This window comes from Lagopus leucura, unplaced genomic scaffold (genome assembly GCF_019238085.1).
Source record: "Lagopus leucura isolate 7727_CA_CO unplaced genomic scaffold, USGS_WTPT01 Super-Scaffold_73, whole genome shotgun sequence".
Taxonomy (NCBI): domain Eukaryota; kingdom Metazoa; phylum Chordata; class Aves; order Galliformes; family Phasianidae; genus Lagopus; species Lagopus leucura.
The window spans coordinates 96,732,970-96,875,402 of NW_024962252.1; the positions used below are offsets into that span (position 1 = coordinate 96,732,970).

Sequence of the window (142,433 nt, forward strand, 5' to 3'; positions counted from 1 at the left end):
CTGCTGGGGAGGACACAACTCCAATCTAACGTGGCCCTGCACAGACGCACTCACCTCACACAACACACTTGGCACAACACATCACACCAGCTAGGACTGACAGGCATTAAGCAGAGAAGACAAGTCAACACCTGCTTAGCCCTTCTGGTAAATCTGCATCACTTCATCCCCAAAGAAGAAAAAATCACCCTTTGGAGCCCATAGTGCAAGGCTCGTTTCAGCAGCTGGGATCCTGCCTTCCAGTGTGCGCTTCAGAAATGCTGCCTTTTCGGTCAATATTTGCAATCTGTCAGGATTTTAAGGGGAAGAATGAAGAACCCTGCTTCTTGCTTACACCCGTGTAAATCAGAAACAAACCCATCAGTGTTAACAGCCTTCCACGTGTATAAAACAGGTTTAAGTGAGAGAACAGGCCCGTAACCTCAGCTGAGTTTAAAAGTCAAGGTATTACTTTTCAACCACACAGAGATTGGACTATGAATATACATACAAACACGCACACACTGTTTTTAAAGCCTCTCCAACAAGTCAAAGAAACCAAGCAGAGCACATGGAAATGTAACTGCTCCTAGAGAGCCTCACACACAGCCTCGTTAGGAAGAAATGAGGTAAGAAAAGCCTCGTTTTCAACTACAGCTACCTGAGGAGCGGGGCAGCACTGCCCTCAATAAGCAATATTTCTGTGTTTTCAAGTAGTCGGGAGCTTGGATTCTTTTCCAATTTTCTAGTTTGTGGGGTTTGGTTGGTCGGTTGGTTTCGGCTCGCTTGTTTCTTGCCCGCGAAATCTCCGGATCGGGTTTCTAAGGCCGTAAAAAGCGCTCTCGGCGCTGCCCACGGACTGTTTGACGCTCCTTTGCTGCCACCAAGCGGTAAAGAAACAAAACGTCCACAATTTTGGAGCAGACCCCACAGCTGCGCGTCAAAATTTTGTTTTCCCGCTTCCTTCTCCCAGCCTTCACCTCAGCCTCTGGGTCTCACTGCACCCGCCGCCATCTTGGCCCCACAGCCATCCCGCCACAGCGCACCCAGACAGGGAATACAATCAGCTTTGGCTAAATATTTTAAGAGGAGCGGGGAAATAATAAACGTGCAGCTTCTCCACACAGCACATACAATGAAATGAGCCTCGGCAAGCATTCAGTATTACCTCACTTTGAATCCCAGGGGTAACTGCTCCTCCATGGGGAGACACAGGGTCACTGTGGGTACGAAAGGCAAGGCAGGAAGTAAATCCGCAGGATGCAGTTGGAGATGGCGTAGCTCACCTCTGTGCAGGTGCTGCAAGAGATCAAACAGCCTTCCGAGGAATAGACGCGCTGTTCACCCTGCCTTTCAATTTACACTAATTTAGCCTACTATGTTTTCTCAGTTCTATAGATCTTGTTTTTGTTGCAATTACTGTCACGGAGGTAATATCGCACAGATGTGCCCAAGGAACCCAAATCTGTGGGACGACCTGGCAGTACTTTCTTCTTTCAGTCTAAGTTCAGAGGCAGAAGGAAAGCAACCCGCTTGAGTTATGTTGAAGGCAGACATAGGAAAAGCGGATGAAAGACTCAGAAGAGATGAAATGGACTTTAACCACGAAGGTGGCTAAGCAAAATGATTTGCACACTTTCTCTGTTGTGTTGTAGTCAAACCGAAAAAATTGTCTGCCTTTCTTGAATGTAAACAAGTAAGCCAACCTACCAGAAGTCTCTGGGTAAATATAGAAACTGGCAACTTCTAAGCTTCTAGTTACCTGTTCCACTTTCCAGATGTCTTACAGTATCTATTAAGATGCTTTCTTCACGTATGTCACAAAGAAACATTCACATGCCTTAACAACATGGTGTCCACAGATGTGGTAACACACAGTGCCAGCAAAGACACTCCAGTTAACACAAGCTGAAAATCAGCTTGCTTTCTTTCTCTGATGTTGGTTGTACTATATAGTTCATATTCTTGAATATAATAAATCATTACTAATCTTTGCCAGCTGAAGCAATGGCCACTGAGATTCCTGAGGCCAGCAGTGCATCCAGTACAGGCCTTGTCTTAAATGACTTTTTTAATAAAGGAGTGGAAGTTCCATAGGGTCAGAATGCTCTTTGCAGTTCAGAAGCCACTGTAACTAATGGCATAGTCTGGCCTCTTTGTGTTTTGAGAATCTGAGCAAGGAAAGCTGAGGGCAAAATCTAGCCCTTAGTTTTTCTGATAATACAACCTTACATGGATGGCATGAGTCAGTTTCTACTACACTGTTTTCCAAGGTTTCTCTAGAACCCTAATCTGGATAGATTTTCACTGAGGTAACTTTTTAACTTCCTGATAATGCATTTTAATTTTTCTTACCTCGATGAAGGGAAGTTACAGCCTTTAGGAAAATACAGAAGTTTTAGCTAACATTGGCAATGCAACCTATACTTCAACAACGATGTACCTGAGCATAACTGCAAGAATAACTGCTCAACCTGTCTGAAAGGAAAAAAAAAAAAACAGCCATGACAGTGAGCAAGCAAGTCCAATGCAAGTTGTTAAAACCTGGCAAAGTTATAAAAATCTGGGGAAAGAACATCATAGTAAGGAGCTGAGGTACTTTGTGCAAGTACCAGTGGTAAACCCTGTGTAGATGAGGGACAAACAACACAGATTCTGTCTTTGCATCAAGAATGTGGCCTTTAACAAACAGACATATTTCACAGGAATTCAGTAACTTAACATCAGCTAAATTTTAGTGCTGTTTTGGTCACATAATATGTACAGTCTTGCTCAGCTACATAAAACCAAATTATATTCTTTTGTGCTTGATTCTTGCTACTGTGACTAACTAAATAGAGACTTAAGCTGACTTAAAGGAGTAAATAATTAAGCCTATGATGTTACAGTCTCCAACAGTACCATCTCATGAATACACACTTTTGATTCTGATATACAGAGAGGAACTTAAAATTTACTGCCTGCCCTTCAAGGAGGTACATAACATTCTGGTGGATGTGTACTGTGTTCATACACAGACAGCATCTCGTGAGATTAACTGCCTTGAGGAAATGCTCTCTCCATGGAAACACTGCACAAGAAAACATGTTTTGTCTTGTGTGTGAGCTGGGGAGTATGTTTGTTAGCCCATGGCAACAAATTTAAGACTGTTTATATTGTCCACCTTGACAATGATAGTTACTAGGCATTTCTCTCTCTCACCTTTTAATAATGGTGACAGTAACTTTGTGCATTTAAGCAATGACAAATTTGTTCCCACGAGGCCAAAAAACCACTCAAATGGCAAATAACAAACAAACCTTCTAGAAAACAGGAAAACATAATTTGAAACACGTTTATGAAAGTGAACATTCATATTAAATGAGAGGATACTAAAGACTACTGCTTCTTCAGACAACTTTGCTTGCGTGATTCAGAAAATGTTCATTTACTTTATCTGAGTGTCCTGGTAAAACTCAGCTCGGAATTTGCCCCTAGAACTGCTGCTTTAAAAGATTTCATTTGCAAGCACAGCTAGACTCCATTTCTTTTTCTACCTGTGCTGAATTATTGCTGTGCAAGATGTATCAGCATGAATTTCAGGTGATCCTTAGTTTGGAAGTGATTTTGTTGATGTACTTAACGATAGCCAGTCAAGGTACCTTTGAAATCAAGATTGTACTGGTGTAAAACTGGAACAGAATTAGACCCATTTTCTATCACTTAATATAGTCCTTAAATCTCTCCATGGAATGTGTCCACACTAGGCTGAAAAGAAGCCTCTTGGCAATACTGAATTATCATATTGAACTGTTTCCATCCATTTGCTGGGACTGCCAAATTGAAATGATGCATGTCAAGGCAACCTTACACTGAAAAGTAAAAGATAGCCTCTTAAATGTTCCATTTATAAAGCTTTTTATTCAGTCAAATTTAGTATCCCCTCTGAAATATATCACTTTACAAAATTGATACTTTGCCATTACAAGATTTCCACACCATATTCACTCAGCTTAGTAGTAAAAACAAGCTTTCTCTCTTTTCCCTTTGGTGCAGCCGATAAAAACTGAGTTGCTCAAGACCTGCTTCTCAGATCACCACCACTACAGATTCCACAATCTGTAATTCTGCAAGAAAGGATAAAAGTCAGCAAAAAGGCTAATTGTTAGGAGTATCAGTAAAACATCACAGGTGCATCATACTGGAATGCAGGAACTATTAAATTTAAAAACAAAAGACGAAGTTAACACTAAGGATGATAAGATGATCTGCAAAACAAAATGCATTCATGTAGACTCCGGAGCTCAATGCAAGGAATATCACTCAAGCAAGTAAGCAAAAATGACAGTGCCATGCTGAAGAACATGAATACGTTTTTTCCCAGCATGTTATAGTTGATTCTAATATGATAAACTGCTTTAATTACTCATTATTTCTCTTAAATTACTGTAGCCTTATGTGTTGGTTTTTTGTTGTTGTTTTGTCTTTCATTTGTTTTTTTATCCCTGCCGAGTAAATTTTGAACTAAGAATCATATATAAATAATTTTAACAAACGCCCTACTTTGGTATCTTTACATCTCAGTTCAGGAAAAAGACATGCTCGAAATGCAACCAATTTCAATTATTTTAAGCTGGAACATTTCTTTGGTTTGAAGTTTGCCAGACTTACTCTGTAGAGAAGTCTCATGATTATTTCTCCGATTATATTCTGATTTTGTGTATCACTCCAATGTTAGCTGGTGTTAGTTTTTTTCAATAGTCAATTTGCCTAAAAAAGGATGCTGTTGTTCCCTTACACTTTAACATTCCAAAGCAGCTACACATTACTAGCCAGCCATGTTTGATGAAAGAAAAATGACATTCCATTCAATAGCTGTTTCATTTTGATAACCAATTTGGCACGTATCACATTTTAATGATGAAGATCAGAGTATGTTTTTCCTAGGCATGAGGGAGTTTTGCAGTTGCTTCCAGTAGAAGAGAATCTGTGTAAATTGAGTCAAGAGTTCAGGGAGATCTTGCCAGAAGGAACTTTGCACAGAATATCACCAACATCAGTGGATCTCCATGTGTGCTTCTAGGTACAATTTGCTGTTCTCAACTTCTAAAAGCCCTCCTGTCACCACCATCTGCCTTTACGATGAGATGAAGTCTCCTCTTCTGAGATTGCAGACGCAGGTCTTCATCATCTCCTGGCCAAAGTATGTCATGTTACATGGGTCACTCCAAAAGTAATGCCTCCCCTTTACATATGGAAATCTAGTTTTTTCTTTACATTTGTAATGGTCTCAGCCCTGCAGATTAAAAAAAAAAAAAAAAGGATTTTGGTGTCCCTCTGAATTCCAAAACAATTCTATTTTCATAATATTCTATAGTTGATATTTTTATAGTAAGTTTCCAAGGTAACTTGATCCTTCTTTAGCTTTTATCATTCCAGATAACTATGTTGTGAGGAGATTTCCAATGAAACAGGAACATTAATACTTTCTGACAGGACCTTATGCTAGTATCGATTTTCAAGGCCAGAAGCAATTAGGATGACATAATAAAATATCCACTCTTGAGGATGCAGTTCTCAAATAATAAAAAGACTGGAGGAATAGGGATGAACATCAGTGATACGTTGACTTGCTCACAACTAGCATTTAAAAGAGGGCAAATCAAAGTTGTAGTAAGCATCCTCATTTGTTTGCAGTCACAGTACACTATCTTAGAGAAAGACGGGTATTTTCTAGGAGCAGAACCAAGGTAATGCAGGGAGATGTCAAGCTACTAATAGGGCTGTGGGTCAGTAACAGACACCTGGTGATAATCTTCAGTTTCTGGGGGATTCACTGGAGTTACTGTCTTTGCATTAGAAAAGCCACAAACCTGGTCATCAGAACAGCCATATAAGCATTAAGCATTTACAAAGTTGCATTCGCTACACGTATACCAATTTTCCTATCACAAATGTCAATTACGTGTACATACTTCATTATACCAGATGGATTTCTACTTCAGTAACTCTTCGTTAACATCCTTGCATTATTCTCGTTTAAACATTTACCAATGAAAGCTGTGTACTTTACTGGACACTGAATTATGATCTTTTTTCAGAAATTAACCTTTTAAAACAAAAGCTATAATTAAAGCTTAAGAGGAAAATCATGTAATGGAAACGTCCTTCAATTCCCTTTTAATTAACAGTACTGCACATAAATAGAAGCTGATCTACCTGCTTCCTCCAGAAAAAGCATACCAAAGTATAAGACATTATAACCTCAAAAGTCTCTGCATTAAAACACTTGTAGCTTCTGCTACTTCATACCACTTACATCCTGTTGTCTTACTAACTAGTTCACAGGGCACCTGTTCTTCACATCATACTTTTTTGAGGCCAACGTTTTGAACTTTGCACGTGAAAACATCTACACTAACACAAAGTTCACAGGTCTGGTTATAATATTCTACAGATACAAAACAACACACTTCAAGTCTTCCACAATTTTAACCTTAATCTCAAGAAAAAGACCCATGAGTCTAACTGTGCTTTTGTTTTGCAAAACTGTGACATTCATCTGTAGAAATAAAGCATGCTCATCTTACCTTTCAGCTGGCAGAAGTTTTTGCACTTTTGATGTGTATGCTCATGAGTTGCCCTGTAGATCTGAGGCAGCAAAGACAGGTACCAGCATCAGCACCTATAGAAACAAGCTCTCCTTAGCTGGATTGCTTGAACTGGAATGAAGAAATTCTTGCTTGTTCAGAATTTATCACAAACAAAAATCTGTAAATTCATACAGTCACTGAAAATGTTTCCAGAGATACACAACAATTACTTGAGTTTATTAAACTTGACTGTTATTTTGAAATATTTACTTTTAGATAGTCAGTGACAAGAGAATCTTCATTTTAGCACCTCACTGAAATAAATTCATGCTCTGCATATTGCATGATGCAGGACAACACCAAAGACAATACCCATCCACTGTAAATCACTCAGCTTGCAGTACTATAATAGGGGTACTGGATATATTTGTTTTAATCATACAGACTTTTACACTAACTCTATTTCCCAAGACTGCAGCCTGCTACCCAAATGGCATTTTGGTGAAATAAATTGTTTTTCATAATTAGCTTGCCCCTGCTTTTTAAGAAGCTATTAAACTAATAATTGAGTTTTCCTTTGTAGCATACTGAAAAATGAATTTATTAGGTTCTAATTCCTAATGGAATTAATGTACTCCCTCCCCTAAACAACTAAGCTTCACATTTGAGGGAAGGCTATTTTGCAAGGCAGAGCAGCAGTTCAAAGTGTACCCAAGAACAAAGATCTGAAAAACAGCAGCCAATGACCACACTCCTACCACCTCACAGCACATTTATGTCAGAGTCAGCACTAAGAGATGCACACCACAGCCAAAATTCCAATCAAGTTCCTGCACGTGCTGTTTCCTGTTTGCTGTCCCCTGCCTGCTCCTTTGTTCAGCCCTACAAAGCACTCATTTGGGCTCTTTCTGTTGTGGTTCCCCCCCTGCACGGATTAGACACTAGGACTTAAAGTGGAATTCAGGCTATTTGCTTGCAGCCCTTGAACCTCAGTTTCTTCAGAGACCACAGAAGTAAGGGAATACAGCATACATGCTATTCCAGAAGCTGAAAACAGAACAGTTCAATATAGTGAATAAACCTTACAATACTCTGTGAACACAAGAACTCACTCAATGGTGTAATGAGAAAGTAAACATGGGTTTTACATGAACACCACGAACTGGACAGCATTGTTTGAGACTGCTTTAATATTCAAGAGACGAAGTACATACAAAAACGTAAGTAAAAAAAATAATTCTTAGGCATTATAATCAAAGCAGTACCAGTATCTATTACCAACAAGCATTTGGCAAGTCATTATCATTTTAATAATGAAACATTATTTCTGCAGCATTACATGGCACTTACAGATATACAAACAACGCTTTTTTTTTTTTTTAAACCTCAGTGCATAGTTACCTCAGAAGGGAGCATCCTGGACAAAATACAACCCTGAAAAAATTTTTAAGTGTAATTTAATCAAGATGTTGCTATACAGCACTTCTGTAAGACACATACAGCGCAGAAAACACATTTTGATAACTTTAGGTGTCTCTGATAACATAAAAGGGAAAAAAAAAATTAGTTCATCTTTCTCTTCTTTGCTTTAGCAGGAGTTTGGTCATTTTCAGGATTTGGTTCCCAGAGTGCATTCCTTACAAATCTGGAAGCTGCTCCTTTATCAAGTTTGGATGCCTTTTTCTTGTCTGCTATTTCTTTGACCTTGTTCATGTATGTTCTTATTCTCTCCTAGAAAAAAAAAAAAATATATATATATATATATATATATATATATATATATATATATTTAGTGCTTATATTTACACGCACACAAGGGGTTTTTGTGTTGGGTTGTTTTTTTTTTCTCCCCAGACCGTCCTTCCAAGTTTACCACTAGAGTAAAATCAATTAGTAGGAGCACTCCACATGGTACCTTTCTATAACAAACAGAAAAATAGCATCTCCTAAATATATACCACGCTCTTTGCAAATTTAAGGCTTCCCTTTTAGCAGATTCTCCAACATGGGTACCTACCATACTAATATTTGCATGACATCCATCACCAAAGAAACATGAAGTCCTACAGCTGTACTGTAAGACAAGGGAATTGTATTTAATGTTGCTAAAAAATACAAAAAAAAACAAAACAAAACAAAAAGTTTGGCCTCAGTAAAGATGGCAAAATGAATATTTAGATATGATGTATTTATAAAATTGCACTACTCACTTTCTATGAAAGAGGGGAAGATGGAGAAAAAAAGAAGGAAGAAGAAATCAGCATAAAGCATCTTACAAAAGTCAAGAAGTCACAAGCATTAAGTATGCAACTACACAAAAGATCTGTGGTCAAGATCCTGAAAAGGTTCATTGCTAAGTCTCCCCTGACATATTCAAAGCAATCTGATGAATTTCCAGCTGTACTAGAGATATCTCTTATGACCATAAACGATCAAAAAGCCTGTTTCCACTGCCATTCTCTAAAGAGGGAATACATCCTTTCTTGTCACCTTTGCCTACAATAGTCATTGAGTGTCTCATGTCATGTTGAACAAAGCATGGCTTTGACCCAGCCTCACCTGCAGATCCCCACCAGTTTAACCATCTCATTTGTGTGCATGCTCACCCTCAGCCAGTTCTATAATCAATAAAGAAAATTACTTTGAGAGCGTAAACCCTCTAAGATGGGAATCACGTTCTGTTAAGTGCCTGCTTCTCCTCACTTAGTAGAGAGGACACTTGCAGTAATTCTGTACAGTAGGTAAAAGGTTGGCTCACAGATTTCACGTCTAGATATTTAGCCCAACATGGCCTTGAACTGTAGGGCCTTCAGGTGTTTCTGTACTACATGCAGCAAACAACAGTAATGCATGCATGTGTGATGCACATATGCTTTACCCAATGCATGAATTGCCAGAGTGGACTAACAGGACATTTATGGATATTGATAACTACATACATCCTGGTATTACCTAATCCACGACTACTGACAGCTTTTGGAATGTGAAACATCACCTACAAGACCTGCACTACAGATCTGATTTTTAGTTCTTCACTGACCCTTACAAGCAACTGATTTGTCAAAAAAATTGGACAATCTTGTGTCAAAAATCAGCTTTAATGAAGAGTGCTTTTCAAGGTCTGAAATCATGACAGACTGCGATTTTTTCCGGTGCCTGAGATGGTTCATGAGAACACGTGGCAAGCCTACATATATCAACATGGGAAGAAGCAGCTGACTAATATCAAAATGCTGAAAGAAATGAACTCTGATAGCTGGAATGCGAGTTTTATTAATATCATTTGAATCCCAATATACTCCCTGTACATACAGAAGGAGCAATTCTAAAAACAAAACAATCATGATGGAACAGTCTTTTTATTCCCTTTCCACATGAATAAGAACATCACAATGCTCCTGGAAGAAAGGAAAGAGCTGAAAGGAATCTAGCCTAGAATAAGTCACTCATTCTTCAAATTTAAAACGACTGCCAATTGTGAGGTAAAATACCAGCATAAAATACCCACACACAGTAGAAGAGATACAATTTATTTTTAGTATAACAAAATTAACGCAATATTCAGATGCTATATAATATAGGAGGAACAAGAAACTGACTGAGAGTTCATGAAATATTAACCGACCCATTTTTTAATGGGATACAGTCTAGACTACTGAAAACCTCACAAAATTAAAAATAGAAGGATTCTTGTTATTCAAGCTAGCTTTCCACATCTTTCATTCCTATCTTCTATTGCTCCTGTTACCTAAGGATTGCATTTAAGCTAAGTATATTATGATTGCCTAGATTTAGTGTTTTCATTTATACCAGAATTAAAAAGGGTAGCTCGAAGTTTTGAAATCTATTTTTTTTCTTTAAGCTGAATGATTTGATATTTTAAGTCAGCAGAATTTTTCAAGATACCATGCCTTCTGTACTGCAGTCATGCATCTAAATGGAATATAAAGACAAACCTAAAAGATTTATTACAGGCTGTAAATATGTCACTAATGCAGAATTACTGGACAATACACATACAACTGGTGCCAAAAAAGCTTTTAGCTTTGTTGCTGAACTGGATTCTTTACTGCTGAGAAAATGAATTAATGGAGGACTTGGAAGAAGGGGGGGCTCTTTCCCGTCTTTGCTAGTAAATCAACCACACTAGGCTTTCAGAGTCATACAAAAGTAAGAAAAAGACAGCCTCAGAGATTAACATGATTCCAAGTATTCCTAAGAAAAAAAAAATGCCATACTGGAAGTTATAAATTATTATCAGGCATGAAACATTTTTCTATTTAACAGATACAAGTGAAAAGCTATTCTGTTCAGAATTCGATTCTCAAAAAGAGAAATGGAGAAGCAGAAAGACAAGATGGCACTATTCATCTCGTTGCTTTTTCTTATTTCAGTGGGCTCTACAAATGATACTTCAAACTGCGCTGTTTGGAACTAAAAATACAAATTTCTTAATTTAGAGAACCCAGTAGGGCATACTAACAGGCAATTAGATAATATTACGTAGCATATGGGTGCTATCATGGCCATATGCCAATTTCAGAAGATACAAATATACATCTGCTTCTATATGAGTTCACAGCTCTGGACAAGTAAAGCACTGAAAGCATGCAATGTAAGAATCTTACCAGTTCCTGTTTCACTGGATGTTCCTTTGGATTGATTCCCTGAGTAGCCAAGTATACTACAAGAAGAAAAGGTGGTTTTGATATGGATGGCTGTGATGACTTAGTGCCCAATTAACCAGTCAAATAGGAAAACTGTAATTGCCACATGAAACTATTAATCATGGTGCTTAACCACATGGTTAAGTATCTGACAGCAACACCGTTATCAAATATTGCTGTTAAAAATACATATATATAATAAATAAATACATAAAATACATAATGCAGTTAAACTTTGCCCTTTTAAGAAGGACAGAAAAGGTTGCCAAAAAAAAAAAAAAAAAGCCACAAAGATTCTCAGGCATGTACAAAGCCAGCTTCTGTAATTATCAACATCATTTACCTTAGGAATAGCAACAATTTGAGTCCTTAGAGTTAATCATCAGTTTCTATCTATTTGGCTATGAAATACATTTGATAATAGATTTGATGTTTGCAGCTAGAAAGCATTCAAACAGTGATCATCTGAACCTTGTCCTCCTATCACATACTTACCCCAGAACATTGAATTCAAGGTGTACGCTGAAACCAAATCCAGTTTTGCTTGCTCAAGTGGCTCTAACTAGAATGAAAAGAGAAAGTCATTTACACATTTTCAAGATGTAAACATATTTTAGCAGCGTGCCTATTTCCAAACTGAGCATTAATGCATTCATAGATACATACTAAATTAGCATTTTTTTTTACAGCACAGGTTCACTGAGATGAAGCCTGTGTTTTCCTGCCACCTCAGGACCATACCCTCCTCTCCAAACAGTCACGTCATTTTCCCAGCTTGATCTTAAATTCCACAGTACCATATGGCCAAAATAATAAAACCTCTTAGTGTGGAGCTCTTTGACTCTTGTTCCCGCAGTCAGGAAAAAGACCCTATTTTTTCCACAAAAAATAGTTTCAAAATAGTTTCTGCTATCACCAGAAGAAAAAAGAATGTCTGAGTATTATTGAAGCTCAGATACGAGTGTGCTGTGAACAAGTGATGAACACTAGTATACATATAACATATAGCATTAGATTGCATTTGATGCATGCTAGAACACTTACAGCTGCCCAGCAAAGGAAGAAAAAAGGTAATGCCTTGTTTTTTTTCCCCTCAACTGTCAAAGTCAATTTATTGGTTTAGTCCTATAGGATTTCCAGAGACTCTGATAAGATCATTGTATAGTTCACTACTTCTAACATGGATACTGTCAAAAGATCAGTGTTGTCAAGACTGTTTTCCTCATAACTCATTTATTTTAAAAACCCCCAGAGGATAAAAAAAAAAAAAAAAAAAAAAGGTTCTCATGTTAGCTTTTCCTTGCCCCAAAGAAAGATGATACATGTAAGGTTTTAAATGTTACAAGACAGATAGACTTTTATGAGATCTTCAGGCAGTACTCTGCTGTCTTTATGTTCTGAGGGAGGAAAAAAAAATCCAAACATCCACAAACTTTACAGGCTTGTGCTTACAACACAGCTAGAAGAGACAACTCAGTTTTTCAGAGACCAGATTCTGCAAGTCAACAGGAAATCAATTCTCAATGTTGACAATTCATCTTCACATCCTTCTATATCAACCACATTTCTGTGATGTTTGTTGTGAAAAGGACATGGACAACTTGGAACGAGCTCTCTGCTCGGGAAGAGCGCTCAGCATGCACTTTTGGGAAGGTGAAGTATAGGATAGAAGCCCATTACCTAAATGATTCACTGGTAGAATCTTCACTTTCCACCTTTGAAGAATATACATTTCATCACTTAGTTCATAACATCATCTGGGTATCTTACAAACGCAGAAGTTTCAAATATTGGGTGTGACAGGTAGGCAGTGTAATATTTGTTATTTCTCTGTGCAGTGGCTAAACAGACCCTGTATTATTAACAGAAAGGCTATCAAGTGGAAGATGATTTACCTTCTGGAGAAGCTCACTTCTAGGAACTGACATCATTGTCTTCAACATCTCATCTACCGAAGTAAGAGATTTTTCAAATGTTGCAAGATAATCATGAATTTCAGTGGGATATTCTTCTGTGTTAATATCTTCTGCCATTTCCACCTAGAAAGAAGCAGCAAAATCAGTAACGCTCTCTGCAGATTCAAAAGACTATTTTAAAATAGAAACCACAAGCATTTATTCATTAAACATTATAAAAAGTGTCTCCTCCTGAAGAATTCCAGCCATCAGCATCAGTAGTGAAGTAGTGACACAGTTAAAGATCCCATAGCTCCAGGGATAAATCCCAACTGCTGTACAAAACAGCATGAAGGAGAATTACAAGTGATACCTATTCTTGTACCGGTCCCAAAGCAGTACTTAACTTTTATGGTCTGTGATAGAAGGAAATTATTTGCTTGCTTAAAAGTGCTCTAAATATCTAGTAAATCACAGTACATAAAGAGCTAAACCAAGCGCACACGTGCAAAAATTAGAGATATAGCTTCAGCCCATCCTAGGAACAGACATGACTTCAGCTTCAGAGTGGTTATGTAGCCCCAGTTATGTCAGGGTCAGTTATCTCTCTCAATCTTAAATTTAAGAGTTGGTCCAAGAAACGCTTCCTGTGAACTCTGCATCCAGCTCTCTGAATTCTCTGTAGACCACTTTAATCTGAGATATAACTCTAGCAGTAATGAAACTGAGTTGATTTTGATTTCCGAATGCAAATCTTGTAGACACATCCATGCAAAGCAACTGTGAGATCAGCAAAGATGTGAACGATCCCAGAGCACGCCAGTTTTGATCCCAGCATGTGCAGTAATGGGGCATGGCTACTGCCAAGCCATCTGGTCACTGGCTTCCAATCAAGATCTTTAATTAGATTCCTCTCCAATCATAAAACACATTATCTTGGAAAGCTGATGTTACTTAAATCTGCGTCATTTTCTACAGCTTCTACTGATTGAGCAACAATTTTTTTTTTTTTATGTTAAAAGAAGAAATACATTGTTTTCCTGCTAGTTTGCAGGGCTGCATCAGGAACAGTGGGTTCATCTGGATCACTGCAGTCCCTTCTGCTTGGGGTCAGTGGGGTCACTCCCAGCTGCTGAGTGCAGAAGGTGGGAGCTCTGGTTGGAGAAACCACACTCTCAAAGTTTGATCTCTGAATACCAAAGCCACGCAGCCAGCACAAACTGCAAGGAAACAGCAAACAGCTGTCATATCACTGCTGTTTGTTTTAGATAGAGATCTGATCTTTCCCTTTTCCAGGCAAGAACACAGTTTGTGTAGAGAGCTTTCTTTTTAGTTATATTGTCTCCTGGAGGTCAAGCAGGAGGAAGACTGAGAGGAACAACAGCATGGCACTATTTTCCTCAGGTCTCCTGAAACCTCCATTTTTAGCCACGTCAATGCAATTCCAAAGACATGAAAAGCCAGTTAACAAGCCCATTTCCATTGCTTTTATTTACATGGTTGAGTTATAATCCTACTCAGATGACTTCTTATCTTGGTCAGAAATGCTTTACTATACACTGAGGGTCCCCTCCATACCCCAGCATGCAACTCAAACCATTTCAATACCAACTCGGTCAGCTGCAGCATACCTAAGCAAGAAAGCTAAGCTGAACCTACAAAACACTGCCTACAAAAAGGTAAACAGCAATATAATTATTTCTACTCCCTATGATAGCATTGTTTGCATTTCATTCAATGCTACTTGCATTACAATCACCTTTCTCAGGCTGACTGAGAGCCCACCAGCTATCTGATAACCTTATAATACAGCACAGAAAATATTTAAAGCTACAGAAGACACTAAATTTGGCCAGCTGTTAACACAGTTAAGCTTGGTTAGAAGATGTCTGTCAGCATGCATTTACTATACTTACAAATACAGGGAGAGAAGTGTTATCCAATCCAACAATCAAAAACAGGGTTTACTGCTGCCTACAGTAATTTACCTACTATGGTCTTATGTTATGAATGTGCATGAACACATTGACAAATCCCAACTTTTCTGCCTCTTTTTTTTTTCCCTATGCTGGTTGCCCTGATAAAAACAAAAAAAAACCAACAGCAACAAACTCCCACAGCAGGAGCACGTTACCAATAAAAATAATTCAAGCTATTTCACCATAGTCGCATGGACACGCAGTCACCAGAACATACATTACATTCCTCTCAATATCCCAAAGTAACCCTACAAAATGAGGGAGGGAAAGAATACATATAGTAGGAAAGAAGAGAAACAGCTCAAAATAAGTTTTTCTACAAGAGGTACATAGCATGAGATATTTACTTGACACTTAATTAGGAAAGGAAAACAGTGTGTCAGCCATCACTGGAACAAGGTTGTACTCAGGCAGTGAAGGGTAGGGCAGTCAGCCTAAGTCTGCTTCTTGTGCCAAGGAAGGGGGGAGAATGTGTCAAACTTGTGTTTGCAGTTCAGCAGGAATCAGAGCAAGTTCCTCCTCCTGCTGTGCAGGGCCCTCTCTCTTTTCATTACACTGTTGTTTCAGCATTACTAATCTCCAAGCAGGATACATTACAGTGTTGGCACATGCCAACAATAAGGCAGCAGTCAACAGCCTACAAGAGTTTTGATAGTATTAAATCAACAAGAACAAACTTACACTGCATTAGAAAACATGCACACCGGAAACTCCACAGACCTGTTTCTGCCAAAACCAACACACACACAGCACAGTCACACCTGCTGAATGACAAAGGCAAGGACTGAGACCGTATCAGTGACTCTGTAATTACACCTAAAGGTTACACTGCCCTCCATAGTTACGTTTCGGTTATTAAACCACAAACATTTCCTCAAAGTTCTGCAAGTGTTTCCCAGTGTATTTTGAACAAGCAGAAATTCAGTTCCAGAAGTGGACGTTTACTACACTGATATCTTTTGTTGGATTTGCTGGCTTTCAACTGTATTTTATTTGCCCCAGAGATCCAACTTAAAAGTAAGAGTACTACAAGTATTCAGATACGTGGAGGTATGAAAATATTTGCTGATCAAACATGAGCACGGGGAAAAATAAGGATAAGAACATATTTCCATCAGCAAGTAACACAATGGTGAACATATAATCTGTGGTTGTGCAATGACAGTACCTTATAAGACCTTTAATTTTGAGAACGCAAAGGAAAGCTCAGAACCCATAAACACAACATGAAAAAGGCCAATTTTGATTGAAGACATTGAGAGAAACAAAAAGCGTGGACAAATGTGGCATGACTTCATGACATCAATCTACCAGGAACAAGTTTCCCTTTTAACCCTACGGTTTTTACCAACATAAGCCTCAGCAATCAGTTGCCTGCTGGCTCAAAAAGAGAAACAAATCAACCCCACTTTCCTTCCTGCCCACCTGGACATCAAAACTGTCCCTCTTATTTTGAAAAACAAACTCTAATTAGGATGTGGGTGCATAATGAGAGATTTTGCTGAAGAAGCATGGGGAAAGTAACAGAAGCTACAGGTATACATCAACATGGTAACATGAACCCTCAAAAGACAGAATTAAAGTACATTCAGCGTCCCACATGTGATTTCCACCCACAATTAAAACAGCACTTTCAGGATAAAAATGATTTATTGGAAGTAGTTTGTAACGAGTAAAAAGATGACAAAAAAAGAATTAAGCATCCAGCACTGTGTTTAATATTGCATCACACTTAGCACTTCCTACTAGTTCTCACCTTTTTTAAGCACTACAAAGCCTTGTTTTCAAACTGAGCTCAGATCTTTTACTTTTTTTCAGATGATTCGCCTAACAAAAAACAGATGAGACTCTCTTGCTTTTCACTGATATCTATGGATTACGTACAGAAAACCAAAAGAAACCCAAACACTTTTAGTCAGGGTAGGTAAACCCCTTTCAGATTCAAATCAAATGCATTAGCAATGTGGGTATGACAAACCATCTATGCCAGTATCTAAAATTTGGCACTGTCCTCCCTCTTTCAAATTCTGAATCAGAACTTGTAGTGGCTGTAGGTGATACACAAGCATGGCAGATGTCTATTCTGCTCTAACATTAATTCACTGCTGCAGCTGTACAGCAACGAAGACACATGGAACAAACATCTTAAATTTAAAACTACTTGAGACCACAACAAAGCTTCTTAATTACAAACATCTTCTGGACAAATAAATCCACTTTGTTTTGGACAGAGATATCCATTTTATTCCATATTTGCAACACTGTAAGTACCATAGGATCTGGTCCATGGCAAAGACTGCTTAGCACTACTACTGCATAACAAGTAATTAGGTACTTGCTAATTATCACCGTGTCCATAGAGCTGTTCCTTCAAGGCAGCTTGGGGCAGCTGGAGAGTGCATCTACTGAGCACAGTTACAGTGCTTCAAACACCAACACACAGTCTTGTTTGCAAAAGCAATTAAGCCTATAATGAAATACCAGATATGCAGCATTAGCTTCTCTTGATTCCCTTAAAAATATTCCAATCCAAGCCACAGGAGTTATCCAGTGCACCCTTTACACTACTTTATGCAAAGGTAACAGCCAAGCAATCGCTTTTAACCCTGACATCAAAGCTAAGCTCCTGGCAGTATTCCAACCTGCACAGAAAAGCCCTGCAATACACCTGGCATCACCAGGTTCTTGCTGATGCCACTGAGATTTAATCTCATCAGTCCCAGAGGATCTGCAAAGTTTATTGTACTCTGTCTTAAAGGAATACCAAAATTTAAAGGAAGGGAATAATATTTTTAAGGCTCACTTGCATTTCAGCCCACAGGGATACGATGAGAAACCAAGTATCCCATCCTAGTTCTTATTCACTTCTACTCTATCTACATAGGGAGAAACTTTCAACTTGATCCCTATGATTCCCAGAACATTTTTATTCTCTGTACAGTTTCATCAGCAGTGCTAGATTCCAGAGCCGATGACAAAGTCATTTCCTCTGCTGAACAAATCCAATATATGCTGGCTCTTGTTCAGCTCAAATCTGTCAGTGCTCCCATCAGCAAGCACAACAATAAAACCAGCTGTCTTTGTGTTTGTCCAGAACACCTCTGAGTGAGACATGTTCATAAAAGCTCTCACACTATGCTAGGACAGCTCATTTCAAGACAGGCTTCCAAGTGATGGTAGGTTTGAACGTGTGACTGGTCTCACACTTCTGGTCGCACTGAAAACCAAGAAGCACGTGTACAGCAAAACTATACTATAAACCCTACTATAGTTTACTGAGTTGTGTCCACTTTGACAATGTATCCCTGTATTTTTTTTTCTTTTCAGTCTGTGAGAGTAGTCAATAGTTCTGCCCTACCAAATTCCCAGCAAACAGAAATGAACAAGTGCCCCATCTGCAGCTACTCAACCCTGGAGTTTCCTGCTTCTTCCAAAACATGCTGCCACACATTTCCTCTAGCCCCCATTTCTACAATCCATGAAAAACATACTTTCTTTCACTGGAATTTCATTTTCTACATTTACACTTTCTGCAGTACCTTTTTCTGCTGATCTGAACAGCGATCCTAATGTACTTTTGGCTGTTCGTTAGTTGACCATGCTAGCAAAACAGCCTGAACTGAATTATTTTAACCACAGCCTGTACAAGCAAACTCTATCTCCACTTTGAAAATCAGGCTCTCCTTACAATAGACACTGATTTCTTGATATTCCTTGAGTTCCAACACCATTTTATAGAACCACCACACATCACTGAGTTGGAAGGGACCTTTAAAGGTCATCTGGTCCATCTCTCACGAAGTGAACAAAGACACCTACAGCTCAATCAGGAGCTCAGAGCTCCTTCCTTGAGCTCTCGGATGTACCCAAGGACATGGCATCCACCCCCACTGGGTAAACTGCACCAGTGCCACCCTTAATGTAAAATCTTTCTTCTTACCTCCAATCTAAATGTACCTTCTTTTAATTTGAAACCATTTCTCCTTGTCCTGTCAGAACATACCCTGCTAAAGAGTTTGTCCCCTTCTTTCTTATAACCCCCCCTCTCCCCCCATCAGATATAGAAAGGCTGCTCTCAGGTCTCCTCAGAGCCTTCCCTTCTCCAGGCTGCACAGCCCCAGCTCTCAGCCTGTCCTTGCAGAGAGGTGTTCCACCCCTGGGATCGTTTTTGGATGCACTCCAACAGGTCCATGTCTCTCCTGTACTGAGCATTCCATACCTGGACGTAGTGCTCCAGGTGAGGTGTCTCAGCTCAGAGCAGAGGCAGGATCTCCTCCCTCACCCTGCTTGCCACGCTACTTTGGATGCAGCTCAGAATGTGGTTGGTTCTCCGGGCTGCAAGGGCACAGTGCTGGCTCATATCCAGCTGCTATCCACCAATACCCCCAGGTTGCTTTCAGTCAGGCCGTGCTCTATCCTTACATCCTCAGTTTGTACTGATAGTGTAGGTTGCCATGACCCAGAACTCTTAGCAGGAACCCCATGTTTATGTCTACAGCACAACCTGCCTAGGTACAGCCACCCTCTGGGCACGACTTCAGCTGAAAAGCACACAGCCCACAGTCACTTAACAACTGAAGTTAGGCATACATCACCCTGCCTGTGCTCACCAATAGAATGAGTGCCGCACGCAGCTCAGCTTTGGGAAGTCACGGAGCACTCACACGTCTGGGACTGCAGAACATTTCAAAGCTCCCTGAAAGCCTCGGTGCCTCTCGGCCCACACGCAGGCTCCACGACCACGTGTCATTTGAAATAAGCACGTGCACAAATCAAGGCATCCCATAAGCCCCACCTCCTGCTCTTTGTGACCGCCTGGTGCCTGACCAAGCCTGCAGGCACCAGGCCGTGGAATTTTAGCATTTTAGAGTTACGATACCGACCTTTTTGCAAACGTCACCTCCACATCTCCTCCGCTACAGACACACGAGGCTGGAACAACGCAATGAACGTTAGAGGCCCTCGTTCCCAAACTGCTGCTCCTGGCGGCTCCAAAAACCCTTAAATCACACACAGCGATGTGATGACTCTTACACCGAAGGGATGAAGGCCTCGATTCCCACCTCCTCAGCCCCACTGACGGACCCGAGCCAGCAGCACCGCTCGCCGGAAAGCGCGCTGAGAGCGGAAAAGCGACGGGGGGCGGGGCCTACGGCGGCGCGCGGTGATGACGTCACGTCGTCGCCAGTGGGCGGGAATGGCGGATGTTACCTCACGGCCTTTCCCCGGTGGGTGGAGTTCGCTGCAGCGCGCTCTGAGGAAAGAATTTCTTAGTGACGTTTAACCCAAATCTCCCCTCTTTCGGTTTAAAGCCATTCCCCCTTGTCCTGACGCCATCGGACCGCGTAAAATGTCAGTCCCCCTCCTGCAGCCTTCTGTAACTGGAAGGAATGAGGGGAATGGTGCTAGATGTTTGGGGTTCGCTGCCCTGCACGCTTCTTGGGGCATGCAGCGTAATGTAAAATATCTCAAAAATGAACTTCCTTCTCGTTGGCTGGTTTTCGAAGGAGTCTGTTCTAATTAAGTCAGTATGAACTGCAAACGAGTCTTTTTCCCTAAGACTGGCTGGAAACTTATCTGAAGATCTTCAGTCACAGTGCTGGTTTACATCTTGTCATCTCCTTTACCTCCGGGAGATTTAGATGTTTTCAGTTTCAACAAAAGCTGGATGAAAAAGCAATGCAAGTCTGCAAGTATTTCAGGGCAATAATAGAACCCATTTTGTTGACTTTTTCACAACCGCTTTATAAAAAAACACAGCCTCATTATCTCATTCATTCTCCCCAGTACAATTACAGTTACTAACTGTATGCAAAAGGGAATTCAGAGGAGATTTTGTGTATAATATTTAAAAATGCAACACATTGAAGGGTAACAGAAACAGCAAGACTTGAATTCCTAAATAAAACCCCACAGAACATTTGGCACACAGTCAACTCATTCTGACCTCTGTGTGCACATGTCACAGATTGGGTACCCAGAGAGGGAAGCTTGATTGATTGATTGAGAGGGAAGACAGATTGATTTACCAAACATTAGGTAGGAAGTTTCTGCAAGAGTCATATTTCCTAAACCCCACGTTTTGTTTCAGTCGCAAGATGAAAGGAAAATGCAGTGCTGATCAGCCAACACTGTAGAAGATTGTAACCAGGTACAGAATTAATGCAGTGCAGGCTGGACTCAATCAGTCTTTCACGATCTTACACTGTGGCTCTTTGTCGCCTTCTAGTGGATTACTTCTGTTATACATGTTAGTGGCTCCAAACTGCTGATTTGTGGCTATATTCAGTTCACTGGGGTGAACTTAGTGCCGTGGGTCCTCGAATTTCTTGAAGCAGTTCACTAAAAAGACTGCTAGGTATGGCAGAATTGTCTTCTGCTAAAATGGCTCTCTCACTTGTTCGTCTTTCAGAGAAATGAGGACCTAAGGATTTGCATTTATCACAGCCAAAGTCTGATTTGAGATGCAGCATATGCAATTGAGTTGTTTTATGTTGGTGCCACTGTGAAAGTGTATTACGATGTATGAATATCTGTAAAAAAGAAATTTACCCAAGAAAAGCTATACTGCCAGCCAGAACTTAATAGAAGACATTTCATTTGAGAGGGCTATGAATGATTATTGATTTTTCTCTATAATTCCCAAAACAACAGAAAACAATCCTAAATACTTTTGCCAGAATAGTCAAAGTGATAGGCATCCTTAATGTAATTAGACCTTTATTATGATTTATCTCACTATATACACACCACATATTGACTCCTGCAGAGTAGGCAGGGATGCCAAATCCCATAGGCTTGACCTCACTGGAACCATTATGCTTACAAGAGAGCAGAAGGATTTCTGTTCTGGGGTCACTTCCAGTATTCTTATCAGGATTATTAATACTTTAAGATGGGCGTATTTGCAGTATTTAAGATGAGCATTAATGTTTTATCAGTTTACTGTTAAAAGTCTTGATATTTCAGAATATTAGACTGCCTCAACTTTTCACCTCAGAGGGTCTGACCCACAGATTTTGTTTAAAAGAAAGCTTCTTGTTGCCTGTTTTACACTTTCTAATGTCTGTGGAGTCCTCAGTTGTATTTCTGTGGCTCGAATGACATGATTTACTAGCTGCTCCTCCCTTGGGCATTATTTTAAAGCAAAATGCATCTCACTAAATTATGGTGAAATGAAACTTTCCAGATTATTTGCATTTTGGTAAAGATATCAAGAGGAGATGTCTAATCACATAAGCCTGTGTCATGCCAAACACCACAGCCTGAAGTACAGACCAGCTGTGGTGACTCCAAGTCCCAGGAAATAATGCTACTGAAAAAGCCTTCTCACATAATAAATCACTTTTTATTCTGGCAAACCATATCTTAAACCTCCAGGGAGTCAGTAGCTGTGCTGAAATTGCTAAAGTAATTCAGACTTAAATCAGATTTAATTCTGTAAGATTACAGCTAATCTATTTTGAAACTTAGTTGAGAAGTGTTGTGGTACCTCTGGTCAGCCCATAGGTTGGGTTTGTGTGCTTGTCTGAGACTCTACAATATCACATTTTAATCTATTTCAAGAAATGAGTTAGTCTGCACCTGGGTACCTGACCTGCAAACCATTTCACCATTGAATTACCTGGCTGTAATGCTATGAAAAGCACAGCAATGACAGCAGAGCAGCAAGGTCCCAAGCTGCAGCAAGCGAGGATTTATTCAAGTGCAACACTCATTAGCACAGAAATAAAGGAAAAAAGCTTTGAAAAAAAGCTTCCTCCCTTCAGAAGGTCTCAGGTACACAGGATCTCTAGCAAAATATTCTTGCTTCCACTGCCATCCCTTAAATGAGAATGGAAAGGGGTGGATTCTGGCTCCACTCCCTTCTAGTCACTCAGATGCTTTGCATGCACTTGACCTCCCTTTGGTTGGCCCTGCCTTCCCATCAGATGCTCCATCAGTGGTTCAGGCTGTGACTCAGCATTTCTGCTACACTGGCCTACTGTGTTTAAAGTCAGTTTATGGCCAAAATCATTAAAAAGCAGAATATTGGAAGATACCTTGTAAAATCCCAGGCTGGGACATGCAGACCAGCTCAGGAGATATTAGTATGTGGAGTACACTTGTATCAGAAGCCCTTAGCCACATTAAGAAATCTCTGGGCCTTTCATGATTTTTAGGTCTGTTTCTTTGGGGTGTAATCTAATTAATCTATGCCATCTGTTCTGTAGGCAGATCAGTGAATTACCAGAAGAGGGCGTAGCAGGAGTAAGGTGAAGCGTGGACATCCCTCTGCTCATCTGCCCGCCTACCTGCACTTGCCGCTGAGTGCAAGAGGGGTGAGTACCTGATGTTTCCTTCGGCTCATGAGAAGACAAAATGGTTGCTGGTTGCTAACTGGTAACTACAGGCAGCTCAACAGCATGCTTATGGTAATTTACTCTGCCTGTATTCTACAGAGATCAGATACATGAAAGGAATAGGCAAGCAAGGCAGGAAGAGAGAATTTACAGTGATTTATTACAAGGCAAATGATAAGTATAGGAAGATGAAGATGTCTGACTGTCAGATTTGTGCCCCAGCCACTAGACTGGATAAAAAGAGTGTATAATCAAAAAATATTAGGATGTCATAATCACAAAAAAAAAAAAAAAAAAAAAAAACCAGGAGAATTAGGTAAAGTAGACTATGATAACAAAAGAGAATAAATAAAAGGCTGACCCCTATCCTAGGCTCACCCACAAAACACCAGCAGAGGCAACCTCTAGAAGAGATCCTTCCCCACTGGTAGCCAGCTCTTAAATAGGTCTAGGAGGGGTGGAGCCAGGCAGCACAGGTGAATTGCCTTCACCTGTGCTGCTCTGGCTGACTCATTGCTCACCTCAGGTGATCAATCAGAGGTTCAGGCCGTGACTCAGCAGTTCCCATACAAAGGGAAATACAGTCTTGTGGCTAACCCACAGGGAAGTCTCTCATCTTCAGGAGCTAAAACCCAAAAACTATAGCAGTGGCACTTAGGACAGTGGAAGAGAAGTATAACCTCCAACATTTTCCGTGTTCTGATACAGCCTGCTGGATTTGGTAGTGGTATATGTTGCACCGTATGCCCAGGTGAACTTAGACTCACCTTTCAGATAAAAAGTTCTGGAAATGTTTTTCATTTTTTTCTGCACTCGAATTAAATTAGAATGGCTTTAAACATACTGAACAGAGGTTCTTTTCCCTTTTGAAAACATTTCTAATCAAAATACAGATGTAAAAGTATGTGGAAAGAAGGAAACTGAGCTCTATAACCTTGTTTTTGAGAGGAAAAATAATATAATTCAATAAAACTGGCTTAAACTCTTTGATTAAAGCTTTTTTAACATAACAGATAGGGAGGCTGAGATCTACACCGAGATAAAGACGGTTAATACAGATCAAAAGAGCTTGTGTCCGTGCCAGCTAGATTAAATGACAGGATGTGGTGAAGTGCTGGATGCTGTATCTTGTTACTTTACATATGAAACTTTATTTGCTGGATGCAAATATATTGATGAAGTTATATGCATTTATATATGAAAACAGTAGAAATAGATCAAAAGCAGTCTACCACGCACAGAGTATTTGTTCTGATATTGTTCCAACACTGCATTTCTTCCAATTCATAGAATGGCTTGGGTTGGAAGGGACCTTAACAACCATCTGGTTCCAACCTCTGCTGTGGGCTGGTTGCCACCCAACAGACCAGGCTGTTCAGGGGCCCATCCCTGGCCTTGAAGGCCTCCAGGGATGGGGTACCCACAGCTTCTCTAGGCAGCCTTTGCCATGGCCTCACCAATCTCTGAGTACAGAATTTTCCCCAGGCTTCTAACCTCAGTCTCTCCTCTTCCTTTTAAACTAAAGTTTAAAACCATTCCCCTTTCCCTATCACTCGGGCTGTGTAAAATGTTGATCTCTCTCCTGTTTATAAGCTCCCTTAAATACTGGAAGGCAATGACATCACCCTGGAACCTTCTCTTCTTCAGCCTAGCTCCCTCAGCTTTAGGAGAGGTGCTTCAGCCCTCTCATTGTCTTTGTGCCCTCCTCTGGACCCACTCCAACATCCTTCTTGTGCTGAGCACCCCAGGCCCAGATGTAGAACTCCAGATGGGGTCTCATGAGGGCAGAGCAGAGGGGAATGATCACCTCTGTTGCTCTGCTGCCACCTTTGTTTTCATGCAGCCAGGATACCAGTGCCCTTCTGGGCTGCAGACAAACACTGCTGGCTCATGTTCAGGTTTTCATCCCTCAGAACCTCCAAGTCCTTCTCCACAGGGCTACTCTTAAGGAGTTCATCTCCCAGTCTGTCACATATCTGGGACTGCCTTGACCAAGATGCAACATGTTGCACTTGGCCTTGTCAAACCTCATTAGGTTAACATGGGCCCTCTTTTCAAGCCTGCATGGCGTCCCTTCCTTATATCAACTGCACCACTCAGCTCAGTGTCATCAGCAAACTTGCTGAGGGCACATATAATCTCACTATTTTGGTCACTGATAAAGATGTTGAAGAGCACTGGTTCTTAGACAGACCTCTGGGAGACACCACTCATGATCAGCCTCTGCTTGGACATAGAGCCATTGACCTCAACCTTCTGGCTGCAACCATCCAACCAGTTCTTTACCCATTGAATAGCCCAATCTTCAAATCCATCTCTCTCCAATTTAGAGGTGAGGATGTGGTGCAGAACCACATTAAAGACTTTGTACAAGTCCAGACAGATGACAGCAGTTGCCCTTCCTTTGTCCACTGATGACTCCATCATAGAAGGCCACCAGATTGGTCAGGCACCATCTGCCCATGGTGAAGCTGTGTTGGCTGTCTCAGATCACCTCCTCATCTCGCATGTGCCTTACCATTACTTCCAATCAGTTTGTAAACCTGTCATTTTTTTACAGCAATCTGTCACTAAAATTGCAAAAGTAAACTGTATTAGAAATTGAGGGTTTTTTTCTAAATGCTTTAGCATTCCACCATTCTCACTTGTCAGCTACTGTGCTTAGTAGAACCATGTATTTCATTCTCCATCTTCATTTTAGCATGAAACCTAGGACAATGCCAGGAGTAAATCAAAATTAGGACCCAAATTACTGTTGAAAATTTTAAGGACTTTTTCTTTGCATTTATTTACCTGCACATATCCCCTGAAGAGGCAGGGAATGGGGCTGGAAGACCCTTTGGTCTCATCTCATGTGGCTGCTCTTAGGTTTGCCATACATTCTGCAACAGCAGGATGTGGGAGGAAAAGAATGGGAATTTCAGGAAGAGAAAATACTGGTGGATATGAAGATGCCATAGGTGTTACTGTGCTACTGCTCACTTCTGCAAGGCAGCAGAAAGGGTTTGCCATCCTGCCTGGTTGTGTTACAGCACAAGGAAACATGAAATAGAGATTCTGTCAGCTCTGCAGGAAGATTGATGACTCAGAGAATGAAAGGTTTAGCATGAGATGCAAATGAACAGATTTTATTAACAATTCTTATATTTTATTGTTATTTTTCATTGTTGTGGCAGTGCTGCCTAGAAACCTGAGGCTTATGGCACTCCAAGCCCAAAATACTCATAAAAAGATCATCTTTGTCTCAGAAATCATCTACAGAAGATAACAAAAAATGAAGAGGAAAAAAGCCTTTAATAAACAGAGGACATAACTAATGTTGAATTATTTCTGATAGATGCGGGACAGGCTGGAGCAACATCCCAGCATAATCAGGGCCAGACAGTGGTGCAGTGACAGTAAAAGGGGTGCATTATGCCCTCTGAGATAAGGAAGAGATAAGAAGGTACAGCTTCCTTAGAACCCAGCAAAATCACAAATAAGAATTTAAGGCTTTGCACCATGCCTGTAGTCATTCACATCTGTGCAAAGTGAGAATAATGTAGCATTCACACTGTCATGGTAGAAATGTTCATGAAAACAAATTGTCCTGAGTATTTTCCAAGACACAAATATTGCTAGTGGTGGGTTTTAATGCAAGAAAACCCTACCTGTAAGAGGAAGAACTGGAAGCTGCTTGGATTTGGAGACTTCACCATACTTAAAAGATGCACTGTAACAGTGAGTCTGACAATGAGCAACTGCTGCAACCCAACCTGGGAAACAGGCCGAGCTACTACCTCTGAATCACTACTACTGGAAATGGTCCCATCAGGTCTTGGCTGCTGTGCAGCTCTGTGAGACTGCCATTCTGCAGACCAATAGCTTCAGAGAGAGCCTTGAATGTTTCATAACCTCAAAAACCCAAGCAACCTAGGAGGGCTTGTCTGTGCTTGTTTTATTCATGTTGCTGATGGGCTTTTTCATTCAGCTTCACTGCCACTCCTAAGGTCAGGGTTAATGTTGTGATTGGGAAATATTCTGAGAGGCCAGCCCTGCACGCTGACAGGAGAGGAAGCTGTTGTTGTGAGTAGAGAACCTGTCTGTGCATTCTAGACTGGCTGTCCTTACTGTCACATACAGAGAAGAGAACTTACAGGTGCCTCTGTGGTTCTGTAACCCAGCTGTCCCTGCACATGGATACAGTGACTAAAGATGGGTCAAGATTTACTAACATCCTGTGGGCAGGGAAATGCAGGCAGAACTTCAGGAGGTAAAACTGGAACAGACACATCTGCTTCAGAGGCTGTAGCTGTACTAGTAAGCTAGGCAGCAAGGGGCTTGTTCTCTGATAAGTTGGCATATCTTGTTAAATCCAGCTGGTCTCCTGAACAGAGAAGCCACATGCTGGCTGCCTGCTGGGAACAGCTGATGCTATAGACCTGCATCACACCAGCAAATTGGCTGTTTTAATTTTAACAAGGTAAATTCTCAAATACTGATATGATGCATCAATTTTCCAGAGTCCTTCCTTTTGTCTTATGTTTCTTTTGATGCTGGGTTTGAATACCTTCCATATCATAGCTGAACTCTGGAAAAAACAGACAACAGATGATACTTCACCCTCTTCAAAAGGACACTGTATTGTGGCTTCCCATACACAGTTAACACCTGTGATCCTCTGCTTAAAAGTCAATCCAAATCATGGCTTAAACCTTTACATATTTTTTTTTCTGGTGATGGAAAAAATACACCATAGACCATACATAGGCTCCCTGCATGGAAAACTTTGGGGGGCTGAAATACCCAAAGGCCTGTACAAATGGTGAAACTCAAAGTGACTGATTTGAAGGAAGAAATTGATGTGTAACAGCTGGGGACCTGGGTGACACCTGTAAAAAACTGTGTGACATTGTCATTGCCCATAAATAGATCCTGCCACATACATACGAGGATGATTTGCACAGGAAACAAGAAGTAGCTGCCATGAAGGTATGTTTACTACATGTGGTTGCTGATGGTAAATAAAACCATCAAAGCCAGTAGCACATTCCATTCCTGGACAAGGCTGGGGTTTTCCAGGGCATGCCTCAGTACTGCAGCAGAGGGGACTTGTGCATTTCATTTCTGCTGCGTTATGATTTTATTTAGAACGTGCTGCAGCTTTTCAGCCTTCAGGCTGCAGAGGTGCCAGTCTTCAGCAAGAGGGGGAGGGACTATAAATAGAGCAGCCTGGGCTGCCACGGACTGCTTTTGGTCTGCTTGAGTTTCTTGTTTAGCTTGGGAAAAGCAGAAATCCAATGTGCCAAGGAGATGAAGGGCAGTACAGACACTGGTAGCAGAAGTTTCCTCCAACTAGTAACTATCTTCCTTATTTTCAGGTACACAAATATAGCTACTTGTCTTTCCTGAGCAAACACAACACTGTAATTCACTTGTGCTTTCCTCCAACTCTCTTAGTTGTTTGTTGTTTGGCTTTTTCTAAGCAAACTTTCACCACGAAAAGCTGTCACACATTTCCCTGCAACACGCTTCTCATGAGGGAGTCCCATTCCCTACTTCTTAAAACAACAAATAAGATTAATATCGAAATTAAGCACTCAGAGGTAATATGAAGTTCATCTTTTTGAGTGCATGGAGCATTAAGAAGTGTTGTTTAATTAGTTTTTGCTGTTAGTCTGTACCACTATCATCTAGGCTCACTAGGAGTTCACCCTGGAGTTGCTCGTATAAGGAATGGAAACGGCTGCTGCAGGCCAAGTATATAATAAAAGTATATCAGCAAAAGCTCAGTGCTGCACTTGCCATTCTTTGTTTTTTCTTACTGACATCTATAGAGAGCTTTTTCTTTGCTCATTCATTTGCTCCACCCAGAATTACTATTAAAGAGGGAAACCACATTTCCCCCAAATTCTGCTGCTCAGCATGCCTTTCAGCAAGTAGATTTCAATTACAGCACAAAGCTAATGGAGCTCGTCTTCGAATGACACACTTTAGACTCAAGAGCTTGACTTGCTTCTTTGAAGTGCCCATCCCTGGCTTTACAAAGAGAGCTACAGCCAAGACTGCAGAACAACAGTTCCCTCTACTCTCTTCCACCCAGAATACACCCTAAAAGGGACAACACTAAAAATAATTTCAGGATGCACCCTGTTGTGCCATGTATAGCAGAAGATGCATTACCTGTGTTAGATAGATATCTATTATACACACATGAGATATTACACTTTCAAGTAAACCATCAAGTCCAAGCAAAACTTTGCTCAAGTCTTTGCTTTCTGATAAATATTTAGCCTACGTACCTTGAAAGAGCACTTGTGGGCCAACATACAACTAACGTGCTACACAACCTGCCTTTTGCTTGCCAAGCCAGAATGAAACCTGCATACGTATCTGCACAAAGAAGTTAATGCTGCACAGTTTTGGCAGATGGACAGACCTCATTAACCTTTGCTCAGGGATCTCAAATTCTGGGCTCAGCCTTAGCAGCTCCAGTGCCTGCCCACAGTGTTGGAATGTTTCCTTGCCAGGGCATCCCCACAGTTCTGGCCACGCTGCAGGACCTTCCCACTGCCAAGCCCTGAGCAAGGCATCCCCTCCATGCAGGAACAGATGCTACTCATCAAACTTCAGAGCTCTTGTATTAGAAGGAAACCTTTGTTCCAATTTCAGATACCTCCTGGTTTGCTGCTCTCAGTCGTTGTGCTTTTATCTCCACTGGCTCTTGACAAATGCAGGACACAAAAGGCTCTGAATCTGAAGGCAGCCTAGAGCTGAGCATTAGCCTATTAAAACCATAGACTTTCACATGAGTTTACAGTCTATTGCAGTTTTCCTGCCAACCCCTAGCTGCTACACAGGCATTCATGATTTCTCTGCTCCACAAGGTCTAATAGCCTGTGAGCCTTTTCTGCCCCGAGGTGCCGATCTTTTTCCTCAACTGGCTTAATCAATTAACATTCCTGGGAGTTAACCGGAACAATTTTGCCTCACTTCCATTTAGCTCAAACCTTCTTAGACCAGAAGAAAAATGTACAGTCTCTCAGTCCAACCCTGCTCTCCCACAGCCCCAAAGCAGCTGACTGACGCAGCACAGGCTGTGCGTCTCATTTCTCTTTTAAATTTGTGACTTAGCTGATTCAGTTCAGATCCATCAGCACATTCAGACCATTAAGACTTGCCTTCCCCCAGCACGTGACTTGCTGCAGCAGAAAACTCATCAGCCCTCCAGCAAGCAGAGAAATAGCTTTGCTAAGATTTCAGAACTATTTCCATGCAGTCTGAAGGCTCCTCACAGCACGAGCTCTGCACTCCTGCCATCTCTCACTACCTGACCCTGGCTTTAGCGCGACCCCTCTGACAGAGCTCCTCACCTTTCAGCCCAGTTTCCTTTTCTAATTTCTACAGCCTCTGGCTTCCACACTTCCCTTATTTGCCACTAGCCCTACCTTACTGTCCAGCATTATGCAGTTTCCTTTTCTTCCTGCATCTTGCTCAGACAACAGCTGACGGCAGGACCAGCACAGACATAAGACCTCAGTGCCTCAGCAAAGCAGCCTCTTCTTTTCAGGAGCAGCCCATGGAACACTGGGCTTGAGAAGCAGGGCAGGTGACTTGCCTGAATTTATCAGATAGCAATTTCTCACTCCAAAGCCTGAGAAAACAGAAATTCTTTGCAAAGGGACACACCACACAGGAGCTTTCTTGTTTTTAGCATGGGCAAAGCTGTCATTTTCCCACCACAATCTTGTTTCAGAAATAGTCAAATCCTTTTAACTGAGACTCGTATCTGTACAAACAAGCCAGCTGTGGGCTAATAACCAGACAAAGAATGTGATCAGTGAAACAATTAAATTATGAACCACTCCCCTCAGTACACACACAGAGGGCAGTAAGTGGATATGCATGTGAAAAACAGCTGGCAGAAACATTGTCTGTTCAGAGAAGAAGCATCAGGTAGGCAAGAGGAATCACAGAGAGGTTTAGGCACAATGACAGCAACAAAGCTATTCTGGCACGGTTGGTTTTGAAGAAATAGTGAATGCTGAAGGTTGCCAAAACATTCTTTCAGTTTTTAAAACAGGGAGTTAGCTTTACTAACTTCTGCTGCAAAATGATGGACTTCCAAGGACTGCACAGTGTTCTCAGGAGCACAGTCCTTCTCTAAGTATCAAAATGTTTGAATGATATACTTGATTCATATTGAAACAATGCCTCAAATAATTTTATTTGTGGAATACAAAGTTAAAAACAGATATAAGAAAAAAAATCAACAGAACACTAAAAACTTATTACAAATCCAAACTAAAATAATAAAACAGTGCATTTTGTGCAAGAGTTTAATTTGGATGCCATCTTCAACAAAAGCTTTACACTGTTAAACCTGGATATTTAGTTCTCATTGTAGTTTCTACAGTGTATTAAAGAATTCTAAGTCCTTTAACAAACATTCTAACTAACAAATTCCAGTAAGCACAGAGTTTCTATGGAGGAAGCATATAGTAGCTTCCACTGCATGAATGCATATGGACATCACTACATACAAAACAGCCAAACAATTCCACAAGCACAAATGGACTTGCATTGTGGTTAAACTGAACACAGGCAACTCATGTGATTGAAGTTACAGGTTGTGTTAATGGAAAGGCACGTTTCATTTTAATGTCAATTTACATTTCCAGAAAGTAAAAGTTTTATGCCCAAGAAAGTTTTCCCAAGTCATCGCAGCACAATCAAACAACTCTTAAGTGCATGTATCTCAACTTTCAATAGAAAGATCTGGTTTCTATTTCTTTAATCCAGTTCTAACAAGGGAGAAATTAAATTAAAAGCAGTAGGGCCCTCCTTCCCATATTTACAGACTGCAAACTATGTTGCTTTCTCATCAGAAATCCCAGTTTTCCTGTCAGACTTTGTTAAGCTTCGTAACTATCAGTACCCTCACAGTTTGGTCAAAGGCACCACAAACACACAGCCCCTTTTTGTCAGGGCTCCAGTCCAGGCTAGAAATCGGCTGTGTTGACAGAGTCACATTCTGCAAGAGGCTGACAGAACCTGCCACCCCCATCTCAGCTCCTTCCGAGTCCTTCTTGGAGCGCTGAGCCGGGTACTCACTGGCAGAAAGAAAAGTAAAACATGCTCTTAGAGTTTGCTGAGACAAACAGCAATATCGTTCTGCTCTCAAAAGACCACTCAGAAAGGTCTCTGCTGTTCTCAAGGCAAATGTCTTCAAAATGATGAGCCATCATATCCAGGTATAGCCACGCTGCATACTTGGTAAGTATCTCATAGCAAAACAATGAGACAGAAGTTTTGAGTCCTGATATTTCTCTCCTATAGCCTTTTATCTTTCAACAGTGATGCTTTTGCCACAGGCAAACAGTTCCACCTCAGCTGCCCCCCCTGAAACTTGATGCATCTACTTCACTGCATTTAGGATGACTAAATTATTTTGCTATGTAGTGTGAGAAGACGCAAAGAATCATTGAAAGTCCAGGCTTTCAATATTTTTTCTAAGATATAATTGCTCCCATGAGAATTTTACGAAATCTATTTTCTTCTACTCAGTATTAACTGGGAATATAATTAGATCTTGATTACATTAAGAAAAGTGAAAAGGGCTGATTTCACTCATGCTGTTGCAATCCCATTCTTTTAGGAATTAATTCAGGATTCCAGATGAATACTGACACCAGAATCATTTTTCCTCTGTACTTGTAGCAGTAATTCTAACTAGAAGTTCTGAGCTTGGAAGTGGGACCCTGCATGCCATTTTTAGGACGATTCCTTCTTAAAACAATAACCGGTTGTTTTGTTTCTCATTCCCCCATTATAGACCAGAAGGTCTGTAACTATCCCTGTCTGTAACCATCACTTACTACTTCCAGAGATGAAGGCTCCCAGCTCCTCCACTCGTCATAAATACATCTCTGTTCTGTGGGAGGTGCCGAACCTGCCATATGGTGGATTTGTGTGCCTAGGAAACAATCAGCATTGTACAGAAGTCATTTACAGCTGAGCTTTGCAAGAAGGGAAGCAAAAATGCACTGCAGTTACCTGTATGAAGAGACCTCCCTCCGCTGCAGGGGCACTGGAACTTTAAGGCCCCTTCCAACCCAATCCCTTCTAGGATTCTATGACTGCTGTACTTGACACTGGAACAACCATTCTGAGGTACCTTCCCTCCCTCCTGCCTTAACCTTGCTGTCATGGAACAGCCAGTTCCCAGGCAGAAAAAGCCCCACTCCAGTGCAGAGATAAGGCAGCAGCAGCCCTACCAAGGCCACCACACTACTTCAGCTTCTTCACGACCGGCCATCTTAGTATGGCTAAATGGGTCAAGTGGCTGTAAAAGCATGTCTGGAGCTTTGTAGAAGTACTCAATTTCCAGACTCTTAGGTGACATCGTCACCATGGGGCTAATTTCACCATCTGACATCTCTAAATAACATTACTGTAAGTGAATGTACTACAAACGCTGTGCAAACACAACTGAGCACCTAAAATTCAAATTTAAATCTCAGCCAGGCAACAGAAATCTGTAACATGCATGACCTGACCTGATGCACATCTGTCTACAAATGTCTGAAAGGAAACCTTTAAATGCAATTAATGAAAGATAAGAACTTCCTCTTTCACAGTTTATTACTACAGACTCTAACTCAGTAAATACTTTCGTGCTATCTGATCAAACCAACGTCTTACCTGCTTTGCCTGGTGATGTGGAAAACAGTAAGTTAAAGATATTAAATGGAAACTCAGCCATAAGCCTCTCTCCATATGTCCTCACTTAATCACAATACTGCAAATCAAAAATGCTTGGTTCTGAAGGAAAATCAGTATTTCCAAGGCCCACATAAGGCCCATACAGGCAGGACAAAAAAAAAAAAACAACACAAAAACATGTTCAGAGGGCTCCCTTTATTTCTGGATATATTTAAGATTTGAATTTGCTTGCTGATCACAATTTGATGCAGCCTGCAATGTACATGACCCCCAGTCTACGGGCACAGCTGAGTGCACAGAGCTGCAACAGGAGCCAAAGACCAGAGGAGCCCAAATAACAGGCTTTGAAAGAGAGGAAGCCTGAGGAAGCACTGGCATCAGGATGCATGGGAGTCCTTTCAGTGCCTGCTTGAGGGCCATGCTATCACACAGCTTGCCCCACTAACCTGGGATCCTACTGCCTCCAAAGACAACAATTTTAAACCTGCGGTGCTTCCAGCTACTTAAGAGACAAACTTCTGTAATAGATGCTGCTAAAGAAGTTATCCACCTCCCCATACCTTCTCTGAAACAGAAGCAAATCCTTTAGTCGGGTGCTGAGTCCTCATATCGAAAACATGGAATTTTCCCTCCAGCGACGTGGCCACTAGCTTGTTCATATTCACATCTTTTCTGTCAAACTCCACGCTGCAAACCTGGAAATAGAGAAATCAATACATGCAGCCACTGCTAAAAACATACATTTGTGTGTGTGGTTTGCAAATACGTAGCTAACCATTGGTCATTCTTACAACAACACCAACTGGGCAGTAACACGATTGAAAACACACGCACAGAAGTCAGAGTGAAGCCATGTTCCCATGGCACCTTACCCCATTCTTAATGTTGGTCTCCCATCGCAGTGACATGGTTTTTAAGTCAAACAATTTAATGTCCCCATTGTCGTATCCAGCACAAACAACACGCTCCTCTTGATTGTAAGCATTGCCTGGACACAGAGACAGAATTAATCAAAATACAGAAACCCCTCTTAGGCTGTAACTTTGAGTTGTCTTAAGTCAGCAATTTCAACTTAGATTTATGCCAGCAAAGCATTACTATAGTAAGATTAAATGAGCAGGCTGTTTTTCAGGCCTGAAAGGTATCGAAAACACAGCTTCAAACCTGGCAGTCCTTTTCTTTAAACAGGGTCAACAAGTTTTCATTCCCCCTGCCACGCACTGCCTGAGTTACACAGACTGCTTCAGCTGCTGCAAACCATGCTCAGCAGTGCTGAGGAGACACTGGGTGTTACCACAGCCATCACCAGCCATCTCAGCACTGCTTCCCAGCAGCCAGGCTCAGGGAGGCACAGCAGTGGCTGCCAGAAGTTCACCTGGATGGAGAGCGCAGAGTTTGGGATGGATGTGGCCTGGGCTCCAGCATCTGGAACTCAAAGGCAAATCTAAGGAAGTACGAGGCCACTTTTCTTTCCGTGAGTCAAAACAGAAGGCAAAGATCTCAATAGCAACAGGCACTGAAGCTGGACCTCCTTGCCAAGAAATGCCATCTCCTGTTTTGTTATTATAATCCATGCATGCATTAGCAGTTTGCAAAACTCACTGCCTGACTCTGGAAGCAGAAACAGAGCTAATCCAGAAACACCTGCTGGTGTACAATGCAAGCAGCTTGCCCTTTATAAAGGAAAAGTGCTGAGCACGAGTCAAGCACCTCTGCTGCCTTTATTTAGCTCTGAGGATTGTCACTTAAATTAATGTCTTAATGCTTGACAGCTGGAACTACACAACACCAGCTATTGGTTCTCCGTGCACAACCTCACTTAGACCCCTCCAGAACAAAACAGTTCCTTTGCTTTTACATTCCTAGACATAGAAATTTTCAATTCCCATGCTAGGGCTGTAAAAATGCCCATGAATAAAGCTTATCTGTGAAGCAATTGACCATAGATGGTAAGAAAATGATGCCTGAGCCAACTGCCACAAAACGTGATGAACAGCCTTTAAAATACATTGGAAACACACAAATTTGGCAACACTGAACAACAAACCCTGCCTTCAGTAGTTTGATAATTGTCAAAATGCAGTCACATTAGAGGAGGCTGTTGTGATGGGTTACCAAAAGCCACAGTCCAGCAGTCCCTTTTGCTCTCTCCCTGCGCAGGTTCCATGTTAGCGACAGGAGTCTCCTTCTGCCGTGGGTCCCAGACCTTCACAGTGCCTAAGGAGGAGGGCAGAGCAGTCAGCCTTATGGATGCACCATTCTCATGTCCCCAGGCAAAGGCAGCCGGACCCCTCCAGGCTGCTTCAATGTATAAGGAAAAGCGAAACAGGATAACAAACAGAAACAAAGGAAAATCACCTGGAAGGCGTAAGATCTCCATAGAATCACAGAATGGCCAGGGTTGGAAGGGACCTCAAAGGATCACGAATCTCCAACCCCCCTGCCACATGCAGGGCCACCAACCTCCCCATTTAATACTACACCAGGCTGCCAAGGGCCCCATCCAAACTCCAGCTGCTATTTTCTATTTATTCTGCTTTGTATTCCTTCTGTCTCTCACTCAGTGGCAAGAGTATCTTTAGCTGCCCTGCAGCTCCAAAAGCAAGGAAAGGAAACCCATCCCAAGCACGGGTTGGGTTCAGTAGCACGGCCGGGCATGGCTGCCCTCCATCCCAGTGCCCACAGACCTCATCCAGGGATGATGGATGGTAAACTGAGCAGAGCTCACCCACTCACCATCTCGACTGCCCGTCACAATTTCTGGTGCACCTTCCCCAATTCCCAGGCCTCCTACACCATCTATGCTGTTAATGATTTCCTTGTGACCTTTCACAGAATACACGGGTATTTCGGGAGCTTCTAAATTCCTAGTGAGAAAAGAACAGATAACACAGCGCCGCCTTCAGCAGTCAGCATCGGTGCAACAGCCCAGCTGCAGCCTCCCCACCAGCCCAGATCTCAGGAGCACGGAATCACAGAATGGCCAGGATTGGAAGCGACCTCAGGGATCACAAGTCTCCAACCGCTGCCACACGCAGGGCCACCAACCTCATTTAATACCAAGCTGCCCAGGGCCCCATCCAACCTGGCCTTGAACACCTCCAGGGCCGGGGCATCCACAACCTCTCTGGGCAGCTGCTCCAGCACCTCACCACTCATAGTGAAGAACTTCCCCCTCATGTCCAACCTCAATCTCCCCTCCCTCAACTTAAAACCATTTCCCCTTGTCCTGCAGTTATCTATCCTTTCAAAGAGTTGATTCCCCTCCTGTTTGTAGGCTCCCTTCAGGTACTGCAGGCTGCACTGAGGTCACCCCGCAGCCTTCTTTTCTCCAGGCTGAACAAGCCCAGCTCCCTCAGCCTGTCTTCATATGGGAGGTGCTGCAGCCCCCCGATCATCCTGCCGCTCTCCTCTCCAACAGCTCCCTGTCTTTCCTGTACTGCAGCACTCCGGACCCGAGGCGCTCACCAGATGCTGAGGCTGCCTGCGAAGTCCCCCGTTGCCAGGTGCCTCTGCTGCAGGGAGGCGGCCCCGAAAGTCGCGCATTTTATCGGCTTGGCCTTTTCGATCTGCAGGAACAACAACAAAAAAAAGGCAGGTTGGGCGCAGCGCCGAGGACCCCTCGACCCGGAGGGGCCGCCCCGCATCACCACCGGCTCTGCCCGCTCACCTCGCTGAGCAGCAGGAGCCGCCCGCCGCGCAGCTCGTACAGCTGCAGCACGCCGGTGCCGCGCGGGGCGCTGCCGAGGCACAGCAGGCGGGCGCTGCACGGCACCCACTTGCAGTCGAACACGGTGTAACTCAGCGACTGCTGCACGTGCGCCACCACCTGCGGCCGCTCCGACCCCGCCGCCGACATACCGAGCGCCGGAAGCGCCGCGGCCGCCGCGGGAAGCCGGAGGGAGGGCGGACCGGAAGCAGCCGCAGGCACTTCCGGCCAAGGGCCACGCGGCGGGTGGAGAGGCGCGAGCTCCGGTACGGCGGTCGTCGCCATGGAGACCGAAGCGGCGGACGAGAGCGGCTTCACGAGCGTGGCTTCCAAACGCGGGCGGAGGAAGCGGAGAGCGGAGGGCGCGGAGCCGATGGAGGCGGCGGAGGCGGCGGAGGCGACCGGGCTGCGGCCCGGCAAGAGGCCCGCCTTCCCGCCGCTGCCCGTCGCGGCCCTGGGGGTGAGCGCGGGGCTGGGGGGAGCGGCTGGGCCGGGGGGATCCGCCCGTGTTCGCTGCTCACCGCCCCGCTGTCCGCAGGTGGGGAAAGGAGAGGTGAGGAGGGTGCCGGTGCCGGCCAACAGGTACACCCCGCTGAAGGAGAACTGGATGAAGATATTCACGCCCATCGTGGAACACCTGCAGCTCCAGATCAGGTTTAACTTAAAGACGAGGAACGTTGAGATCAAGGTGAGCGCTGCTCTGCGTATCGTCTCGTTCCTCTTTCTCTTGTTCCTTATGTTTTATTGAACCCGTGTTTTGTGATCACCTGCTGAAACGCTTCCGGGATGCCGTCATTAGAGCCATTCGCCCTCCTCGAGGTGCCTCCGATAATCACCCATCTCTTCAGTTTCTCCCTTCCCCCAAGCGTAGGCTGTAATAAGGATTCCAGAGGATCGTTGTGGAACAAATCACAGGATGGTTGGGTTGGAAGGGCCCTCAGAGCCCGCTCAGTTCTACCCTCCTGCCATGGGCCAGCTGCCCCCCACCAGCTCAGGCTGCCCAGGGCCCATCCAACCTGGCCTTGGGCACCTGCAGGGATGGGGCACCACAGCTCTGTGTGCAGCCTGTTGTTTTAAACACAACGTACACTGCTCGTGTCTTTCAATAGAACACAACACAGAAGTGGCATTACAGAAATGTGGCTTTGGCTTTCTTTTTTATGGCTAGCTTTTATCTCATAGATTTTCCAAGTCCTGATTCTATTTGCCCCTTCTTAATTTGGAAACATAACTTTGTTCTGCAGACCTGTCCGGAGACAAAGGACCTCAGTGCTTTGACAAAAGCAGCCGACTTTGTGAAAGCATTCATACTTGGCTTTCAGGTGGAGGTGAGTCTCCAAGAAGCCGGGTTCTGGTATTGCTCAAACTTGATTGAAAATTACATTAAAGAAATCAAAATCTTCACAGAGGTTTTCCATAATGTTTGAAATTAAGACCGATGTTTGATGCATCAATAGAGATACATTACTGATGTGATCTGTTTGGGTGTCTAAAGAAAAACTTGGAACTGTGTGGTGGTGGTGTTGTAATGCTCACACTGATAACAGATTTCTGAATATTTTAGGATGCTCTTGCTCTCATCAGATTAGATGACCTTTTCCTAGAGTCATTTGAAGTTACAGATGGTGAGTAGTTTCTGCTGTGCTATTCAAGCAGCCCACATGCACTGCCTGAGCACATTTTTGCTCTTTTCCTCTTCTCCACGTGTGTCACTTAACCTTGGGGATCAGGAGAACCTTGGTGCCAGTACACAGCATTACTATCTAGGTCCAGGAAGCTTGCTCTCCCAGCACAAGCCTCCAGATTTTCATCCTTGAAACTGTCAGTTTTTCAGATCGTGCAATTGATTGGGCTTTTCTCATCACCAGAAATCTTTTTTTCAAGCTTAAATGTCAGAAGGAACGTTTTGGGGGAACACATCTGTTAGACTTAAACTGGAACTGGGTTCTCTTCCTCTTAGTGCTGTGATAGCAGCAGGAAGCAGACATCACAAACATTCACGTGCTGCTGGGAGTCCCTGGAGATGATCTCAAGGAGAGCAGCACCTAAAATTGCTGTTTCAACACGTGTTGATTGCATGCTTTTCCCTTTGTTTGAGTAGAGGAAACGTTACAGAGGATACACACCGCTGCTGCTTGACTGAGTGCTTTGTTCTCGTTTTAGTCAAACCTCTGAAAGGAGACCATCTGTCAAGAGCAATAGGGAGAATAGCAGGGAAAGGTGGAAAAACAAAATTCACTATAGAAAACGTAACAAGAACACGGATCGTTCTTGCTGACTCGTAAGTACTGACATCCCTCCCGTCACAGTGCAATCCCTGAGCTAAGCCAGCCAGCTTCCAGGAACTGAGAGGGCTTAAGTTGCTGTAAACTCCTGTAAATCATTTGTCTCACTGATGCTGAAAGTGCTGTTTTTCGTGAGCAGCGTTGAAGGGTTTGACCTTCTGTTCTGAGTATCGTGGGCACATTCAGAACTGCTTCCACGCAGCTGAAGAATTCCTTCCTGTGAATAACAAAGTTGAACCTTCCAACCCTGCAGCTGTCATTTCGCAGAGCTGCGACGTTGCAAACTGTAAAAGCATATCCTTAAAAGGATTTAGGAGAGGTTCTACCCTGTGGAGGATTTTTATGGTGACTGGAAAACAAACCAGTGAATGCAACTTCTGCTTGGTGTGCTTCAACTCCAGTGTGAGGGAGGTGCTATTTATTAATGACGTTCAGCACTGCATTTCTTACATTAACTGTTATTGCTTTGGCTGCTTTTTACAGGAAAATTCACATTCTAGGATCTTTTCAGAACATTAAAATGGCACGAACAGCAATTTGCAATCTAATTTTAGGTAAGTCCTGGTGCCAGACCTTCTCTATTACAGCAAAATGGTTGTTTTGAAAGGTGCTTTCTGCAGTCTCACCTTGCCCCCTGCTGTGCCTGCACCTGCATTTGGAGCAGGTAGCTTGCTGGGAGGTGGTGGTTGTGCCTGAGAGGAGGGGCTCAAATTCCCCACACTGACACAGATGTAAACATCAGAGCAGAACAGCATTTCTGTATCGCATGTACTAAGATGTACTTTCTCCTGCAGGAAGCCCACCATCCAAAGTTTACGGCAATATTAGGGCTGTGGCCAGCAGAGCAGCTGAAAGATTCTGAGATGCAGTGGTGCTGCTTTACTGAGGACTGTGGCTGGGGAGCGTGGGTGCTGCGGGCACAAACTGTGCAGTCACAGAGGCTATGGAAGCACTCTGCCTTCTGCTGGACTGGGAAGCACAGAAGGAAAATGGGACTGTTTGTGCAGTCTGATATACTGCAGGCATACTGTCTGCTTTGATCACAATCTGTGTACAGCCATTAAAAGCTATTCTATAAATGATGAAACCATATACTGAAGTATGGGTGCCTGATTTTGCTTTATTCTCAAGCCAAAACGTGACTTGAGAGTGACTTTCTGATTACCCAAGTACTGCAAGACCGTTCACAAGACTTGAGAAAGCCTTGAAGTCTGGAGCTGAAAGCAGTCAGCAGCGTTAAGTGTTCATAACCACAGACCAGTCAGCATCTTTCTGTAAAAAGGAAGCTCCCATTGCAGTGCTGAGAGCAGGCTGCTGGAAGAGAATCTGCTACTGCAGCAGTGCATCACAGGAAGAGACAGTGTGAAGGCCAAGAGGGAAACAGCATCTCTGCACTCAGCTTCAGAATCTGCGCTTATCTGGATTCCTGTTTTGTTCTCAGGAATGATCTGCAGGGGCATCTGAGTAGTGATGCTAAGAACCTCCAGGTAAGGCCGTGCCCTGGCAGTGCCCATGCACTGGAGCGCAGACAGCTGCCGGTGCTGCACATCCTCCCTCTTAAAATGCTGCCTGCAGCAGGAGGGGGAGAGACTGCGCAGCCTGGGCACCTTATTGCTGCCCTCCCCACTTAAACTCATTACCAGGACTTACGCAAAGCAGCTCAGTTTAGGTCTGTGAATCAAAACAGAAAGTGAAACGAGATCCAAAAAACATCAGCAAATTGAGGAGGTGTTTCTCTCAATGTTTGAGTTAACTGTGCAGCACTTTACAGCTGGATAATACTTATGTAGCCTGGTAACGTTTTTACAGCCAAATAAATTCAAGCCTTCAATCACTAATGGATTTAAGATGTGCAGAGCTGTCTGAGTTCCCTTTAGTTACCTGTGAAGTCTGATCTGTACTGAGAAAAGGGTCCAAGGTAGCTCAAGGAAAAGCAGTGCACTTCCCCAGTAGCAGTTTGTCCATTCTCTGTATGTCAGTTATGTCAGTGAGCTCTAGAGGCAGGAGGGGAAAGCGGGGCGTGGATGTAGGAAAGTGATTTAATCTTCCTCCTAAAGCAGGTGTGTGCTGACACTGACCTGAGCACAGGGCTGCAAAAGGCAGCCCAAACCAGGAGGGAGGCCCCCACACCTTCAGGGGCTGCCTTTAGGGTGCAGGAATCAACAGGATGCATGAAAGGCAACAGCAAACAGCTCCTGGGCTGCTTCTGTGAAGGGATTTCACCACCAAGGACTGCCTTCACCAGCAGAGGTGATTTGCCTTGAGAAAGGAAGCTGGCTGTTTCCACCTGCAGTAAGGTTAGAGGTTTGTGTTTTCCAACAGCACAGCATCAACCACTGTGAGTTTAGCCCCGCTTATCCAAGGCGTTTGATCTAAGTAGAGATTCGGATGGGCCTTTAAAAAAAATACAGAAGTTGTCTGGAAACACCTGAACAAAGCCTAGGGGTGCTCAGCTAAGGGACAAACACTCTGAGCAGCAACTTGCTCCTAGAGCAGGGCATGGAGCTGCCCTAGGTTTATTGGGGAGTGTCCAGGTAAGTACTGAGGCACCCAAACCAAGGTTCAAATATTTTATTTTGTATTCATATAGTATGAAGGTTCTTATAGTTCCCACAACATATGATGTAGCATGCAGAGGAAAAACTAAACATTCAACAGAAATCATTTTTCCCCACACAAACTAAAAAAAAAAAACAACCTCATCCCTCCCCTTCCAATCCCCCCTGAAGGAAATAACGGCAGCACTAATTTCTATACCAACAGCCCAGATATGCACAAGCAAGTAAGAGAAATCAAAAGCATCTGCTAAAATGTTTGTAACAAATACTTATGTACAAAAAATTCACAAAAGACCAGTTCCCCCTTGAAGCAGAGCACATGGCAGTTGACACTGGAACAGATACAACCACTGGCTGGGATTATAAGCCACGTACTGATCCAGAGGAAGAAAGTTACACGTAGTGGAGATTTTTGTTTTGAACATTAACATTTACCAAAGTTTGGCAACATTATCGTTTAAATTATGCAAATTATGTAAACAAGAGGAACATTTCAAATCGATCTACATGCAAAACTTCATGTCATGCAAGGACACCAAGCACCTGGATTTCTCTCACAGACAGAGCCCATGGATGTGCAGCACTCAGTCGAAGGAACAGCTATGGCAGACAGGTGCTCGATAGAAGTAGATTCAGACAACCTGCACTTTCCAATGCTGATTATAAAACAATTCTTTTTTAATAGAAAAACTACTATACAGGAAAGATGTACTGTCCTAAAAAATCTAGCAAATGTTTTTCTTCCAGCCAATAGTACCATTGCAGAAAAGGGAAGGGATGATATAAAGTTGTAAAACATGGCTCGCTACTTTTATATCACACAAATACATCAAGTTACCCTCGGTTACAAATTATGATATGGACAAGTCTAGAAAAGAAAAAATTCTCCAGGCAAAGGACTGGAGAACTGCAAGAGGTATCAATTTAGAGGGCGTGAAGTTTTCCTCCTCTGTGGCATAGCTTAACAAGATTTTTGCCCGTATGAATCCCATATACATACATATATATATAAATATATATATATATATATATAAAATATTACCAGTTATTTATGCTACCTGTAATGTTCTTTAAATGCAGAGGGGAAACCATCACAGCTGAAACAAGAGAATTTAAGTGGCAAAAATGCTTTATAATCTACGTCCTGCATAAAGTAAGTAGATGGGGATCCTGCAGTTACACAGACCCTAATTTCATTAAGGTAAGCACAAGAGCAAATCGATGTGTCTAACACCTTGAGCAGCCGTGTCTAAAATGACTCCAAAACAGCAGGTGAGCATAAACTTTGGGACAGCTGTGACCACCCCCAGTCGCTAGGTGACAAAATCTAGTGGCCATCGAAGCGTTCTGCACTTACTATTTGCACACGAGGGCTGGTTCTTGGCAGTAGCATTAAACTATATTAAGTAGAACTGTACTGAGTTATTTAGCAAAGAGACACAGTCCCTGGTAATATATTAACAGGTATAAATAAACTTAGTCTCCTGTGTTACAAAACATGTCATTAAGGTAAATTAATCAGAAGCGATGCTTTGTCAGCCAGTCAATATATAGAAACATCTGAACAGTCACAGGAAAAGGAGAAGAGTTGACCTAACACCCAGTTAAAATTTTACATTCTTCTACTATATATATAAAACTGTGTGAAATAAAAGTAAGGATGTATATCCATATATTGAACTGTTAATATTCTGCTTGGCACTTTGTACTCTAGTTTCGTTTCTGAATCAAGTATATTAAATTAAAGCCCACCTAGCTACTACATATAGAAAGCTACATATATATCTATATATAAATACACACACACATATATATATATAGATAGATATTTCCTTGTTATAAAAGATGAAGAAAAATAAATTAAAAAGCCAACCCCTTCCCTTTCTCCACCACACTGATATGCTCTTTCCATCTTTGCTGTCCTTCAGACTTTAAAGTGCTACACCGAGTTATTGAGAGAATCAAAGTTCAATAACACTTAGTTGGCTTCACGAGGCTCATGTTGGAAAATGTGGCTTCACAGAGAAAAATACTTCCATTTAAATACACAGAGAGCATTGCTGGACGTCTTGAGCAGATCTTCAGAGATGGAGAAGAAAGCAAAAGTGTTGGGTGGTGCCCTACAGAGTCACACATCTACCACCATCTTTTTGTGGATATCTAGGCCTCCTACGACCTGGGAGAAAAACAAGCACTTGTAAGCAAGTCAGAAGGGAAAGTCAGCAAGAAAGAAAGTGCACGCTGCATTCAGAAGACACATCTGTGCCTACTGCACTCACTATACTTCCATATCCTCTCCAGTCTAATCCACATTTCCCAAGAGCAGTGTGCAATGCAGACAAATTAAGTGTCACCCAACGTAATTACACGGGCACCAGGCACACCATCAGCCCGGCAGAACACTGCAGCTTACAACACTTTGGTTTCTCTCCTCCTCACCTCCTGTCCTGACTTTGTATCGTGTTTCCACAGCTTGGCTGAAATGCCATCTTCTAGAACAGCATTTAAAGCAGTGCATCTTTGAAAGGGGAAGATAGGAGCCCTTGCAAAGCGGCATTCACCAGTCTTAGGATGCACCTGCTCGTCCTTCAAGAGCAGAACTCTGCCGTTACTCTCCCCATAAGTGACACAAATCCCACCATCCTGGCCTTTGTACAATCCCTGCCTTCTGCAGAGGGTGATAATCTCCCCAGGCTCTCTCCCTGCAGAAAGATAAACCTTTCTAAGGGGTGATTTGGAGCAGGCACCTACTTTAGAGACAGGGAGATTAACCTGAGGTTAACCCCTGCGGAATGCTCCATCTACCACCTCTGAGAGAAGTGTTTTAAAGAGACACCTGCTATAAAATACTGTTCTTACACTTTCCAGGTAACTTGAAGCATTTCTTCACTCAGTGGGCTGAGTATGCTTGCCCACTGCTCTTGATTTTTTCACTCAGTCTATTCTGTTAAGCAGCTGGAGACTGTGAGAACAACTGAAAGCTCTGTTTCTTTTTTATCATTGAAAACAGATAAATCCAACCTCCTGTGAAAAGCCAGTAAATTGCAAGTTATCTTTAAAGCTGCTTTTTTCTTCACCAGCACGAAGACTTGAATCCAACATACATCCTCATAGCAAGCTAGCATGCATCTCTGTATTAAAAAGTGTTAAGGTCTGCTCTTGTGTTCAGTCCACCATACCAAACTGAGTTTTCCTGAGAGGTTACTTACAGCACAGAATTCTTCAAAGGATATTCTTCCATCACCGTCCTTATCTGCATTAATTATGGTTTTATCTACAATTTGCTGTAACTGAGTGTCTTTGAGATTGTTCCCCACCATCATCTTCAGCACCTGGAAGAGCTCACCATTTGAGATGTAACCATCTTTGTCCATATCGTAGATGCGGAAAGCAACTGCAGAAGTAAAACATACATGAAAAAAAACTTTCAGCAACAAATGAGGTCAGGGGAGAGCAATACACATTCAGCAATACACCAGCTGAGAGAAAAACACTGCATTTTAAGTGAGTGTGAGCTTCCTGAAAACCACAGAACACCAAAATCTATATAGTGAATGGGACTGCTAGAGAGCTTGGAGGAAAATAGCTCAGAAGTGTTAGTTAAGACTCTTTTAGTAATAGGACTCTATCAACACTAAACTGGCAAATCTTCACTGTCCCAATTAAAGTGCCCAGGTACCCAGGTCCATTTGCAAGGGAGACAAAAATTACAACAGATGAATCAAAACCTCACCTGGTTATTTTGCTGCAAACTATTTCATGTAAGACTGCATCTGTTTTCAGCATTTCGATATAGCAAATTTCTTTCCTAAACTTATATTGTGTCTCAGTTACTGCAGGCTGCACCCATGACTGAACCCATCCCCTCCTCACACCAAAGGCTGGGTCACAAGTTCCTGAGATGCAGTTCTCAAACAAGATGAGCACAGTGCTGTTGTACCAAACTACCAGAAATCCATCGTGTTTTTAAGCTCCTGTGAAGTACAACACACTGTTAACAGGTCTGTGAAATAAGTATCCTTAAATGTTTTTGACTTTTTTTTTTTTAATATGGGAAGCAACTGAAGATCCTCAACCTCCTGAGCTCTCCCTGCAGAAAAGAGTGCTGCCAAATGCTTCATACTAATGAAGTGATCAAAAACTCCCCAACCACCACAATGGTTTACCACTATGAAGATGACTCCAGCCTTGCTGTTTTCTTAGTGTTACCAAACAAAGAGTATATTTTGGAGGAGTCAAGTTTTGTTTAGGAAAAATGAAGTCAAAATACTTACACCTCAATTTCTGTTCCTTATCTCCTTTGACACTGAACTGGGAGACTCCTTCTATAAATTCTAAAATACAGTACAGAAAGTAATTTAAAAAAACAGTGTATTTTTAAATAAACCACAGAAAACTTCACTATGCAGAACTGATATTGACAGCTCCCTGCTCCCACCCAAGAGAAGCAGCTCTTGGTAATTCCTTTAATCACAGCTCACCATCACACACAGCATAGCACGATCTTTCCTCACTGCCTCTTATTCACAAGGGAATTTTGGACAACACACAGCACTTGGATACAAAGGAAAAAGCCACAAGAAGTCAATGTTTCAGATACTCTATAATTCTCCCTAGAGAAGTATGAGTGGGTTTGTAAAGTCCAACTCTGGCTTTAGCAGCTTTTTCCATATTCATTAACATTTCAGAAGTCAGCTCTGTTAATAAAAATGAGATTTATTAACATTGTCCAAATAAAAGCAGAAAACATGAGCAACCTTTTCTAGTGATGAGCTGTAAGAGAGATCTGTATTAGCTCAAATGGATGTTGGATGTTGCCACCTCTGAGAGTCAGAGGCTGTTAACAAAGTACAAGTGAGGACTTCTGACCTGCTAATCTATTTCAAGAAATATTTAAGATACATTCTTTGACTTAAAGTGAAAACATTTGTTTTCCATTTGAAGTGTCTGTCTAAAACCATTAGAAAGACAACTCCCATAAATGAGATGTCAACAGAAAAATGTGGACCTCTCACAATTCAGAGAACTGTTCTGAAAATAGTTCAGAAGATCTCAGAGCAGGTTTACAAGTACAACTTGTGCACAGACACCACATACCATCTAGCCCACTTGTTCATCGTTTCCTCAGCCCAAGAATATACTTTAGCTAGCATCACAACTGCAAGTCTGAATGAGTGCATTCAAGAGTCACTGAATGGTACTCATTAAGCAGAACAACCCAGAAAGCTCTGTTACTGAAGACATTGTCCTTTTGAGCAGCATTTTGAGCAGGAGCTGCCCAGGCACGCTAAAGAATCTCGCTGACTTGCACAGTTGTGCTGACACTCGAGGTATTAATTCCTCATGGAATTATTTTCTTATTCTAATTAACAAGTTGTTTTCGCCCATCCATTTTCTACTGAATGTACATCTGGTTCCAAGGCTCCAGGAATTCTGATAAAATGCCCCCACTTTTCACAAAGCATTGCATCTTACCTTTGAAGTCCACCTCTCCATTGCCGTCTGTGTCAAATATATCTATTACTCGCTGTACCAACGGGTTCTGTTGCAATTCAGGTAAAGACATGAACTCTTCCACACTCAAGGAACCAGAGTTGTCCAAATCAAGCTTCTTAAATCTCTTTCCTAGCCGTTTAATCTCATCAGCATCAACTGAAAGGAAAAAAAAACACCTATTCTCAGTAAGGCTTCCCAGTAACCCCTCTGGCAGTTAAACTGCTCTCTGACCAGTATCCTTCCTACAGCATTACAACTACTTACTGTCTGCATGGAAGGTTATGAAGACAATCTCAATCTCTGAAGACAAATACAAGCTTCTCATTTGAATCAGAACTTACCTTTTTTCCTCCCTGCAGCAGCCATAGCAGTCAGACAGCCCTGTGACTCACTGAATGCCACGTGCTGACAGAGCACTCTGAAGGATTGCAGGTACTTAGCTCATTCTGAGGCGGGCGGCTCTTAGGAGTGCCAGGTATGAAGAAATTAAGAAAGAGAACCCACATTTTCTTAGGAGCTAGCATTATACTTACACTGGACTGACATATAAACATTGAAGAGCAAACAGAAGCTATCACCTATGATGTGTATAATGCACTGACCCTCTCTTGGCAGACCAGTGAAATCTCACTTCCAATCTTTATGGAAAGGATAGCACTGACTAGAATTGGAAGACTTGCTTCCTAAGCAGCCTCAAATGCTTCATAGTTTGTAATTCCACAGGAGAAAATCAAAACAGTCCACAGTCCTCAAAACCATATAAGCAATGACTGAAAATGAAGCCTGCAGCAAGTCCTGAGCGTGCTCTAAGCTGAGCTCACGAGCACACATACAGTCAGCCCCACACTGCTACAGCTTTGCACTCTCTTATTACGCTCAACACAGACTGAAGTGATTCTGCCTTCACACTGAGCTGCTCCAGAAGCCAGAGAAGGTCTCCCTAAGCTGTGCAAAGAAAGCAAGCTAGGAATGTATTTTACCTGAAGCTGGTCTGTAGCTGTAACAGGACCTACAAATATGAACTCAACAAGCACACTTTGTTGGGGCATTCAGCAGAGACCGACTCACAGCACACAATGCCAACAAGCGGCTCTGCACTGAAAAAAGATGGTCATAAGAACCACAGGTAAAAGTTAACTGCAAATGCACAACTGATTGAACACAAAGTTACAGAACTGCAGTGCTTAAGAGAAAAAGCACTACTACTTCAATTTTGAGGGTGATAATCAGAAGGATTTTTTTCTTGAAGAAGGAAAGATATTGGGTACCTTCTTAAACAGTTGGAATTAAAAAGCATACAGTCATATTTCAGTGACTTTTTGTTTTCGTAAAATAGCTTTCAAAATAAAATCAGTAAGTAATAAACAAAGGGCTACATTCATTCACCATATGACTTATTTTAAGCATGAAGAGTTTTTGTCTGTCCTTTCTCCCTTCAATTCAGTCATCAGCTGTGACAGTTCTCTCCTGCTGAGCTACTGAAGGACTTTGTTTCCTTGGCTTTTAAGGAAAAAAAAAATCCAACAGTTAAGCATAGGAGCAAATTCCAATAATATCCAATAATTTTTTTGTTCAGATTTCCACTATAGATACATACACACACAACAATCATCACCTGTGTGTTCCCTCCTTACCAGGCTGCTTTTCCTTCAGTATTTAGCAGAAGGCTGACTTCTAAAAACTTCACACAGCAATCACCAAGAACTGACTTCAATTATCAGAGACTGAAAAAAATCCATCAATAAATAAGCAAATATTTCTTTCCTTCTGTTACATCTCCTTACAGACTGATGCTCACACAAACACCCTGAAGCTGCGAGGCACAGATAATGCAGACACAGCGCAGGTATTTGAACCAGAAGGACTGATGGTGGCAGCAGTAGGCAGCATTCTACAACACCCAAGCTCAGGTGCTGAGGATACAGAAGAAAACACTGTGCAATCCAAAGAGGTCCAAGTCCACGATAGTGTAAACAGGGTGATACAATCACTGAGCAAAATAAGGAGGACCAGGCTTCGTTTACATCACTTGAGGCAGAGCTTGCCTGTGACTCATCGCAGTGATCTGAGCTCCCTTGAGCTGTGGTGCAGTGAGCCTTCCTCTAACCTCATGCTCAACTTTGCCTTTTTTGTGCTCTGCTCCCCAGCTGATGTAAGGCTCTGCTGCGTTTCCTCTACTTGCAAGCAGCCAGGCATCCCATCAGCTTACCATGCCTTACAGAAGGACTAACAGGCAGAAATAATACCTGCTAAGCCATTTTCTTGAAAGGGCTTTGCTGGCAGTTTGCTAAAAACATCAAATAATTCTACTTTAAAGCATAACATTATTTATGTCTGTTTCATAATCAGTTCTGAATTCTTTTCACACCTTGTAACTAAACAAGAGTATTTTCAAATGACTCTTATATCTTAGCATTAAGATTCCAGAGCCAACCAGACCTGCTTCTTATCCTGAACCCATCTGCATACATTCAGAAATGTGACAAATAGGCTGAAGTGCAACAACTACACGCTTCCACAGACCAGCACACAATGACTGTGCAGCTCCATTTCAGCACGGCAGCTGTATCTTTTAGCTGCTCACTCACTCCTATGTTCATACCTACACTGAATGTAACCCTTCTCCCTAACTCCGAACCTTGGGGACGATGATTCAACCCTGTGCAGGTGTGTTTCTTTTTGAAAGTTTGTTTCAAGCTGTAACTCACATTGCTGATGCTCAGGCAGTATTATAAAGAGTTGGCAACTCCTAAAGCTTCACTAAAAGCAAATCTCAGGTGCAACATACCCTGCTTTAAAAACAAAAGTTGGTTTTTTAGTGAAAGTAAAAGAGCACACGCATGGTTAGACTGCTAGCAAGTGAAAGCTGCAAGTAAAAGAATACCTTAAGAATACAGATCTCTAATTGCTCTCATATTCAGATGTGCCATCCCTCCATTGTTGCTGACTACACAATACTTACAGAGGCTCCTGCACAGGGTACTGACCTCAGAAAAACTGCACGTCTCAGCACTGAGCACTTCTGAAGTGTGTTTATCTAAATGTCCAAAGATGTATTTCAAAGATTGGCTTTGCAGACCTTATTAAAATACTGGCTCAAAGCCGTAGCAAACCAAAAACAGACCAGTGAATGTGGTCACTGAAAGCCCAGCCTATGCTTAAAAAAACAGCCGTATGAGCACGGATATCAAGGCAATAGAAAAAAAATAACCTCTGGTAAAGAAAACATGCTCTGAAATGTTACATTTCTAGATAGAACACCCATTTTCCATAAGAATGGACTGCAGAGGTCTCAGAATAAAACAGAAGCGAGAGCTTGAGCTGAAGGTCTCTCCACAGCCCGCTCTGCTGCATGAATATAATGTTTCAGAGTAGCAACCAAGGCTGCCATGTCAGTCTTGGGGATCACATTTCAAAAAGATGACGCCCTTGAGGACACATTCAGCCACTTGTCTTGTATATGCTTACACACAGCTGGTCTAATCCTTTTCATGACTTCAGATGTGTCAATTACAATTTCCTAACTTAGAAAAGATACGAATCTCCTTAACCTAGAACCAAAATACAGGTATAAAACATGGTCTTCTTTGCAGCTTTTTGCTATGGTAAATTTTCCTTATGTTTTCCACAGTTTGGCTAACATCAATTCTTTTTTGCCATGTGCTCAAACAACACAGCTGAGGGAAAAAAAAAAAATCTATATTTTAGGGAAATTGACAATGCTTATTCACACACTGAAAAAAAATATATGTTCTACAATGAAAGGCAGAGTTAAAGAAATACTCGTGACTAGTTAATGGTGTGCTTCCCATAGGTAATGTCCTGAATTTGCTTTCTGTAATGTCAGATCTTAAAACAAAAATATTCTTATAAAATCAGACACTGAGACAGCAGTCAGTGCAGTGCTGGGAGGGCTACGACCAAACACCACCAGTGCAGACAGCACAGATGTGTTACTGCTAACTACCAGGCGCCTAACAATCAAGTCTAACCATTCAAAATCTTTATCAAGTGATCTTTGAAAACACCTTCTGGTCTTCCCTGAAACATTTTCATCTTGTCAGCTGACAGCTGCTTGGAAGCAGCACATACACACAGCATCTGAAGAACAGGGTGAATGCCTTCCTAACAGAGTCACTCACAGATGTGCTGCAGGAGCAGCCCTGTGCCACCCCAAAACCCTGACATCCTCGTTATTCAGTTATTCGCAACTGTCCCAGTGACCAGCCACAATCAAGAAAAGAGGCATCTATGATAACTACATCTTCCTTATAGTTTTTCTTCTCTGCAATAAAAAGGGGCAAACAAACTCAGTAATGAACCTTCATGTTCATAGCTGCTGCAAATAAGAACAGCTTGTCCTAGCATCAGAAGTTTAGAATACCAACCTGCTGCTTACAACTCAGGCAGAGACACAGCTAGTGAACAGAACTATCAGACACCAACTCGTCCCTAAGGAAAATCTGACCAGGGGTGCAGCAACTTAAGAACACACATGTATGATTTAGAAAAAGGCTGCTCATGTCTTCACTATGAAAATCTACCCACATACCCAAATTTAACAGCACATATTGAGAGCATAAGGCAGCAATGTAATGCTTTACTGAAGGGTGTAAGATGCTTCTCACAGGTAGGTCTTTGCTAGCTGATGACTACTTCATGTGGCATAGAGGACTTGCCAATCACTAGTAAAAGCCTGAGTTCTCTGAAAAACATTAAGAAAAAGATCCCTCTGCATTTACTTCTGTGTTGCTGTTGGGCAGCTGATGAGCACTGCAGACCAGCACTGTCAAAGCAGTCAAGAAGGCAGCCCCTATTTTGGCTATCCTGTTCAAAAGCAAGAACTTAAGAATGGTCACTTTAGTTAGCAGTGCACACATGCACAGATCTATGCATGATTCAGTGCTAAGGAAAATGCCCAAGGGAAAAAAAAAAAAGACAGTTTCAAATAAGCACATCCAGCATAATATCACAGGGACACTTCACAAGACAATGCTTTCTTGGGTTGGTTTTAAGCAAGAAATAGGTCAATATTTTCATAGCATAGCCTAAACGCATGAGATAGGACAATTTTATGCTCACATGGCCAAGTAACACCAACTTAGTGGCTTCTCATCTACGTGCCTGCTGCAAGCAAACACAGGAAGGAGATGGGGAAGAAAAATTCTCTTCCAGACTTCTCTTTTCTGCCAGGGTGCCAAGACAGCTTGGGCAATATACTTAGCTCCTGAGATAGCACATCCTGCTCCACAAGCTGTTCCTTATCCCTGAGGAACTGCCATTAGGACTGAGAGAAAAGCCTGACTGCTTTACTAAGTTATAACACTGCACTACATAGACAAAGAAATATGAAGCAGACTTCTGATAGCTTTAATGGAAAATCTGCAGAATAAAAATTAATCCAACAGAAAAAGCCTACATTTTTCAAGGACAATCTTTCACTTTTTTTTTGTTGTTGTTATTATATGAACTGAGTAACTTTTCAAGCAGCAAATTCAGTAGATTTGTGGAAAGCTGTATGCTATCTCCAAATACGATTAACCTCTATCAATATAACAGTCATGAAAAAACTTACAGTGCGAGCACATTTCCAAAGGGTAGCTTGCCTCATTTCCCTGCAACACAAAAAAACAACAAAGGCAATTATTCCCAGGCTAACTCACAGCAATTATTTTAAGTTTCAGCATTGTATAGATCTCAAACAATACAATGTATCCAATAATTTCATTACCCAACAACCTACTACAGTATTTTACTTGGAAAGTTCTGTTACCGAAGTACACAAAGTAATACAAAACCACTGAGAGGTCCCCTCTGATGAGAATTCCCATGGAAATATCAGGCAGCCACATGATATGGATTCATAACATCAATCCAGTATTGCAAAAACAAAAACAGAAGTCACCAAGTATTTATAAATTACACAAATGCTTCAAGGTAAGATAGGATTTCAGTTAATTTCAAGACTTCACACGTGCACACAAGCTGCTTTACCATTTTATTTTAAGAGCAAGGACATGTCCTTAAGATTCACCATACAAAACTTTACTTAACAAGCAAAGAAAACCCCAGCATGTTCTCCCATTCCCCAAAGGTTTCACACAGGAAGAACGATAGGGAAGAGTGGTTTACACATCCAGAAATTCACACCGTAGCTCAAAGTGCTGTCTTAATATGCTCCTGCATTGTAGCTGAACGAGAAGTTATGATTTTAAATCCATGTTGCAGCCCAGTAACCACAGCAAGGGAAACAGCAGCTGTGAGGGTGCAGTCTTTGAACTCACACAAACCATACAGACACATGTGGAACTTAAGGGAGATCTGCAACTGCTACAACATGAACTCCAAAGACGAGAAGCAAAAGCTGGTATTATTCCTCAAATGCCCTACTTTGACCAGAGGGCAATACACACAAAAACACTTCGGATTTATTTAGATTCAGTTAGCAAAGAAGTGACCACACAACTGAAGACATTCACAACCAAACCTCCTCAAAGATATCTGTGAGTGTTTTACAGAAGAAAAACCATAGTTGAGTCTGTAACATGTTCTGTTCATAAGAGGTCCTCTTATGGTGTGGAGCGTAAGGGATTCCACAGCTGAGCACTGGCACAGAAAAAGTCCTCAGAATTATGCAAATTGCACACAAATAGAAATCACTTGACAGAAGAAAAAAGAAGGACATTTAGTCTGGAAGCATGCGACTGCATTTCCTAATAAGGATAGAAAGGGGCAGAACAAACATCTCATGAATTTAAGCACATCTGAGAAGTGTTGGTGTGTGTGTGTGTGTTTGGTTTGCTTTCTTCTTTACATGCAGAAGATAAATATGTTCACGATTCTTATCAGCTCCCCCCCGCCAACAACCCACAAGTTCTCTTTTACCACACTTGCTTTTTGAGAAGAGCAACAAAAAGAACTGTAACTTCTTCCTCAAACTCTGCTTACAATGAGTCAAATAGCAGAAAAAAAAACAGACAGTCTCCCTAAAGCCTAAAAACCATGACTGACATATTCAACAGGAGAAACCTTCACTGTGGCTGGGGATTGAGGAGAACAGTGTCAAGTGGAGAATCTTGGATGGAACCCAACCAAAGTCTCAGAAAAAACAGTGAAGACTAAAAAAAGCAGCACAAGCCCAGTGTGTGTATATGGCATAAGGTATGGGATGTAAAACGTGGGGAGAGCAGAATTTTGAAACAGGAAGAAACAGGAACCAGGGGATCCAGCTAGGCTGCTCTTAAGACACGAGGTCATGAAGAGGCAAGAAAAACACCAGGCTGGAAAGCTGCAAATTAAAGGAGAAAGTTGAATTAAAACCAGTGCACTTATACACAAACAAATGTACAATTAAAACTGGATTAAAAGACCATTCTCAGCACTTATGTACTTGGTGAGATGTTGGGACAAAGCTAATTTCTAACACAGGCCACTGAATTCAATCTAGCTAAAGCAGCATAAAATGCTTCTGAAAATTGACAAGGAAACAGGAATAATTTTCTTCAGTTAATGAACTAAGTGCAACATTTATCAACACTCTTACTGAGCATCTAGATATGCACAATGCTAAGCCATTACCAAGCTATGTGAAGCTGCCCACAAAAATATTTGGAGAGTAGAAGAAAAAGTGAATAAACTTCAGCTTAGCTTTTCTGTGAAATGTTGTATGGGGCTGAATCACGGCCTGAACCTCTGATTGATCACCTGAGGTGAGCAATGAGCCACAAAGCACAGGTGAAGGCAATTCAGCTGTGCTGCAGGAAGGGGTAGAGCCTGGCTGCCCCTCTCCTAGACCTATTTAAGAGCTGACTGCCAGTGAGGAAGGATCTCTTCTGGAGATCCTCTCCGCTGGAGTTTACCATGCGAGCCCAGGATAGGGTGAATGTCCTTCTTTCCTACTCTAGTATAATAACTACATCAGCCAAACTCCTGGATATAAGATACCATCTGTATATTCATTGATTGTACAACTGTTAATGCTAATGAAAAATGTTAGGAATACTTACCTATCCAGGACTGGAACAGCAATCCCTGCAAAAAAACCCAAGAAAATCTACTAAGTGACAGCACAAGAGTTACTGTCTATTCAGTATTTGTTAAGTTATACTTAAATGGGGCATTTAAACAAGCAGTTACCTGTTTTGGATGGGCTGAGCGTTCATTTCCTCAGGACTTTCTAAAGCATTTTCTTCATCTTTCATTTCTCTTTTTGGCAAGAAGAAAGGTGTGAGCTACTCATGCCCTACTCATAACAAGGTTTAGACTTCTGTTTGCACACCTATGACCTGGGTATACACAAATGTGTTCCCACATCTCAAAGACTTGTACCTCATAGATGGAGGTTTAATGATTTGGTACTGGGAGCTGGCATTTTTCACAAAGGATCAAATAAGCTTTTTAAGAAAAGATTGGGTGCATACTGTCACAGGGACGGTTTCAGCGCAAAAAGATTTAACATCAGGTAGTACTGGGAACTGTGTTGGAAAGTATCACTCTGATTGCATGTATTAACATGACAGTTATCACCCAAGAATTTTAATTATAAACCTTATTCAAAGGAATAAACATTGAGTTTATAGTTTTAAAATAATGGTACTCAGTTATAAAAAGGAAAGGTTGGAAATGAGGAGGAAGTTTTTCACACAGAGGGTGGTGAGGCACTGGAACAGGCTGCCCAAGGAGGCTGTGGATGCCCCATCCCTGGAGGCATTCAAGGCCAGGCTGGATGTGGCTCTGGGCAGCCTGGGCTGCTGGTTGGAGACCCTGCACATAGCAGGGGGTTGAAACTGGATGAGCACTGTGGTCCTTTTCAACCCAGGCCATTCTGTGATTCTATGATATTTCATCTCTGATGCAGAGATGACTTACATATGTGCAGAGAAACAACGTTCTGACAAAACTTTAAGATTGCCAACTTTGAAAAAAATCATTATAATATGAGCATTTCCTGCCAGATCCACATTTAGCATGCCTCACACGAGTGAGTAGCCTCTCACGTACACCACATTAGCATCTTCAGGAATGAGTGACATATGGCTTCTTGAAGAAATGCAGCCTGTGTAACATCAGCACTCCGCAGCGTATTTATTTGGCACTTACACCCAGTATAAAACATGCTTTTCTCAGCTGCATCTGGGTATTGCTACTGTACTGCTGGGATTCAACTCTTTTCTTTTGAGTTACGTGATTGAAAACAAGCAGCTGAAACATAAGTGGTATTTTGAATAGCCTTATCTTCTTTAATGGTCCTGAGATTTTCTTCAGTGCTCTAAGATCCCTACAAGTTACTTCCTGGTTAATCAGCAGTAAGATCATGACTTTTAGACTGAAATAATTACCAATGAAGGAATGGTGCAGAGTCTAATAACAGAAGGCTAACCAAATTCTGAATGCTGAAGAGACATCAGTTCACTTGAGATAAAATATGCCACAACAGTCATTTCAGAAGTTTGCATGGCAAGTAGCTTGCTCCTTTAACCAAGTGTTGTTCGTAATTACAATCTTCACTGATCTTCCTCCTTTCAGCAGCTGTGCCTTTTTACTGGTTAGGGATAACCTATTAATGGCTTTTAGTCTTTTCTTCTTCTGTAGGTTACCCATTAAAAAGCGTGTTTCGGTTTCTTTCTTCAGCAGTTACTTCAAATACTGTTCAGTCTTTCTGCTTGAGATCAGTGCTGTACATGCTCACACACAACAGGCTGGCTAAAGGCAACTATGTTGACAAGTCTCCCCTTACTGAGAGCTCTGCACAGGAAAAAACAAAATGAAAACTGCACATAAATTAAAAAATCTGAACTTCATAGCTGCAGTTATTTATACAAAAAAGTTTGTATACAGTAAGACATTAAACTGCAAAGCTGTTCTACATATAGTAAAAGAGATCTAGAAGGTATATTTTGCTAATGTATGTTACTTATCAGCATATCTCTTCATAAGCTGTTAGAGGCTTAGATCTAAGCATCAGCCTTCAGGTAGTTTTCTGCTCTGAGAAAAGCAATGTGTTTAAATGTCGGCTTAGGCCTCATCACAAATTAGTCCTCAAAAGGTTATACATGAGTGACTACACCTAGAGCAGATGAAAGTTTGATTGTCTCAAAGCTTTTTATTTATTTCCACAACCAGACAGTGGATTAATTCAGTGCCAAGAGCAGGCTCTTAAAATGAGTTAAGTACATACAGGAATATTTGTCTGGCATTTGCTACAACTTCTGCAGCAAGTACAAACAAAATCCTTCATCCTTGTTGTAAATGGCCTTAAGAAGTGCACGCTGCCTTGATACTGAAGTTGGCTACTACTCCTACGTACCAAAGCCTCCCCCAGAAAGGCAACATCAGCAGTGTTTCTGCATTTGTGTTTGATGCATGGGCACATCATGAGGCACTGTCAACGTGACATACAGTGCACCTACTGCATTTGTTCCTGCACTTTGTAAATCACTACAGGAACAAACCCACGTGCAAGTGAAGCAGTTAACCAGAGTATGCCAGTTGGGGGCCAGAATTAGAGATTAATCAACTGCAAGTCTCAAACTACACAGAAAGCTGTTTTCTATTCATTTCTAAAACTAGAGAAGGACAAGAATGTTCTAAGGTAAGACAGCAGAGTCTTGCAGTGAGCATTTAAAAAGCCTCCACAAACATGCAAAATGTTTCTATCTCATTCTTCATAACACCAAAGTTAACAATTAGTAAAATTACCTGCTGCAGACAATTCTTCCTTAGATCTTGTTTTCCATGCATTGCTGCTTCCAAAGGTTTAACACTGAAGAACTGTCAGCTTGGTGTTGGGCTTTTTTGCTTGTTTGTTTTGGTAAGTGATCACTAATGAGTTATGAGAGCTTTGGCTGTTATGTAGGTTCATTCCATATTCTTCATTAACAGGGAAATTGGCAAGCTAAATTATGGACAGTATTTATTATGAAGGCTGCAAAAACTTCTGCATAAATAGAACATGCCACACAGACACATCCATAGTTGCTTAAACATTTGTTTACACAGGTTTCAGAGCAAGGCCAGGAGGCTTTGAGCCACATTAATACTCAACTCTCTGAATGCATGGTCAAAAACAAATTCCAATATCTCACCAACTGTAATTTGTACTTTTAATACGTGACTTACTGGTGCAATTAAAACCTACAAGGAGTTTACCAGAGCACAGATAAAAGACCTGCCCAAAGTTTCTGTAGATACCACAACAAATATAGCTTGAAGCAAGTCATGCAGGAATGACACACCACTGGAAAAAAAGCAGCAAGAACATCTCCAGCCGTGCTGATCAAGAAGCACCATGAATATGCTGTTTGAAATCAAACTCATAAGGCTTGCAAGGTTTTTCTTTGTTTGCTTTTTTGTTTGTTTCCTTGTTGTTGGTTTTAAAACAAATTCTTCAATCCAGAAAAGTAGAGTCACAGCCAGAGAGCAGCCTGTAATACCATGAAGGTCAATGAACTGAAAGAAAGCACCTCACTGATGATGACAAGCAAACTTGTGAAGATGTCACCATAGATAAGATCACTAGCAATGCAGCATTTGTGTTTAACTCAAAGGGCAATCAGGCTGCTTTTAAGCTTTTCATTGCAGCCACTAAGGAAAGAATTCTATTTAAGGATAACACAGCATAGTTACCAGCAAACAATGACTAAACTAAAATTAAGAGCTGATAATAGTGCAGACTAACTGCCAAAATGTAGAAGTTAACTTCTTGCACTGCTTCACAGTACTTGCTTTGAGTAAATAGAAAGGACTTGCTTCCCACAGATGTATACCCAAACACTCACTCCTCAGAATTGAGGCTGTCCAGCACAAAACTTCTCCCATAGTGAAATAAATCCACCCCGATGTCCTCACAACCACCCTCATGTCAGTTAGATGCTGTGATTCTAAAGGATTAAGTGAAGCCAAGAACTCAGATGGCTCAACGAGGCGCACAGAAGTTGGAGCAACTCAATTGCTGCACTGTCTAGCCCAAGTTTTCAGCCGCATTTCAAAGAGTCTGACCACAGAAAGAACTAAGAGGGTACAACCTAAGTTTAAGGTGCATTACTTCCAAGCTGAATCCAACTCAGAAGATTATTGAGCCTACCGAGCCATCATATGAATTAGTATTTTTAGAGCTTCAGCTCTGCTTGTGTCCCACTCATTCATATATAGCTACATATATTCATGACCATCATCTTGTCTGTCCAAAATTCCAATACAGCACCTGAAATCTAGGAACCACCTCATTTATCTTGTGCAGTTTGGATGTCAAATCTGATCTCCACGTTACACTTCAGTGTTATCCATGTAAGCAACAGCAGGAACGAAACAGCAAGGAAGCACAAGCAACAAATTCTCAAAAGGTATCCAAGGAACTACAGAAAAACTTGAGGGGCAAGAGGAAAGGTCGAGGAAAAAAGCCATAAAAGCAGCAGTAACGGTACCAGGTTACTAGCACAGACTCCAGTAAAGGGCTGAGGCATTCAGCTGCTACTTAAAAATTACGCTCTCTTGCTCTTCTCTGGATAAAGTTTCCACTAAAATTGAAAAAAATATTATTCACAAAATTCCAACATCTGGAGTTGCCATTAAATCTTGAATTTACAGAACTGCAGTCATGAAAGAAACAGAATGGAATATTTCTCAAATAAATCTTGTAAGATTACGTTAGCAAAACAAACGGGATTTTTACGGGAGCGTGAACCATTTGTTCCTCTCTTCTTTACTCAAGCAGAAATGAGGTGCAAATTCCAGCAACTGGAGATATTTTACTCCTGGACCTTTGAACATAAACAGCATCTACAGAAATCAACTACGATGTTCATGTTTTCACTGTAAACCTTGGTATTTAGTTAGCACGTCCTATGAGATGTTATGTCAGTTTTCTAGGTATACAGAGACCAGGAATGGATTTAAAACCTAATTTTAGGATGTATCCTAAGCATTAAAACACAAAGATTAGACTTTAGCAGTGACTTGCTTTTAAGTTACTGCTTTTACAATACATTTGTTTTCCAAATTATGAGTGCGGGTCATCAGGAGAAGTCCATGAAGAAGAAAAAGTTACAGAAAGGCATTCTGTATTCTGTATCTTATTCTACTACAAGAGTTATTTTATTTAGGAATTTCTCTATCAATTTTAACTTCTTTGACTCGGCTGCAGCACAAGTTCTTGAAGCTTCTCACGTTGAGGACACTAAGCCACATGCATCCCACAGTAAAGAAAAACAAAGCAAGAACTGCTATCATGTTGTTCTTCCATCTTAATGCAAAAAAGAGCTAATGTTTTCACTTTAAATCTGCTGAGGTAAAGGCAGTATGTTCTCCTTCGCTTTTTATTCAACTAACACAAATGTTCAGATGCTGACTCTACAGTTATGGAAAATGCTGATAAATGTTTCCAATGGCTCAGATACTAACTCACCAATCCAGTGCTTTAGAATCTAACAACCTTTTCCCTCCCCCAATCTACAAGAGATGGATATAATCGAGAGGTTTTGTCATATGAAATACTGTACCAGTTCCATTTGAAAATAAAATGTTATAATAAGAAGAAAAAAGTTACACTACACTCTTCCATTCCACCACCATATTTTGCTACAATCTTGATTCTAGGACTTCAGCATAAGCTGTGGCCAACTGTACATTCAGCAAGTGTAAGCCATCATTTCTCATAGCCACGTTATTACTTGACCCAACGCTTTCAGTTCAGCTGCTTGGAAGGTTTATCAGAATTGAGAAAAGCCACTGAACTTTCTGTGCTTAGTTTTCATCCTCTTAACTCAAAGGGGAAGACTGCTTGCAAGGGACAGGCCTTACAGCTCATGCTAGTGCTAACCAAGAGCAAGTGTCAAGAAAGTCTACAAACACTTTGTAGTCAAAAAAGCACACTGGCAGGAAAAGATGCAGCTTGTTTAAACTTACCTCTGGAAGATTTCGAATTGTAAATCTGTTGTTTGTTAAATAGCCTCCATTCATTAATCCTGCCTCTGAAGAGAGCAGTCGGTGTCCTTCAGTACTGAAGGAACTCAAAAATGATAAATATCTAATTCTTGAGCATGACATTTAAATTGCAGACATCAGAGATAATGAAGCAAGGCAAAGGGGATTGCCGGATTGAGGATTACTGCAGGGATCAAGTCAGGCTAAAGCAGTTACAGAATCCTGGCATTGTTGTTCTTTGCAAGTATGCAAAAAGCGTCTGAGCTCACTCTGACACATTTAAAAAGACATATTATGAAAAAGGTATTTTGGATACGTTTATTAGATCTGTTGGAAGCAGAAGAAGTGACGAGTCCTGAGAAGCTTCTGCCCTGGTCAGTACCAGGCTGAACCACACGGCCCCTCAGCCCAAGGTGCAGGAGGTGAGGAAGGCTGCACATGTCTCTGGCAGAGCCTGCCCAGCCCTCCTTAGTCACCACCTAATGCAGTCAGGGCTGTGCCCGAGCTCTGTCAGGCATTTCAAGGGAAGCCACTTGTCCTCTGGCTGGCAGCAGGCCAGTCACTTGGGCTATGCTTTATTTAAAGCCTACGCTGTTCAGGGGTCTCCTCCAAAATGAGTTATTAATGGCTTAAGGCCATCACAGTCAAATATCTATTCTAGGATATCATAGGGAAGCCCTAAGCCAATGAAGCAAGAAGTGAAATCAGAGAAAGTTACTCTTGCCAAAACCTCTATCAGACAGGAAAGCTAAAGGAAGCAGGGGCACGGTTACAAAAATTCAGTATCTTCAGTGTGCCCTTTGACTTAATTACTATCACAGGAAAGGCAGAAATAAAAGTGCATGTACTCAAACGGAACAAAACCACTTGTTTTAGATTTTAATGTTTTGAAGCGTTGAGGACCAAAGATGAACGCTGTAAAATCTGCCCAGTTGTGACAGCAACTGCGATTCGTATTTGTATGAATTGATGCCATAGCCTTTCCAATCTGAAATCAGTTACAACTGTAGAGCTTTCAGAAGAAATAAAAGGTTTCATGATCTTGAAGGTAAAATGAAGTACGTGATTTAATCACAAGTCTGTACCATACACACACCACAGTGCATTTGCTCAGCTGCAGATAAACTAAAGGTGTCTGCAAGAAAAAAGCCATTACCTAAGATAGACCAATTCCTAAGAACACAAGAAACACCAGGGAACAGTTTGCAAAGTAGGAAGAATAGAGACAGAAAACAGCTTTACTGCAAAGTCCTTTTGCCACGTCTGTGTGTGAAAAGGAGCCATGAAGTCCAAGGGTACAGTTAGCATCACCAACACCATGCATGGGATAGGTGCCTACTCCCCAAGGCACCTTTGGCAGGTTGGACATGGTATAAAAAAGCAGAAAGGATAATTGGGTTGCTTTGAACCTACTGTAACTTGATTGTTGTATCTGTAATGTGTTTTGAATATTCAAGTTTACTGTCTCATTTGATGAATTCCCTGACAGTACTTGTAAGATGTCAAGTAGAGAGATATTTAGCAGCACTGGAGACAAACACAGCGCAGTCTTTAAAACAAGGTGAGGAAGAGGCACGATTGTACCGTGTTTAGAAAAGAAATAAATAATCCTTATTATCTGCACTCATATGCATGAAAAACCACAAACTTCCATGAGAAATAGCAAGACATCACTGCCAAAACCTGCATAAAAACTGCAACCTGCAAATAAAACTTCAGAGACAACAGTGTCAGGAACAGATGTGGTAACTTTGGGAGCTAAGGCACCATTCCCTGTGAGCCATGGGCCGACATCACTTTTGGCAGATCCCAGCTATGGCTGCTGGGAGGACACAACCTTATCTACGCAATTGCTGCAGAGCTGGCATTTCTAAAGCTTGCATGAGTATTGAAAATTCCCCGAGTGCTATAATTTGCCAAGCATAAATGAATAATGAACTCTCCAAAAGCCAAGGACGGGACAGTTTCTCAGAAAGATGCTGAAGTAACTTTTGTAGATTAAGGTTCTGTCAGCAATGCACTGAAGTTTTCATGCAAGTGAGCACACGTTAGGAAGCCAGGATGGTTCTCTGTACCTTCAAGATAAGTCACAAAAAATTTACAAGGCAGTAATTTAATTGCTCCATTTACATTCACACACTGGTTTCACCCATAAAACCTCTTACTTGGTTTACTAGTGTAACTGGCAACAGCAGAGAACTTCCAGGCACACAAGTTCAAGCCCAAAATACAGAAGAACTTGTCAGGTATGTGCCATGTTGTCACTTGCTCTTCACAACTATTTAAGCCATTAGAAGGCCTGAAAACTCTTGGCAAATAGAGGTAATTCCCAGTGACAAGTAAGATGTGGTCTCAAGTGAAATGATTTTTCACAAGGAACAATCTCTGTTTTCAAACCACATAAATCAAATTTATACTATCTGAAAAACTGTTGGGGGTCTGTACTCTCAAGCAATATTCTAGGTTACCGCACGTTCAGAAACCTGGCATCAATCACTCTTTAAAGTAAAGTCTTCACTCTTCAAAGTAAAGTCTTAAGACACAGACCAAAAAAAGACAGCATCAAGATAGCATCCCAGCCCCCACTACAATTGCATAAGCCTTACTCAGACATTCTCGGTAGCTCTAAAAGAGATGGTCAGAAACAGCAAACCTGTTGTGACAGAACAGCATTAACAGTCCTGCCTGTTCAGGAATATTACTGCAGAGAAAACAAGCACACAAAGCTCTTCTGTGAAGTTCATTCAGTGCCCCTGGCTAGAGAGGAGACCACAGCAGACTTCTCTGGGGACTCACAAGATGAATGCAATGAGCTGCCTAACCAAGCCACCCCAAAGCACTGCCTTAACATGGACAGACACCTTGTGCCACATGCTAGTGACAACAAGAACAACACTGTGCTGCCTGATCAGTAGCCCAAGTACAAACCCAGCTACCAGACATACAGGTGATGTAAGCTTAAAAACTCCACTGACCTTTATGAATAACAAAAGTGGAGTTGAAAAGTTTTATAGAGCATCTCAAGGAAGCCAATAATCTTTTTCCTATGCAGAAAAAGTAGAAAGCACGATTGAAGATTGTAACCAACAACTATGGTATTACATTATCAGTTAAGGATCAGCATCTTAAAGAAATGAGAGCAAGGCATCCAACAGATCAACAATTCCTTGCACAGCAAGAACAACTTGCACTTGAGGGGAGAACTGAAAAAAGAAACAAAAAAACCCCAAACATATTACACTGATCTTAGAGACATTAGGGGATACAAACTGGCAATAACAGCCATTTAAAATCTTTTGCTTAAGGCTGATCAATGAGGAATGTTCTCTTTTCACTGATAAATACCAGCATTGAAAACCCAAGCAACTGCAAGCAGTGTGTGGCTGTGTGAAAGAAAAGCAACTACAGATTGCTTTATTTTTCCAAATCCAAAGAGCAAAGAAAACCAAACCTCAACCAGCATTAAGGCAACGCATGCAAGCATCACCAAAAATCTAGGAGAACTTTGGACAGACAGTTCATGCTTAAGCCACTATCTAACATCTCACAGGCTGTCAAATGATGAAACACGAAACTACCATGAGTCAAACCACCAGTTTTACCAGTAAAATACTGAGTAGGCTCTCAAGGCTCCCTTGGCTTCTCCCTTTCTCTGCAACAAATTGGAGGTAGAAGTTTTTGTCTGAAGTACTCAGAAAACAGTGTTCAAAGCTTCCACGCCAATACAAAGCCATGGAACAGCAGTCCAACCAAACTGAGAACTAACCCTTGGCTGACCTACATAAAAATAGGAAGAGTTACTTTATTAAAAGATATTCATTTGACCTACAGCCATACTGAACTCTGATTTGCTCTACATAGAAACTCTCACAAGGCTGCTTTCAAGTATGCCAATTTAATCATCGGCACTTCCAGATACCATAAAAACAGGATAAATGAGGGAGCTTCAGCAAAGAGCTCTCCTGAGCAACTGAGCAGGAACTCAACTTATTGCAATGCATCCCTCCAAAGTTAAAATAAAAAAATAATGCATATATATTCTCTATAGTGCTTCCAGCCAAACACTATTGTCACTGAGCCCAGAGGGGTGTAAAGATAGTTTGTCTTCTCTCTGCAATGCATGTAAATATGCTTTAGCATGTCATGGAAATTATGATTACTTGTTACTCTGCTTGGAAATTTAAATTGATTTCTGAAACATTTTGGAAAAAACTTAAAGGTAAGCATTTGCATTACCTGTAGAATGAAGAACCCTGTCTCTTCAAAGCATGAGCTGTGACAATACAAAAGCAAGTGAGCAAAGCTAACAGTGGCTGCCTTCTGAAGCCTCTGAACTTCCTTAGTTTGCTTGCACCAAAATCAGATATGGCACTGAAAGAGAGAACAGGCAGCAAGAAAACTGATAATCACTAGATCAGTTTCACACAGCTAATACCAAAGCTACTAGCATTAGAAAGGAGAAATACTACTTCTCTTTGCAGAGGGTTTTCCAAAAGCACCAAATGAGCAATAGCAGTCAGGCAACACCCAGTAGGAAAAACAAATCTTTTCCTAACTTCAGCATGAAAAGGCAACAAGGCCTGCATAGGAACATACAGATGTATCTGAGGTATGTATTAGATTCAGGCAAATATAACAGATGAGAACCCAGCTGGAAATCAAACGGAGCACGTCATCATCTAACAGCAAAGGAAAATATAAACTAATCTATTTGCTCCAGAATTATCTGGTAAATTTCCCTTACCATAAACAGTTAATTGAACTGTGCAAGTGAAGAATAGAAGATTAGTACCAGAAAAACAGTCACCACAGCTGCTTTATGGGGGGAAGATGGGTTAGACAACATTCACTGTCCTGTTGCAGGATTTGGAAAGGAAAAAGAAGTAGCAAAGACACATTCTATATTACAAGAAATCAAGATAACATTGTGTACTACATCATGTAATAGCATCAATTAGTATAAATACTATTATTATGTATTACAGTTGACTGTAATTCCCTTCTCAAGGAAATGGGTTAGGAACACTCAAAGCAATGTGACCAGTGCATCTCCCTCTACCAACTGATTCTCCTAAGTTGCTAGATTTTAACAGGTTATTCAGCAGTGTGCTCATCACAAAGGTTAAGGCTATAGGAACAGTTGCATGGATATTTTTAAATGGATCTGAAATGGCCTAGCAGGAAAAGAAAGCTGATGCAGTCAACAGTGACAGTTCAAAAGAGTCAAATGTCCTTTAGTGGAGAAGTTTAAGTGTCAATTGGGGAGTATCATCAATTCACACAGTCTAAGTTTCAAGAAAGTCACACAGGTCAATGCACAGTACTTACTTGAGTATAGAGTACTGGAAGAGCACTGAAACAAGTCGCATAAATAGATGCTGTCACCAGCTCCTCCTCCTCATGTAAGCAGCTTATAAAGAGTTTGATACCACTTAGTGCAAAAAAGGGAAGTCTGAATTTAAGAGAAGGGAGATAAGAGTCTTACGGCTGGCCAGCAACTAGAGCCAGAATGGAAAGAGCGCTTCAAAAAAGATCATAAAGAAAAGTAGGTAACAAATAGAGCTTCCCTCGTGATCTATCACAAAAAGGCCAGAAAATGTTACAAAGAACTGTGTCAAGGACACACATCCAGAAACTGAGACAGTTGTTCAAAAATGGGACTCGATGTCATGAACTGACAAGAACAGAAACTCAAGGAGCCAAAGATGCCAAACTGGACAGGATGTGCAAAGCTAAGGAAGAGGCAGGCTGTGCTGAAGGGAAGTGGTTGCATAGATACAGAATCTGAAAAATAGATATTGTACTCTGGTATTCTTAACCGTGCCTAATAGTTGATATTAATCTTAATACTCAGCTCCTCTTTTCCCCAAAAAAAGAAAATAATTTCATCAGAACTCACAGCTGACATTTTAACAAGCTCTGGTTTGGTTTATGACACTGAGGGATGTGTGAAGAATTTATTCAGTCAAGAAGAAAGATGAGTCATGGTTTGAAAACAGGCCCTTCCAACACAGCAATCCAAAACACACCCATTTTAATTAAAATACCAATAATTTTATAATACATTAAAAGGTATCTTGGGCATTACTATTCTAAAGGGACGGTCCAAATTTCTAACACTGCTACTGGTGAAGATGATGCCATGCAAGCTTCCAAAGCCTTCCAGTTATGATCACAGACTTTCACATCAGAGGAATGCAAACTGACAAACAGCAAAACACAAAAATGCCACGCTGCTTTCGATTCGCCTTCTTACTGCTAAGAAACATTGCAAAGCCTTGAACAGTCTTCTTCATACGACTTGTATGACAGAGGAAATGCTGACTTCTTCCACATCTCAGTGGTGAGGTGACACCCATCCAGGAGTTGGTTATGTGACATAGACAAATGCAATTGAAAGCAGTAGTTTAGGTGCAAATATTTAGCACTCAGTAGCCAATACAGACATGTAGCATTTTTACTACAAGTTTATAGAGGGAGGTTACTCAAAAGATAGAATTAAAATTCAAACCCAGTTTTGGTAGTTTTTAGACAGTAACAGATATCAGATATTTGAACAACTAACCAAAATCTAACTTACTTTGGCTTGCATTTTTTGTAAGATTCATAGCATGTGCTAAAGAACAAAATCCTTCATCCTTTCAGAAATCAAAGCTTATTAATTGTTCTAATTAGCAATAAGGTTAAAATCAACCGGCCCAAGAAGAGCAGTAAATTTACATTAAATGTACATAAAAGCAAGCCTGACAGTACACACAAAGCAGCATTGAAAGAATTACTGCTATTGACAGGGTCCACAGCCTCCCAAAATAAGCCCAGTAGCTGCACCCCTGCACAGCCCCAGGGAATTCCAGCTGCTCTGGAGGCTCACAACCCAGAATCCAGCCATCCCACTTCAAGGCACAGCCCCAGTCACTGCACCCATCCACCAAAGGCTTTGACACAACTGTGCCTGCATACACAATCTACCCACAGCCCACAGGCTACTGCTGCCTTTCTGCAGCTTCCCACCTCACCTTCTCATAGGCTAAGCTTTCTGAAGTTTACAGCTTGCAAACTCGGAGGCATATGATACACATACATTCGTACACCAGTCTGTAAATCAAATGCAATTTTAAGATGAGTATTTTTAGTGCTGTTTTGAGAGATGCTGGGAAACATGGGTTCATTGACTTGACAAAACAACAGCACAGATGCTAAATGACACCCCTGAGAAATAATCCACAAGAAAACTGCTGTTAAAAATCCCTTCACCTGTCACTCAAATCAACTTTTCACACTTCTTTGGGAATCCTTATCTATTCTGCATCCTATTACGGAACATTCCAGCACTTTGTTATTTCATACAACACCCATGGATTAAAAACCATCATCTTCTACTTCCTGTCAATTTTAGGCCCTTCCTCTCACATGACTCTGTTTTCTCATCAGCAAAGGAAATGTAACCTTCTAGCTATCTCAGGCCTCTCAAAAGAGCACATTTCACAGTTGAACTCTGGACAAACTCAGATCTAGCAACATTAGAACTGCACTCAAATGTTCATACATAAGATTCAAAGTTACTATCTTTCCATACTTTATGAATGGTTTTTTGTCACTAACGAGACTTTTCAGTACACTGCCTGACATCAAAATAACAGCAGTGGTGCCTGTGCAAATGCCTCCAGCTGTACAATTACTGAAGGAGTCAAACCACATTTTGAGCAAAGTACTTCAGGGAAAACTACCTGAACTTTTCTTACAACTCCCGAAAAAACAGTTTAACAACATGTAATGAACTGCCATTTCATTTAGATATCCTGATCTACTACAGTGATTAGTGTGCTAAGATAATAAACTGAGATCAAATATAGAAATCAAGTCTGTTTAATTCATACAGATTTTTTTCAGGTTAGCAGAACTATAGGCAATCAAGCTTTGACATGTGAAAACTGTCAAGTGCTCTTTCAGTGTTATCAGCACTGACTCAGTAGCAACAACACCGCTCAGACACCAGGCCTGCTAAGCAGTGGCTCAGCAGTAAATTAAATTTGGGAAAACGGTTTCAAACTAGAAGAGGGGAGATTTAGATTGGATATAAGTAAAAAGCTTCTTACAGTAAGGGTAGGACAGGAGGCGATAGCCTCAAGTTGTGCCAGAAGAGGTTCAGGTTGGATATTAGGAAAAAGATCATGTCAGAAAGAGTGGTGAGGCAGTGGCACAGGCTGCCCAGGGGGTGATGGAGTCACCATCCCTGCAGGCAGTTGAGAAAAGGGCAGACGTGGCACTGAGGGACACGGTTTATTGGGCACGCTGGGGGTGGGTTGACATTTGGACTATATGATCTCATAGGTCTTTTCCAACCTTAGCAATTCTATGACTCTATCCTTAAACCTTTAATATTTGGGGAATGTACTAAGACCATATTTTTGTGCAAATCACAGCTGAATTCTACTCCTCTAGCTGGTAGCTGGGTTCTTCATAAAAGCATATTCCTGGTCTTCATTTCTAGGCTTTCCATCTCTTATCCTACCGCATCCCATCACAGCCCTTCCTCCCAAAATCTGGCTGAAGTTCTTTAGCCAACAAATGCCTTAATACGTTTTTATTTCCAACTTTAACTTACTTAGGTAATGATATAATTGTGCTTGTGATCTTCAGGCTGACTACAGAAGCTTTTTAAAGGCACAGTATCAGCTTACTGGGGGAGTTCCGGTTCTTTGCCTTAGCAGTTTGCTTAGAAGTGTCCATCCGCACAGACTCCGCAAACATTCACCTGAGTCTATTAGCTCTCATAACCTGTTTACAGCTTGGAAGACAAGATTTTTGTTGACACTTCCTGAGCAATGCTGTCCTTTAATCCAAAGCATCTAAAAGATTTCTAAGGCTTCTTTAACATAGCTAAGTATTATTTATATCATTAGGGTTTCTTCATTACTTGTGGAACGGAGTGTCAACAGATCTTGTAAATGCCAAGTTACAGACAAGACAGAGAGTTCCAAGCCTCTCTTGCTGGATAGCTTTCATTGGATATAGCAGGCAGTTCCCAGGTCTGATTTCTGAAAGAAGCCTCTCTAAATGGTTAACACAGTGCTACAAAGATGCTGAAAGAAGGCAGTGCACAACTAAGCTTTTTAGGTGCAGCATACCATCCAGTGCCTGAAGAGACACCATGCTGCCAGGTGGCTGCATGCAAACTAAACCATTAACCCCAAGACCTCAAAACTGCGAGCATTCATCTGATTCACACTTAATATTTATTTTCAGATTTACAAACACATTCTGTATTTCTCAGATCACACCCAGTTAACTTCTACGGAACAAAAAGCCTTGGGTAAGTTGTTTTCCCTAATCTTAAAATTTTTCATTGGTAGAACAAGGGCAGTATTTACCAGCTTCATGACAGCAGAGCAAGCTAAGTGCTCATGGTTTTGGGGAAAGAAAGAACATGTAGCAGCAATTTACATAATCAAGTCAGTCAGTAAGACTTTTACCATTTACAGAGGTAAGGAGTCAGAATTTTCTTCTTGTTTTAATAGGAATATGAAAGTAAAAATGAGATATTTATTTTCTTGCAACATACAGCTGCACAGCACAAGTACTTTCCACTCCTCTGTCCCGATGTAGACCAATGCCTTACATCATTCTTCCCCCATCACTTCCATCTTTACTCTCCCACCCTTTTATCATTTGCTCCTCCAGAAGCAGAGGAGTTTAAACGTGACAGGGACACAGGAGCACCTTCCCTATTCCTGATGGTGATTCTGGGAAAGAACTAACATATAGGAAGCATGGGAACAAACAGCTCCCTCTGCTTTTGTGGCCTTTCTGTAGGAATAAACAAGCTTAGGAGAAGAGAAAAACATAAGTTAGAAGAAAAGGGTGCAAAAATAGGAAAAAGTGTCACTAAGCGAATTGGCTGCTAAACTACAAGCAACAGAGCAGTGCAACTTTTAAGTTCACAAAAGATACTACCCTGAATAGGGACACAACAGGCCTGGGAGGAAGCAGGAGGGGTAAGGAAATCAAGAGCAAACGGCTTTCAAAAAAATCACACATTAGATCAAATTACAAAAAAAAACAAAACAAAAAAAAAAAAAAAACCAGTTCTTCCATGAACACAACTCTGGATCATCATTTCCTACAACTAAATCAAGGACTTAACAGTTTCGTGCTCTGCTACCATGCAGACTTCAAACACTTTAGGGGAGGATGCAATTTTCTTTAACCAGAATCAGCTCATCACAGGCAGCAAAAAGGAGAGGGGAAGGGATTCTTTTGCTAGCTGGGAAATCAAGGCCATGATGAAGCAGAAGCAGACCAAGAAACAGTTCAGCACCAAAATGCATGCAACTGCCTTGTTTCCTCAGAAATACTGCAATTACTGAGGCTGCCTTTTCCAGCAGCAGGGATGGTCAGAAGACAGCCTCATCTTCTTGAGCATACCTATAGAAATCCTAATTTAGATGTTGTTAATCTCACCCCTTCAAAGCTTCTCTTTCAGGGCTATGTCAAATACCTTGGAAGATAAATAAAGATCCCAAGGCACTCCCATCACACATCATTTTCCCTTAAATGACTCAGTTTTTACTCCCTCCCAAACACGTCTTCCACTGCAGAAACACAAAATTCCACCTTTACTCCATCAATGGAACATTAGAATTGTTTTTAAAAGTTTCTTTCCTCATTCATCAACATTCTCCATGTTCCTCTGTAGATCACAGACCTAAGTAAACTTAAATATTCAAACTGGCTTCAAAACTATAGACCTGAAAATTTATTTCTAAACCAAAATCATATATTAAGTAGAATGCCTGAAGTAAGCCTACCCCAAATGCTCTACTTTCTGAAGACCTACACACACTTTCACATGTTGGATCCTAGATTGGTTAGTTCCTGTTTGGCAGCAGACTTCTATTTTGCTGTCAGATGTAATGTGAGGGAATACTGAACACTTCTCAGTCCGTATCACCTGGACTAAGGCAGCAGGCAAAGCTGAAATGACTTCCTGAGAGTTTAGAATTATAGCAGTCAAACTGTGATTTGGTAGCAGAATAACTCTTGTTTTTTCTTTCAGCTAATGGCTTATTTAGCAACCTCCCTGAAAAACAGCACAGAAGCACTCGACAGCCTCGTGGTGTTTGTTTTGTTTTTATTTCAGAAAGAAATGTTTTGGTGGTTCTTGGCTTCAGTCATTCAGAAACACCATTTTACATCAGCCTGGGAATGAATGGCTTCATCTGGAAAGGATGCTCAAGTGCCAGAAGCACCAACACTGCTCAAGTGAAGAAAGTCACTTCTAAGCAGGGACTAGCAACAGCAGTGTCCAAATTCAGACTGGCTCCTTTCATTTCCCAAAGACTCTCTCAGCTTGCTAGAAAGATGCATTATATAACATCATTTGGGTGACTCCTGCATATTTCTGTCCTACAACCATAAAGCTCAAGAGCTAGATATATGAATCAATCAGACAGGCCACTGTGAAGTCCCCTCTGTTTGAACACAGGTGACCCCAACAAAACAGATTTGACCAAACCCAAGATTGTTTATTAGCATCTATCTATTTACCTTCTCATAATACATTTTTCTAGGAACAGTATTTACTAAGTCAACTCTAATAGAATACAGCAACACTTCTACTATTATGTAATGGAAGTATCATACTCTGCTCTCTGCTTGGTAGAATTTTAAACTAACTATACCAAAATAACCAGAGCTACGTTCTTTTACTTACTAGATGTCAATGTTATGTCTTAATCTACCTCCTATGAACATGTTCACCTTTTGCTCTGCACTACAACCGTCAGCCCCCCGGCCCTGTAACAACACAGAATAAAAAGCAAAGAACTTTGAACTACAAAAATAAGATTGCTATACTGAAATTAAATAAAGACTGAAACAAGATCTGCCCTATTTTGCTATTTAAAGCAAATGCTTTCAATGAGAATACCCACAGGGTAACAACACTAAGAACAGCAACTAAAACGATGCCTGTGGTAAAAAGTATTAAAAAACACATTGATCTGACAACTGCTTAGTTTTCACGTGATTTTCTCCAGGCATCTACAATCATACTAGAAATGATATTGATGCAGTCAGTCAGTGCTCTCCACATTGCTTGTTCTTGCAAAGATGCACCTTTGCTGACCAAAGTAACATCTGGAATATCTTTTTCATTCATCAGCATTTGCACGTGGCAGTTGATTGATTAAAAAGAGATACTGTTCAAGAAGCCAAAGTAATAAGCAGTGTGATTAAATATCAGCAGGAGATGTCACGGCAGCTTCATTTAAGGCAGAACAAAGGAAAAAAATGGAAGTTATCATACACAGAAGTCCGATTCCTTACAGGCTACTAATACACTCATGGGCATCACTGCCAAATAACATTTCCTTTCCTTTTATGCATGCTGGCATCAGGCAAGTCCTGGAGAGCAAGATTTCCTCAGAAGCCCCAGCAAGTGGCAGCATGAGCCCAGCTGGTGCCTGGAAGGTGGCAAGTGTTCACCTGGATCTTCACAGCACCATCAGCAGAACCACAACCGCAGTATTGTTTATAATTTCAACTCTCTGGTTCTTTTAAGCTTCTAACCTCACTAATTCTCCTTCTCTGCCTTTCAAGGAGGGCATGTAGCCATTCGTTACTCACACTGTTTTAGGCCACAGCTGACAACAAACCCAGCCTCCGCTTCTTCAAATTCACATGCAACAGCCACTGAAGCTCAATGAGCGTGCCACGTAGCTCAGTTTTTAAGGCAGAGAACACAAACCCCCGCTTAAAAACAAGAGAAGAGCCCCTTCTGAGCTGCTGGGCCCTGCGGGGCGGTGACAGACAGCTGGCCTCGCTCTTGGGGAGGGAAGAATGGAAAAGCTTAAGCCACCAGCAGTCCTGCAACTGCAACGCCAGAACGCTGCCACAGCCCGGGAGAGGAGAATTTGGGCTAGAATACGTGTTTGTTAAAACAGGGCGTTGATTTCTTGGCAGCGGCGGCAGGCAGGAGACACCCCTAGTGTCGGCACGCAATACTACACGGCTCCGCGCCGTATCTCGGGGTTAATTTTACGGCAGTAAAAGGGAAATTTAAATCGCCATGATTAAAGGGAGCCGAGAGACTCCGACACGGAGCTCCCCGCACCCGGCCGGCTCGCCCGTCGCCACGGGCTACGTGCCCCAACGGCTCCCGGGCCGGAGATGGGCAGAACGAGGCAGGGGACAGCGGCGGCACCTGGGGAGAGGAGAGGAGCGGAGGAGGGGAGGGAAGGAGGGAGAGCCGTACGGGAGGCGGCGCTGAGGGCCGCGAGGGGCGGCGCGAACCCCCGCCGCGCTGCGGGGAGCACGGGGGCGGCGGAGGGGAAGCGGGGAACGCGGCCGCCCCCGGGGAGAGGGGAAAGAAGAGGGAAAAAGCGAGGAAGGGGAGTCGCGGGGGGGGGGGGGGCAGGGAAGGGAAGGGAAGCGCGGCGCCGACCCGCGAAGGACGTGGAAGGCTCGGAGGAGGAGACGGGTCCGAAAGCCCCCACTACGGTTTCCCCCCTCGCCGCCCACCCGCGCGGCCCGGCCTGGAATATTCGTCGGGACGGGAGCGGGGAGGCTCCTCACCATGGTGGCGGGTGGGCGTCAGGCGTCGTCCCCTGTAGCCGGATCCGCCGAGCCCCGCTCTGGCTGTCGCGCGCGTACGTTGGGCGCCGCCGCCGGGCCCGCTGCCCGCTCCGCTTCCTCACTGCGGCAGTGGCTGCTGGCGTTGACCCGCAACGGCGCGCAGCTAGCGAGGGCGGGGGCGCGAGCGGCGGTAACGCTCGGCGGCGGGGGCGGGGCCTCCCACATCCGGGCACCGCCGCGCCCCGCGCCGCCCTCGCGAAGGAGGCGGAGCGCGGCCGCGGCGTCTGCGGCGGGAGGGGGTGGTGGGGAACGGGACAAAATGGCGGCGGCGCTGAGGGCGTCGGTCGGTGCGGGGGGCGCTGCTGCTGTTGTGGCTTCTTCTTTGGGGGTCTTTGTAGGCTCTCCTTGTGCCATCTTGTTCTCTTGTGGAGTCTGCTACATAAGCCTCGTTGCTGGAGCTCTTGCTTCCTTTTTTTTTTTAGTACTTTTCCACAAAATAAAATAGAAGCAGGCAGAGGACGTGAGGACACGTTCCACAGGCCTTTTTGGAACATGCTTGGTGTTGTGCAGGTTTATAGGGAGCTGTCGCATTCGTGTGTGGTTATGCAGAACTAATGGATGCATCTTGTGCTGTGGTGGTTGTTAAAAGCCTGCCTACCTCTGTGTTGTTTCAGTGCCTGTAGTTTGGCTTTGCGTGCTGGATAATCTACGAAATAAAAGGACTGATAAGTACAAGCTAAAAGATGCAGTCTTAATAACGTTTTTGAGGTGAGATTTAGGGCAGTGTGACTGCTTGCATAAGGCTGACCCTTGGGGAGCAATCTGCATATTGCCAAGTTTCAAGTAGGCCAAGTGGTGCCTTTAAAAGTCTTAGTGAAGGGTAAAGTAATGTACCCTCACACATGAATGCTATGTTCTCTTTGTTGCTGTTGTATTTCTTTGTGGTTGCTCTATTGAATATGTTTGGAGTTTTTTTTGTTTTTTTGGGGCACCATAACGCTGTGCTCGCAGTGGTGCGATGAATGAAGTGGTGAATAGTAAATAAGAATTATGTATGGAATGTTGCTGTGTTAATGCTGCCAAAGAATAAATTCCGTACCGTGTTGATGTTGTCTTTCAGGTGTTTGATATTTGGCTCGCAATAGCGAGGTACTTTGCCAGGGAAAGGCAAATCCATCCTGCTGAGCTCAAGGGGAATGGCAACCTTAATTGTGTGAGAAGGGAACACTGGGTTATTTAAAACCACAGTAGGGTACTTAGAAGCGTAGCTGAGCATGAGCTCCCCAATCTAAAACAGTAGTTTTCCTTTTTCTTTAGCTTCTCAGGAAAATAACTGCTTTATCACTGTTGTTTGTGGGAGTTTGAGCTGATCTGTGGCCAGCAGAGGTCACCTTCAGAGTTCCTGGGGGAAAAAAAAAAACAAAACACAGCAGAATCTTGAGGTGGAAGTGTGTAAATGATGAGAGGAACAGGGAATCTTTGGTACAAAAGGCTGTTCTGGAAGCTAGATAACGTGTAAATGTGGAGCTCTAGAACAGATAAGAATTTCTCATCTAATAGACTTAAAGCATGGTGATAAATGCGCAGCTCTTAGAAAGTATGTGTAAAAACATATCTCAGGTTCTGCTATGGAGCTGGTACTCAGCATGCTTTCAGGTCTGCAGAAAGAGATAAGCTTGACTGGGAGGAATAGATTGTAGAGGAAAAAATCTAGCAGTTATGAGGAAATGAGAATGTGGCAACGAGTAAAACCAAATGGTGGCAAATGAAAAGTAGTTGCACCAAAAGAAAGCAAAACAAACAGTAATGCAGAACCATAAGCTTTACTTTAATAGTGAAATAGGAGAAAAGGCCTTGGTGATAGGAACCTGAGCCTTGCCGCAGCAAGAGATGATACAGCATGAAGTGGTCCAGCCCAGGCAAGGAAGACCCCACCTCTTTCACTGCCAGGTACTGCAGCTGCTCTCAGGGGAGCTAAAAAATAAAAATCTGGGAATAAAAACTAGTATTAAAACTGACTGGGCAGAAATTCTAATGTCAAACAGCATTCCTGCTTATCTCTCTGCCACTGCAGCCTTATCTAACAGATGCAAATCTGGAGTAAAAATTGGCTAATCCAAGTTGAATATGGCTAGAATTTTTATGGCAGAAAGTAATGTGACTAAAATAAACAGCAATGAGAAATACAATACCTTAACCGTTACCTTTTTAGGTTTTGAGTAGAGACAGCCAAGAGCTCATGAAAATATATTTTTTTATCTCATAAGGCAGCTGTGTCAGTGTTCACAGTTTTGAATCTCTTGATGCAGTACAAAGTCGCAGTAATTAATTTTAATTTTTTTTTGTTGTGTCAAAGCTACTTTTATATCCAGCTTCTAAAAGATGTTAAAAATGCAAAATGGCACTTGTTAGTGTGTAACCAAGTGCAGAAAGCCATGACTTGCCTTTAATCATTTACATTATATTATCACATTTCTGAATAGTATTCCTGCAGGTACCAATGTTTAAATCTATTTTTAAAGTTTCAGGCAGTTCTGCATTTTGTCACTTCCTGGGCCTTAATAAAGCTCATTTTGCAGCATAATTATAACCATTAAAACTTGGATAAGTGTGTATTTTAATGTAATGGAAGGTTGTTATGGTTACAGATAAATGAACAGGTAAGTTAACTATGTACCTGTTTATGTTCTTTGGTGTCATAAACAGTAATAATGTGGTTTGCATAGTATTTGGCCTGGAAAACAAATTCCATGCCCCTGTTTATGTGACTGGGCTCCTGCTGCAGTTCTTTCATAGCATGCTCCTTTTAAAGTGCTAATTGTGGTGCCTCACCTTTCTCTTATTTGCTTAAGAATTTGTGTCTTATATGTGTGCACATCTAGATCTATGATGTATCTTTGAGCGTATCTTTCTCTCCCTTTGTGCTGATCTTCATACAAACATTCTTTACTTGCAGATGTCACAGGATGTATTTTGCATGGAGCATTTGCCTCTCTGCTAACCCAGGCTGAGGGCTGCCACCTAATTAAATAATCTTCTGTCCTGACCCTTCAAAGGCTGTAAGCAGCTTTTCCCAGCAAAGCAGGTAACCTCTTGGGACAGAGCAGTGAAGCTTGAAAAAGCATTTATGTGTTCTTATTGGTTCCAGTTGTGTTTTCTTTTTTTATCTTAATATTTCTTTAATGCTCTAGAAGGCAAAAGGGGAAGCTATCTTTTTAGGACCTACTTTTTTTTTTTTTTTGTGAGAGCTACAAAGGGATGGGAGGAGGGCTGTATTTCATCAGGAAAAGAGAAAAGACTGTTGTAATTTCTGTCTAAATAGCTTTCCTCAGCATGTTTGAATTGCACTGGTACTACAGATCCTGAACTCTATAGTCTGTAAAACTGACGCACCATGTTCATTTATTTCATGCCATTTGTAATAACTGGTAGAATAATAGGCACATCTAAAGATATAATACTGACTGGAACTGACAAATGCATGGAAAAATAAAGTACTTCTCATTGTATTTTTCTTACACCTACATCTGTCTATTCAGTTGAAAGAAATCAAAAGGAGCCTGCCCTTGTTTTCTTGCATATTTGTGTGAGCGTGTATAAATTCCCACGTCTTGGGAGGAGAAAGAATATTTTTCAGATCCAGTGAGCACACAGAAGGAAAAATGGTCAAATAAATGGGTTAGGGACACAGGGGAACACTGTTCTCTTTACCTAGAAGATTGAGAAGGGGACTCTTTAAAGTCAGGAGCAAAGGAAGGGCCACAGAATTCATGTGAAGTCGTAGATTAATAGGGAGCTTTTTGGTAACTTGGTTGTTTTGCAGCTCTGAAGAGCATTAGATTTCAAACTGCTAGACCTGGTTTGGATGTGAAGTTGCCTTGAGCATATGTGCACTTACTGAAGCACTGTAAATATTTCTGTAGATCTTACTGCCCAAGGTGTTGTAGAATTAAATGCCTTGAGAGCAGGATTATTTCTTCCAAAGCTTTCATTTTGAGCTCTTAGTGGTAATTAAGAGCCCCCAAGAACTTCAATCCACAAAGTGCAAATCACTGCAGTAAACTTTTCTCTTTTTTTTTTCTTTCTTTTTTTTTGGCTTAACTGTGTTTTACCAAGTGGTCTTCTGGTTTCCTGAACTTACTGTCAGTGCTGGCTAGGATTAGCTGAGGATAAGAATGCCTTCTGTATCTTTGACCCTGTACCTGTAGTTGTATCGCTGTGTCAGATAGCTCTCTGCAGAACAAATATATGGAAATAATTTGCAAGGAAGACTGAGACTGAAAAGTTACTGGGTTTTTTTGAGGCTGTTCTGTTGGCATACTAATTTAATATGGTGATATTACTTGCCTAGCAATTAATGGCATCCAACTGTAGCTGGACTTGATATTATTGATTGCTTTGGTTGTTCTGTTTTGAAGATATTTGTTCTGGGGAATTTTGATAAGCATGGGCTGACTACTCAAAGACTGCATGAAGTGCTGCAAGCATGAGTACAGTGTTTGATTTTTCACTGATATCCTCATCTCCCACAGCTGTAGAGGGTTATTGCTTTTATTCAACTCTACTATGGATACCCAGGCATTGGTCTATTTGTGAATGTTTTATCTTCTCGCAGGAACTGATTAAACAACAGAGATTGGCCTCCACACAGGATATTAATGAGCTATTAATGTATGTGACTTCAATCTTGTGGAAATAATCACTTGAATTATCTTAAAAGTACCTGTTTTCATCACTGGCTGACTGTTTCAGGCTCTGGCCAGTACAAACTCTGAAAGTGATGACTCAAATAGCAAACAGACTGATAATTCAGTAGTGAAGCAGTGGCATCTTAACCAAAATAATGCCAAAATGTCTTTGTATTTTACTTCTTTCACTTGTAGCAGGGAAAAAGCAGGGGAACTGCTTGATTGTTGATCCCCTAACGGTTGGAACAACAGTTGAATACCAGTTGAGGAACTTGACTCTTTCAAGACGAACCAAAATAGGTGTTGCTGTCACGTTGAATGCCCTTTAGCGTAGCAGTTTGTGTTGTGGGGAGTTCAAGTAATGTAGTGTTCTGTGTAGGAACACTCTGTACGCTCTGTAGGAGTTCTGTGTATTAACTCTTCCTGTTCATCATGGAGGAGTAAATGAATGGCATTAAGAAACTCTATGGTGTCATACAGTAAATTGTGTCCTTAGCTGTGCATCTTCATGTGGCTTTGGTTGCTGTGATCTCAGTGCTCATAAAATCCGTTTTAGTTTGCAGTGCCATCATGTGTGTGAAATGAAATAAGTTGTTAGAGCTTTCAAGGAAAATGTGATGCAGCACAATCAGATATATCCATGCAAATGAACGTTCAAGGCCCTCTTAGCTGAGGACACAGGACTATGCTGAGGTAAGTAATATTTTACATTTTCTGAGCATTGTGTTTGTGTGTTTTTTTGTGTTTTTTTTCACTGTGTACTTCTGCTCCATGCAGGCACTTTCTCAGAAGCTTATTTTGAGGGTTCTGTGGCTTGTGGTTTCAATTTGAGAAGCAGGAGGGAATGTAACCCTAAATGCCAATTGAGTTTGACTGGCATAGGATGTGATTTTTGCTATGGAAGTTCGAAGTGCATCTAAGAATTCAAAGAACTTTCATTTGGTGTATATTTATAGCTGTGAGAAGTTTTGCTACTCCACATGTTGCATGGCAAAACTGGTTTTGGAGAATCCCTTTTCTTGAACTCTAGAGCACCTCATTTATCACTGTATCATCACTGGGTACAACACTTATCTCAAGATCACTGTAGTAAGAAATTCTGTGTTTGCAGCACAGGACTAGAAAATTGCCTCCTCTGGTGATGTCTATAACTTCATTCCTGCTCTGCTGCTTTTGGTAGAAGAGTAAGCTTATTCTCATGCATTTGCATGGGATGTCTGCATTTGGTGGTTTTTTTGTGTGTGTTTTGTTGTTTTTTGTTTTCTTTTGTTTTTCCCTGTAGAGCTCATTCAGGTTCTCAATCCAAAGTGTTTGGGCATCTTAGCTATTATCCTTTCACCCTGATGTTGGAAGGGTTAGATTCTGTTAATTTGTGTTTCAAATAGACCATTAGAAAATGGTCTAATGTGTTTAGAATAGACAGTTTAGAAAAGAACCATTAAAATATTTAGCTTCCTTGTATCATCCTTTTCCTTGGAGGAGATACGAGTTTGTGCACTGTTTAGTGCACAGTTGTAACGGTTGCTGGGAGCTCTTGCTCTGCTCAGAAGGTAAAGAATCCCTTACAGGATGTTAAACTCTGTTAATCTGAAGATTTTATGTGCTCTAAATCTTTGGGCCTTCATGTTGCAAAAGGATTTCTAATTAAGAGGGGCAATTGCCAGGGATGGAATGCAGCTTGTTTCTGTGGTACACTATTAAGTCCTGAGTCTTCTGCTTCCTTTCTGCTCGGCGAGGTACTGGTGTAGAATGGATTTATACATCAGTGGATTTTAAATTAGTTTCTGATCAGTCATGCTGTTGCTGAGCTCTCTTACAAGAATTTGCTGGAATGGGGGCTTTTCTTTTACAGAAGGACCTACCTGGGGGGAGAACAAACAAATCAAACAGGAACAACAGAACCTCCAGTCTTTGTTGGTTATGGGTAAAATATGACCAGTAGTGATTCTAGTGATTTTTAGCTGAATCTTTTGTGATGTAAGTGTATGTGCAGATTGTTATAACTAAATAGTATCATCTCATTAACGTGGTGCTCGGCGTGGGGGGGAAGCAATTATCTGTTAAGGAACTTAAAATTTTTCATGCCTTTTCCTATTCAGCTGAAGTTGATTTCTGAACACTTTTTTGCAGTCATATGGGTAGCTGGTAAAATTGCAGATGCACAGGCAGGTGAAGTACACAGCTGTACTTCCCAATGCTCTGAGAGCTGTGCAGTGCATGTAAATCTTGTTTGCTTTTTTTTTAATAAATAATCTTGTTTAATGCTATTATAAGCACGTTACCTCTGAGTTATGCTACAGCTGCGTGCGTCCCAGCTGGATAAAGATTGAATGCGGTGTGTGCAGTTCTGGTGTACCAAGTGTTCTGCACATAGAAGCAGCCCACCATTCTGACAAGCCTTCTTGGTGAAGGTGCAGTCGGTGTTCTTTCCCTTTTACAACTCGCACCAAGTTTGGACTAGAATAAACAGCACTGTAGTGGCTTCCTGGTCAATGTAATTTGCTGTTTTCTGGCTGACTTAGGCTCACAGGATTATCTTGCTACCTCCCTATTGCTAACCACCAGAGCTAAAAGTGTGGCCATGTCTGGGAAACGTTTATGTTTTGGCCCTCTTTCAAATAGGAACAATTCTGAGAAATACTCCCTCTTTGCATGGTAAAGCAGGAAGCATGCTACTTACTGATTTGGTATGTGTAGCCAAGAATAAAATACAGGTCAGAGATACTACCTTGCCCTTGTAGCTATCAAGTCTATTGCTCTAGCAATACTTTGAGCAGAACCTCAGTAGCAATCATCCAACAGCTTTCATTCCCTGTGTCTGAATACAGTAATCCTACATCAGAGTGGCAGATTCATTAATGCCTCTGTACTAGGGAACACATGCCCAGTCCTCATCTGATCAAATGCATTGCATTAGGTTTAGCTTGGAATGTGGGGGAAAAGGAGGAGTATGTGTGTATATATATATATGTATAATCCTCTTGGAAGTAAACCCTATTCTCCCTCTGCTGACAAGGACAGTCTTGATCAGTAGCGTGCCAGTTGTGGACACATCTGGTATAGTGAGAATTTGGCCAGCCCAAATGAAGGCATCCTCTTTATTTTTTTCACTCAGATATATAAATGATGCTGAACCTTTGATGCTGAACGACCTGCAGCCTTTGTGTGGGCTGTTAGCTTTTTTTAAGCACTGCTGTTCTGAGTGCAATAAATAGATCATACTTCAGATTAACTCTTCAGGGAACCCATTTTCATTCTAAACTGGTTGTCTGCACTCAGAAACCTTTGAGTATGGCCTAAAACTGTTGCAAACCTTAGGAGGTCAGAGCCTTTAAACTAGTAGTGTGGAGTAAGCAGTCTTTTAAAAATAAGGACAAAGACTTCCCTAAATCTGGGCTTTGTTGCTTTCAGGGCTTCCCAGTTCCTGTAAAATCTGAGTGACCCTTGGCACAGTCTTTTAAAGAGGAAATGCTGCTAGCTAGAGAATGGCAGGGAATATCTAAAGTCTGAAAAGCTTTTAGTATTAAAGTAAAAAACAAACAAGAAAACCAATATCCATCATCAAAGCAGTCATAGCTGAAGATCTCTACGGTGCCTGGCATCAGTGAATAAAGAAGTAGATTATTAGAGGTTCCTTAACTGAACTAAAATATAACTTAACCAGGTGCTATATCATATTTGAATTCATGTTAATGTGGTGTGAAATGTAAATAAGAATTAAGAATAAGAACCTGCCCTAGTGTGCAAGGTTTGGGAATGTGCAGATTCACTGCTGCGTAGTTTTTAAGTATCTTGTTTGTGTAATATCTAAGGAAAAACTCACGTCTCCAATGGTAAATGCTTAAGTTTATTGGTATTTTTCTAAAGTTTAGTTTGCATTTTAATGCTCAGCTGGTTAATTTTGTTAGTCATCAAACAAGTCAATTTAACCTGCTCTGAATATGTGACCACATACATCTGTCCCATCCTTTGGAATGCAACAGGAGGTTAAAACAGTTCTTCATTCATGGATATTCAGCCTTTGCGTCCTTCTTTCTTCTCCTATGTGCTCCAGGCAGTCTGGGGATGGGTGGGGGGAAACTCTGCAGATAGGAGATGTGAATGGTTTCCTGTGAATTGTCCTGTTCCACCAAGATGCATGATTGAGTTGGAAGTGTTCCGAATCTCTGGGCAGAGCAGTGAGAGCTCGTTGCTCACAGCAGGCTGCCCCATCCTTACAGCTGGCTTACAAGCTCTCCAGCATCCTCAGTTTGTGTGTATGGTGTGGTCCTGTTCAGGAGCAACACAGTGGCCGAGTTCTCCTGAAGTATCCTGTGGTAACATGTTCCTACCTGATGCTGTAGCACTGAAGAGTAAAGAAGGCCAGTTTTTGATTATTTTCAAAAGATGATAGAAGCTGAACAGAATAGTTCACTTACACAATTTCAGGCGTTAAAAAAAGTAGAAGAAAAATCTTAAGCTACATATTTTCTCCAATTCTATGTCGTGCAACTATGGTGAATCTATTTTCCTTCAATTAAAGATCTGAACCTTTACAATTACTGTTCATTGCTTAACTGAAAATAGGGTCTTTAAGACTGTGCTGTAGGAGTTTGAAGACAACACACAGTTTGAATACATAATAAGAAAATGTACTTTGAGACTGCTAGTCGGTACAATAAGCAGTTTAGCTGGCTCTTGGTGTAACTGATAGCTCAGTTAGATAGTATCAGTGTTTGGGGATGTCTGGTACTTCACTATGGATTATCTTGCAGACTTTCATGAGTGCTTTGGGAATTGGTAATCGTGTTTTAAAGGATAAATGGAGGTTGTTTGACCTTATCGTCTCCCTTTGCAGTGATGTTCTGTTCCTAGCATCTGTAACTAAGTACTCAGTGGATACAAGGATCACTTTGATAAATATGTAAATATTTGTCACTTAAAATTTTTTAGAAAGAAAAGGGCTGCTTAAGATCTTTGATTCCAGTGGTCCCTTGAGAGATTCCAATTCCAAGCCTGAATTTTTTCCATCAAATACATCCATTGTCTTCAGTAATAAATTTGCATACAAACTGGAGGAAGCAGCTTGGCCTATTCTTAGAGCAAGTCAAGATTACGCTCTACTTCTTCTTGAACAGCTGTACCTCTTCCTTTATTGTGTACCAACAGTGTGTGCAAGGCAGGGAAGTCTTTGCTGTGGAACAGTTTGCAGCCTAAACGCAGAGGCTGAATAGTTACTCAGTTCCTTCATTAGGGTTAAGATCCCCTATTTTTTTACTTGTAGGTTGTAATATGCAGAAAATATGCCAAACATGCAGACGTGTGTATCAGCTCATGCTGTGCTTCAGGAAGAGTATCCACTGACTGTTGTTGCTGCTTCTCCTATTGGATGTTTTCCCCATATGATATATTTACACGAACCGGTGTGTGGCTGCTCCCAAACTCAGTTCTTAAAATATTATCTGTGTTAACTTAAACACTTTATGTACTGAAGATTTTGTAAAGGTTTGAGAGTTGGACTGGGGAATGGATGCATGTTTGTGGACTGGGGAGAATGGGGGGAGAGGGGGAAGAATAAATCAGTGGAAGAGTGGTAATAGTAAGTGGCTGGGAGCCAAAGCCTCTTTACTTTGCCTACTGTCACCAAAGCCCCACCTCCAACCACAGTTGTAGTTATTAGCATCCATCGAGTGGTTAAAGCTGGATTTGATTCTCAGACTTCTGACAGCAGCATTGGATCTGGGTCAGGCTGAGATTCAGAGGGAGTTCAGTGCAGGCAGACAGGGAAGAGCTGGCATCATAGTGGAAAGAATGAGGCAGCTCATCAGCTGGCAACACTTCCACTGTGTTTTGCCAATCATTTGTTTTTCTTCAGGAAGGAATTCAGGGTTTGGTTAAATTTTGTTGTCATTTTTTATAGTCACTTATCCTAGGAAACCATCTTGTCTACTCTGAATTTAGTATCTTTTTGGCAAATAGTTCTCCTGTGATTACTGATTCATACACTTTTGAAAAAGGATGTAAACTACTTGAGTTTCTGAACTGCGTATTTAAATTCATTTATTTCAGCTTACTGCTTTTACAGTAATCTTAGTTAGGAAATAAAAGCTTCTGTTTTGCAAGCAGGAGTGATTAAATTTAGTAGTTGCATAGAAGTAAAGGACTTACTCATTTTTATTCAGATAAGAGATATCGCTTACGTTTTATAAACAGTGAAATCAGTTCCTGTAATCATTCCAGTTTTTCATAAGCAAGAACTTAAAACACGTAAAGCCAAGCGTTGTCTTCATCTCTAGGGAGCTGAGCACTTTAGTTCACAGAAGAGCTGGTATTCTTTGACTAATTTTCCATGTGCTTTTTGTTAGTTCTTACCATAAGCTTAAATCATCATTAATTTACTAATGTCTAATAATGATCATTAAGCTTTAATATGTTAATAACTTTTCTTTTTATGTCTACTTAGATTAAAAAAAAAAAAAAGCAATAACTTCTTGTGAGAAGGACAACTATTTTCTTGAAGGGAAAATTTACCTAATTTTATATATAAACATTTATTGCATGCTCATCACCATAGTAACTGAGGCATCAAGTCAGTGAGCTTTGCTGAGCAGGGTTGCAAGCACTACAGTGAGCCAAAGCCTGAACTTCAGTGTGAAAGTGCAGTTCCTCAGTTGGTTGAGGCACAGCTCATTCTTGCTACTTGTTCCTGACCTCTTCCTTCTGCTAGTATTTGTATTCCTGTGGCTGTGAGTGTGGTGGGATTGGGAAGCTGATCTGACTGAAAAATAGCTCTTCAAGTCATCGTGTGCCAGATCAGCCTTCTGATGTGACTGACCTGGTGACTGTCTGAGTGCTGGCAAGGCATGGTGGGAAGAGACAAGAATTAGCAACTGTGAGAAATGTGGGGAGAGACAGTGCCCTTCCCTGATATGGCTTAAGCTGATTATAGAAGTGCTGGTAGAGTTCAGGGCTTGATGATGTTGGAGCTAGAAAAATTGAAAGCCAGGTATTGGCTTGGGTGTTCAGTCGCTGAGTGAGGAGGTGATTGAATCCATATTCAATTTGAAGTGTTTTTATGGCTTCAGCAATGTATTCCTGAGCCAAGCATACGTTCTGCCTATAGTGAAATGTTGCCTTGAGAAAAGAAAATGCTAAAAGGATGGAAATTCAATGTCTCTTTCCTGATGGGACCTGTCTTCTGTTCATCTCTGAGAAGTAGCTGTGGGATTTTAACTGGATGTTTGCTTCAGGAGGTGGGATTCACTGTGTTACAGTCTACTTGATTTTCAGCTTTTTCTTTTTATCTCTGTCTAAACAATTGCTTTCAGGAAAGCCTTTTCTTTTTAATGTAGTTTGCTGCAGCAATAAAGTTTGTGGCTAGTTATTTCTGTAGCTTATTTGTAAATACATCTCAGATGTATTCGTTTCTTGGCTGTTCACTCTGTCTTATGAAGCACTGCAGTTGAATGTGTTTTATAACTACATTTGATTGAACAGAACTTTATAGATTGGGCTTTAAAAACAGGTTTGTCCTAAAAAAAGCTTGATGGCTCTTATTTTTTTATCTGCAATGGAAACCAGACCTTCATTTTGAGCCTTTGAAATCATGGTGCCATTTTATTTTCTAGCATACTTTGGCTCACTTCACCATCCAAGGCCCTGATGCTATAGGGAGCTGCACGTGCACTCAGAAATGCTTGTTTCTAGTGGTACCACTGATTTATTGCTCCTCACGTACTGTTAGATGATTGGAAGATGATCAGGTATAAGAACATTTAAGTTACTTCTGCAGAATCTGCAAAAAGATAAATGATTTGCAGGTGTAACACTGCGCTGTGGTTAATCACACTAGCAAGCCACAATGTGAAATATATTCTTGGATAGCCATTTATAGTCTTGAGTTTTTAAGAGCTGTAGCTCTGCTTTTGGCTTGGTTAGCTCCTGTGGCTGTTGTAGATTACATCTGCAATCACATTGTTGCCAAGCTTCCACTCTAGCTTAAGGTCATGTTTACTACTGCGCAACTGCATAGTGAAGAGTTGCAGTAAAAGCAAAATAAACTTAAAGACTTTTGACAAAGCAGCTTAGTGTCATACTGTGGGAGCCTCACAGCTAGTGGATATTGGGCAGAAACTCAACTGACTGTAGACCAAAGCAGAATGTTGTTGGCAGCAGTTAAATTTTACTGCTTCATTATAGCCAATGTGTCCTTGACTGCAGCTTTAATAAAAACATTTTGTGCATGATCAGGGCACTGTTTAAAAAAGACCATAGATGTAAGAAAATGGGTCTCTACAGCTTCCCATATGTGGAGTTAGAACTGTGCAAGGTTTTTATCTCATAGCTGGATTGAGTGATCTGGTTGCCTCCTAGAAGATGAGCGTTTTAAATTTCTGGCACTGCTGATGAAAGGAATGCTATTATTGGGACACTTGAGTTGCTGTAACTTCTCTAGGGAATGGATATAGAGGTTAAATGTGGTCCTCCCAGGTGCAGGTTAAGGTACGGTGGCAGTGAAGTGAAGTAGAGCTTTCCTTATGGCTGTAACTGTAGCTATTTGCAATTGAAAACAAACAGAAGAAACTCCCCTGAAAGACTATTACTCCCAATGACATTTTGAGAAGCATTTTATAGCTAGCTTTAGTGAGGAAGGCGTATGCAATCATCCTGTGTATGCCCTTCTAACACATTTGGGCTCGTTATTCAGTTTCATCTGTGTTTATCAAACACAGATGAAAATTCTCCAAAATAATAGATTTTATTTTCCAATTTCAGTTCCTGAAGGGCTGAGAAAACTGGTATTTGGTGATGATTTTGCTAACTTTCTGAATGTGTTGCAAATAAATGTTTGAAAAGCTCACAGAAGAGTGTTAGATCTGGAGATATAATAAAGTTCTGTCTTGACTGAGTATGGTTTGTGTGCTTTCACGTCCCAGTTAACTTGACATGATCTAAAACCATTCTTCACAACTGAACTGAGCTCTTTCTTCCACTGTAGGTTACTTTTGCTAATCTTTTATGTGTGATTTCCTAGTATAGACAAGATTAAAAGCACTTTAATGACTTTGATCCTCATGTATTAGGGAGGGACTAAAGTACCAAAGAGGAATAAATTTGGGTTCCTTTGTTTCAATATGATATGCTTCAAATCTCAGTAAAGGTTCCCATGTGCTGTCTAAATAAACTTTCTTAAATATCAGGTATCTTTGGGGAGGTTTTTCTACTTCGATGCAGGTCCTGCTCACATTTAATTGTTCCAAATATGGAAGGTAAGAACACTTTTGTTTCCACTGATTCTTCACAATTGCAAATTATTTAGAAATGGTGGCGCGTTACACAGAGTGCTGTGTATTTTTTTTTATTTCCAGCAGTGAGGCAAATACCCTAAATAAAGCTGTTCTGGATCATAAAAGGATTGAATGCCCTCCATGAAGCTTCATGCATGTTATAAAGACATCCAAGCATCATGTGAGCATTTCATGTTCTACACGTGAACTTCCAGATCCGTGTATTAACTTTATTGCTCTGGAGTGGGAAGCAATGTAGTTGCCTAAGTTCAAGTTTCATACTCAAACAGCGTCGTAAGTCCAGTGAGCTGTGATTTGTGTAGAAACTGAAGCAGAGAAGCTCTGGTAAGTGTTCTGTTTTGCTGTGTTTGTATTCTGCACTTGAACTGCCAGGCAGGAGTTAAATGTTGCCCTCTGGAGACTGCAGTTGGACTCTCCAGCCACATTTCTGTTCTTTAATTAAAATTGTGGTATGCCTCTTATGTGAGAGTATCGCAGCGAGGAACCATATTGGGAGTAAAGATCTGGTACTCATTAATGATCAGGGTTAAATAGACACGTAGCTTACTGAGGACCATACTCTATCATTTGTTTTTGTTAATTTGGAATAAGTAGTAATTCTGTATAATAGGCTTGGAGGGCTAGAGAGACAAATTATTGTTTTAACCCTTCGTTTTATTAGAAAGCAATGCTTAGTAGGGGAAAGCACATTCTTAATGGTTATCAGTCCCGTGTCTATGGAGCATACTGATTTTACAAGAACAATACAGAGATAAATAGTCTACAGTATCACTTCCAGTACAATCTTAATTATGGAATACTTCTTTCAGAGAAATAACTCTTTAGGCCAAAGTAGCTTTTGTGAAAAATGCTTTGTAAGGTTTTCCAATGACTCGAGCAAGCAAATTGTGTTCGTTGCTTCTAGTCAATTTTGTGTGTGTGTGTTAGAATTCAATTTCTGCTAAATATGCTTGAAAATAGAAAGGTTTTGGCAGAATTTGAGTTGGCATGTGTTCTGCTAAACTTTATTTGAAGAAATAACTATATATTTTTTTTTCCAGACATCATTATGATTAGGGTATACTTTAAGTAACAGGAGACCACTGCTCCCTTTCTGGACTTGCCTGAGAATTTTCTGTTTCTTAAAGTGTCTAATGTCCCTTTTTCTTTCAACTCAACTAAACCAGAAGGGTGTTTAGCAGCTTTGAAATTCAAGCTACGTATCTAAGTTTCCAACTTTGACCAGAACATTTTGGATCACTTTATAAGGTGATTGCTAGAACTGGAGTTAACTCAAGTAACTTGTGTTTAACAACCTTGACTTCTAATTACCCACTTTGTATTCTGTCACTTGCCTTTTTTTTTGTCTTGGAGCAAAATCCACTCCAGTGTTTTATGTTACTCAGTTGCAGTTTCAAGTTGTACGCAAGTGATTCTTCTCAGGAAGATCTTTAAAAGGGCCTCGTTAAAATTTGGAGGGGGAGAGGGGAAAACTAGAAGAATAGTCAGGGGATGAGTGTGAACATCGGAGCTGCCTTTGTAAGCTGCAAGTCTTGCTGAGATGCTTGATGGCAAGTTTGCTTTTTAAGTTATGACAAAACGGACCTCATGAATGCTGTAAATGTGTTCCTCAGAAAAGATTTTTAGTTGATGTAAAGAGAATTATCCTTCTGAGATCTTGGCTGTGTTGCAAAATGTACTAACAAGAATGCCTTTTTAATTTGCTTCCTGTGTTAAAGCTTTGTCAAACGCACACTGAACTTCCAGGAGGATCTCTGAACATTTGATTTTTCTGAAACATCAGTAACGTGTAATTATGGTGGGGAAAAAAACTTGGACAGCTTCACATAGCTGTCTGTTTTCTCTCTGGGACTTATTAAGTGTTATACAAACAACTCTCTCTCTTCAGTTGCCTTAGGTTGTATTGGGACTTGCAGTCTTTTCTCAAACTATGCTGTCTCGCCTGTTTTGTTTGGTTATTAATATTCTGTTAGCTATTTACATTTGCCAAATAACATGATAATTTTGCAAGGTTTATCATCTATGAGCAGGAAATGTTTTTTGTTCTGAAAAATTACTGAGAGCACAGAGTGTGATGTGACATGGCCTGCAGATTGTTTGGATGACTTCTTTCCAAAATGTTAGAGCTTTTGATTAAAGATTGAATTCTAGGTTATCAACCCAGAACTGGCCTTTCTGACCTGTCACTTCTGGCTTTCTCTTTAAATGGTTGTGTTGTGCAGCTAAGTCTATCTTTGCTAGAGTTAATTACGTGTAAGCCAAAGCACAGCAAGCACGCTTGTAGCACAGTAGGCTTTGAAGTAACAGCAAGTTACTTCCTTCTGCTGAAGTCACTGCCTTCAAAGGCAGTGAAGACTTACAGTGTTTTTTAAGCCATTACTTCAGTTGTTTGGAGGAGAGGGTTCTGAGCAGCAGGTGCTGTTTTTCATGTGCCTAGTCATCAATCAAGATAGCGAGGCCTTTGGAGCAGGAGGTGTATTTCACCTGATCCTTACCCCCGCGTTTGGCTCCGCGGAGCTTTGATCTGTGTTTAGATCAGTGTGTATGTATTTGTATATATAGATCTGTATAAATAGCAATTAGGGATTCACAGCAGAACTGTTCCTCCCAACTCAGAGCAAAGCTGGGACTGGGCAAGTAGGCTGTCTTCAGTTTATCATGTGTTGTGGGTGCACAGACTCACAATGCATTCTGAAACACAGAATGTGATGCCTGTGCTTATTACTGATCTCATACAAAATATGTTTACTCTGATATTTTGAAACATTACCACAACAGGCCTCAAGGGCTCGTTGTCCCCTTTGTGTGCATGTGTTATTTGAATGCCACTATTGACAATGGCAATAAGCTGTACCCAGGAGGAGGAGGATATACCTGTTGTGCTGTAAGTTGGACAGCAGGGAACGAGGAAGTCCCTAGCTGCTAGGTGGTGTGAACAGCACAGCTTCAGCATCACTCCCTGCTGGCTTGTCACCTGTGAGCTTTGTGTTCTTTGCTAAGGAAACAGTAGTGGAAGCAGCAACTGTGAAAGTTGGTGATAGCTCAGTGCTACCTTGACAGAAACTGCTGCTCAGAGCTCCAAGTCAAGTGTGAGACAGAAATTTGAGCAGTGGAGGAAACTGCCATCTGGGTTAACCCCAGTGAAAGCTGAATTTCACTTGTAGCTGAATTAGCAAGTGGCTGTCAGAGAGAAGATTGGGTTGGTTTCTTTCCTTAGAATTACATTTTCAAATTTGAGCTCAGTTATTTCTTTCAGTTGTTAGGCCACATTTGATCTGAAGATGTCCTGTTCTTTGAACTACTGTGATTTATTGTTCCCCTTAAGGTCTGGTCAGCTGATCGCTTCAGTCGTGTGAGTCAAGTTTATGTGAGTCAGACGTGTGCAGACATAAATGGTGCTGTTGGACTTGAAGTTCTGAGATTTATCTGCTCTGTGTACTCCCTATATTACGGAGGAGGAGGATGGGGAGCAGTAATAATGTGACAGAACACAGGGGGCTGAGAAAGGGTTGAGCTTATAAATGCGTGATCTTTGATTTTTCGTTTTTTTTCCCCACATTTTCTGAATCTGCTTTGCTAATCCTGTGTGGAAGCTGTCAGGCGTGGGGTCCTCCAAACTGTTTGGAGCTCCTACACGTTTCCAAAACGAGAACTGCCAAAGAGCTTGTCATCCTTGAGAGAGAAAGCTCCCTCGTGTGGATGAGAGGAACGGCTGCAGTGATGAGCAGCAACGTTAGGGTCTCGCACTGTGGTTGTAAGTTCTTAGGATTTTTTTTCCCCAAAGCAAGTCATTCAAGTTTTGTATGCGCTGCTTTCTAAAGCTGTGTATCAGCATCTAGCTGTTTGCTATATGTGTGCAAGTCCAAACAGTTTAAGTGATGTGACCATGAAGGGAGCTAAAGCAGTTGATTATTGAATCAAGTTTTATGTAATGATTATGAATACAAATGTATATTTTACATACATACAAATCCTTCAATGTTACAGAAATTTCTGTAAATTATACTTCATAGAACTTACATTAAACTTCAAGGTTTTTCTTTTTATTTTTCCCTTTCCTGAGCATGTATCCCAAAGTGTGTTTATGTATTTCAAAAATATCTATCAAAGTGATTTTGGATCTTGCTGCAGTTTGGAGTCCTTGGCTCAAAGCCCTATCTGATTTATCAAGTGCAGCTGCACAGTAAGTATAAAGATGAATTTGTGATGGAGGAGAATTCATCTTGACACCAAATTTCGTTTAGAAATTTACTTCTGGGCTGAGTAGGATTCATGCTTGTGATCTGAAGGCAGAAGGCTGTATCTCATTAGCAAAACCCAGAGGCATTTACTTCCATAAATGCTAATACTGTTCCCCTGAGAATGAAGTACTTAATGCGGGTGAAGAGAGGCACATAATTTAGAGTTACAGTGGAGGTTTACATTTATCAGCTCAGATTCATTGCCAGGTAGAGGAATGAGACAGCAGAGTGTGCTGACCCAGTGCAAAGAAAAAAATAATAAAATGCTGCACTGGGATTTGCTATTGGGTCTTGTTAACTGGTAAAATGCTAAAGAAAGAGCTTGTCCAGAGCTGTCTGGATTCTAGCTTGTGGAACATGGCTCTACAGACATAACTGAACTTAGGGAAGCATGGGATCTGAGATTTTTAACAATACACAATGGTGGAATGAGATTTGTGTCTGTCTTCATAAATTCTGCTCATTTTGAGATAGTTTGGAGTTATCTTTTCAGTGAGGGATAGTTACTCTAGTGAGAAAATAGCATTCTCCTTTGAGAGCTGTGAACAAGGAACAGTTGGATAAGCAGTCCTTGTGGTTGTGCTTGTCAAGAAATGCATGAGCCTGAACTTGTGGGGAAGCAGGAACTTTTCAGGAGGCTGCACACATATTGGAGGCTGATAAACAGGAGAATGGGGAGTGCTGGGAGAAGCACCCTGATATGTGGTTTGGAGCTGTGCCAGCTCACTACATCTCTGCCTGTGATGCACTGCTAGATCAGCAGTACTGAAAAGATGTTCCTTCTGCCTGTAAGTACTTGGACTACGCTCTGTGAGGTCACAAGGTGTGCTGTGTGTGGGGGAGAAGTGGCCTATGCACAAGTGGGGTGGGGAATCTTTTTAAGGTAGTTTACACCTTATGTATAACTTCTGCATTTTTGAAGTTCCTTAATGGTTGGTACTTTCTCTCAGTAGCACCTTTGCCTGGTGTATCTTTGGTTGCTTTTATTCTTTGGCAGCTCTAGTTTGGATTCTTAAGAAACTGAAACTAGTGTTGGAGTGTATTTTGTCCTGCTTTTCTTCCTCTCTGCAGCCTCTATCCCTCAACACTAAATGCTTTTCATGACAATGGAAAGAGAGGCTGAGGTCCTGTACTGGGTTGCTTTGAATATATTGAATTTGGATATCTGAACAGGTACAGTGATTGAAATTAGTGTCCAGAAGGACAGAAAGGCTGCAATGTGAGGTGAACCATAATAATAGAACACCAGAGAATCCACATGTGATGGACAGGAAATGAGATTCCATATGTTCTGTGATTTGTTCTGCTGTGCTACTGAAAACAAAAGTGAAGTCAGATTTTTTTCATGTTCTTAATACGGCTCCAATTTTTGTGAAGCCACTGTGAGCTGGAAGAACACTGCTTCAAATCCCTGAATGCTAAGCAGTTAATTTTCTTTTACTAGACCTGTGAGAATTGAAACGACGATTAAAAATGCAGGGAAAAATCTTAAGCAGAGCTGGGAGCTTATTCTTGGCTGTAATGACTAATAACTTGTAACTGCTTACATTAAATGAGCTCTTGTTTGAAAACGTATGGATTGTGAATGAATTAATATTATGGATAAATGTTCTGATGTTTTTATATTAATTATTTAAAGCAGTGGTTTGGACTGCTTGGATGTAAATTGCAGTCAAACCTTGTCTTCCAGGAGCTCTACATCAAAGAGGCTACACAGCAGGTAATGCATAACTGGTCTGAGATGGACAGAGACAGCTTGCTTTTTCACAGCTTTCACTACCTCATTTAATTTTTCACTTCTGTGGATTATATTTAAAAGCCTAGCAGTTAAAAACGAAGATGGGATAAAACTGATTCTCATTATTCTCCTCAGACAAAAGTCTCTGGGATCAAATAAAGTGTTCAGTAAAACAAGCTTAAATCTTGTGAAATGTGAGGCGTTAACATGCTACCTTATAGAGCACATAAAGGAAAAAGGTATCCTGGATTTGATGCTTGACTTATTGTCAACTTGTTGGGTTTTTTTCCCCTTTATTTGTAATCGTCTTCAAAATCAGGGCTGATGTTCAGCACATTAAAGCATTTCTCTGCATGTACTTGTGTGTGTGACCTACATATCAGTATGTGAGTTCTTGTCACTTTTTCTCTGCAGATGAGAACTGTTTTGCTGTAACAGAGAAAATCAGGTGATATTTAAGTATTTGCACTGTCTGTCCATGCATCCAAGTTTTATAGTTTGCAGATATGAAAAAGTTGAAAATAAAATCACAGTTGTTAGAACAAGCAGATGAGAAAGATGATGGTGAAATTAGTCTCTGAATTATCCTGGGCTACCTCACGCTGTCTTGGCAGAGAAAACACCTTCTGTAGAGAGAGCAATGTAAAAACGTGCTTCTTTGATCCTTGGCCTTGCTTTAGTTAACATCACTGGCCATGAGAAGCTGTCCTGCTTCTGCAGTATTGATGATTCATGTGACAGGCACCAAATGGTTCAGGATCCTGGATGGGTTACAGGAGTTTTCACCATCAGGTCCATTGGGATCTTTAACCTCAGTCTTGTACTGGAATCTAGAATGATGGAAAGAATTCTCCTCATATTTGTAATTTCAGAGACCTACTGCCTGCTGTGCAGTGCAGTCTGTGAGCCTAACTATTTTGGATTTTAGAACTCCATTTACTTTATATTTTATGGGTTTTTATTTTTTTCCCAGCCAAGTATTTGTCAGAAGGTGCATTGCAAAATAGTTTAGATTTGTCTTCTATTTGGAACTGGAAATTCAAAAATAAGGATTGCTAACCAGGGAGAATCCATGCCTCTTCTTCAGTATAAAGTTATTCTCTTCATAGTCTGTTCTTGAGACTCAGTAGTGACACAACAGGTAAGAAAGCTGTGATGGTAACCTGGCAAATGTCTAGATGTTGGTCTTTCTATTAGAATGAAGATGGGTGGGACTGTTGCCAAGAGGTTGGCCTGATTGTATTGCAATATAAATTAACATTGTGTTCTACCCGACCTTCTCTGTGAAGGTATTGTGAGAAAATTGAGGGACTTGTATTGTTCACAAAAGTTTCCTTTTCGGGGGAAGAATAGGATGCAGCTGCTGGAAAGGGGATCAGCTGCATGATTGGATTTTTTTCCAGGCGTTGCATTTGGTTTCAGCTGAGGTACACACTGGGAGCTAGAAGTGCTCCCTAACTTCCTTAGCCATGTTCTGCTGGCTGTAACAGTACCTCCTGGATACCTCACTGGTGCTGTTTGGAAGTAGCACAGCATCAGAGCACAGCACTCTGTGTGGTCTGTACCGTCCTCACATGGCACTTCTGAGTGGTGCTGCTCCACAGGATGTTGATTATCCAGTTGGTGTGCCCTTAGGTACATTCCATGCAGCGACAGCCACGCTCCATTGCCCATCCCACATCCCCCAGATAAATACGTTTAAAACTACTGAATGATTGAGGTCCTGACGAGTTTCATAAATGGCTGCTTTCTGCAGAGCAAACAGAAGTAATAGACTGAACAGCAAATGGTGAGAGATTAGGAAGCCTTCTCTCTCTGCTTTCTCTCTTCCCCCATTACAGATAACAGATGAGATGGGGCATGAAAAAGAGATGAGCAAACTATGACTATTTATTAGTAACTACTGACTGCCTAGAGAATGCTGGAGTTTGATATCAAATTGATGGTAAGAAAGTGACAATCAGAAGCTTATAGTTACCTGTAAAAAAAAATATGGGAAATCCTGTAGATTTGAGTTTAGCAGCAATCCTAGCGCAGTCTGGAAGGAGTATTGGAGGTGACTGAGAACAGGACCACCAAAAAAGTTTCCTTCAGGTTTCCTTATATTGTAATATTTTAATATGAAGTCTCACAGTTAGTGTTTCTTTCACTGTTTATGGGTCTTCTCAAAGCAATGTCTCAGTGTTCTTGCAGTTGTCTTGGTTTCTGTAGTATTGTGGCTCCAAGTTTGTGCCATTCTGCTGTTTTTGGACATCAGGACAGAAGCTGATGACATCAGCTACTGTCCTGATGTCCAAGGTAAGGCACTCATGGATTTGTAGAATGAATGTGTGTTTACTGTGCTAGATGTGATCTTTCAGAGCTAAGGGCTGCAAGAGGACTGATGAGAAGGCTAATAATCTCCCTTTGCTGTAATGTTCTGATCATGCATCAGTCCTTGAGCTAAGCATGTTCTTCTGTTCCTTCGTGGATTGCTTATTTGTGTCTGAGTGCCTCTACTTCTGACATTGCAGAGCTAATTGAAAATTCTCAAACTTATTTTTCCATATCTTTTCATTTTTATGGCAATTCTGTGGAAAGAGATGCTTGATTCCGTCCAAACTTCTAATAATAGACTTTTAAGCAAATGAAAATTGTTAGCTATTTTAATTAAAACAAACAACAAAACTGCAGGAAGATTTTGAGCTCTGCTTGTTCATTATGTAACTTACTTTGTACTAGAAAGCAAGCACAAAATGTTAGCTGTGGATCCCAAGAGAAAAATAAAGATAGGGCAAATGATCTATAGAGGAAGTCTTTTCATAGTACTTAAAACAAATCCCTCAGAAGTATTTCCTCAGTGTGTTATATTCCTTTTGTATTAAGATGGCTAGGTTTGAATGTTTACAATTCTGTTTTAAGCAAGAGCAGTTTTAATCCACATTTTTGCCTATTGGGGCAAATTTATTCCTCTTGTTAACTACAGTTTTAGCATGGAGCTCTGTACCTGAAGTGAATTTGGAATCTTTCATGGTTTCTTAACTTGTCTCAAAAGTAGCAAAGTTCATTATAAGCATCATGCCTTTGAAAATAAGATCTGCATGCTTACATATGGTTTCTGCGTTGTTCTGATAGGCAAAATGTTGCAAGCCTCTCAAACAGGTTTCCATCTGCAACTGAGCTGAAAGACTCCTGAGATCACATCTTTATTTGAATACTGTTAAATCATTGCAGTGCAGTCGCAGTTTCCATGCAGAAGTGGGATGACTGCAGTTTGATTATCTCACAGAGTTACGCTTTGCATTTATTTTCTCAGCTTGCCTGTTTGGTTAGATTTTAGGATTTAGGCAGATAAATGTCTCTGAAACCAGAAGTAAAAATCATACAGGTGTAGGCTGGGAAAAGAAAACTAATTAACTGAATATAGAATTGGTCAGGGCTTGTTCTCTTCAATAAGACTCTGAAATTTGGGAGTACCTTAGCTTAACTGGTTGGCAGGAGACTGTCATCATAGTAAAAATAGTATATTTTGTGATATTATTACAACAGAGACTCATAGTCAGTGGTTCAGTGTCCAAATGGAGATTAGTGATGAGCGATGTGCCTCAGGGTTCTGTACTGGGACTGATGCTCTTTAATGTCTTTATTAATGACATCAACAGTGGGATGCACCCTCACCAAATTTGTGGATAACACCAAGGTGTGTGGTGTGGTTGACAGGATGCCATCCAGAGAGATCTAGACAGGCTGAGCAGTGGGCCCAGGAGAACCTCATGACGTTCAACAAAGCCAAGTGCAAGGTCTTGCACCTGGGTCACGGCAAACCCCACTAGCAGTACAAGCTGGGGGGTGTAAGGATAGAGCACAGCCCTGCCAAAAAGTGCTTGTGGCTAGCAGCTGGAAAATGAGCCAGCAATGTGCCCTCACAACTCAGGGAGCCAACTGTATCCTGAGCTGCATCCAGAGCAGCACAACCAGCAGAGTGAAGGAGGGGATCCTGTCATTTTACTCCAACACCTCACCTGGAGCACTGGAGCATCCAGATGGGGAGTGCTTGGTACAGGAGAGACGTGGGTCTGGAGCGTGTCCAGAGGAGAGACAAAATTGATCCCAGGGATGGAACCTTTGAGGACTGAGAGCTGGGCTGTGCAGCCTGGGGAAGGGAAGGCTCAGGGAGACCTGAGAGCAGCCTTTCAGTATCTGAAGTGGGGCTGTAAGAAGGAAGGGGACAGACTCCTTAGTAGGGTCTGTTGTGATAGGGCAAAGAGAAATGGTTTCAGATTAGAAGAGGGGAAATTTAGATGGGATATAAGGAAGGAGTTTTTTACAATAAAAGTGGTGAGACAAAGCAAGAGGTTGCCCAGAGAGGTGGTGGAAGCTCTGTCCCTGGAGACATTCAATATCAGGCTGGATGGGGCTCTGAGCACCTGATCTAGCTGTAGATGTTCCTGTCCATTGCTGAGGAGTTGGACTGGATGACCTTTAAAGGTTCCTTCTACCTCAAACAGTACTATGATTCTCTGATTACTGCCTGCTCCTTCCATTTTTCCAGCAGAAAAAGCTCTCTGGGTATCCCATTAAACTCATAATGATTCATTTCCAGCTACTGAGAAGATATATCTCTATAGCACATCACAGCTTAACGTAGATAATGCTGTAGACATGGTCACGGTCATTTCCCTAACCGCAGGATAGCACCTGCCTTTGCAGTTACCATGCTGAGAAATGGCAGAAGTTCCATCTTCCAACACAATCACGGGGCTTTTATCTGTGTTGTCTTTCTTATCATCATCTGATAGTTTATTACTTCTCTCAGGATTGTTCAAAATCTGCAGGATTTACTGAATATGGGCACAAGGCTCTTCCTTTCTGTGTGGGATACAGTAGTAATGCCTGTCCTCTGGTGGGGTGGAGAACTAAGTCCTTACTGGTAATATCCAAGCCTTTGCGTATGTCAGAACTGAGGTTTATTTGTCAAAATACAGATGTGTTGTTATGGTTTGTTTTTTCAGCATTTAAGATTTTTTTGGCACCAATATTGATGGAAAAGATGTTATTGCTTTTAAGCCACACCACTGCAGGACTTCTACCACTGCACATCAGCAGTGCTTTCTGTAGCCTGTCTTCACTTTATTTTTCTGGTAGCTGGTCATTTTCTTCACATGCTACAGCTGGAATACATTCTGATTAGTCCCTGTGAATTCCTTCTGTGTGAAGAGGCAGAGAAGGTCACTCATGGGATTATTTTTCCTGAGTGTACAGAAATTATCTGTCAGTTAATAAGAGAAATAATAGTTAAAAATAATTTGAGATAGAAACAGAGCAAATAAAAAAATGTGGAGAGGATTGGCTTGGCTCTTACTGGGCTTATGCAGCTTTGTCTTCCTAAGGCCAAAAGCCAGATCTCGCAGGGGTTTGAAGCTTTGAATGTTGGCCCCAGGAAGAGAGGGAAAAGGAAACAGTCCAAGGAATGCTGGCAAAATCTGCCAAGCATGCAGCAGGAAAGGCCTGTGAGCAGGCGCATCCATCTTCCTAGCCAAAGACTGGGCTTAGCTGCTCCAAGAGGACTTTCCAGTCATCCCTTGTGAGCTCTGTAGGAGTAAGGGAAAATATGAGTGCTGTGAGACTCCTGCTGCTGTGTTGTGCTTCAGAGCTGGCACAGCTATTAAGGCAATATTTTGAGTTTTGAGAGCTGCAGAACACGTTTCAAATCTCAGGGAAAGGTTAGTATTTAATGCAGTGCCATTTCCCTAGTAAATCAGAGATATGCGTAGAGGTTCTAGAAAAATAGAACTCTTCAAAATTAGCACGTGGTTCAAAACTTTACATAGCGCATCAGGCAAGTGCTCTTAAAGAAGTGGAAACCAAGCTCTGACATGTAAACACCTTGTGCTACAAAACTCATAGCTCCATTGTACAGAGGTTCCATATGTCTCCTATAGGAAGAATGGAACAAATGAGTTTCCTGAAACTGAAGCCAGTGAAACCTCACGAATGTGTGTTAGCATGTCAGTATTGGTTTTCTTCAGATACAGTAAGATGGTAGGAAATAAAGCCCACATTAATCCAAAGCCCACATTAATTGTGCTAAACACAAAACATTAGGCAGATTCTCTATGTCAGATTGCAACTATTGTTATAATAAATCACGACTGATAATTTGCTCTTGGATTCTTTTACTCAGAAGTCTAAAAGTGTGAACTGCTACCTAAATATAGATTAAAAAGTAACTCTCTTGAAGGTTCAATGTATTCATTTCAATCTTCCTTATGAAAATGAAAGCTGGAAACGTTCATGGAAACACAAGGGACAGAAGAGAAAAAATTTTAAGGCTTTAATGCATAAAATCTTCAAGGCAGTGCTTTGTGGTTCCAGCTGGATTGGCACATTATCAGCACTTTATGACAACGTGTTGGAGAAATATAAAAATATATTTAAGCTTAGTATATTGTGTCCTGTTCTGAGTTTTGGAGTTTCTCTTGAAGAATGGAAATACTAATTAGAAAAAGGTGTGTAAAGAACAAACTTGTCTGGGGATTGAATGTTGCTGATGGAATAATGCATCAAACTGTCAGAGCAACAGCTGCTTTATTTGATTCCTCACAAGCTCAATGAATATTTGCCAGAGCTGTCCTGCGTGTGCAACATTCAAATCACTTCTGTATGAATATATATACATATATATTTAAAGATAGGAATGGGGAGAGGCTATAAAGCCATATTTCTCCATACTTAAATTTCATCTAGAGGAAAAGAAAGTAACAGCTGCTAAATACTACTTACACCTTCCCCAAAATAAGCAGGTAAACAGCCTTTATCCTTTTTTATCACTGCCACTATCTGTAAAAGGAGGACGCAGCTCTGGTCAGTGAAATTTAGCTTTAGGATGTGGAGTCTGCAAGGTACAGTCGGTCAGCACATCCTCTCTATCCTTTAAAAGCAGCTCCACCTGCAGGCTCTCTTTTGACCTCCTTCTGATCCGAATTTCAGCTGACTTGCTACAGGTCTTGCTAGGACATGAGAAAAGAGCTGCCCTGTTCACCATTAATGTACACGTGAGCATTTAAGTGGGAAAGATGAGCCTGTGCTTACCACATAACAGCTTTCCCATGTCAGGGGAGGCTGCACCTATTCACTGTAACATTTCTCAAATGTTGGGGGCCTCAGAGGTTGTGGGCCAGGAACTTCAGAGAAGCTGAACTCCACGTGGAGATCTGTCTACAGCTTTTGCATTTACCAGAACAAAAAAAAAATATCTGTTAAATTACATATCAAACATGTATTTCATGCTGGTGTGCTTCTTTCATACATACAAAGTATATGTGTAACAAAGTACAATATTTGCATAAGAAATAATGTTTAGTACAGAAGTGGAACTGATCAACAGCTGGAAATTTGGTATTATTAAAACCTCTATTACCTAGACATTTCCACTCAGGAGCTGGCAAAACCACTTCCATCCAAAATACAGCTTTCATTTGAATTTGATGTTCAATTCATTATTTTTTTTCTTTTCATTTTCAAGAATTCTTCACTTAGTTTGGAAAAAGTCCAAGAAAGATCATAGCAGTGAAGTATACAGCAATGAAATTTGCCTTTGTGATCCTGCCCTGGAGCAGAGATGAAGCTGACTAGCTCACTGCTCCAGTACTGTATTACATCAGTACAATGATCAGCCTTTTTTCTCTATGGAAATTTGATTAAGAGTTCAGTGGAAGAAAATATTTCTATTTCATTTTTATCCTGACTCTCAACTTGCCCCAGAGTTAATACAACAAAATGCTGTTGAACTTTTTTAGTAATCTCTACTGTGCATTATCACATTCCTCACCTGCATACTAGCATGTTAGATCTGTATTTCCTAGAAAGAGCAGCTTTGGGATTTCCATGTGGAGTGCTTTGGACTGTATTTTCAGAAAGCACTGACTGTTTGCTCTGCTGACGTCTTAAAATGACCACTTCTATTTTCTACTCATTTAGATGATCACACAACAGAAACTGTTGAAGTCCTTTATTACAAAGATCAAAAGTCATGGTTACCATTTACATACGCAATTTACAAATTATTCACAAAGGAAGTAACAGCTATACAAGAACTGACAGCTTACTTTAGCCCAAGCAGGAGATGGGACAGTATAGTTGTTTTCCTGCTTTATTTACTGAAAGAAAAGGTGTCTCTTTGTCTTGTTTTTTTTTTTTTCTTTCTATTGTTGTTGTTATCTGTATGTGTTAAACACTGACCTAGTGTTTAGGTAGCACCTTTAGTTGTATCTGATCATATACTGACCTTTTTTTCATTGCAAAGAGCACGGTGCATGTATAAATATGCACACAGAGCTGTATTTTTGTCACAATGCTGAGTTTTTGTTTGATGGGAATCCTATAGATTTTGGTATAATGGAGTGGTCAGGCTTAGCAAAGCTGATTTGTGGGATGTCATTGATTTTCGGCAATATTTCATTGAAACAAAACTGGAGATTATTATCAAAACTCTTGTTCTAAGAACTAAATTGAGGATGGCTGCTATATCTCTCAATAAGACTATATGATCTTAACATAGATGCTAGCCAGGCTGTTAGATGTCTTTAATACCACAACTGATTTATTGCTTTTCTCTCATTCAGGTTAGCATGTTTTATACATTTCCTAAAGCTATTTCAGAGACTGGGAAACTTAACATCAAAGAGTGCTAATTTATCAAATCTCACAAAACAGGATGTTTATCACAGGGTATCTTACGGCACTCAACAAAAAGAGTGAATTTCCAAATCCCTTGATACAAAAGCACAATATCAACAGTGCAATAGCTGCCATTTGTCTAAACCTACAGACATCCATAATTACACTTTTTTCTGTCCACTGGGATGATGTTGAGACAATTATTGAAGGAGCACACTGATAAAGGAGCAAACAAATACAGATATAGAAATCACCAATGTCATGTTGCATCCAAATTTGAAGCAGTAAAGCAAAACACTTCACAAAGGTTTTTATGTCTAATGGAACTGTTTAGTGGGCATCATCCAAATAGTTACGATAATATTATGACGGTGTGACTTTCTACCCAGGAACCAAATATTCTCAAAGCCTACAGTATTCCTGGGGTATAGATAAAGACTTGCAGATGCTGTAGTAAACTTGAAATACAGTAATAGGCAAAGACTTCAGTGGCACCACCTGTACATACGGCTGAGTTATTGGAACCTTACGGAACAGAGCGACGTTGCAGTATGCCTTTGGTAAGGCTTCTTGCTGGTTTAAAAAGGTACATTTTTCTGGAAGGAGATTGTCCAGCAGTATTGGTTTCACTTCTGTTCAGTGGAAGGTCTCTTTATTGATCCACATAAGACTCCGCGTTTCGTTTGGTTTGCATTCATACTCAATACTGCCAAAGCTGTTTCCCCATTGGCAGTGATCCCGTTTGTGGTAGTTGTAGAATTTGACTTGCCAGACTGTTTCAAAAACACCAATGTCATTAAACTGTGAGGAAAAGGGAGTATCGGTGTTAGTAAGCTTACTTTTGTGTTGTTTTTTTTATGAGAAATTTATGAAATTGGAACAGAAAATAGCTAATGCATGGGTTATTGTTCCTCCAGTCAACAAATCAAAGATCTGTAAAACCTACTCTAGCTGCTATAAAGTCTTTTATTCTTAAACATGCATAAAACATGAGGGATCAGATTCTCCATTTACTGCCCTCTTGCATTTATTTATGTCTGGTAAAGGCAAGGGAGTAAAAATGTTAAGCTTCCCATATGGGTAGGTGTTATTAACGTGAAGAATCGAAGCTATAATCCCTCTCAGGACAGCAGAGCAGTGGTGGCGTGCTGAGCTCCAATTGGCTTGGTATGCATCATATAGCAGAGATCTGTAGTAATATAGGCTATCACTTCAACTCTATACCATATCTGGAGGCTGCAGTCTGAATTGGGAAGATGCCTTGTTTTGATCAGTCTCAAATATTTAACTTTCCTGTGTTTTTTTAGAGTAGTGTCATGATTGAGACATTTTTTCCTTGTAAGCATTTCCATCACTCACTCTGACAGCTTCTTCACTTGACTCTTTTCCATTCCCATCATGTGCCTGGAAGATGACCTTTGATCATCTATCTAGAATAATCACACTTGCAAAGAGTGCATGAAAGCTCCTTTATACAGTGACTCTTACTAAGCACAACCATTTATACTTAGTTTTCTCTGAATGGACATTGCTTGGAACCTCTCCCCAGCCTACATTGTTTTCTTAAATTCAGTCTGACAGCAGCAGGAGTTACTCTGTGCTGCCAGGGGAAGATTTTTATTTGGCTCCAGTTGTGTTTTCTTAAAGATGTAGCTGAAATGTTTCTGCCACTTCAATTGATAAAGAAAGAATCAAAGGTGCAAGCTGTTTTATCTCTCTCAGCAATCAAAACCTGTATTAATGATCCTCCACTAAAACCCTCTAATGGTAATCCTGATACCACTTATAAGGCAAGATACTAAAGGTTAAGCACATTGAATACTGTTGTGCACAATCTGCATAGAGAAATCTTTAGTAAAGAAGAGCGTCAACTGCAGTTGTCTAGAGACTGAGGAAGAAAAGAGATTGGTCCAGAAGAAAAGGTGTTTCTAATACTATTTGTGGAAGGCAATAAGATACAAGAGCAGTGTTGTATTTCATTGATGTATAGAGAAAAAAAAAAAAAACTGAATTTCAGAAAGAGATAAGGGAAGAAAAAAAAGTTGTCTTCCTCTAGTGACCCAGTTTGCTAATTACTCTGGATGGTTTGTCTGACATTTGTGGATTTCCACAAGAAGGAAAGAATTAATTGCAGAGCTTTTCTACTACTGTGTTCTGCTCAGCACAGTAGTTGCACATGCACCAACTCTGTAGCATCAGGAGGAGTATCTGCATCCTCAGAGTTCCTGTGGCTCCTGCCACATTTTGGCTCTTCTGCAGGGCCAGCACACGGCCTTCCCCAGGGAAGATGGGTGGCTCTACTCTTTGAAGGTTAGATTTAGTGCTGTAGGCACAAGTTATTGAATCACTCCCTCTGAATTTGTGTGGTGTTTGTTAGGAGAATACAGATCTGACTTCCTTAATTCAGTCTTAATGTGGCCTGAGCAAGAATAAAATGAGACCCAAAGAAATGTTTCTAACTTAGTTTACACCATTTGCTAGACAGTTTAGAGTTTTCCAGGTCATGAGCATAACTAAGCAGTCAGGTAACAGAAACGCATCTTCAGAGCAGACAAGAAATAAATGCATCGTTTTCATGAATACTTTGTCTTTTAGGCATTATCAAAATGGTTTTGATGTCAGGACTGGCCTCTCAATCTATTTCTAGTGCAAGTTCAGGCTTTAAGCCTTAGAGTCCTTTTCTGCCCAGGATACATACATTGTATTCTGCCTGTTACAGAAAAAGAAGTGGAGGCAGCAGTTCCTCCTAGCTGAAGGAAACAGGAAAATGTAAAGCTGTACACAGTAACCATAATTTTGAAGATTCAGGAAGTAGGCATTAGCAGTTCTTCTAATGGGATGCCTGTAGCTTGTTCCCTAAATCTGTCATAGGTCTGTCTAGCTAAGCAGATAAATAAATAAGCATGTATATATTGGCAATTCAACCAGGATTTAAGACTTCAAAGTATCAATTGTGGACATCTAAGTCTGTACTGAAGAATCAATCTGTCAAAATCAAATACTAAGAGAGGCTAAAAACTTGCTTAGCGCTTGCAAATCCTAATAACTTCATGGTTAAGTACATCAGGATTTGGTTTGTAAAGCTACTGTTTAGACAAATATTGTAGCTGCTCATTCTGATCTACAAAAAACAGCTAGGAGCTTGTGTCTGAAAACCAGACCCTCCTTGCCTTACTTAAAATTACTCAATTTGTGGTAACTATTATAAGTTGCTCATGTTGTAATTATCAGAAAATTCAAATTGAGATGGTACAATTCTTATTTAGAAAGAGATTGCCATACTAAATGGTGATTCCAGAAGAAGAAAACAATCAAACAGTAAAGATACTCAGATAAGATGAAATCCTGAGTGGACTGAGCAAATGTGAGAAAAAGCTGAAACCTGACAGGCTTGGAAAACTTGGCAAGGTCCTGAACTTGTACAGATTGGAATAAACCTTTAGAAGAGCTTTAGCTGACAATGGCTTATTGTTCCACTTCCACTTTTGTTACAGGAGCTACAGAATAAACAGCACATATATTCCTCACAACTGTAACTGAAGGAGAGAGAATGACAGCCAAAGCAAAATCTCCCACATGTGCTCTCATACATGCTTTCAGCCTCTAGCATCTTCTGCTCTCTGGCAGTGCTGGCAGGCAAAAGAGGGTTCTCTGTATTCCAAAAGATGGGGGCATCATTCCTATCCTGGAATCTTGATGGGAGCTCCTGGTTTGCAAATGCCCTTGTAGGAGAGGTGGGAGGTGCAGCTCCCGTTTCCTGCAGCACCCCAGAGAGCTATGCAGATCCAGACAAAATCCCCATAGTACTTCCTGGCCCCTGCTACTCTCATGGCTTCCCCTAGGGAAGGGAAGCCATGTTTGTGTTTTCGCCCTATGCAATAACTAGCAGTCTCACTGATGTAAAGCAAAGAGGAGGGCAGCAGCTGTGAGCAGGCTTTGCCCTAGAACATTTTACCTCCAGGCTTTCCTTCATAGATGTCAACTCTCTGCTGCCCTCTGTGCCTTTCCATGCTGGGCTCCTGCTGCAAAGAGGACCACCTACCTGCATGTTGACCTGGATGGGCTGTCTCTCCCCACTCTTGGTGTGGGGCACCCCTTCTGTGTCGTAGATCCCTGTGTAAGAGACCACTTGTGCATCCCTTGATTTCTCCTCCAGTGGGACATTGACACCCCCGATGCCCATCGTCCTGCAAAGAGATGGGATGCATCCTTTCAGCAGCCCTGCAGGCCCCCTTCCTAGCAGCTTGGAGCCAGCAGGTAGGCTTGAATACTGGCAGCCTCCGTGCTGGGGATGCTTCAGGGATTTTAGCAGGCCTCCAGGTGCTGCTGACTCACTGGGGCTCCTGAAAAATGTCAGGAATCTCAGGGCTCAGCAGTCGCCCAGGGAAGGTGTAAAAAGGAAAAGAAGGAGGGTGATGGTGGAGGGAGGAAGGGGGGGTAGGTGGCAGAGATATGATCCTCAGCAGCTAGGGAGTGGTTAGCTGAATCCCTTCTCCAGAGCTGTCCTACAGCCAGAGCCATTTTCCCGTCTGCATCCTCCCTGCTTCCAGTCTCTGCTTTGCCATGGTGCAGTGAGGCTCAGACTGGAGAGCATCTCCAGCTTGCAGGGCTGGAGGGGATCTTCTCTAGGGAGAAAAGGAGCTGGACCTTGAGGAGTCTCAGGGGAGGTGGGGATGGAGAGAGAAAGAAGCAGCTCCTAAAGGCAGCCTCTCTCCCAAGCCAGTTTCTCATGCTGGCTGGGCAAAGCAGCAGGAACAGCTGGCCAGAGATCTGGAAATGGCAAAGCAAAAGAGCGGAGAGGGAGAAATGACGGAAACCTTGCTCTGTCAGCCTGCCAGGAAAAAATATTAAACCTCTAAAAATAAAAGCAGCAGGAAAGGGAGGGCTGCGGGGGCCGCGATGGAGAGGATGCACTTACGTGGCCTGCACGGTGCCGGGCCGGAGGGCCACCTCAATCTTGTACTTGGCCCCGGTGAGCAGCTTGATGGTGCGGTTCTGGCCGAAGCGCTGCCCGTCCACCTTGAAGTACACCGCCCCGTCGTTGGGCTGGATTTTGAGAGCGACGCTGATTTTCACGAGGCTGGGGATGTCAACCATCGCGCGGCTGCGGGGTCTGCGCCCGTCTCCCCCCCTCCGCAGAAGGCGGCCAGCAGAGGAGACCGAGACGGCGAGGGAGAGGAAGAGGAGGAGGGAGGAGGAAGAGGAGGGGCTGCCGGATCCGAGCCAGCCCAGCCCTTCCCAAAAGCAGCGGATGATATATTTGTTTTGCCCTCCCCCGCTAATCACGGAGCAGCATCTGTGCTGCGGATCTTCTCTCCATCTCCCTGTTCGGGGGACATTTGCAGCTGCTCAGATTGCCGCGGGTTAGCAGGGAGGTAATCCGGCCTCGGTCATGGCAGCCTTAATCCCGCCGTCATTCCCGGGCCGGGACGGACGGGCGGTTCAGCACCACGGGCGCGGACAGCAGCGCGGCGCAGTCGGGCACGATATGTGCTGGCATCTTCCGCTATCGCCTCATCCCGACTCTCTTATTGTCGCAGAAAACAAACAACCAGTCAGCAGCAATAAAAAAAAAAGACAAACAAACAAACAACCATCATGTTTCTAAGGAGAAAGATCTCTGAAACTGGAAGTTGTAACTTCCAGTTCTTATCTCTTCATCCATCTCATTCCAGTTTGCAAAAGTTACTTTCCATCCAGGAGCAGAAAATTTAGGCGTCCTTTCCACTCTTTTGCATCTATGCTTTTAAAACTGCAATGTTCCCCCAGTTGGCACAGGATTTGGGCCAAAAAAATTTGCAGGAAGGCCAACTGTGTTCTGGGCTGCATTAAAAAAGGGGTGGCCAGCAGGGAGAGGGAGGTGATTGTCCCCCTCTACTCAGCTCTTGTGACGCCCCATCTGCAGTGCTGCATCCAGGCCTGGGGCCCCCAGCACAAGAAGGATGTGGTGTTCTTAGAGCAGGTCCAAAGGAGGGCCACTAAGATGATCAGAGGAGCACTTCTCCTATGAGGAAAGGTTGAGGGAACTGGGATTGTATAGCTTGGAGAAGAGAAGGCTGCGGGGAGACCTCATTGTGGCCTTCCAGTACTTGAAGGGAGCACATGAACAGGAGGGGGAACGGCTGTTTAAGAGGGTGGATAGTAATAGGACAAGGGGGAATGGTCTTAAACAGAGATGGGGGAAGTTTAGGTTGGATATAAGGAGGAAGTTTTTCACTCAGAGGGTGGTGAGGCACTGGAACAGGTTGCCCAAGGAGGTTGTGGATGCCCCATCCCTGGAGGCATTCAAGGCCAGGCTGGATGAGGCTCTGGGCAGTCTGATCTGCTGGTTGGCTACCCTGCACATAGCAGGGAACCAGAGGAGCATTGTGGTCCTTTTCAACCCAGGCCATTCTATGATTCTGTGATTCTATGATTCTATGACTTTATGACTCTTCATGATTTCAGTAGGAGAATTTCACAGCTACGTACTTCACTAGGCCTGAACTACTCTGTTTTTCGAGAGCTGAGTTGTACGTGTGGTAGTAAAATGTAATGCGACTAAGTCAAATGGATAGATGGGTATCTAATCAAAAAGTAGTTACATTTAATCAAGCAGTATATTCCAGGAGCATCTCATCCTGCAGCGAGGTCCAGCATTTAATCACAAACCATCCACTGAACTCTACAGATTTGTTTCCTGGGTTTGTACTAACTTTAAAGATCCTCAAGAGCTAAAAGTTAAGTAAAGTGAATCCTTCCAACCCTCCAATCATTGTCTAAATCAACATTGAATAGTCTTGAAAATATATTGGAGGTTATCAATCAAGTAATGTGTGTTCAGATAAGGAAGCAGTTACTATATTTAGACAAATATCTCATAACCTTATGGCTCAAAAAAGACCATGTGTGCATTTTTCCTCTTCTTATTTGATCACTGAAAAAAGACTTCCCTTTTTCTATTATGTTCTGCTGAGAACTGCTGTGCTTTGTGGCTTGTTGAAAATTTTGCTTGCAGCAATTCCCACTTCTATGAGTTTAAATGTAATTCAGTAAGAAACCACAGAGGCCTTACACATAAGGAACCTGATAGCATCACTTAAAGTGGTGTGAAGAATAATGGCCATTGCCAGGGATCAGTTTTACTCCTCTCATGAGCCAGACATATCATGTTGTAGTAAATTGTGTGTAGCTGAAGGCATTGATTGCAATTAGTTTCCCAAGTACACAAGAGGTCAGATCTATAATCAGGTTTTTTTCACCTTATTATTTCTGCCTGCATGATCATCTTCCTCTGGACACAGCTCAGGCTGTGATTTTATTCCAGACCACTATAGCAAAAAATAAAAATTGCAAAGATGAGGGAGATTTAAAAAGCATCATAGTATGGATCATGCATGCACAGGCTAGGAAACTGTTTTAGCACGTGAAAATGAAATGCAGTAAGAGTTGAGCATTTATAATAAGAAACAATTGTAAATGTAAGCATTGTCTTTCTTTTTATTGATCTGATAACTTCACCTGCTTTTAGCACTCTCACTTACCTTACCAGGTGTTTTTTATCCATGTAGATAACAAGGGAGGAGTTGTCTTTCATAAGTCTTTCTGGGAGGTTAGTTTTCTTGTTGAAACATAGCTACCTACTTTAATGGCTTTGATGGGCTTCAGTTAAGGCATTGCCTGGAGCCTCTAACCCCAACTTCTGCACATGGGCCCTACTTCAGCTCAGCTCTGGATTTTCAATTCCTGTCTTCCCTACATGCAGGAGTGCTGGTCTTCAGCTTTGCTATGTATGTACTTAGCTATGGGCTAGATTGATCCTGATCTTTACGCTGACCACCTGGTTTGACCTTAGCCTGCTCCTATGGAGGTGCTGTGGGCTGCATCTTGCTTTGCATCCTTAGCGAGAGAGGTAAGATGGATCTTGGAGAAACCCATCCCCTACCAGTTCTCATGGGGATTTTCACAGGGAGCTGCTATTATGCAAGATTCCCTGTTGGTGAGTTCTTCATGTTCCGTGCACAGTAAAATAACTGAAGGAACAAGGAGGCAATGTAGATTTTGCTGGGAGCACAGAGCAAATGGAGTGACCCTTACAAGTTTGAAAGCTAAATAGATGTTTCATAGGACTTGAACCAATGTCTGATTTCTCTTAAGCTATAGCAGTAGTTTAGTAGTACAGGTGGATGGATTTATCTGTCTTTCCTTCCGCTTATTTTTTCAGTCTTTCAAGTCTACTTTTTGTTTCCATCGCATCTGAGACTTCCCAGTCTGTTGTCCAGGGTCAGTAAGGTGTGTTAAACTATTTCTCTTTCCTTGGGATGGGAATACTGAACTATTCTTATGTGTACTGTTGAGCCCCATAGCACTCTTGAGGAGAGCAGTAAGCTTTCTCAAGTGATCTGCTCTCTTTCCAGAACTACTTTCTTTCTTTCACATTGCAGCTTCATCCTCCTACATCTCTCTTGTGTTTTGGCTGTGTCACATACATGTATCTGATCTAAGTCACAGATGAGGTTGGATGCATTCTGTGCCAAGTCAGAGCTAATGAGCATGCAAGCCATGGTATATGTGATGTACTGATCCAAGTTGCCTAGGAAACACTCTGGTTAAGTCCATGTGGTGTTTTCGATCCACCTTATGTAATCTTTCTATGCAGGGCGTGCCAAGTGCACTAACTCTTCAGTATTACTATTTATGCAGGAGTTCCCGTTTTCCTGCTAGTACTTTAATCCTGCTGCACAGCTCTGCAAGAATTAAATGTATGAAATGTGCCATGAGGTCAGAACAAGATGCCTTGTTTATGACAGTGAACACGCAGTATTTAATTTCCAAGGTGACGCAGATGACCTTTTCCCATTTTCTTCCCCTTGATTATTTTTTTAATATCATGCTGAATTTGGGAATGTCCTGGTTTTGGGTTTCTTTTTGTGAAGTGGATGTAAAGCCACAATCTCTCATTCACTAAAAATAGCCATACGTGTGATGCCATATGGAGTGAATTGTGCTGAGACTTGCACTCTCCAGATCTCAGTTCAGTCCTGTAATTCTTCTGAAACCTTTGCTTCTGAGTAAAAGCAAGGAAAGGTTTTGCTTCTACTGGCAGCTGGAATGGATCTTTATCACTTTGCAAACCACTTCTAATTATTTTTCATGTACAATCATCTTGAACATATGGCATTTGATTTAATTTCTACTGGCAATTCAGCTTGATTTGCTGGAGAGCTGCATGTTTCTGCAGAATTTAACCACTCTTTTACAGATGAAATGGGCTTATGGTACTTACTTGGAGGAAAAAAAAAGATCATGCAAGGATGGCATAGAGCAGCAAAGCTGATGTAACAGACTGAGAAACTACCTGTATTCCTTGCAGCTTACACATTTATTTGCAATCAGATGGCTCATGATCTTGGTGTAAATGCACATCACTCTCTCAACTAGGTTTCTCGCTCACATAAGTGCAGATGATTACTTCTTTTAATGCTTGCAGGAGGGAGTCCTGAAATGGCAGGAGAAAAGGTATTCTAAGGAATTAGCAGCAAGATCTTTCTTATGAGAATGGGCACTTGCTAATGAACTGAGCTAGACTATAAACCTGTGTTGCAGACTGTGCTGTTGTGGCAAATGTAATCCAGCATTACATAACTTTATCTACTTTGCACGGAAATGAGAACAGGGTAACTTACAGCAGGTGTACGCATTGCATGTTACAATCTTTTTGCTAGAAATCATCTCATTTTGGAGAGACACAAGAAAAACAGACTTTCGTCTCTCTTATGCCTAGTGCTGCTTTTTCGGAGTAGCTCATCGTTCATTGGCAGTCCACCCTGTCCCTCACACTTGATAGGGCCACTGCAGTGTTAAGGACTTTGTGCTTTGCTTGAGTGACTCAGCTGATCAGCACACTTCTGTCTGGGCAAGGTGAAGTGCTGATTCCCCTGTGGCAGTGGGCAATATATGATACCAAGTCAGAAGGAGAAAAGGAATAGACGACCTTTGAAAATGAGAGATATGTATCTGCTATATATATATATATATATATATTTATTTATGAAGTTATAGAAGAGGGTGATTCCAGCTAACACTAGATAAAGATAATTCTATGCTTTGACAGTGCGTTGCTTAGGTAGCTAATGGTAAATTCTGGAGTCATTGGCTTGGTGCCACTGTGTCTGTAATTGCATTTCATGCATCTCTAGGGGCTCTTCTCAGAGGTAAATGAGAAATTGAGCTTCCTTTCTTTAATGATGGTGTCAGCACCCTTTTCTATTCACAGTAAGCCGTTTGTTAATATAAGGTCATACAGACAGTTCTTGTTCCAAGAACAGTCCCTGGACACTTTCTATCATAGTTTATCATGGAGGATGCTATTCCTGACTCAGCATAAACACTGATCCAGGAGCAGCTGGTAAGCAGGGCTGCCAAGGGGAAAATCTGTGCCTGCAGAGAGAAAGATGCTGACAGGTTCCTCTGTCTTTGTTCCTATAAGCACTTCCAGCTTTCTTTTTCTCAGCTGAGGAAGAGAAAGAAGTAGGAGCTGTGAGCCGCTTCTTGGTCTTTCATGTTCATCCTCAGGCTCTATAGTTTTATGTCCTTGAGGCCTTCAGTTAAAAAAATAAAATAAAATAAAAAAGGCTTCCAGGGATGCAATGAGAGATATTTGAGTTGTCATTGTTAATGACTTGTACTGTCAGTTATCCATTCAAGGAGGAAAAAAGTGCACCTTTCAAAAAGATGGAAACAGCAAAATGGAAGGAAATTATTCCCCTTCTTAAAGCAAAAGGAATCACTTAGCACAGAAACACTACACAGGAGAATGCCCTGAAGTATGCCAAACATCATAATGGGGATGGAGCAATCACACAAACAGCGGGTAGATAAAAATGGTTTGAGTGAGCTTACAGCAGGTCATTTGGCTGTGGACCTTGTCTGGTAGGAACACTGCAGCAACTTCATAAAGAGCTAATGGGATTGCTGACTTGATCCTGGAGCTCAGAGGAGCATCCCAGCCAGCAGAAGACCTCTTTATATTGTAATAATGATGGTGCTATTTGGAGGAAGCTCCAGGCCTTGTGCCTGTCAGGTCAAAAGACCTTTGCAAGTGGCTGAGGTTAACCCTGGGTTCAGCCACAGCCTAAGTGGGCTTAGCTGTGAACACGATTTGGAATCTTGTTCAGGACAGAATTGCTCTTGGCAGTGCAGCAGCCTCTTCATTGCCTCCTGTGTAACACCATCCTTCCTCCTGTATGGGAAAGAGGGAGTGTGACTGCAATAATACCCAATGTTGGAAAATGTTTTTATCTTATTTTTGAACAAACATTACCAAATGGGCTGTGTAACAAGTAAAAGATGCATGTAGGAAGTGATATTTTGACATCTAACCAGTTTGGGAAGTCGCAGTTATTAAAACCCAGATTTCTTGTATCAGCAGAGGGCGCAGCATCATCAAGCAAGCAAAGGCTTTCTGCTTACTGCCAAGCCCTACCTGCTGGTGCCTCAGGAACAAGGCTTCAAAGGTGGGGTGAAGTCACAGAGCTAGTGAGTTAGAAACTTAGAGATCCTTTTGGTAAGCACAAAGCCATGTGACACACCACCCTCCATTGTTTTGCCAGAGTTCATGTATTTGTGGACTTTATTGGGATTAGGCATTAAAGTGCTTATTTAATTTCCCAGGACTCTGCCATCAAGGCTGGCAGTGCTTGATAGAGCTGAGCATTTTGTTGTGCTGTCGCCTGTTCTGTCAGAGGCAACCTATAAATACCTCATGCTTCTATGTTTCCCTATCTCTCACTCTGTAAGAGGAAATGGGCTTTTTTTCACGTGATTAGCAGGCAGAGGAACTTGTGAAAGTGACACAGCTGTACTGTTTAAAAAAAAAACAAAACCAACACCAAAAACCCCACCCCACAGAGTTTGTTACCAGAGCAGCTTAACTGCTGGCTCTGATAGACCTGAGGGCAGGACTGCCTGCAACATGGAGCGAGAGCCGATGCGCATAAGGGAGGGCTACTTGGTTAAGAAGGTAAGCAGGCAGCCTTGGACAGGGTGGAGGAGAGAGCTGACTGAGCAGGATGGGGAAGTGTAGGGAAATATGCTTTGCTTTCAGTTATTTAAAATTAAAAAGCTTTTTTTTTTTTTTTTTTTTTTTTTCTTCTTCCTAAAAAGGAAGGTGAATAATGAAAGCAATTCTTGAGTAGTAAAACAATGTGATTACAGCAGTGATCTATTGATTACAGAAGTACTGCTAGCAGTCGTATCTTGTTACAGTACTATGTGATGAGGCATTTCTGTGTTTATCCTACAGTACTTCTGGGTCAAATATAAATATATATATATATATATATATATATATATATAATTTTTTTTTTTTTTTTTTTTTTTATTACTAAGAAACATAAATGCCTCAGTTGGAAGCTTGGTAAAATAGGTAACAGCTCAAAATGACCAGAGCCTGTTCTACTGTGCTTTATCAGAGAGTAAAATATCAGAGAAGCACGTTGCTATCCCTAAAGTAGGGAGAGCTTGTGGGACCATGGACAAGGAGTAGGTTACAACTTTTATTGAAATCCTTAGTGAGATCAGTCTGGTGTCCAGCAGTTTAAACCAAGTCAGTTCTGGAGCAAGGGAGGAGCTCTGCTGTGGGGTCTCTGCTCATCAAAACCAGAATTCAGCTCCTTAGAGCTGCTGGCTGGAGAGCTCTAATCTGCTGCCACTGTTGCATAGAGGCCACTCCTCAGTCTTATTTCCACTGGCACTGGAAGTAGGCGAGTTTATACAGTAATCTCAAAGTTGAACTGATGCTGTCATGAGGAAAGAGATGACCAAATTCATTCACGGCAGATTGCAGTTCTCTCTAGTTCTGGTGGCCCAATACTTAGAGCAGGTGGCTCACAATCTATATTTTTCCATGGCAAGGAAATGGCTAGAAACTTGGACACAAGCACTGTGTCTGGCTGGGGCATGCCAGGGAAAAGATGTGTGCAGGCATCCGGTGTGAGTTCCTGCCATTCCTGTGGGTGCTGGGTCCCCAAGAAGTCTCTCTGTTTGGGTACTGCTAATGGAAAATTGCTGCTGCATGTGCTGTTTCAGTAGTAATAGAGAAGTGGAAATTGTGCCCCTTTTCTGTAAGGTGGTTCTGTCCTTGCTGAAGTGAGTTTGTGTTGATGGTGAAGAGCAGCAGTGTGCCAAATGGGGGCTGGAGGGCAAAAGGAGAAGATGCAGACCGGACTGGTAGCAGCTGTTTGATCTATCAGTAAGACTGCAGTGGATTCTGTAAGCAAAGCTTCCAGCCAGGATGGGCAAGGTCCTAATCAATCTTACCTGCTACTGAAGTACTCTCCTCTTTTTTGTTATGCTTCTAAAGTGAAGCTATGGAACACACCTCCCAGACAAGTCACTCACACAGCCACAGTTGTCTTTGCCAAGGGTGAAGGCTGTTTTTTCACTGGCTCTCTTCTTGTCTAATTTACATCATGGGAACATGCTTGAGGATCAGTGTTTTAGCTGGTACAGCATGACTTCTATTACATATGCATTCAGTGTTGGTTTTAGGTTGTCCTAAGCTGCTACGTGTATTTGTGGTGACTTTGTGTAATCTTCTGAGCAAGCATGGAAAGCGGCTCGTGTAGTGCTGCAGGAATTCATTATTTTTTTTAAGTTGTATAAAGGATTAATAAAGGATATTAATTATTAATAAAGGATAAATAAAAGGATTGTGTGGTGGCTCAAGTCTTGGCTCACCATCTTACTTGATTCCTTAGCAGAAGTTCAACCTATGGGTCACGTTCTCCAGAAATGGTAAATTCATGCAGCTTAAATGAGCAAAAAATCAAACTAGAGGAAACAGCATTCAATCCCTGTGTGCAATCCATATCCAAGACTGGCTCTTCTTTGTAACTGCCTGTTCAGCTGGGTTTCTAGACAGCCCCCGGCATAGTGATTTTTTCTTTGGAAAGAAGCATTTGCTTGTGGGGATCCTTCTGCCTCCAGTGAGGGCTGCAGAGGCTGGGAGCAGGTTCCATTCTTACTAACATCTCTGCTGACAGTTTCCCCTATTCACCCTGTAGTTGAATGTAAGATCTGATTCGGAGTGTGAAAGGCATAGAAGGCAAAGTAGGAAAAAGGATGTGATGGAGAAAGGCTATATTTGGGGAGTAGTGGGGTGGGGAAAAAAGGAAGATGGTTTTTCTGTCCCATTCACATGTGTGGAAATGCAAATGCAGCTAGTGCAGTCCCTCTCTCATGTCTGAAGATCAAAACAAGGCACTTTGCACGGTGTGATGGTGTCTGCCTTGCTTCTATCTGCAGCTTTAAGACTGTCCGGTAACCATGGGGGGGGGGGGGGGATAAACTGGGGTCTCTCTTTGTGCTGGAAAGACTAAGGACAACTAATATTTTTGAAGAATTCTGGACCCATGTATGTCTTGGTGCTCTTCAGTAATTCTTCAGAGAAGCTGTTGATATTCAGCATATCTAAATGTTCATTTGGATGAGCAGTCACTTCTGTGTCTGGGATTGTGACTGTTCTTAAAGCTGTCTGCAGGCAGGCTGAGCCAGCTAGAGCACCAGGTTCTTAATTCTAGAGCTTAATCATGCTAACTGAGCACAGAGAAACAGATAGTTCCTCTTTGAGTCCCTGAGACTTTGGCCGTTTATTTCACTATATGTAGGTTCTGGCCCTGGTTTTCTCTATATTTCACTTGTCTAAAAACTGTGATTCAGAAACAGCAAGTAAAAACTTCAAGAGATGAAATGAAGCACCTCGAATTCTCACCACAGCGGTTAGGGATCTGCACCCTAAGAACCTTAAACTACTCATTGCTATTTGCTGAAGTCAAGAAATCCTCTGCAAACTTAGAATCATAGTATCACTTGAATTGGAAGGGACCACTAAAGTTCACCTAGTTGAACAGCCCTGCAATGAACAGAGACCTCTACAGATTGCCCAGGGCCTGGCTCAGCCTTGCCTTGAAAGTCTCTGGGGTTGGGGCATCAACCACACCTCTGGGCAACTTCTTCCACTGCCTTACCACTTTTAGTGTAAAAAAAAACAAACAAAAACTTCTTCCTTATGTCCCATCTAAATCTCCACTCTCCTAGTTTGAAATTATTTCCCTCTGCCCTACCACAACAGACCCTGCTAGAGTCTGTCCCCTTCTTTCTTACAGCCCCCCATCAGGTACTGAAAGGCTGCTCTCAGGTCTTCTGGATCCTTCCCTTCTGCAGGCTGCACAGCCCAGCTCTCAGCCTGTCCTCACAGGGAGGTGTTCCATCCCTGGGCTCATTTTTGCAGCCCTCCTCTGCACACTCTCCAACAGCTCCATGTCTCTCCCGTACTGAGCACTCCACGTCTGGATGCAGTGCTCCAGGTGAGGTCTCACAGTGCAGAGCAGAGGGGCAGGATCACCTCCCTCACCCTGCTGGCCGTCATCTTGAATCAAAGTGGCTGGGACAAGCTGAAAAGAAATGCCTACAGGGAAAATATTGGAAAAACTTACAGGTGGGGCCACTGGAAGAGGAAGTAAATGGTGGTCAGAAGAATAACAACAGTGTGTTTGAACTGCATAGTAAGATGGATGCAGTTATGGTTTAGTGTTCCCCTTGAGACATGATAATTAGTTTAGAGTCAGATGTTCTGTGGAAGATCATGTCTTCACTGTTCACATGATATCCATTGATTTCTCAATGTAGGGTAGCATGTTTAATACCTGGAAGCCAATGTGGGTTGTGCTCTTAGAAGATGGAATTGAATTCTACAAGCGGAAGTCTGACAACAGCCCCAAAGGGATGATCCCACTAAAAGGAAGCACCATCAACAGCCCATGCCAAGACTTTGGCAAAAGAATGGTAAGTACTTCTTTTTCTGATAACTATGATTGACAGTATACTTAAACTGCTGAAGGCCCTGAAAGGGCACAAGGCTGGTAGTTAGATTCCTTATTCATATCCTGGTGATCACTCTCATTTGTCTTAGAAGGTCACAAGCAGGCTTGGACTTTTGTAGTGTTTGAAAGGTGTGACTGCTTGAGGAACAGCTCAGGATATTTCAAGAGAAGCAGCTCAGAAAGCAGTTGTTTGGATTTCTGACTCTGTCATAATGGATCTAAATTGTATTTTCACGGTACCAATAGCCACAAAATAAAACTGTGGTAAACTGTCTCATGAGCCCTGGAAAAACATAGTTATTGCCAAAGAGCACTGACTAGTTTGCTTGGGTGGGAGGGAGATAAATGCTGTGATACAAATGCCCTAAAAAAGCTATGATTCCAAACTGTTTCGTTACCATTCAGTAAGTACATGAGGTCAGGTAGTTCATACTCATATAATCTGTTTTATTTGCATGTTGTGTGGTTATATGTAGAGCTTTTACCTATGACTAAGAGCTACGTGTTTACTCAGAGTGAAAAACCAAAACTGATTTGGAGAAATTAGTTGAAATGATGCTATGCATTTGGGCTCTCTGTGGGCAAACACAGTAAGCAAGGTAAGGTCCAAATTCCCAAAGAGATGCACGTATCATGATATTGGTAAATTCAAAGTCTTGTTTGAAAGACTTTAGTAGAAAGCATTTAGTCCAGGAGGAGACTGTACTGTTGTGTCTGGAAGGAGGATTTTATGATCGTGCATCCTTATCCGATGGTCATCATAGATACAGCAATACCTGAGCTGGCAAGGGAGAGCATTCAGTTGATTCAGAAACATTTGAGACCAAAGCCATCTACTCCTTCTTGCTGACAGCTTCTGCCCTACTCAGCCCCTGGCAAGACTGGGCAAGCTTTACTGGTAACCCCTGCAACTTTGGATCTGACCTTCTGTTTCAGCGAGCATACGTGCAAGCCAGAGCTCTGCTTTACTGCACTTGACTTCACCTCTTTTGCAAACCCTAAACAATAAAGGTGAAGTGTAATTACATTCAGGGACTTGAGCATGGGGGAAGAAAATTAAATAATCAAATGAAGGAAGACAGTATATCTGTATGCATCTGGTTCTAATTCTGTCAGTTTAAAACTGTGTCTCAGCACTATCTAATTAACGACCCTCTGTACAGCTTTCCTTACTCTATATGTGGGAGGAGGATGCTGTTCTGGAGTATCAGATCCTACAGTACAGTACTAGACATTCATTTTTTCCTTATAAAGCATTTTTTTCTGGACAGGTTTTTTTGTGTTTGATGTCCTGATAAAATCACTGCTGTTCTGTAGGGGTTGCATGTGCACTCCCAAAATAGGCAGAGGGGTACAAAATATTCAGTGTCAGATCAGGAAGACAAGGCACGTGCCTTTTCAGAAGTAAAATCTGATGCAGTTTGTTGAAGTCAGTGGAAGTGGTCCCAATGACTTCATTAGGTGTTGGAGCAGCTTTGTTAGGTCAGTGAGATCCCTCTGCAAGTCCATAGAGCAGCAGCCCTGAAGAAGTGCAAATTTGCACTTCTCAAACAGTCAAAACTGCAGCATACTCATTCCTACAAGCAGTGGTGTTATTGGGATTGTTCTTACTGTCCAACATGATTAAATTACTGCATATATTCCTTGAAAATACAGGAACTTTATTTTTTTATATTTTACATCTTTATTATGCAGCTGAATTCAAAGCCTCTGTATTGCATTGTGCATTCTAGTTAATTGCATGCTAAAACATACAGTTGTGCTGCTTATGGGAATAATTCTGGTTTATAGTGACTTGAGTGCATTTGTAGCACTAAAAATGGAAGTATAGTTTTAGGTCAAGATTTCTGTAGGGTAAGAAGTGGGATAATTCTAATTAGGTCTGTTTTAAGTCTAGTATTATTTGAATTCACACTGGGGCAGGGAATATTAAGCTGTGAGCAGACTTCCATGTTCATCTGGTCAGATTTCAGCTGTTTGAGTCAGGTAGGCCTCAATGCAGTGATACAGTCTGAAACCTCAAGGGTGCATGTTACAGCACACAGGTAAATCAGTTGCAAAAAGCAGATGCTGAGGGGAAAGGAAGTAATCTTGGATTTCTTAAACAGATAAAGCTTGTTCCCAAGAGGCTGTGACTGCATATTTAATGATTTTAATTGCAAAATGTACTCACCATTGTTTATTGGTCTTGACATGAATCTTTATCATTGCTCAACGTGATGTTAATTCTGCTATATTCCTTCTTCCTCTCTCTTCCTCTGGATGGCATTATCATGTATGGCTCCTTATAGTGGGATTCATTTATCTAAAATGTTGGTGTTTAGTTCAAGCTAACGCTCTAATTTTCTCAAAAGCACAAATAGATACACATCTCCAGAAAAGAGTTTGTTCACTTCTAGGATTGGAGACAGCTGATGATTCAGTCTTGATTTCATTGCTGTAGATCCACTGTTCTGTGCCCTCTGATGATAGTCTCTACTTGTCCCTATGGACCCATGCTGTTTGCTCCATTATTAGCTTGACATTTCCAGTTGATGCCTACTGAGCCTTTTTATTCTTGTACAACTATGGAAAACGTAGCAGTTCCTCTTATGGGGAGTTGTATTTTAGAGGAAATGGAAGCCCTCTTGTCTGAGTAATTTGACCTAGATTTTCCATCCAAAAGGTCACTGGATGAAATAAAGATCAAACAGTCTGAATTTAGAGGGCTTTTTTTTTTCCAAGTTGGTGTTTTTTTGTTTTTGTTTTTTTTTCTCTGCCTAGTCCTCCTGCCTTTAAAAGATCTGTTCTGATTTTGTGGGAGTACAAGTTTTCCATTGGGGTCAATGTATATTAGATCATGATGTGTATCTCAGAGTTGGATTTATCATTTCCCTGCCAAAGCCTTAGAAGTGTGCTAGACTGTAAACAAGTGCAGCTACTCTCTGTGACAGTTTTCTTCTCTCTAAGCATATGGTGTGGTTTGTTTTTTCATTATTGCCTCTCCTCCAGACTGACCACATCTCTAAATAGTGAGACAGGTTTACACCCATGTGATTTTGCAGGGGATGGGTACTTCAGTCTTTCAGCTATGTTGGACTTGCCAGCAAATGTTAAAATCATCAGCTATATGGGTGCCACTCATTTTTGCTGATGTTAGCTCTAGCTGGAAAGTAACAGAAGTCCATTATCTGTACTGCCTGTCCATGCTTTTCTTTAGAATTATTTGACTGTGGCTCTAAGGCACTCTCCAAAGCCCCTTAGATAGACTGTATGCCATGGTGGCACCAGCTACACTAAAGTAACTTGAAGAAAACATTATTTATCCTTCTAGTTTGTCTTCAAACTCACTGCAGCCAAGCAACAAGACCACTTTTTTCAAGCCTCCTACCTGGAAGAGAGAGATGCTTGGGTACGGGATGTCAAAAAGGCAATTCAGTGCATAGATGGAGGTCAAAGATTTGCCAGAAAATCCACAAGAAAATCCATCAGACTTCCTGAAACAATCAACTTGAGGTATGTTCTTATAGCTCTGCTAGTCTGTTTACTTCCCTCTGCAGGCAGTGGCAGAGATGTAACCTCAGCATGGAAGAGCTATTAGCATGTCTGTCCATGCTACCAATCCAGTTTCCCTTGGAGTCCTTTCTGCATCACTGACAGTTTCAGCATGGCAAAAAATAACTTGTGGTGAGAACTGGGAAGACATTTTTTTTTTTTTTTTTTAAAGCATCATCTTTTATAAAAACAAGCTAATTTGTCAAAGGATTTTGCTTATGAGCAGGCTTCTGTGTACACTGCAGCACTACATGTGATTCTTTTAGGAGAAGCATTTTCACAGAGGACAGAATTTACTGTCCAAAGAATTTAGCCTGTGACACTCAGTGTTTGTCCTTGTCATTTCAGAACCTCAGGGAATTAGTTTTGAGCAAGTGAAAAGCAGATGGGAAGGAGGAAGTCAGATCAGGGGTCACTGAGGTTACTTGGGCCCTCTGAGAGCATATGTGCTTAAGGGATGTCCCAGTCACAGGCTTTCTGCTCAAATGGCCTCCACAGTAGGGATTCCTTTGTTCACACTACAGTCATCACAAGCTTGGACAGTCTCAAAATGGGGCCAATTAATGATGAGCCCTTTCTGCACCGTGCCTATATTTCTGATGGCAATGGTGAAGCTTCCATGTCTTGCACAGAAAGCTTTTCAGGAGAAAAACACCAAGCCATGCTGTAGCACTGCAGAGAGCACTATGCTAGCAAAATATGAAGATCCTGTGAAAGAATGTTTCTATAACAGCTGGATATAACTTTTTACATGCTAACAGTTTTTGTTGTTTGTTTGTTTTATGCACAGTGCTTTGTACCTCTCAATGAAAGATCCTGAAAAGGGAATAAAGGAATTGAAGCTGGAAAAAGATAAAAAAGTGTTCAATCACTGCTTTACAGGTAAGGAGATCTTGTCCTGTTGTTTTTTTGGTTTTTTTTTTTTTCCCTTCATTCAATAAAAAGAGCACAGGGCTAAGAGTCTAAAGATAGACTAAAACAGCTCTAAGCCATTTAAAGTACAGTTTGTGAAGAAAGTTTGAGAGGGAAGCCTGGCAGAGGTCATGCTGACCATTGTGGGACATGCTCAAAGGATGAAGCTTGGGAGGGTTCAGATACAGTCATAGTGGAGGAGAGAAAATCAAATGAGTACCAGCAAGATTGAAATAGATCTTTCTAGAAAGTTGTGTGAAACAATTCCAGAAGAACTGTTTCTCACTGAATTTTTCTACATCAAACTGTGTCATGTTTTAATTCCTGTCCTGCTCCAAGTCAAATCTGTGGGTGCTAAGCTTGAATGTCAACCTCTTTCTACAACACTGCATCAGTAACATTGCAGCTTGAAAGACTGTCTCCTCCAGGCTTGGATTTTCCAGTCCCTCCTGCTGAAGCTTCCCTGCTCAGCCCTGCATCTTTTCCAAGCTCTTTTCTCCTGGAAATACAGTGTACAGGAATTGTATTGGCCCAGGACATCAGTTGGATTAGCTGTACCTCACTGAATGACACAGGCACATTTGCAGATTAATTCTCTGCATTGTCACTGAGAACATCTTTCAGGAGATTTGTGTTTAGATAGATTTGTTGCCTGTTGTGGTGTTTATTTCTTGTTGTTGTTGTTTTTATATAAGGTTTCTGTGTGTTTGTCTTGGTCTGTGGCTGATATTCATATTGTTAATTCCTTTGTAACCAGGCACTGCTGTGATTGACTGGCTGGTGTCTAGCAACTCCATCCGAAATCGCAAAGAAGGCCTCATGCTTGCCTCCTCTCTCTTGAATGAAGGCTACCTACAGCCTGCAGGAGATACATCCAAGGCTGCAGCTGAGGGACTGTCAGATACCCCTTTCCTGGATCTTAGTGATGCCTATTACTACTTTGTGAGTGCTGTACTGGTTTTCCTTTGTTTCTGGTTTGCAGATACTCTTCTCAGGCTTGAGCCTTGTTTTTTAAGTCCTGGTGGAAAGGTTGTCAGAAATTGAGAATTCCATGTTAAATATCTTTCTCTGTGTGATGCTCAGAATAAACTGACTCAACATTTGTAAGGTCAGTTCTTCTGTCGCTCTGTGTGAGCTGAGTACAGAGATCAAACTGGGCTCTTTTTAGTTTAGACTTTGTTCCCATTAATTTCAGCAGTAACCAAGACTTGGCCACCAGCTCCCCGATGATGATGATTCAGTGGAAGGGAAGGGAGTAATTCATCATCATGAGGCTTCTTAGAGCAGCTCAAGCTGGAAACACGTTTTTGTGCTCAGAGCCATCAGATGTGACTCAGTTCACACGCATGCAAGCAGAGCTTGCCTATGAGCCAAGAAGCAAAAGTTTTCAATATCTACCTTGTAACCCCTGTCCTGGGTAGCTTACCTAATCTTTTCAGTTTATTTCTTCAAATCAGTCCACAGAATATGAAGAATTTGCAATACTGCAATCACAGCCAAATACTGCTTTTAAAAATGCTTGCCTTATGAACTTATGCTTGCAAAAAGTTTTCTTACTGTCGTGTAAAATTGCTTCAGTTTTACAGTTCTGTTTATACTTACTGCATAGAATCACCCTACTTCACTGAAATGAATTTCCCATTGCTTGCTTTGTTTTCCTAGAGTATCTCTATGGTACCTGGGCAGAAACAGAAGCACTGGCAGTGCTGGTGAAGGAACCATGTAGCCATTATGGTTCCTGGCTACCCATGACACTTCTGATAGCCATTGTGCACTCTGCTTGCTTTCAACTTGCTTTTAGTTTGCTTCAGTGATCTGGGGGAGGAAACTCCAGGTCAGCACCTGGCTTGTTTTCACGTGAACTGGAAGTACAAAAGACTACTATATGCAGTACAAATGGTTACCTTCATTTATACCATTTGAACTACATAGTTTCACTAAGCAGCATCACAAATTATCTGAGATGATAGACAGCCTGGATGGAAACAAATATTAGATGCTGTGCTCGATGTAGGAAGAGGAGAGGTACATTGGGTTGGGAATGGGCAGCCCAAAATGTATTGGCTGTGCCAGCTTTGCTTCATGTAAACTGTGATGTGTGGAGGTGCTCCAGGTCTCTTCAGAAGCCTAAAGACCTGTTCTCATAGTCCTCAATCTGAAATGCTTCCAGTGTGACATGGAGAGGTCCTCAACTTTACTGGAGTGTTTTTCAGTAAAGGAGTTGGTTTTTTTAGGTATCAGAAACAGAGTGGAAGGAAGGCAAAGAAGCCACACTCATACATCATGTATAAACATGTACCATTTGTGTAACTACTTCATGTTCTCTTGTGATCATGCAGCCTGACAGTGGATTTTTCTGTGAGGGAAATTCTAGTGATGATGATGTGGTCCTGAAAGAAGAATTCAGAGGCATGATTGTCAAACAAGGATGTTTGCTAAAACAGGTTGGTACCATGCACCTTCTACCCTTTCTAGCCTAGGATACAGGATTACTCTTTTCCTCTTAAAAGCTTTAAAGAAGAGAAAAATAAGCCTTGTATTTCTCTTGTTCAACCAAGTTACTCAAAAGCAACAGAAGAAATTAGGTATGAGTCTTTCTGCTAACACTTAACCCTGTCACATTCACCTCAGCCTGGTTAGTAGGAACTATTGCAAGCAGCAATAGTTAGTTGAGAAACTAATATTTTGAAATGCTGAGAGGAAATGATTCATGATGTTCTTTACCAATTAATCTGGATTTGGTCACCCTCAGTGAACTGTGGCTCACTGTAGGCACCATTGCTTCTGCTGATTATGTCTGTTTTCAAGACTGGAGTGATGGATGGGGGAAAATGTAGTCCTGCTGTGTAATGGTGTTACTGCAGTTACATTGTGAGTGCTGTAAAATGAGTCAGTGTTTCAGCTTCCTGAAATGCTTCCAGATCTGATGCCCTGGGATGTCACCCAGTCTGTCTTCCCTGCAGCTTTTCTGGTGACTCATCGTGTTCAGGCTGGGAAGGTCAGGAAGGGAAATTTCCCATCTTCCAGGAAGAACAAAGGGCAGAACCAGATGAGCTGGATGTAGTCCATGCATGCCTAGGGTCCTTGTGACCAGTAGGAGTCCATGAGGTGACCAACTGGGCCAAACTGAGCTTTAGGATGAGATCTCCCGGAGCCTGAATGCACTTAAACAATACTGATTGATTAGAGGTGATGGACTAAAGGCTGGGGCAACTTTTATTAATATTTGGATGCCTGCGGTGTTTGGAGCTACATCCACATGCTGATATTATGCTCTGAGGGCAGCCCCTAGAAGTCGGGTGCAGTGCCTGGAGCCCTAGGAGGGCTGAGTATCTCAGAATGGCATTGCTGTGAATTGGCATGAAAGCTTCCTCAGCCATCCAGCCAGGGATGCTGTGGGGAAATGTTAGGATCTGAGCTTGGCTGCTAATAGCAATGATTATATATATGTGCAATTATAACTGCACCGTTGGCCATAAGCATTTGCAGGGAGGGCAGTTCATGACATTTGTGTTTTTGAATTTTTCTAGGGGCATCGGAGGAAAAACTGGAAAGTGAGAAAGTTTGTTTTAAGAGAGGACCCTGCATATCTTCACTACTATGATCCTGCCGGAGTAAGACACATTTGGTCAACTTTGAATTATTTTTCTGTTTGGCAGTTTTGCTTTGGGGTTGTATTTTTGTTGTTGTTGCTGAAGTTCGGTTAGTTTTTCGTTTGTTTGATTTTCAGGCTGCCCTCCTCTAGAAATATGAGTGAAGTATTTGCTTAGGAATGTGTGATTAAAAAAAGCCAGGCAGGGCAATGGGGCAATTTATGTTCACACTGCCTGGTCACTCTGGAAGAGTAAGAGGTAATGATGGTTTTGGGGGCTGGCATGTCAGGGTGGCAAGTGACATCCAGACCTGGGAGCAGTCAGCACTGAACTGTGCTCTCACCTTGTCTCTGTGGTCAATTGGAAGTGAACAAGTTGAAAAGAGCAAATTAAGGCAATACAGTCACTTTGCAGTTCATAATTTTCCATGTCAGACTGAGACATGGCACTTTATTTCACATGTAATTGTAATAGGCCAAATACTGTTCTGAGAAAGGAAGGAGCATCACTGCAGAAAAAACCTACCTCAAAAGCAGGCGTCCATATGGGTTCAGCCCATTATGTGTGTTTGTCAGACAGCTGCAGGAGCAGTGCTGTTGTTGTGGGTTACAGGTTCTGTGCCTGTCCTGCTTGGCAGAAGCAGCCTAGACACAATGGAGACTCAACACTGAAGAGTTTGACCTCCATTTCTGGTGTGTTTTCCCCACTCTTGGCTTTTCCTCCCAAAATACTGAAGTGTCAGCTCTCAGGAAATGCATGTTTCAGGCTTATGCTAATAGAAGTGCTTCTCCGTGCATTCTTTGCCTATCACAGTCTAGAAGCATGAAAGAAGGAAAAATAGTCAAAGTTATAACAGCTCCTGCTGTTTTTGTTTTTTTGGGGTTTTTTTTTCTCTAATTAAGCAAACAAAAACTTTCTAAGATCTGCTCTTCTTTCTAATTAACCTTCTTTTCACCATGAAAAGGAAAGCCTGTAGTTGGCACAAGGTGGTTTGTATTCTTTCCATGCCATTACTCAGGACATGCAAAATACTCTGCAGATCCTGAATTCCAAATTCCAAAAGGCTTCTTATTTATTTACAGATTTGTGAACGCCCTTACCCTCCATATTACACTGGCTGAGGATCCCTGGTTTTCTAAGGTGACACGCTTAGTCACCAGATGTTTTTGTTTCCACTGTGGAGTTGTAGTCAGTTACTGAGATGTGAACAGTTTCAGGAGTGTTGTATTTTATGCTGACTTTGTATCTGTCTCAGGGAGAAGATCCACTAGGAGCAATCCACTTGAGGGGCTGCGTGGTGACTGCAGTGGAAGATATGCCAGACTGTAAGGAACCATAGTGGAAGAGCTGTTATAGGGTTTTTGGTGCATTCTTTCAATCTGCCAAAAAATCACAAGTGATTTTATTTTTTTTTAACTCAAAAACAATTTGCACCAATTCAGTAATTGTTCTAATTACTAATAATTCTAATTACTCGGTTATCTTTATCACAGTACCTTCCTCTAGTAACTAAAGGTAGCAACAGGGTATCTTGTGCTTTGTCAGCTGTTTAGACTAGTCAAATGATGACCTGGCATCCCTATGTTAAGATAACTGGCCACAGAAATAAGCTGAGTTCTCTTTTTAGTTTGTTTTTTGGATGGTAACTTTAAGTTACAAATGGCAGTGCCAATGAATTTGCTGCTCTACACATTCTTCTTCCCAAAACTAGAAGCTGTGGGAAGAGCAATGGTTAGCATTGCTGCAGGAACAAGAAACATTCACTCTATGCATTCTCTTCTCCATCGAAGCAGTGGTGAAATGTGCAGAATTCATATTTTTTTACTCCAAAACAATGACAGATTTCATGGGCCTAATTTTGCAAAGTGCTTACAAAGGTATGGCCAGGCACAGCTATAGAAAGGAGGCAAATCCCTTCACAGAATGTAAAGGAAGAAACATTTTAAATGCAAGACTTTGATCACTCATAGCTGACTTCCTTATTTCTTTCCTGTAGCCAAGAAGCATGACGTTGAAAACAACCTGTTTGAAATAATCACAGCAAGTGAAGTCCACTATTACTTGCAAGCAGCTTCATCTGCAGAGCGTACAGAGTGGATCAAAGCAATTCAGACAGTTGCTAGGACTGGGAAATGAAGGTGATCCACCAGCAAGAAGGACAACTGAAACTGATTGCTCAAAACAAAACAGGAATTTTAGCTTTTCACTGAGATAAAGTCATGTCAACCAGAAAAGCCTCCTAAGGCTTGTGGGTTGGGAGGGGGGAATAAGTTTCAGTTCTGTAGTGGGCACAACCACAACCCAAGTGGAAAGTATCTTACTAAATTATAGCATAGAATGTTACGTTAGTGTGTGCTTCTTGTAGTACTCAGTATGCCTTGGGAAGGTTATACCTTATGCCTTTCCCTGCTGCCACTGCTGATAGCGAGGATTTCACCATTAAGAGCGGACAGGATCTTGTTGCTGTCTGTACACAAGGAAAAGTCAGTATGACTCAGCCTTTACTGTTTGAGTACCTTCTAATAACTCAAGGGATTCCCAAGACAAACTTCACCCTTTCTTCTTTACTAGCCCATCTTTCTGCTGCCGTGTTCAGCTATCCAAGTAATGCAATAGAGCTAAGAGCTAATGTGATCCACACCTTTATAATCCTTCAGTGTCAAGGAAAGGAAGAGTACAGACAACTGTGGTAGCACTATGCAGAAAGCATAGTGTGCAAATGTACAAATCAATGACAGCTGTATGAGTATCCATGCAGTAAAATTCTTTGCCTGTGATTCTTCCGAAGCAATCTCAGTTTTTCTGTACCAACTTCATTTTGACCTTCACTATATTTCTCCAAAAGAATCTGCTCCAGAATCATTGTTTTGCTTCATTTAGATGCCAGTGCAGCTGGTGGAGTGTTGTGCACTGCTGATTTGACCTGTATTTGAATTAAGAATCTTTCAGGAAGAGGAAAAGGATCCATATGTTGATACTTGAATTCCCAGCTGAGGTGTTGTTGATTAGGGTCTGTCTTAACCTACAGAAATGTACCCAATGCTTGGCTCTGTGCTTTAAGTCATATTAGAGGAGCCTTATTAGTTCTGCAATAAGTGTTGTTTGATGATGTCAAGTTGCCTGATCAATCTTTGTTTTTTTGTCATACTTATGCCTCCAACCTTCAAGTCTTCAAACTGTAACTGGAGGTCAACATGTGACATTCTGCACGTAGCCTTTTCTTAAAAAAAAGAACTTAAAAAGAAACTTAAAAAGATAAATTAGATTTCTTATCCTTAAGAACTCTTATTCAGGTTTCTTGAAACTAAGAAATAAATATGGTTCTAAAGCTTATCTTTAGTTCTGTTTTCATTATATGTGTATTTACCCTGTTCACACATATGCCATGCAAACAGAGCCAGGAGAAGCTGCTAGTTCAGCTTAGGGTAACCAGATTGATGTTCAGGAAGAAACTTCATCGGGTTCATGGAAGCTGTATTATCACAAAAGCTGTTGTTGTTTTGGTAAAGCAGTAGCACAAGCAGCTTCTGCAGTAACTGGACTGTGCCTTGGTCTGTTGGACCATCTTGGTGATGATAATCTCCCAGGGCATGGTGGGAGATTTAACATGAAAACAAAACTTTGGTGATCCACTGCATGCATTTGGGTTAATATGGTTATCTGCACAATGGAAAGCTATAAATACAGTAACACATTGCTGATAAGTTTGTGTTTTTGTTTTTTTTTTTCCCCATTTGGAGGGGAAAGGGTATGAATCATCATCTCGTTCACACAGATAGCAAAAACAGTTAATAGAAAGCAAGTCTGAAGAGATCTAATGTAACGTACCTGAAGGTTGATGGGCTAAATATGGCTTGTTGCTTTCTAACATTATACCAATACTGTGCCTTTCACTCTTGCCTAAAGAACTCTCTGCAGTTATGTTCATGTTATGCAGTTGTGGTTTGATATCAAACACCTGCAGAAGAACAGCTACCGCTTTTTTGCTGGGACCCTCTTGTGTTGGTGAATCTCTGCAGGTAGAAGCCAGTGTAGTCTGATGAGATCTGGACCTCAGAAGACTGTATCAGCCCAAAAGGAAAATATCTTGGGTCTTACGCTAAGCTCAAAGCTCAACCATGCTTTCTACTCTGTTTTTATCTCACAGGCATCTCCATTTGTTTATTGATCTCTGGTATTTTTTCTTTTTTTAACCCCCAAAGTGCTTGGTTTTTCAGAAATTGCAGGCTTTGGCATATTTGTGACCTCAACAGTAGAGAACAGCGAATATTGGCAGTCAGCAGAGTCTCCATTATCCTAAAGGAAACATGGATTTGCTCAAGAAGCTTCTTGTACCCTTGAATCTGGGTGATTTTCTACTGTGTGCAGTAGAGCACTCCTGGTGTCTTTCACTTCCTTGAATTACTTCTGGTAAAGGATCAGATCTCGTTCTTTAATAAGCTGAGTTTCTTCTCAGAAATAACAGAAAAAGCAGCTGTGCTGAGGCAGCAGGCTGGCAGAGACAGTGTTGTCACATCCATTTAGGACATAGAGGAAATCAGTTTCTAGCAGGCATTTCCTGTGTCTCATGCAAGCTGACAGGATCGCTGAAGCCTGGTCTGTTATTCTGAGGAAGGAAGCCTCACAGTGAAGAAAAGATAACTATTTGCTCAGCCCTGCTTTTTTGATAATTGCTTTGTGGTTTCTCAGACCTCACTAACCCCAAAATATCCTATAGCACAGGAAAATGAAACACAGAAACTCGTCCAGCTTAGCATAGCAAAGGAGGAATGCAACTGTTGGTACGGTGCCTACACATGAATGGTATTGTTGGCAAATCTCTTGGGGAAGAGAGCTGATGTTTGTACCAGACAACAGGTTCTCTAACCTGCTAGGTGGCTCTTTATGACGTGCACCCTGAGCACTTATCTCAGGGGAAGCATGAAGACTGCAAGTTTATGTCTCATGCCACCCTGCCCTCTTTTCCTTCTCTGAAGACTTTTGTTTGCCTGAGAAGGTACTACGCAACTCCAAACCGATCTTCCTTTTATTCAGGTTGCCACACATCTTGACACAAATAATTAGCTCTGCGTTCCAGGATGAATGTGTGCTTTAAAAATAGACGTGATAAGAAACAAGTACATTTCAGCAAAGCCCAAACTTTTCTTTTTATGGTGAGGCATCTCTGTGATAAGTTTTTCACAAGGGATGACCTGGAGACAAGGGTTAATATGGGGCTGTTATTCAGAGATACTCCATTTTCAAACACGTGGTAGTGCTTCTGAAAATCCAAGTGAGAATTTAAGTGCCACAGGTAATCTGACATTAAGAATTGTGCATGATAGAATGGGAATTGTCACAACCCTTGAACTGAGTGAAGTTGCTCAGAAAACAGCTGCTGGAGCTGAGACAAGGTGCAAAGGCTACCGTAATGGATGTCTGCAAAGGAAAAAAAAAAAAAGGATTAGTTTTATGCCAGTACAATTTCCAGACATACCAAACGGATTTTGTCCAAGGAAATTAAATATTAAAATGCAATTATATCATAGATTATGAGGCAAGTCCAGTTACTCAGAAGATGGGGAAGGGAAGAGGCATACTGAATGCTAGCACTAGAGGAGAGAGCAGGCCTAGTACAAGGCCAAGTAAAAGAGAAAGAAAGGAGAGCAGATGCTTGTGATCCATGCTTCTTCCAACTGTTTTCACCTTCTGTTTAAATCATCCTTCCATGCACTCAGTAAATACTACTTCAACAATAATTACTTTTTTTTCCTATTAAGATGGATTAGTCTTTTGTTATAGAATACAGGAAAGCGAAAGAAACCACTGAGAATAAGGATTATATTTATAACCTTCGTTTACTGTAAGACATGTACAATGTCATCTACAGTGAAGATCCTCATGTGTTTGATTTGCCATAGTTTTCCCTCCCCTGGCATGCTGCCCATGTACTCATCAGAGCTGGTTTTCAGGGGTGTCTATTAATGATGCACCTACAAAAACACGCTTATAGCGTGAACCTCCTTCTTCCACAGTTTAAAAGAAAACTGAACAAAACAAACTTGTAAATACATTGGAAAATATAGCATCCATGAGAACTGCAACAGCCTACTAATTGTTCAGCCACAGGTGGTGCTTTTTCCCATTATCCAATAGTCCCTTCCCCACGTGGAAGTGATTCTGTCTTAACGAGTTTCCAGCAGTGGTTTTCAAAAGATTTTTACTTGTTCTGTGTTCTGGCTTTCCCTTGAAGGGTAAGGTTAGAGTTCTTTGTGGTTCCATGATATTTGTTTCTGTCTTTGTTTTCAGGGTGAAATAAAAAAAGTGTATTTTGTTGATGTAAAGTTTGCTCATAAGGAAGACGGGAAAATACTTAAGACTTCTGAGGTGTAATCTGGTGTGCTGTCATACTTTTCTTCCAGAGAAAGTTGGTAGCTGTGCTTCCTATGCTGTAAATAATGCCTTCGTGCAGTAATCCTGCTTGTGGTTTTAGACTTCATTTTATTACCAATGTTATATAACAAATATTTTTTGCTGATTTGTTCTCAAAAGCTTTAGAAGGTTGTAGAGGTTATTTAAGTATAAAACACTTGTACAGGGGTCTAGGTAAGCTCTTTGTAATACATCTCTGTTTCTTCTGAGATTCAGGCTTGCACAGCACCAAAACTCCCCTTATTAATTCTTTTTGAGAATTAAAAAAAAATTAGTTTTTCTTTTTTAGAGCTCCGAAGGAACATGGGACTGAACTTTCAGAGAATGAGAAAAGCAGGCAAAAGTCCTTTGTTTTTTGAAGTTGGTATTTCTACTAATGTCTTTCATTTATGTTTCAAAAGGCGTGTATATATTCTTTTGTGACCTGTGGCCATAATGTTGCTATGTAGAGAACTAATTGTGTTCAGTCTGCACTTTTGTGTGCAGTAGAAAGCCTGAAGCCAGGCTTCTAATTTTCCTCTCTTGTTTGGGTTTCCTGCAGGCTGTGAGGGCGATGCTCGGGGCCTTTCCTCTCACCACGCCGCCTCTCTTTGAGGAGTGTGGGGGTTTGACAGCTTTGGCAGCATGAGAAAGCTGTGTGCAGCACACAGAGAACTGCCACAAGTTCTTTAGTAAACCTGTTTGGATTATACGTAAATAAATGCACTGTGTTGAGTTTGTCTTCAGGTAGGTAAAAGTGGAATAAATGTGTTTGTACATATTGATAACATGCCTCAATAAGCAAAGTGCTTCTTTTCAAAGGCTAAAATGTGAGGCTGTTCACACAGCCTGCGTTTTGAAGGTTTGATTTCAGATTATATGCAAGTAATTATTTTTATACTGTATGCAGTTATTAATGAATAAAGTGCCAGACCTTTTCTAGCAGCAGGGTTCAGGATGGAAAACTCAGTCCTGCTTCTCACGGCTAAGTGTAGATAAGCTCCTCTCCCTTGCTCTCTCTCCTACCAGTGTGGATCCTGAGTAACTATGACCTTTCTAATTTGACTTGTGTAATGCTGAGGAGGACAAAGGAGACTTAAAAGCACGTGATAGAGTCAGGATCAGTGTTCAGAATGATGAAGTGCTGCTGCCTTTCCAGATGACTTTACCTGCCAACCACGCGTGGCTTAGCCACTAAAAGAGAGTCTTGCTGCATTGTGAAGCCCTTGGAGTTCTCCTGTTCTCTGCAGTTGGTGGATTGGAGCCTAAAAGCAGAGAGCATCTCTTGCCAACTTTGAAAGTGTTCATTGGTGAACAAGGAAATAGAGATATAGAATATGAGACATAGTTCTGGGTGATTTGCAAAATGAGTGTGAAAGGGAGCCAACATGCAGCCATGTGTATCTGTGAGGTTTTGGTTGTTGTTGTATGGGATGATAGTATGGCTGAAGTTTGAATCTGATGCATGAAAATAATTTGAATATGGTTGTTTCATGACCCTTCACTGCTGTAGCTTATTTTAGGAACTCCTTTACATTTTAAAATGGAGGTTGGTAATTTGCAGGCCAACTAAACAGAAAACAGCCTTGATAATCTTTGAAGCCAAGCTTCGTCTGTTGTTACTCATGGGACTTCTTGAAATAGAACTTCTGACGAAATAAGTGTTTTTTTTTTTCCTGGATTAGAACATATAACTTCTTGCTTTGTGTTTAGAAGCAGAACTGTGCCTTTCCCCTCTGTGTTTCTGGCTCTGATTTCTTTTTCTTTTTTTCTTTCCCCTTTCTGTTTAGTTGAAGAGAGGGTAAAACTATATGAAGGCTGAGAAAACTGCTTCTCGTACTTCAGCTGTCTTCCATTTTAAGTGAGGTAGAGTATAGTCAAGCTCTTCCCCATCCTTGCATAGATTCAGCCTTTAAGATGGCAATGTTTCCCTCTCGTGCTCCATTATGTTATAAGAAGATGACTGAGAACAAGGGAGGAATAGATTTTCATTTGAGCAATTCAAAGAGATGGAATTCATTTGGTTTGTTCGTTTGATTTTTATTCTGTATGTTTGTCACTGAAGTCTTCTACCTCCTCTTCCCTGACTCTGGTGTATTAAAGAATTGGAGATGAAATAGTTTAGTTCTGTTTCCCCTTTCTCCTCTGTCCACCAGCTACCTCCCCTGTATTAAAACTATTTTAAACTAAACTTCCTTCTTTAAAAAGAGTTAAGAGGACTTGTGGCAATTTCTGTAGGTATCATAGAATGCAATTCAGATACATAAATATAAATGTCTGGTGGTATTTTTAGCGTCCTACCACACACCACATGGTCTTTAGTCATCCTTCTAGAAGAGCAGAAATTTCCTCTAACGTTGTCATATCTATGTGCCATGTATGGACATCTGGTTACTTCATGGGCACTCAGTGTCATGGACGTTTCCCTGTTTAAGCATTTGAGTTGCTCTCACTGTGGTTATCTCTAAGGACGTGTGTTGATAGAAGAGTTGTGTATTAGAGTGATTTTAATGAGCAGTACAACTTGGTGATAAAAATGTCTACGGGGCAGTGATCTTCAAGAATAAAGGTTCATTAGAAAAGCCAGTTTGGTCAATACATTAGCAGAAATAGTATAGGCAATTAAAGCCATTTATGGCATATTTCTATTTATAGTATCTTGCAAAATCTTGTCACCAGATCTTCCTAACTAAACTTGCAGAGTATTCTTTCTCTTTAGCATTGTGATGGAAGAATAGTGGAAGCTATTTAAAATACGTCCTCAAATGAGCAGATGAACAAAGGTTTTAGTGGGAGTATTGTCATACTTCTTTGCATTGGCAGTGTTGTCTTACACAGCTGATAAATGTTTTGCTTTTCTCAGCTTTCCCTCGCTTCCCTTCCACTAGGATTAAAGTGTCTGGTTTGTTAGAAGTCTTCCTACTGTTTCCAGCTTGCTCAACCTATACCTTCCATCTGCCTTCAAGTTGAATCCTTGATTAAGTACCTATTACCCCAGAATCACATATGGTTTGGGTTGGAAGGGACTTTTAAGACCATCTAGTTCCAACTCCCTGCTATAGGCAGGGACACCTCCCCCTAAACCAGGTTGCTCACAGCCCCATCCAGTGGTCACACTTCTCTTGATGCATCCCAGAGGACACTGTTGGTCTTCTGGGCTGCAAGCACACATTGCCGGATCATGGTGAGTCTTTCATCAACCAACACTCCCAAATCCTTCTCCTCAGTGCTGCTCTCAAGCCGTTCTCTGTTCAATCTGTGTCTCTGCTTGGGGTTGCCCTGATCCAGGTGTAGGACCTTGCACTTGGCCTCGTTGAACTCCATGAGGTTGGCACGGGCCCACCTCTCAAGCATGTCTGGGTCCCTCTGCATGGCATCCTTTCCCTCGAGTGTATCAACTGCACCACTCAGCTTGGTGTCATCTGCATCTGCAAAACTACAACTCGTGGTGTTCTGTGTTTGGTGTTCTGAGACATTCAAAAACAGAGTTTAGTACCAGTGCCAATACACTGTAGTGCCTTGTGGCATCTTTGTATTGGCAAACAGCAGGTCCTTTGGCTGCTACAGTTTTTAAGAACTGTGCATTAAAACCAGCACATGCATTTCTATGATTGCAAGGATATTAATGTGAATAATAATAAAAAAAACCAAATATACTACCTGAATTTACACACCCTTACAGGCTGTTTGTTTTTAATTCTTCTCTGTCCTGCTTTGTAAGTCAGTGGTTGCTGAAAATTGATGGCAATGATGAACCGGACAATCCTTACCAGTTAGAGGGGATTGCAAATAACTATTTGATACAGAGAATTATCCTCTTATTTTGCATCTTGGTAGGGCCCCTGAGTTTTCTGTCCCTCACTTCTCTCCTCACACTTCTATCCACAGACCTTGAGGTCTGGGAAAAAAAACCACAAAACATGTTCTTAGGGATGTTCTAATGATCTGAAACCACTGCTGAGTTTCAGCTTTAAGCGCATAGGGTGATTTCTTCCATGTTTTTTTTTTTTGAGACAGGATTTTATGAACAAGCAGTACGCTGAAAAACAACGGCCAAGTGTTGTAACACTCTCAGGAATCTGAGATGCCTCTATCCAAGTTCATCAGAGATAAGCGGTGAGTGCTCGGGCCTGAGGTCAGCTGCTTCAGTCTGTAGGATCTCTTAGAAATGTAATGAAGGCACACTGATGGCAGGCTCCCAGCACAAGACAGGCATGGAGCTGTGCGGTCCCAGAGGTGACCACAGGGCTGGAGCACCTCTGCTAAAAGACAGATTGAGGGAGATGAGCTTGTTCAGCTTGGAGAAAAGAAAGCTCTGGGGAGACCTCATTGTGGTCTTTCGAGGCTTAATAAAAAAAGACGGAGACAAACTTTGTACATATTCTGATGGTGACACAACAAGGGACGAAGCTTTAAACTAAAATCTCTGTTAAATGTAACGGTGCTTTCTTTTTTCATTAGCCTGACTTGTAATGCCAGTGGCCCTAAGCCACATCCTGCACCGTGATAAAGCCAAACTTACAGTTCCTTCCTCCAAAAATGGAGCTCTGCAGCAGTGAGTAGTTGCTGAGGAGGTTCTAAAACCACAGTCATTTTGGAAATACAAAAATAAAATACGTATCTTGGGGGAACTCTGGTTGAGCTTTGGTGCAGGTTTTGATGCTAAGCTGGGGAAGTTTTTGTGCAGCAGAGAAAGGTCCTTTTCATCACAGAAACCTGGCTGGTTTGAGCTGGGGTGTGGGAGGAGGACAAAGTATTTGCTACACAAGTTTTGTGAACTCTTTTGTGGGAAAGGGGTGGGAATGGTGAGAGGCAGCAAGGCCACGTAGCTATGGGGAATCCTGGGTGGTGGATGCCTGAGGCATCCTTCTGCAGCTGAAAACGGAAGAGTAGCAGGGCCAAAATGGTATGCCGACATCAGGGAAGGTAGGTGGAGCATACTGAATAGAACTTTCTGCTTCCTCAGAAGTTACGGGTAAGAGAGCTTGGTACTGAAGCAGAAAAAGGGCTTCACCAGTCACCCAGATGTGAGGATAGCTGGTGTGCATCTAGAGGAGGTAGGTGACTTCTGCATGAGTGGCCTTTGCTGAGGTTGCTCTCTGGGGAGGGATACCAAAGCACTAACAATAATTTAGGTATGTGTATATTGGTATGTTCTTCCTGCTGGAGTCGACTCAGCATTTTTGCTTGAAGCTACGAGGGTGAAGAGGCAGGTGCAAACCACAGATGGTTGGTGTACAAAGTGGTACTGTTTGCACTATGGATGCTGCTGGGATGATGTTGAAAGGAAGAGGAGAGTACAGTCAGCCTTTAACTGGGCTGCAAGCTGAGTAGGTGGTATAAGGGTAGTGAGGGGAAAGCAAGACCAAAACTGATGAAACCATTTCTGAATGGAATCAAAACCCTCAAATAGGAGCTTGAAGAGAGGAGAGGAATCATGTTGTTTTGGTAATAACTTTACTCACTGAAAGAAAACACATGTTGAAAGAGTGAGGCCTTGTCTAATTGCATGGCTGAGCACTTTTAACTCCTAATGTGTTTAAAAAGGCACAGCCACCTGAAGTGGACAGTTAAAGACTGGTAATTCCTGAGCTCATAAGGGAATGGGGGAAGCACTACAGCTAAGTGCATGCTGTACATGAGACAGATACACAGAAACTGATGGCTGATGTGGAGGAAATGGGCAGAAAGAAGTGAAAAACAGCTGAGACATGAGGACTGGAAGCAATAGGAGGAGGCTGGTGAGAAGAAAGGTGAGGGATTAGATCCATTATTGTGCATTTCTCCTGTGTTACAATTAATAATTTGGGCACTCTTGAGGTGATGAGAATAATACTAAAAGCACATTCTTCTCAATTTATGTGTGTCTTTCCAATTTCTGTCTCTCTAAATTAGAGTAGAAAATACAGTGAATAGGGTGTGATGCAGCATCTTCAGTGGAAAAATTTGTTGGTTTTCCTTTTTTTTTCTTTCACTGGGTAACAAGGTATAATTTTAGGGCAGAATAGTTCATAATAAAGGAAGTGGTGTTTGCAGTTCATTGAAATTCACGCTACACCCACTGTACTTAGCAATATGCTTTGCTCTAAGTTACACTTGAGCCATGTCTGTGGTGGCTGTGTGATAGCATGAGGTTCAGTGAACTTTAAGTGTTGCATCCATTTAAAAAGGTAAAAGATAGGAGGTTGAGGGAAGTGGGTCAGTTCTAATGGAGTCTGTGGAATGCTCCTAACTAGAAAGGCAATCAACGTATTGTTCTTGAAAGCATTTTAGAACTGTGGTGTTCACCCGGCTGTTCTGTGTTTCCTTGCCTACCTACAGCTGTGAGCCCAGGCTCTTACAAGGACAGGGGATAAAAGTGTGTCTTCACTGGATATTAAATAACTGTGAAAAAATAAATACACATAAATTGTAAAGAGTTCTGAACTGTTTAAACTCCAGCACCATCCAACAAACAATGTCTTAACCCGGGCGACCGTGATACGTGCTTTTCCTGAACAAAGCTGCTCTACTGCTCCATCTTGTGTTACTGGGCACCACTACATGTAAGGGCTGGTCCTCGTTCTACCCAGCTTCAATGAGGACCTGACCTAGTCCTGCTGAGCCTGGAGCTGTTGACATAACACACCTACCAAAGGGCCTTTTGCCACAGAACACAGTAGTCAATTTGATATGCTTCTGCATTAAACGCAGTTAATAATAAACTGCGTTTCTAGGCACGGTAGAACTCTTTTTATATTGAATAGGTTCCAGATCAGTGACTTGTTTTAGGCAATACTAAAAAAAGAATAAAAATAGGGACCTTCCCACCATTTTCCAATTACTCTTTAGTGCAGAAGTGTAGATAAAGAAAGGTGACACTCAAACCAAATTGTAAAAAAGTGATCTTGCAGTCATTCTTTATGTTGAGTAATGCAATTGGCATCTCTTATTCTAGCAGCAATTTTTCAAGTCACTGCAATGATTGGTCCTGGTAAATCAGAATCTGTCTGATAGAAGATCACAACACAGAAAAAGTTAAGAGTTTCCAAATGGTGTAACTGTGTGAGGTAACTTTATTTTCATAGAGTATCTGAGTTACTTTGTCCAAAGTACTAAATGAAACGTGTTTTACTCCCTGTTTCACTGCCTTCTATAGAAATGAGACGTGCGTAGCTGATCATGGAGAGGCTGTTAGTAAGTGGCTGCTTCAGCCCTGCTGCGCGAGTCCTCATTCACAAGTCCCAGAGCTGGGCATTAGAAATGCAGTGCTGCTCAGCACCAACACCTCCAGATGTGCAGGCTCTGTCCCTTGGGGCAGATGTTGGCATGTTGAGCCACCAGGTGGCTGTCTCTTCTTTGCAGTGTCTGCATTTGTCCTTGCCCAGTCTCTCTTGGTGAACTCCCACATCATGCTGCTGATACAATACACATTGAATCAAATATTTTTTACAAGTCTTTTTTAAAAAGTGCATATTGAAAGTACAATCAACATCTTTATATAATACAGAAGATTAAATTTACAAATATGAAATTACTACTGAATACTGAATAAGACTATGAGTCTTATTTAGAATTTCACTCTTTGTATCAGTCAATCTGATCAAGTGCAAGTAAAAAGTTATTTGCATGTTTGTTTTTTTTTTCTCCCTGTGAAGCTTTCTTTGTATGTTTGCAAATATGACTAATTTAAACAGCAAAATATTTACAGGCTGGCAGTCCATGTGCTGATGTAAGGTTCTTGAGTTGCAAGCAGCAGTGGTGTCCATGTATTGTCCAAGGTTCTTGAGTTGCAAGCAGCAGTGGTGGTTTCTCATCTCTCTAGTTCTGCTTCCAGGATTTCTCCCCATGTGTCAACATCCATCGGAT

General features: G+C 41.5%; 7 protein-coding genes and 1 long non-coding RNA gene across 10 annotated transcripts in view; 3 read left to right on the plus strand and 5 right to left on the minus strand.

Moving 5' to 3' along the window:
- Positions 1-6,715: 6,715 nt before the first annotated feature.
- C1D (C1D nuclear receptor corepressor) lies at positions 6,716-20,230 on the minus strand. Its single transcript, XM_042884519.1, has 5 exons — positions 19,976-20,230; positions 13,114-13,257; positions 11,714-11,780; positions 11,180-11,235; positions 6,716-8,282 (listed from the first exon to the last, which is right to left on the minus strand). Exons 2-5 carry the CDS (start codon positions 13,249-13,251, stop codon positions 8,115-8,117), a joined length of 429 nt encoding a protein of 142 aa, XP_042740453.1. The 5' UTR covers positions 13,252-13,257; positions 19,976-20,230; the 3' UTR covers positions 6,716-8,114.
- An 11,389-nt stretch (positions 20,231-31,619) lies between these two features.
- DNAAF10 (dynein axonemal assembly factor 10) lies at positions 31,620-38,011 on the minus strand. The gene is made up of 8 exons (XM_042883331.1): positions 37,809-38,011; positions 37,607-37,707; positions 36,875-37,005; positions 36,254-36,355; positions 35,011-35,126; positions 34,699-34,833; positions 33,292-33,389; positions 31,620-32,526 (listed from the first exon to the last, which is right to left on the minus strand). The coding sequence occupies exons 1-8, from the start codon at positions 37,995-37,997 to the stop codon at positions 32,319-32,321; spliced, it is 1,080 nt and encodes a 359-aa protein (XP_042739265.1). The 5' UTR covers positions 37,998-38,011; the 3' UTR covers positions 31,620-32,318.
- A 53-nt stretch (positions 38,012-38,064) lies between these two features.
- On the plus strand, positions 38,065-41,224 carry PNO1 (partner of NOB1 homolog). Its single transcript, XM_042884714.1, has 7 exons — positions 38,065-38,307; positions 38,386-38,535; positions 39,092-39,175; positions 39,412-39,472; positions 40,011-40,128; positions 40,616-40,686; positions 40,927-41,224. Exons 1-7 carry the CDS (start codon positions 38,131-38,133, stop codon positions 40,992-40,994), a joined length of 729 nt encoding a protein of 242 aa, XP_042740648.1. The 5' UTR covers positions 38,065-38,130; the 3' UTR covers positions 40,995-41,224.
- A 1,464-nt stretch (positions 41,225-42,688) lies between these two features.
- On the minus strand, positions 42,689-75,781 carry PPP3R1 (protein phosphatase 3 regulatory subunit B, alpha). The gene is made up of 6 exons (XM_042882205.1): positions 75,682-75,781; positions 53,762-53,801; positions 48,166-48,342; positions 46,965-47,024; positions 45,900-46,084; positions 42,689-44,866 (listed from the first exon to the last, which is right to left on the minus strand). The coding sequence occupies exons 1-6, from the start codon at positions 75,682-75,684 to the stop codon at positions 44,819-44,821; spliced, it is 513 nt and encodes a 170-aa protein (XP_042738139.1). The 5' UTR covers positions 75,685-75,781; the 3' UTR covers positions 42,689-44,818.
- A 222-nt stretch (positions 75,782-76,003) lies between these two features.
- Positions 76,004-91,499, plus strand: LOC122183144. Of its 2 annotated transcripts, XR_006180115.1 has the most exons (5): positions 76,004-77,631; positions 78,638-78,766; positions 80,926-81,062; positions 89,717-89,980; positions 91,375-91,499. It is a non-coding gene; the product is annotated as an uncharacterized LOC122183144 (long non-coding RNA). The 2 variants fall into 2 exon arrangements; XR_006180118.1 differs by lacking the exons at positions 89,717-89,980; positions 91,375-91,499 and adding an exon at positions 82,222-82,251.
- A 12,155-nt stretch (positions 91,500-103,654) lies between these two features.
- On the minus strand, positions 103,655-109,433 carry CNRIP1 (cannabinoid receptor interacting protein 1). Its single transcript, XM_042876898.1, has 3 exons — positions 109,212-109,433; positions 108,336-108,480; positions 103,655-105,094 (listed from the first exon to the last, which is right to left on the minus strand). The coding sequence occupies exons 1-3, from the start codon at positions 109,388-109,390 to the stop codon at positions 104,930-104,932; spliced, it is 489 nt and encodes a 162-aa protein (XP_042732832.1). The 5' UTR covers positions 109,391-109,433; the 3' UTR covers positions 103,655-104,929.
- Positions 109,434-116,182: 6,749 nt separating this feature from the next.
- Positions 116,183-131,528, plus strand: PLEK (pleckstrin). Its single transcript, XM_042876887.1, has 9 exons — positions 116,183-116,294; positions 119,963-120,118; positions 123,470-123,651; positions 124,481-124,572; positions 125,360-125,544; positions 126,942-127,046; positions 128,133-128,216; positions 129,451-129,520; positions 130,192-131,528. The coding sequence occupies exons 1-9, from the start codon at positions 116,247-116,249 to the stop codon at positions 130,329-130,331; spliced, it is 1,062 nt and encodes a 353-aa protein (XP_042732821.1). The 5' UTR covers positions 116,183-116,246; the 3' UTR covers positions 130,332-131,528.
- A 10,089-nt stretch (positions 131,529-141,617) lies between these two features.
- FBXO48 (F-box protein 48) overlaps positions 141,618-142,433 on the minus strand; it is a 2,974-nt gene continuing 2,158 nt past the window's right edge. For both annotated transcript variants that reach the window (XM_042876917.1, XM_042876909.1), the window contains one exon: positions 141,618-142,433. This exon is cut by the window's right edge and continues 106 nt beyond it. In XM_042876917.1, the coding sequence (XP_042732851.1) occupies positions 142,378-142,433 (56 nt within the window). In that variant the 3' untranslated portion in view covers positions 141,618-142,377.

Coding starts and splice junctions, on each gene's coding strand:
- C1D (XM_042884519.1), bottom strand. CDS start 13,251: ATGGCAGAAGATATTAACACAGAAGAATATCCCACTGAAATTCATGAT. Junction 11,781..13,113: donor GAAGTGAGCTTCTCCAGAAG/GTAAATCATCTT, acceptor TTTTCATTCTAG/TTAGAGCCACTTGAGCAAGC. Junction 11,236..11,713: donor CTTGAATTCAATGTTCTGGG/GTAAGTATGTGA, acceptor TTCTTCTTGTAG/TATACTTGGCTACTCAGGGA.
- DNAAF10 (XM_042883331.1), bottom strand. CDS start 37,997: ATGTCGGCGGCGGGGTCGGAGCGGCCGCAGGTGGTGGCGCACGTGCAG. Junction 36,356..36,874: donor TGTGACGGGCAGTCGAGATG/GTGAGTGGGTGA, acceptor CCTCCTCCTTAG/GCACTGTGAAGGTCTGGGAC. Junction 35,127..36,253: donor CTGCTGGACTGTGGCTTTTG/GTAACCCATCAC, acceptor CTCTGTGTCCAG/GCAATGCTTACAATCAAGAG.
- PNO1 (XM_042884714.1), top strand. CDS start 38,131: ATGGAGACCGAAGCGGCGGACGAGAGCGGCTTCACGAGCGTGGCTTCC. Junction 38,536..39,091: donor CGAGGAACGTTGAGATCAAG/GTGAGCGCTGCT, acceptor TTTGTTCTGCAG/ACCTGTCCGGAGACAAAGGA. Junction 40,129..40,615: donor CGGATCGTTCTTGCTGACTC/GTAAGTACTGAC, acceptor TGCTTTTTACAG/GAAAATTCACATTCTAGGAT.
- PPP3R1 (XM_042882205.1), bottom strand. Junction 48,343..53,761: donor TTTGGAAATGTGCTCGCACT/GTAAGTTTTTTC, acceptor TTTTCCTTTCAG/TTGATGCTGATGAGATTAAA. Junction 47,025..48,165: donor TGGAGAGGTGGACTTCAAAG/GTAAGATGCAAT, acceptor ACTGTATTTTAG/AATTTATAGAAGGAGTCTCC.
- CNRIP1 (XM_042876898.1), bottom strand. CDS start 109,390: ATGGTTGACATCCCCAGCCTCGTGAAAATCAGCGTCGCTCTCAAAATC. Junction 108,481..109,211: donor CCCGGCACCGTGCAGGCCAC/GTAAGTGCATCC, acceptor ATCTCTTTGCAG/GACGATGGGCATCGGGGGTG. Junction 105,095..108,335: donor CCATCCAGGTCAACATGCAG/GTAGGTGGTCCT, acceptor TTTTCCTCACAG/TTTAATGACATTGGTGTTTT.
- PLEK (XM_042876887.1), top strand. CDS start 116,247: ATGGAGCGAGAGCCGATGCGCATAAGGGAGGGCTACTTGGTTAAGAAG. Junction 116,295..119,962: donor AGGGCTACTTGGTTAAGAAG/GTAAGCAGGCAG, acceptor TTCTCAATGTAG/GGTAGCATGTTTAATACCTG. Junction 124,573..125,359: donor GTTCAATCACTGCTTTACAG/GTAAGGAGATCT, acceptor CTTTGTAACCAG/GCACTGCTGTGATTGACTGG.